Source organism: Natator depressus, chromosome 9 (assembly GCF_965152275.1).
Source record: "Natator depressus isolate rNatDep1 chromosome 9, rNatDep2.hap1, whole genome shotgun sequence".
Taxonomy (NCBI): domain Eukaryota; kingdom Metazoa; phylum Chordata; order Testudines; family Cheloniidae; genus Natator; species Natator depressus.
Genome location: NC_134242.1, coordinates 31,442,602 through 31,554,621, shown reverse-complemented (window position 1 = coordinate 31,554,621; position 112,020 = coordinate 31,442,602). Strand labels below are relative to the sequence as shown.

Here is a 112,020-nt window from a genome sequence, read left to right as displayed (position 1 = left end):
CTTTGCACTTGCCTTTATTAAATTTCATCTTGTTGATTTCAGACCAATTCTTTAATTTACCAAGGTCCTTTTTGAATTGTAGTCCTGTCTTCCAAGTGCTTGCAGTCTCTCGCAGTTTGGTGTCATCTGAAAATTTTATAAGCATACTCTCCACTCCATTATCCAAATCATTAATAAAAATATTGAGTAGTATTGGACCCAGGACAGACCCTTGTGGGATCCCACTATATATATCCTCCCAGTTTGTCATTGATAACTACTCAATGAGTATTGTCTTTCAACTTGCTATGCGAACATCTTATAAGTAATTTAAACTAAACCACATTTCCCTAGTTTGTTTATGAGAGTATCTCTGGGACCGTGTCAAAAGCCCTATTAGACTCAAGATATATCACACATACAGCTTCCCCACTAGCTACAAAGCCAGAAACCCTGTCAAAGAAGGAAATTAGGTTGATTTGGCATGATTTGTTCTTGACAAATCCATGCTGGCTATTACCCTATAACCCCTAGGTGCTTATAAATTAATTGATTTGATAATTTGTTCCAGTATCTTTCCAGGAATTGAGGTTAGGCTGACTGGTCTATAATTTCCTGGGTCCTCTTTGTTTCCCTTTTAAAAGATAGGTACTGTTTGCCCTTCTCCAGTCCTCTGGTACCTCACTTGTCCTCTATGAGTTCTCAAAAGATAACAGCTTACAGGTCTGAGATTGCTTTGGCTAGTTCCTTAGGTATGCTAGAGTGAATTTTTTTCATCAGGCCCTGCCAACTTCAATGCATCTAACTTATCTAAATGGCTGTATCTCGTGTATATCTGTTCCCAGTGGCCTCACACTAGCTTAGAGAAAGAAATGAACAAACCACACATATGCCTTTCTACAAGGAGTTCAGAAACAACTTTATTTATAGCTCACACTTTTTTTTTGCTAAAAGTGCATAGTAATTATGTATACAGTAGTCAGCATCCAAGACTTTACAGAGAGCAAATTCCTCAAAAAACAAACACAATCCAATTGAAACGAAGATTTACACTGTTTTATTCAGTTGCATGCAGAGACCCTTAAACAAGATATCTCCTTTATACTAAAATGTGCTTGAATCACTAGCTGATAAAAAGATGCAACTGTCGCTGTATTTTCTTTATGCCTCTCCATACTATTGACTCCCATTTGCAACTGCAAGCCTTAAGGCATTCACCTACAGCAGGAAGGTGCAATTGGAGGCTCCTTAAGATTTGAATATAGCCAGCCATGAAGAAGCTCCCAGGGAACTGGAAGTCTACTGGTGGTCTTTCCTCTTAAATAATTATGGGAACTTGCTCCCATTTGAGTCAACTGCTAAATTGCCATTGATTTCAGTGGAGCAGAGTAGGCCCTCCTTTAGCAAACTGTGAGGGGAAGAAATCATTTAGCTTCTTTCTACTTCAGCCCCAGCAGAAATAAACATATTGAAAGGAGGTCTGTATCTTTTGATCCATGTAAAACCTTCTTATCTTCTTACATCTCACCTGAGTATATAAAGGATGGTGCCCCACACTTCATACCCTTAGCTTTAAATTGTGCCTTAAAAGTTATGCAGCTGTGCTGCTTGTAGCTCTGATTCTAGAGGATTTCTAGAGAGAAGGGCAAAATGGATGAAGAGACGGACCAGATGCGTTACGTTCCGTTTTGATGCATGTAAAGGGCAAGGCCTGAGTTGGCTGAAGTCATTGGGGTGTATGTATGTTAGATCGATCCAACAAATGAACAAAGTTTACTCTTCCCTAAATATTACTTATTTAATCAGGACTGGTGCAGCAGGTCTTTATCACTGAGATAAGAGTTAACAGAGCACAAAGGCCAAGAGGCCAGATCCTACTCCCATTTACATCAATGGAAATCTTTCCCCATTGTCATCACAATAACTGGGAATAGGATCAAGCCCTAAATGAACAACCAGGACTCATGAATGCTAAAGGGCTGCTCTGTACAAATGAATCACTAGTCGGCATTTATAAAAGAAAAGCAAGCCTCTTTTGCTTTCCTCCCTGCTTCTCCGCTGACTCCTTTGCATTTAGTTGGCTTGTAAAAAGGTGTACTGTTCATTTGAGGCCTTCTGAGGTCCCCACTGAAGTCAGTGGGAGTTTTGCCATTGATCTCAAAGGGAGCAGAATCAGGCTCTTCTAGAGGTAGGACTATGAGGAGGATAGATAGGGTACACAGCCCACTTGTTTGTCCAGGAGTTCCTGATTTTAGAAAGAGCCATGGTCCTCTCTCAGGGAGATTAAAAGCCCCTTCGAATATGACATTCCTTGTGTCAATGAATATTACTTAGCACCTACAAAGTACTTTGCATTTTATTAAGCGCTTTACAAACATTAGCTAATCCTCAGAACACTCCTGTGAGGTAGGTAAGGTTTATTATTCCCATTTTACAGATGGGAGGAGCTCCTGGTTCTCAGGCCTCTCTTCAGACCACTTGATCATGTTGACTGTTACAGGCAATAAGACATGTTGTGGCTATCTGGGTTATTACTGTATGCATTATTTGGTGCTATAAGGCATGTGGATGTCAACCCAATGACTTTAACCAGTCATGAAACGCAATAATTCCTTACAATTGCACAGCCTGGAATATTGTACTGCAATGGAATTTATACATAAAAATAAAACAAACTATCAGACTCACACTTTCGTTAGGTTCTGTTGACATAAACATGATAAATGAGGCTGAATTCAGCACAGACACAATGAGCGGGGAACTTTAAACAAATAATCAACTCTCACATGAGAAAACATAATAATGATTCTAGTTCTAACTGCCAAATCTCTCCCCTGGCATGCAGACTAGAACTCTGTGTATCCATACCCTTTCACCTTGTTTCCAGAGCTCAGATGCTAGCCTTGCTGTGTAACAGCTGTGAGCTGGCTCAGCATTCTAGATTCTAACATTCAAATGGATACACAAGCTTCCCACGTGAAGAATTCCAGTATTGCCATAGCACTATAGGAGAGTTTCTACAGACCAGCTGTGTAACTCACAGGAGTAATTTCTACTCTAGTTCACATGCTACATGTAGTTGGGAAGCTTGTCATTCCTCATGGACATGTCACTATCTAAGCTACGGTGCTGGGCACACATTCATTACAAAATAATGTTGTGTACCAACATTCTGTGTAGCAGCAGCCCCACACGTGGTCTGTGCACACCTGCACAAGTGTGTCAGGATGGGGACCATTGCTGGGCCAAGAAAGGAAAAGCATATAGAAAGCATAGGTCATGCTTCTGAGCCCTAGACGCCAGCCCTCCATGAGTCCTTTCACAAAAGGTCTGAGAAGTACCCACTCTTCAGGATTGGAGCAGAAATCTTTCACTCTCTGCTCTCTATGCTAGGTGTGCATTTTCTGGCAGGTGCCTATACAGTGCCCTGCAAGATTTTGTCCCCTACAATGCCCCCCAAGCTCATAGCTATTAGAAAGCAGACCTGCTGTCTAAGCTCTGGACATGACTGTGGATGCACTGAATTCTCTTAGGTATGATTGCAAGGCTAGGAATGGTTCCTACTCCAATTTAAGCCAATAGGAGTTTTGCCATTCACTTCAATGAGAGCAGAAATAGGTCCCATAATTGAGGGTGGTTTATCCCACTTCTGGCCTCCCTAACTCAATTATATTTTGTCTATATTCATTAAAAACTGGCCATCAAATATATCAGATTGTGCTGTTATCCACATATGTGCCCTTCAACAAATAAATATAAACATTCAAGTAACAGCTCCCTAGAAATTCTGCAGAGAAATGTGGCAATTATCATTGTAACCATTTAATATTAATCTGCATTTAAAACAAAAAAATATTAGTTATAATTCTGGAAACCTAGGCAGACCTACCTGTACTCACTCACCCTTTGATACATCCAGTGCATTGACAATACAGTAAATCAGAAAGCTGCATTTGCGATCAGCATTCATAAATCATTCTATAGATGGGCTTAGATGTTAAATACACCTCAAAACTTTGCTGAAATACAAATGTTCAGAATGAAGCAATGTCCTGAATATTACCTAGTGGTGCCTTATTGAGCACAGATCTATAAATCAAGTGGGATTTACAGCCACAATTTATGAATGGAAGTAAGATTCCAGTTATACTTGCAACCATAGATAATCCAAGCCCATGTACTGTTGTCTGTAATGGGGATATATATAGATGATCTCACATTGCCTAACTGCAAATATCAAATGTATTTTTACAAGTTAGCCATGGCCTTTTTGACATTGCTTCTCAAGATGCCCTCTACATTGTTACTGACAAGCACAAATAAAACTCATTATGTAATATGCTTTAGTGTCTTTCTCTACATTTGGATTATACTCTCAGCTGTTTCTGAGCTGTCTCTTAGCATTGAGAGTTGTTCTTCCTGGCCTTTCTGATTTTTCGTACTTTTCTTCATTGCTGGTTGGATGCTGTAATGCCATCTCTTAAAAAAAATCTTTAAAAGAAATAGTTTATTTTGAAGCTTGGATGAGCCATCTAACTAATAAAAATGTCTTCTTTTAATGCGGGTGAATCATACCTGAAACATCAACATTAATTTCAAACTCACTGTATATGTGCATAATACATGTAGATGTTCTAACAGTGTCATGGGTCAGATCCTGCAGTGGCTCCACACTCAGGACTCCCTTGGAAGTCGGGGAGTTTGGAACATGGTGCAGCTGCCTGAGCTGACTCTGTATTTATCTAAAAGATTTTCAAAACTTTTCAGTGTGAACCACATCTTAATAGAGAGACTGGTCCTTGAGATAATCTCCCCTCCTACTGACTACTGTGCAGACCACCTCCTATCTTACTGGCAATTGAGTAACACCACTGGGGAAACTATAATCATTTACATGGATAAGTAATATCAGGAAAGTGTTTAATGTAGTTTTAGCATCTTTTACTGCAGTTTAGCAGCTGGAAACAAGGAGACAGGCATATGGGACCAGCCTGCTCTCTACAGACCATCAATAAATACTCATGGACCACAGTTTCAGAACCATGGATTTACACAATTTAGTCACATGCTTCATGACTCCTCAAGTGGCTCTTCCACAAGTTGTGTGTTAGCAGACCCATGGCTGACAAAGAATGAATGTGATATATTTGTTTTGGGCCATATCCTATTAAATACTGTAGCTCAATAAAACCAAAACTACAATAATGTAAAAAATATGTAGGGAAATAAGGTGAAGTGTACCCCCTTTTCCTTCTATTATCCACCTCTTGGGTCATGAGAAAAACTGCATCTCATTTGGCCATAACATGCCTCAATAATCACCAGACGAATGTCATGGAATGGGGAAGGATGAATTCTCTGTCTTAAACAACCCCAAAAGTAGGCAGTGAAGAGGAGAATTTATCTATGGATTCAAGCAGCCCTAACTCATGATAGGCGTAATCCTCCTTGCCAGATTGAAACTCTCTCTGACTTCAGTGAAAGTTTTGGGTGCACAAAGACTGCCAACTGAGTCCTATCTGAAAAGAGTGGAAGAAGTCATTGGACCAAGGGGTCTTAATGGAAGTCACACTGGAAAACGTCTGCTTCTGCTCAGGCATAAAGGACTCTAGTGATAAGCATTCTGGGAAATATGTGCAAAGGCATAAATGGGGGTTTAAATGCACCACTTCCATTGACTTTCAGTGGAAGTGGAGCATCTAAAGGGTTTTTGTGTCTTTGAAAATCTCCTTGTGTTATGAGAGCGGTGGTTTTTGGAGTGACCCAAGCCCTCCTCAATGCCAACTGGCAAGGGGGGTTACGATATTACCCTGATTCTGGTATGTACATTCTGGTTCACCAAAGAATGTTACGTGAGGTCTTAAACGAAAAGCTGGCTCACACTGCTCATTGTCATTGTTGTGAAATGTAGGTACAAATACTGTACTATGTAAGGAGTTCTGTATGTATACTGAAAATATGTTCTTAGAGTCTGTATTACAGCAGGGGTGGATAGAGGTTTCCTGTCAGACAAGGGATGTTTATTTATGTATTCTCTGTTGAAATGTAAATGAAGTATTTTGTCATTCACAGTGGATCTTCCATCACCTATCTAAGATGAATGCAGATGGTTATAAGAATTTCAGCAAGAAACTAACAGAGAAACACAGCAGGGGGAAGAGAAACTTATCTTCAGATATACTTCAAAGGTTTGCTGAACTATATTTGGGGAACAGAGTAGATGCCCCACCATCCTGGGGTTTAGGAAGTAAATGGGCAGTGTGTTTACATTAATGAAAATGGGATCACAACCAGCCTTCACTGAAGAGGCTGAAAAAGGCTTTGGGTGAGAAACTTCATTCGACAAGGAGGCTAAGACAATAGTTGAGTTTAGTCTCTAGAAAGTGTGTTATGATTTTGTTTTATATGTAACCTTTGTGTTTCCATTACCCTTACTCACCAGCTCTTGAATCTCTGATAATAAATTTATGGTTGTTTTTCACTATAAATATATCTCAGTGCTGTGGTATTAAGCAAGGTGTTGATCCTGTGTTGAATCATAAAAGTTGGTGTGTACACTGTTCTCTTGGGGGCAGAAGACCTGGTATTTCTGTGACATGGTATTTAGTGGATAAGGGGTTGGACATTACAAGGGAACACCTCAAAGGGTTTGGGGATTGGGCTGCACCTATTGTTAACCTGCAAGGTAAAGTAAGGGCTGGTATAGCCCAGAAGAAAGTACTTGTGTGGCTAACAGGCTCGTGGTGTCAAGGAGCTAACACCCAGTTAAGCACAAGCAAGTTTCCCTCTCTCTGGAGGCAGGAGGATAATAAGGTGACTCTGTCCTGGGTACCTTGAGAACCATCACAGGAGCTCCCTCTATATATGACAGTCACTGATGCATTCAGCCTTCAAAATCATGTTTGTGTGAAGACTCCAACCTCAAATTAAGGGTCTGATCCTGCAATCCCTACTCAAACCACAACACCCTTTGATGACAATGGGAGTTTTTTCCTAAATCAGGACTACAAGATTGGGCCCCAAATACTTAATTAGGGCTTGATGCATCATATCTTAAAACAAATGTATAGGCAGAAATGTATTTCCACAGATAGAGATGAATCTGCCCTGTATAAAGAGTAGTTAAGTTATTGTGCAATATAAGACTAGAGTTCCAGTAAGTAGCGACATCATACATTTTTAAAATGGAGCATAACAAGTAGTTTGCCACCTGCACTTCGACCGTAATTTCCTTGTATTATATTATTGCATGCTTGTTGTTTGTCCAGTCATATAACCTTAAAATATTTCTGTTTAAAACCCCATCCATTTATAATCTACAAAATCTTTATTAGTATCAATAGTATGTTGTTAATAATTAAGTCATCTCTTTGCTGATAATACCTGGGTTACTGTGCAAAGACACTGCAAATTTGTATTTTTTTAAAAATCTATTCATGGGTGTTGTTAACCTGTAAACTGGAAGAGTCACCCAATTAAAACTTTTGCCCTCTGAAACATCCACAGCACAGCCACTTAGGTAGGGCTTTAAAATGTCCAGCTGCTGCAGAGGTAAACTGAATTATGAAGCAGCGGGGGAAGGATGTCAAAATATAAAACTGAGTTCTTATCTAGAGCCAGATTCTGCCTCCTATAACACGTTCAGTAGTTCCTATGCATCTTCCGTAGTATCTTATTCTACAGTAGTCTAAGGTGACAGAATCTGGCCCCAACTAACTAAAGAGCAGAAAAAGAGGGGAAGCAGAAATCAGGTTAATATACTTAATAACTTTAAAAAATAAATCAGATGTTGTTGGATTAGAGTCTTGAGGGTGAAATCACGTTCTCAGCTCCACGAACCTCCTATTGAAGTCAATGGAAGCTTTGTGTGAGTAGGAAATTAGGTTTTGGTTCTCCGGGCTTGATCCTCTTCTGGTCCAATGACTTCAATGGAACTGTGCCAATTTACACCAGCTAAGAATCTGGCTCTGTATTTCTATTTTGCCTTGGAATGACTATACCAACCATTCAAGCTTCAGTCGCACAAAATGACCAAAATCCCTTGATCAAATTATAGCTCCCTAATAGTTCACAGTTGTTTTTTACCTTTCTCTCTAAAATCTTAACTGTAGCTTGGTTGCCACAAAGGCTATAACACTAGGGGGAAAAAAACTATGGACAGCTGTCAGCTTGTTTGCATTTAAAATCCAGTTCCAGTGCATGTGACCTCAAAGGGCTATTACAGTAGTACAGAAGAAGAACTTCAGTGCATAATCTGCTAGGGAATTCCACATAGGATTTGATTAAAAATCTGTGTGTATAATCCTGATGCCGGTGCATATATTGCTGATTTAAATAATCTCCTAAACAGTCTAGAGTTAGTAAAGGGGCCTTCACAGTTCATGCATTCTTTTTTTCTAGCAGATTTAACAGTAGTGCTAAATGGTTTTACCTTGTGTCCTAAACAATCTCCTAAACAGTCTAGAATTAGTAAAGGGGCCTTCACAGTTCATGCATTTTTTTTCCTAGCAAATTAAACAGTAGTGCTAAATGGTTTCACCTTGTGTCCTAAACAACAATGTAGGAGTAGTTATAAACAATAGTGCTTGATTTCTTCCCTTGGGAACCTAGTCGTTTTAAGAGTAATAGTAGTATTCTAGCAGTTCAGTGACTGACAGGAGGAAACAACCACTTTCAATAGAAAGGTACCAGGCTCCTTTGTAGATTTCATTTAAATTTTGCAGCATCCTCTAAAAAGAATAAGAACAGGAATCACAATAGGAATAAATATACCTGGCCACCTAGTCCTGTTTGCAGAGATCTGCAACGTTCAAAAATTTCCTTATGACCATTCCCAGGCAAAGCATTAAGAGCAGCATATATCCAATGGTGCCTAGGAAGGTAGGGGAGGCAGGTGGGGATTTGAGGAACTGCAACAGCCCTTCTTCTAGATAGTACATCTGGTCATAGATGCTGAGGAAGGTGAAGATGTGGAAGAGCTGGTGGCTGTGCCCGATGATGTCAAACAGCCCCGGCTGGATCCTCTCGGGGATCTTGCTGACGTTGAAGAAGGCGGCCACCAGGAGCCAGAAGTAGCGCCTGTAGAAGTAGACGAAGAGGGTGGGGTTCTGCCCCCGCAGATCGAAGAGGAAGCTCTCCAGCATGATGGGGCAGGCCATGCTGAGGGGCATGGCGAAGACGAAGGTCCGGATGGCGAAGGGGTAGGCGCACCACTCGGAGCGGCTCTTGCAGCACGCCACGGTGCAGGTGACGGCCAGCACAAAGGCCACCGGCAGCACCAGGGCGCTGTAGAGGGCGATGGGGAGGCTGCAGTCCAGCTGCCAGCCCAGGCGCTGCTGCAGGTAGCGGCTCATGGCCCGCGCGTCCAGCAGGCGCAGGCCGGGCAGCAGGTAGTAGGAATAAGCCACGGTGCTGGCGAAGCCGTAGTAGCTGATGGAGGCGTAGTCCAGGTAGAAGAAGGCGGCGCGCAGGCGCAGCGAGAGGCAGCTGAACACATGGGCCGTGCAGCTCATGGCAAACGTGAGCAGGACGCCCGAGGCGTAGCACCAGAGGGGCAGCAGGAAGGGGTGGTGGAAGGGCAGCTCGCCGGCCCCGCTCAGGAAGAAGAGCCGGCAGAACTTGCTCAGGAAGAGGAGCAGGGGGATGAAGTGGGTCCAGAAGTTGAGCGTCTCGTTGGTGGGCTGCAGCACCGAGGCCAGGCACTCCTGGGCGCTGCAGTGCAGCCGCCGGTAGCCCGACAGGATGAAGCACTCCACGAAGTCATCGGGCACCTCGTCCCAGCGCAGTAGGGGGGCAGAGGGAGGAGGGGGAGGTGCCTGGTCCTTGGCTGCCCGGCCTCCAGGCATGGTGCCCCCCTCCCCAGCCCCCTCGGCCAGCCGCGGCGCTGCTCCGCTGCGGGGGTGGCGGCGGGGGCGCGGTGGGCGGAGGAGAGGGCGCCTTTGGGGCCCCGGAGCCGCAGCCGCCGAGCCGGAGCGGGGCTGGTGATGTAAGCCGGCGAAGGAAAAGCCGCTTTCCCCGCCGCCGCCGGAGGAGGAATTGCAGTGGATTTGTGCTTCTCCTCCTCCTCCTCCCCCCCAGCATCGCTCATTGCAGCAGCGGCAGCATCGCCCCAGCCGACGCGCGGAGGCAGCTCCTCCTGCAGACGAGCCCAGCCTCGCGGTAATTCAGCCCCTGCCGCTGGAGGAGACCGAGACCCTGCCCGGCTGGGGGCCCCGAGTCCCCCCGGGAGAACGCGGTGCCTGCTCCTGCTCGGTGCACGCCTCCCCCGCCGTGCCGGTTAATGATTGATGCGCTGCGAGCGCAGGCGGCGGGTTCCCCCGGCTTGGACGGGGGGAGCCATTGATTTGTAAGGCCTGGGACAGTTCGCCTACCCCGCCCCCGTCTCTGAACACCCGATACACTGTCAGCCGGGGGATGAATTTTCCACTCCTCTCCGCGGTGCTGTGGTTTGCATGTCACTGTCATCACGGTCTCTCTCCCTCGGCTCCCTGTCGCGTCCTTCTAGGCAATTCACAAAGCAGCCACTTTGGGGAAGGGAGGTTAAGGGGCGGGCGGTTTGAGGAGAAATACACAACAATAGGTGCTTTGAAACGGGCACGCTATTGTATTGTCTTTTTTTAAATTGGCCACATTGGAGAATAACCGACACAAGTGGAACATTAAAAAACCTTACACATTTTAGTGTGTTAAATGCACAGTCATACTAAATGCATCAGATCTGACGCATAAGAAGCCCTGACAACAGTAAGGAGGGGGCTCACTGGGAGAGAAGAGGCAGCAATGCCAAAATCGGGAACCGCTGACCAAACAAAACAAAGACCTGGCAACCCCCTTCCCGTCCCCTAGGCGAGCTACCCGGTTAAACTTTAATTCATTTGATCTTTACACTCTATATTTCAATGAATACGTCAAAGAACCATGCTGGCCATGTTTTCTTTTGGTGACATTGTACTATGGAAAGGACACCAATCTATGTAAAAGACTTGCGGTGAAATCTTTATTCCGCATGCCTGGGAAGAGCATATATATATATACTGTACTTATGGTATGTAATGTGAACAGCAGCTTTCTGCATGCTGTGGGATAGTGAGAATCTGCAATTGGCTTGACAGCCGAGGCTCTGGGTTGATCCTTAGATAAATCCTACATTTATCAACCATACAGTTATGTAATTGGTACAGTTACATAATCAGAATATTAAAAGTGATAGAGAAAAATGCACTGTAAACATGTAACTACACTGAAAGATAGTAAATATAAGACAGTACAGAAAGTTTGGTAAGGGGCTGCAGGCTCAGGGACATGTCAAATGGATAGGATGTTCTTTGCTGTTCTGGTGTGTTTCCCCTTTTTGTTTGTAATTTGAACAAATCTTTCAAAAACACTTGGCAACTGTAGACCATTCTAAAATAATGTCTTTATCACATTGTAATACATAAAGAACAAATTTTCTACATTATAATCATGTATAGTCATGGTCCTTTTTATATAATCTCTTAACATATTTCAGGTCCCTCCCATAGTCTTCAGGTCTTCCCCTGGTCTTCTTTTCTCAAAACTCAACATGCCCAATTGTTTTAACCATTCCTCAGAGGTCAGGACAGGTTTTCTAAACCCTTTATCATTTTTGTTGCTGTCCTCTGGAGTCTCTCCAGTTTGTCCACATCTTTCCTAAAGTGTAGCACTCAGTATTGAATACAGTGCTCCAGCTGAGGCCTCACTAGTGCAGAGTAGAGCTGGGACAGTTACCTCCTGTGTCTTACACTCCTGTTAATACACCCTAGAATGATATTAGCCTTTTTCACTGATGCTCACATTGTTGACTCATATTCAATTTGTGATTCACAATAAACCCCAGATCCTTTTCAGGAGTATTATCACCTAGCCTTTTATTCTCCATTTTGTAGTTTTGCATTTGATTTTTCCTTCCTAAGTGAAGTACTTTACACTTGTTTTTATTGAATTTCATCTTGTTGGTTTCAGATCAGTCCTCTTCCCTTTTTGTTCACTCCTCATTTCTGTTTTTCTTCAGCAGAACCTCTAGGGTATATATTCTATCCTGATATATTCTGTGCATCCCTATTGACTTAATAGTGTAAGTCTGGGCAGAATTTGACTTTACTACAGTAAGGTTAGATCTAAATTCCTACCCAGACTTTCCTTCCTATCTGTTTCGACACTGACATCAATGTTAGATCTAACTACCTGGAAGACCAATTAACTATTCACAACTAGCCAAAATGGCCACACAGGGCTACTGCAGCTGGTTAACCTCAGACTCAGATTGAGTTAAGAGCATATTTGGTGGTAGGACCCTGACACTGAACTCCTTACTAAAGCAGAAGCAGAGTCCAGACATAAGCACACTTGGCTCAGAATTCCATACCCACTTGTTTTGTAATGCCTTCCACTAGGAATGTCTTCTCTCTTCTGGACCGTATTTTTAAAATTAAAATGGCAAGTAATTCTTTCCTAGCCAGCATTCAGTGGAAATAAGGGATAGAAGGAGAGTAAGAAAGAGAGAAGAAGAAAAAGCGAGGGAAAAAAAAGTAATTTAGATTCACGGAGACAAAGTTCTTAGAGTTTCCTTTGTGATGTTATAGGTGAAAGTCTTTCCTGTGGAGAAGGCCAGTGCACCTCTTGTGCCCTCAAAATAGGGTTTAAATGGGACTTAAAGTGGTGCACAGGCTTTGTTCTGTTCTTCTCCCTGGGGGTATGTTTTATCCTATTAGTACTACCTAAACATTTGTGCCTGGTCCTTATATACAACAGTGAGGGGCAACACGGAAACAGCTAACAGAGGTACCTATCTTCTAAGACAGTTTTTGAGAGTGACACATGCTGATCCATTATCCCATTATTGTTAGACCTACAACTCAGCTATTTATTCAAGTTCATCTATTTTTTTCTCCCAAAAGAAATAATGAATTTACCATCCTCTTGGGGACTTATTTAGCTAATACATCACAAAAATATCACTTATAACAGTCTGATTGGATCTGTGTATACTGAAAATTGAAAGGAGATTAAGGACCCAATCTTGCACTGCACAGAGATGTTACTTCTGTAGGAGTTGTGAGTGCTAAGGAATGCAGGGTCAGACTCTACCTGTACCCTTTCCAAGAGTCTGATAGCAGCAGCCTGTATGTGCACACCTCCTTGGTGTGGCATAGGGGGATCCTACACACTTTTCTCAGTGGGCAATATTCTTAGGTAGTTAGAAGATAGTTTTTTTTCTTGAGTAAACATCTGTGCTGATGTTTAATCATACAAACATGCATCATTCTGATAATTTGGTTACTGTTTCATATGAGCTCTTATCCCTTGTCATGTCCATATCAACTCCTTAAACGGCTATCCTGACAGATAATTTTGCAGTGAAGTGATTATTATCTTTCATAATAAATCAGTACCCAAAATGATTTAATTTAGGAACCAGGATAACTTGCCTCCCCAGAGTTCTTTTTAGACTGGATAGACAGGAATCCTTGCATAATTTTCAGTTTTATCTCTCTGGTGTGACTAATTACACAGACTTTATAAACAGATTGTTATTATGACACAAATAAAATGTGAACATGAGTCTCTTGGACCATGGATGTTCCAAGATGCCACTTGCATCTAAAGGCCATTTTTTAGTTCAAGCTTAGAAAAGACAGACATTATAAAGGGAGTGAAATGACTGAGATAATTAAGGTTGCATGATAGTTTTCATTCTAATCCCTTACATTCAGGAGCTTTTAAGTTTCTGACCATTTCATCTTCTGAGTTGTGTTTTTCCAGGCTTGGTCTGTGCCTGAAGTTAATTTTTCTATTAAAAGTTTGAAATGTTTGGATTAATTATGCCTGCAAGCAGACTGGAAAATATACTTTTTACCTTCTAAAAAGATTAAAAATCATGTAGTGGTTTTTTTGAACAGCTCACCAGGATGGCTGGGATAGAAATTTGATGGGGAAATAGCCTACTCTCAGGACAAATATTATTGTGAAATTAGGTTTGTTTTGACTGAGCTATGAGTCTTTTAAAATGGCAGTAGATTTGTATGTGCTTTCTTGCTCTAGGACCCAGTTCTGTCACCCTAACTAATAATGAGCCCAATCCATTCCTCCCAGAGGAGAATACTGCTTGTCCACATTTAGGGTGGCAGAACTGGACCTTCTGCTTGTAAAGTGTGTGGCTAAGGAAGGCTGTGCTATGCATGCATACATGGCTAACTCAACTTCATAGTGAGAGTAGTTCAGGAGCACAAGCAACAGCCACAGTAAACCTTATTGTGTATGGGGGGATAGAAGGGGAGCCCTGGCCAACACGTGGGAAGGGTTCTGTGTAACCCGTTCTCACTGATTTTGAATATTCACACTTCCAAATAGATGCTGAAAGTGCATACATAGGTTCCAGCCCAGAGGTGGGCAAACTACAGCCCGTGGGCCACATCCAGCCCGCGGGCCCATCCTGCCCGGCCCTTGAGCTCCTGGCCAGGGAGGCTAGTCCCCGGCCCCTCCCCCGCTGTCCCCTCTCCCCCGCAGCCTCAGCTCGCCATGCCGCCAGCGCTTTGGGTGGCGGGACTGCAAGCTCCTGCCGGGCAGTGCAGTGGTGTGGCTGGCTCCGGTGCATCTGCCAGACATGCTGCTCTGAGTGGCATGGTAAGGGAGCGGGGGGAGGGGAGGGTTTGAATAAGGGGCAGGGGGTCCCAGGGGGCAGTCAGGGGACAGGGAGCAGGGGGCGGTTGGATGAGGCAGAGGTTCTGGGGGGGGAGCGGTCAGGGGATGGGGAACGGGGTGGGAGGTTGCATAGGCGTGGGAGTCCTGGAGGGCCTGTCGGGGGGCAGGGGTGTGGATGGGGTCGGGGCAGTCAGGGACAGGGAGCGGGGGGGGGTTGGATAGGGCGAGGGGTCCTGGGGGGGGCAGTTGGGGTGGGGGGTCCCAAGAGGGGGCGGTCAGGGGACAAGGAGCAGTGGGGGTTGGATGGGTGGGGGGTTCTGAGGGTGGCAGTCAGGGGGCTGGAAGTGGGAGGGGGCAGATAGGGGGCAGAGGCCAGGTTGTTTGGGGAGGCACAGCCTTCCCTACCCGGCCCTCCATACAGTTTTGGAACTCCAATGTGGCCCTCAGGCCAAAAAGTTTGCCCACCCCTGTTCCAGCCTCATAGTCCATAGCGAAGAAAACTCTCCCTGAAGACAAGTCATAGTAAGGACTGCAGGACTTGACCCTTGTGAGTTGATACTCACACTAATGGTTGGTAGATGCACTTTAAATTACTAAATTTTGCCAGTCAGAGAATAGGGGCCAAATCCTGTTCCCAGTGAATAGCCTGAGTAGTGAGATAGTCTTCCTTCTGTCCTGCAGAACTCCTCAGCAACCTATCTCCTAGGCCATAGAGAAACAGCAGAGCCACTCCCTGGCCACTACTGCAGCTTTAATGCCATTATACCCTATGGTGTTTGTAGGGAATGAGTGTTGGAGATGCAAATTTGCAGCTCCACCAGCTATATCTTTGCCTCCCTTCTGGCCTGCCTTTGCTTTGCTCCTAAATGTCGTACATGTATTTGGGTGTAAGGAGCCTCTGTGGCTCTCCAAATTCTTCCTCTTCCCCTCCTGTGCACTGGAATAGTAGCAGTTCTGCTGCATTCAGGCCTAACCATGCCCAGTGAGGAGAGTGGAGTGGAAGAATGTGCCCCTTAGTGAACAAAGACAGTAAGAAAAACAAGGATAATGCATCACAGCATGTGGTTTTCTCAGTGCAGTTTAATGTTAATTATTTATGATACTTCACAATTTTCTAGTAACTATTCTGTAGTATATTGGATAATGTTACATATCCGCTCTGTGTTCTTGGGGAACCAGGGCACAGTACCCAACTTGTTTGACTCACAAAAGACCTCCCCTCCCCAACGCAGCCTCTGCTTGAACCAAAACCGATCAGAAGAAAGACTTATAAAAAGCAATGAAAAGGCAGTAGGAGATACACCTAACCCCCTGGAACAAGGGTGACAGGATTAAGGAAACTCCTCTAGCCTCATTTGCATTGAAGATGGGACCGAGAGGCATCTCCATTAGCATACAGAATGGAGAACAGAGATTCCAAGGCAAGAACTGCATGGAACTCTGGGAGGAGAAAAGCAGGGAAGCACTGCATGATGGGGGATCTCTGCTCCAGATGTTAATGAACCCATGCCTGCAAACACCCAGCTTAGTAGTTATCAGACCATTTCTAGTAATAAATCCTTTATTGGTATCCAAAATAGTGAAACTCCCTAATTGCATTGTGAGCTCCCTCCAAGGAACACCGCTCATAGCGTGGAATGATCAATTCCTATTGTCTAGCCTGCACAAAACAACTTTGGTATATTCCCTTGAGCCACCAGTTTACCCATAAAGAAATCTAGTGTTCTCCCTTGAACCATTGTTGTTTCCCTACAAAAACCCCTACCCATGCTCAAGTAAGTGTTCTGATGGCTGGATCCAAAATCTGCATCAGTTCCATGGGGACTTCATCTTCTCCTGACTGATCATGCTGGGGGCTCTGCTTGTCTCCAGCACTCCGGACTCTCAGCTACCACCACCACCTGGGACCCCTGATCGATTCAAGCTTCTGGAGTGGTGAGAACCCATCTCTCTTTCTCTCCCCTTCTCCCCTCCCCGTGGGTGTTTTTTGGCTTCCTCATTCGCTCTGCAGCAACGCTTCTTGTACCTAAACTAAAAGATCCCTCCAGCGCCCAAAAATCCCATGGGCCTTGCTCATCAAGTGGGTTACTACCAGAACAAGTGTTAGAGAGATGGGTAATGAAGAACGGGAAATGCCCCTGGGAACGGTGGTGCTTTAAGGGTGAGAATCTCCTGATTGAAGCAAGTCTGAGCTTTGAACAATATTGCACAACCTTTAAGCCACAGGGTAGTGCAAAGGATGTGGCTGCTACATAGGCATTGTTTTATGCATATCTGGACATGGTTGAAATGGTAAAGGGAAGGCAGGAACTGGAGAAAAAGCAGTTACAACAGCGTTTGAACACATGTGAGACAAACGGGTGTGAATTTATAGCAGAAAAGCTTAAAATAGTGACTGTATTTAGGAATATGCAAGAGGAGAGAGACAAGGCCAGCAGGATTGCAGAACAGTATAGGAAAGAGTTAACACACAACAATTTTGTTAGAAGACGCGAGAGCAGCAACTAGCTTCCTTTTAGATGAGAATAAGGCAGCCAAGGCCATCAGACGTGTGAGGCAGAGATTAGTAAATTGCATGCCCAATTTAGTGCCCATAAAAGAGCGGTAGTGGCTGTAAGGTTGAGAGAGGATTGTGATTTGGAGCCCCCTGGGGAAAAAGAGATACCCCCTAATGCTGATCCCAAAAACCCATTCAACCCTGATTGGCCACACATGCATAATGTTGCTCCTGTTTCCACAAGGGAGGTTAAACACATAGTTGCAGGAGCCAATCTTCCCAGAACGGAGCTGGTCATGGACGTACTAAGATGGTTTCCTAATTAGGCCAAGGCAATTGCCGAGAGATTGGGGGCACTGAACTGTGACACTGCCGTGGCATGGCTGGCTCGCATTTGGCAAATGTACCCCTCTGCTGACGGCATGGGCTTAACCCAATTGGCTCAGTTATGTGCCTCTCCTTGTGATGCAGATGCTCTGGACATAGGCATAGGTTCTTGGGAGCGGACTGCTGCTGGACCCCAGGAATGGATGATAAGTGCTCTCAAAATATTACTGCCTGCTTCTTCCCTCAAGAAACTACCTATAATGGAAGAGCAGAAATCAGGAGAGGCCCCAGAAGCTTACCTAATTTGAAAAAAAAATGCTGACAGCTCTCTCTGATTCATTACCCCAGACAGAAGAGAATGGGATTATCACTTCCCATTATCAGGGACCTGAATTAGTACAGAGCACTTATGCAGGACTAAATTCTCAGACAAAAATGACCATGGGGGCTGTGGCTATAGAACACTTAACCTGGAATGAACTAGTTGCAAAAATCAAACAGGCAGGGGATTTGCTGTGAGAGACTGGCATCTTAAAAAGACAAATCAGCAAAAAGACTACCTCAGAGCCAGTACACGCGATCACATTTGTGAATAATGTTCCTCACTCTGCCAGTCGCCCTCCCAATGATAATCCCCCTATTTCCCACAACCCTGGGCAGCGCTGACCCAAGGAGACTCTTAGGAACATGATTTGGATGGAGCTGGTGAAGATAGGGGAGGATATGGGAAAATATGATCACCAGCCCCTCAGCATCCTGATTAATGCTTTGTCTCAGGTCATGTGGAGAACAGAGTTAATGCAGGGAGCCTCCCCTCGGCTCACTGCCCTGGTACGGAGTGCGTCACCCACGCCCACTCCCTGTCAAAACCAGATCCCTGCCCCGTCTTCTGAGTGGAGGCACTCCAGGGAGTCGGCTGATCAGTAGGGGTGCCCGGTTCCCCTCGGGCCTCCCCAGCTGATCACAAGACTTCAGTGCAACGTATGGGGGAGACCCACTGTGAGGGCTACAGAGGGGAACCCAGGGATATTAGCCCAATTGCTAGTGGACACCAGAGCATCAATAAACATTCTAAGTCCTTGGTGGATCTCCGGAGGGAGACCCACTGATAAACAGGTTATCAAGGAAAGAACTGGGGACAGCTGAGTGACTCACACCAACGGGGATCAGAAAAATCACCCAGAAGAAGCACACTGGAACAACAGAGCTGATGCCTTAGCCAAAGCTGCTGCTACTAGTAACCACACTAGAGATACAGACCAGGTAGAACAAATAGAGGCCGTAACTATCTGAGGGAAAACTTTAGGCAAAGGAATAGATACCTTGGACTTAAGTACCTTTCAAGATGGGGATACAGAAATCTGGTCCTTAGCCAAGCCAGGGAAAGATCCCACAGGAAAATACAGGATTGAGCAGGTTGGAGATGTCTGGTGGGCAGTGGATGCAGATGGTCAAAGGCACTGGATAGTCCCCAGCCAGGTAAGGGGGGACCTGATTCAGTTCGTGCATGGGCAAGGGCATAGAGGAAAACAGGATACTTTAAATAGGGTTACAGATACAAGGTGGTAGCCAGGCATGAAAGCGGATATAGATCAGTGGTGCGATAATTGTCTGCAGTGCACCATGGTTAATGCTGATTGCCAGGTTTGAACAAATGCATTGGGGCACCAGAGAATAGAGGGTCCCTGGTCCCAGATTCAGATAGATTACATAGGCCCTTTGCCCACCACCAGTAGAGGGAATAAATACTATCTGGTAATAGTAGATTCCTTTTCCAAATGGGTGGATGCCATCCCTACTAAAACCAACACTACCTCAGTCACTGCTAAGCAGCTCTTTAACATAGTTTTCTCAAGAATGGGCATTCCCAGAGAAATTGATACAGATTTGGGATCCCATTTTGTGGGCGATGTTATGCAAGAGCTATATAAGGCTTTAGGCATTAAGCATGTTTCCACACAGCTGAGTCCTCTGGACAAGTTGAACGAACCAATTGCACACTAAAGGAGGCTTTGAAAAAACAAGTAAAGAGCTCAGGGAGGGATTGGGATGAAAAGCTACCAATCATCTTAATGGCTCTAAGAGGCTCTAAGGCGATATATGGGTACACTCCCTTTGAAGTTATGACTGGAAGGCAAATGCACGTGCCTGAAAGTTGGTGGTTGGAAGTGGAACTGCCTAGTGCCTGGGCAGGGAAGTTGATAACAGATGCATGAGTACAAACCTTAGTAGCGGCAATAGCTGCTTTATACAAGTGAGTGGCAGCACAGCTAGGCATGGTACAGCAAAACAAGGACAAAATCTAGGCTGGGGAAAACCTCCTTAAATATGGGAATTCGGACAACTAGTAATGTACAGGAAGTTTTCAGCAAAGGAGCACTCTTTGACACATACCTGGGATGGCTCCTGTTTTATTGTGAATCAGGCCAGCCCCAGTGTTTATCAGGTAGAAATCCTAAATGGAAAAAATGGGAAACCCTGGTGGAAATGGTTTCATTCCTCACAGCTCAGAGAGTGGAAGGGTAAACCACCTGATGCACAAGGAATAGTATAACTGTCTTTTCCATCCTGCCAGCCACCCGTCTTGACTAGCAAGAAGGAACGGCTTGAGGCTATTGGAAAATACGCGTTGGGCGGGCTTGTCAGTGTCTACCCCAATGTTGAGGTAGGAAAAGGCCAGAGAAGTCCTCAACTTATTCTGGCCACCCTCACGTAAGTCACTGCTTCATGTTCACCCTGCAATATTGCTCCTAGATTCTCCCAGTATATACAGCGGGGAGTGTGGCATTTTGTTCTCTCTTCTCTGCCCCCTCACAGGTCCTGAACATGAGCCATGACATCCCACCATTGCACCAGCACCCTGCTGTTCATAAGTGTCTGGAATCTGATGCTGTCCAGGCTCTATGCTGAACCTATGATCCCTCTGAACCTCTGGAGGTGCTTGCCAGCTGGAGCCCAAGAAGTAAAATTGCTGTGCCACATGAATGGATTCTATGGGAATGGGAGCAACCCTCCGGCCCTGCAGCGTCACTACGAGTTCTACGTTGTCGGCAACTCCTCAGAGTGCCCCTGGGAAAGCGTTGCCAATTGCACGCAGAGTGCCACCTGGGAGTCACTCAAGTTTTGATATGAAACTAAGACCACACCAGACTCCATCCCATTCTTCTGTAAGCCATTGTGGTCTCGAAAGGGACATACACCATCAAACACAATTAATGATAGCCTCCCAGGTGGCGGAAGGTGCAGAATAGTCCTGGTTTCCTCCACTGTTTGGGGGAGCAACCATGCCCCAACATATCATCATTGTCGTCGGAACCCAGACACCTCCATTACCCGGAGATGAACTGCAGCTGCCTCTGATCATGCCAACAGGCAAGAATATCATACTATTCCCCATAAACTGGGAACCGCTGAACTGGACTTTAGCTGGACATGACTTGATTCAGCAAGGTCCCCCAGACTGGGTAGTTCCATTAAAGGGCACACCTTGTGACAAGCTCATGCCAACAATTTGGTTTAAATTCTTTGGGCACATTGCCCTTTTGGAGGGATTCCATGAGTCCGGATTGTACAGAATAGAATTGGGCCAACAACAAACAGTTTTAAATTTTGACCATCTGATCACAAACCTCGCTCCCCTCTGACATTTAAGAGCCCCATTTACAGGAACCCATATGTTGAAATTGGATCAACAAGAACATTTGGTTCTTCAACCTCAGACTTCTCTGAAGGAGGGTCAAATCCACTTAAGAAGGCATGGATATATAGCACCTCACATAGCACCTGTATGCACTCCCTGATTGGAACTAGCCATAAGGGTTGGGATGAATCGGTAAGAATGTGGCAAGGGGTCGACCAAGTAAGTAGAGTAAAAAGGGAATTAAGTGATTGGATTGAACCTATAGGAACAGGAATCACTTTAGTTGATGCTGCAAACATAGAAGTTCTGGCTAATAAACTATCATATACCACCAAAAATATCGGAAAGATGGGAACCCCATTAACAGCATCTTTGAAACAGTTAAGTGAGGAACAGCAGTTAATAAGTAAGGTATTTCCTGGGTGGGAAACACTCATAGAAAAAGATTAAGAGTTAATTAAGAGTTAAGAGTTAACACTTCGTACAGTCACCACCAGCAAAGCTTGCAGTTATTCTTGATAACTGTGACAGGCAAAGAAATTAGAGTAATCCACCCAGTAGTCCCACTGGAATTACAGATTAATGATAACTCAGTAATGTATTCCAGAGATCCTAACAATTGGGCTTGGCAGAAGGATAATGTGTGGAACACAGTAAATGTAAAGGGATGTAGGAGAAAAGAAGGTTTGGGCTATATCTGTGAAGACCAAGCATTGGAGGAACATGATGAATGATTCTTCCCACAACCTGGGAATAAGTCTCACTGTTCCTTCGATGTTATCCAGGAAGAGGGGTCTGTTATTGTCTATGTTGGTAAAGCGTGTGTGTGTAAGAACGAGAGGTAATATTGTATTGATTAATGGACATTGGATTCAACCCATGGTGCCTCACGTTAATCGCTGTTTCTGTAATGTAACCACTATTGTTAGCTGTGATATTAAGTTTACTGTGCCTATATGGACTGTACAACATTTGAAAGCCTATCCTGAGCTCTACAAGGAGGTTTCCCCCATTTCTTTGGGAATGGGTCTCACTGCCATTAAGGGACTATTAACTCATCCCACCTTAGAAACTGAGCTGCAGAAGCTCCGAACTTTGGGGGAGAATGGCAAACTCGAGATTCAACACTACAACCAGGAGATCTCTAGGCTAGCAGTTACAGTTAAAAACAGAGGCCATCACTCCTAGTGGGAGCCTTTGTTTGGGTGGAGCCACAGTGCAACAGATCTTTTGAATATCATGCTTCACTCCATTGTGGTGATCATTGGTTTCCAAATTATACTAGCAATTGGTCTGGTTCTACTGGTTTGCTGGATCCAGCGACTGATGCGGCAGCTGCAATGGATTGAAGATGAGACCTGGAACAACGGAGTAAGGATATGATGGGGATACTCGCTCAGCGCAAGCACCCCATCAACGGGGGGACTCGTTACCTATCAGCTCTGTGTCATTGTGTTTGACTCACAAAAGACCTTTCCCTCCACCCCCCACGCAGCCTCTGCTTGAACCAAAACCGATCAGAAGAAAGACTTATAAAAAGCAATGAAAAGGCAGTGGGAGACACAACTAAACCCCTAGGACAAGGTGACAGGATTAAGGAAACTCCCCTAGCCTCATTTGCATTGAAGATGGGACAGGGACGCATCTCCATTAGCATACAGAATGGAGAACAGAGATTCCAAGGCAAGAACCGCATGGAACTCTGGGAGGAGAAAAGCAGGGAAGCACTGCATGATGCGGGATCTCTGCTCCACATGTTATTGAACCCATGCCTGTACACACCAAGCTCAGTAGTTATCAGACCAATTCTAGTAATAAATCCTTTATTGGTAACCAAAATAGTGAAACTCCCTAATTGCATTGTGAGCTCCCTCCAAGGAACACCGCTCATAGCGTGGAATGATCAGTTCCTATTATCTAGCCTGCACAAAACAACTTTGGTATATTCCCTTGAGCCACCAGTTTACCCATAAAGAAATCTAGTGTTCTCCCTTGAACCATTGTTGTTTCCCTACAAAAACCCCTACCCATGCTCAAGTAAGCGTTCTGATGGCTGGATCCAAAATCTGCATCAGTGCCATGGGGACTTCATCTTCTCCTGACTGATCGTATTGGGGGCTCTGCTTGTCTCCAGCACTCCGGACTCTCAGCTACCACCACCACCTGGGACCCCTGATCGATTCAAGCTTCATGGAGTGGTGAGAACCCATCTCTCTCTCTCTCTCTCTCTCTCTCTCTCTCCTCTTCTCCCCCACCCCAACCTGTGGGTGTTTTTTGGCTTCCTTATTCGGTCTGCAGCAACGCTTCTTGTACCTAAACTAAAAGATCCCTGCAGTGCCCAAAAATCAATTCAAGCTTCACGGAGTGGTGAGAACTCAGCTCTTTCTCTAGGTATAGACTTCTGACCCTGTCTTGTGTGATCAATTATAGTTTTCTAAAGCTGACTTTTATAATCAAATTTAAGTTAGATTTAATATTATAACTGTTTTGTTTGTTTGGCTCCCCTATGGTTGTTACCTGGCAATACATAACTTTCATGGTTAAGCTGGTTGCTTCTCTCTCTCTCTCTCTCTCTCTCTCCCCCTCGTGGGTGTTTTTTGGTGTCCTCATTCACTCTGCAGCAACACTCCTCATACCGAAGCTAAAGATTCCTTCAGCGCCAACAATCCTGTGGGGTTTGCTCATCAAGTGGATTACTACTAGAACAAGTGTAACGTGAAAGTGAGGATAGGGACATGCTGAACCTGGGGCATATGACGGTGGCAGCTTGGAAGTGCTGCTCGCCCCAGTGTGCTCAGGCGTACTCTATGCCGGTGCGCTGCCCCTGGCATAGGAGGGTGACAGCTTGGAGGTGCTGTTCCACCCAGCCTGCTGAATCCAAGGGCCTATGAGGGTGACAGCTTGGAAGTGCTGTTCCACCCAGCCTGCTGAGTCCAGGGACATCTAAGGGGTCAGCTTGAGAGTGCTGATTGACCCAGTCTTCTCAGACACTCTCTGTTAATGTGTGTGTGTGTGTTTGTCTGATTCTGGAGTGGAAGAACCCAGCCCTGTGGAACCTCGGTCCTGCAGGATAGCGTTATCCGAAATTGGGCCAGCTAGTAAGCTTAGGGAGGACTAATGACCACCAGAGTTTGGCAGAAAGCAGCATGTTTATTATTCTAATAGCTAAGCTCAAAAGAAAAGGACGGGGGGAGTCATACTCACATACTCACGCTCCCAGGACAGGCACGGCACTGGAAATGCCAGGATCCTTCAAAGTAAGTGTCCCACAGCGCAGCAATGGATGGTGTGATGAAGATAAGTCTTCCCAAGGCACGATGGAATGCAACGCAGCCGTACACGCTTATGAGTGCACACTTGAGCACATGGCCCCTTCCCCTTTTGAGGACCTGCTCCTCATGGCCTGCGACTAGAGATGACTTGGCCGCATCTGGTTGGTCACACTCCACTTCAGGCAGTGTCCAGGCAGTGTCCATGCATTGAGTGTGTGATCGCTGCCTAATTAGAGTCCCAGACACTTTGGGTATGTCTACACTACGGAATAAGGTCGAATTTATAGAAGTCGGTTTTTTAGAAATCGGTTTTATATATTCGAGTGTGTGTGTCCCCACAGAAGTGCATTAAGTGCATTAACTCGGCGGAGTGCTTCCACAGTACCGAGGCTAGAGTCGACTTCTGGAGCGTTGCACTGTGGGTAGCTATCCCACAGTTCCCGCAGTCTCCGCTGCCCATTGGAATTCTGGGTTGAGATCCCAATGCCTGATGGGGCTGAAACATTGTCACGGGTGGTTCTGGGTACATATCGTCAGTCCCCCCCTTCCCTCCCTCCCTCCGTGAAAGCAAGGGCAGACAATTGTTTCGCGCCTTTTTTCCTGAGTTACCTGTGCGGACGCCATACCACCGCAAGCATGGAGCCCGCTCAGGTAACCGTCACCGTATGTCTCCTGGGTGCTGGCAGACGCGGCACGGCATTGCTACACAGTAGCAGCAACCCATTGCCTTGTGGCAGCAGACGGTACAATACGACTGGTAGCCGTCCTCGTCATGTCCGAGGTACTCCTGGTCGCCTGTGTGATCAGGAGCGCCTGGGCAGACATGGGCGCAGGGACTAAATTTTTAGTGACTTGACCAGGTCATTTTTTTTAGTCCGGCAGTCAGTCCTATTGAACCGTCTTATGGTGAGCAGGCAGGCAATATGTCCTTCTGCACCGTCTGCTGCCAGCCAAAGATGTAAAAGATAGATGGAGTGGATCAAAACAAGAAATAGACCAGATTTGTTTGTACTCATTTGCCTCCTCCCCTGTCTAGGGGAATCATTCCTCTAGGTCACACTGCAGTCACTCACAGAGAAGGTGCAGCGAGGTAGATCTAGCCATGTATCAATCAGAGGCCAGGCTAACCTCCTTGTTCCAATAAGAACAATAACTTAGGTGCACCATTTCTTATTGGAACCCTCCGTGAAGTCAACCCTGTAAGCCGTGTCCTCAGTCGCCCCTCCCTGCGTCAGAGCAACGGCAAACAATCGTGCATCTGAGTTGAGAGTGCTGTCCAGAGCAGTCACAATGGAGCACTCTGATTGGGCTAAAACATTGTCGCGGGTGGTTCTGGGTACATATTGTCCGGCCCCCGTTCTCTCCCTCCCTCCGTGAAGGCAAGGGCAGACAATTGTTTCGCGCCTTTTTTCCTGAGTTACCTGTGCGGACGCCATACCACCGCAAGCATGGAGCCCGCTCAGGTAACCGTCACCATATGTCTCCTGGGTGCTGGCAGACGCGGTACGGCATTGCTACACAGTAGCAACAACCCATTGCCTTCTGGCAGCAGACGGTACAGTACGACTGGTAGCCGTCCTCATCATGTCCGAGGTGTTCCTGGTCGCCTGTGTGAGGTCGATCAGGAGCGCCTGGGCAGACATGGGCGCAGGGACTAAATTTTTAGTGACTTGACCAGGTCATTTTTTTTAGTCCGGCAGTCAGTCCTATTGAACCGTCTTATGGTGAGCAGGCAGGCAATATGGATTGCTAGCAGTCCTATTGCACCGTCTTCTGCCGAGCAGCCATGAGATGTGGATGGCATGCAGTCCTTCTGCACCGTCTGCTGCTAGCCAAAGATGTAAAAGATAGATGGAGTGGATCAAAACAAGAAATAGACCAGATTTGTTTTGTACTCATTTGCCTTCTCCCCTGTCTAGGGGACTCATTCCTCTAGGTCACACTGCAGTCACGCACAGAGAAGGTGCAGCGAGGTAGATCTAGCCATGTATCAATCAGAGGCCAGGCTAACCTCCTTGTTCCAATAAGAACAATAACTTCGGTGCACCATTTCTTATTGGAACCCTCCGTGAACTCTACCCTTGTAAGCCGTGTCCTCAGTCGCCCCTCCCTGCGTCAGAGCAACGGCAAACAATCGTGCATCTGAGTTGAGAGTGCTGTCCAGAGCAGCCCAATGGAGCACTCTGATTGGGCTAAAACATTGTCGCGGGTGGTTCTGGGTACATATTGTCCGGCCCCCGTTCCTTCCCTCCCTCCGTGAAGGCAAGGGCAGACAATTGTTTCGCGCCTTTTTTCCTGAGTTACCTGTGCGGACGCCATACCACCGCAAGCATGGAGCCCGCTCAGGTAACCGTCACCGTATGTCTCCTGGGTGCTGGCAGACGCGGTACGGCATTGCTACACAGTAGCAGCAACCCATTGCCTTCTGGCAGCAGACGGTGCAGTATGACTGGTACCCGTCCTCGTCATGTCTGAGGTGCTCCTGGCCACGTCGGCTGGGAGCGCCTGGGCAGACATGGGCGCAGGGACTAAATTTTTGGTGACTTGACCAGGTCATTCTCTTTAGTCCTGCAGTCAGTCGTATTGAACCATCTAATGGTGAGCAGGCAGGCAATACGGATTGCTAGCAGTCGTATTGTACCATCTTCTGCCGGGCAGGCAAGAGATGACGATGGCTAGCAATCGTATTGTACCATCTTCTGCCGGGCAGGCAAGAGATGACGATGGCTAGCAATCGTACTGTGCCATCTTCTGCCAGGCAGGCAAGAGATGAGGATGGCTAGCAGTCGTACTGTGCCATCTTCTGCCGAGCAGCCATGAGATGTGGATGGCTTGCAGTCCTTCTGCACCGTCTGCTGCCAGCCAAAGATGTAAAAGATAGATGGAGTGGATCAAAACAAGAAATAGACCAGATTTGTTTTGTACTCATTTGCCTCCTGCCCTGTCTAGGGGACTCATTCCTCTAGGTCACACTGCAGTCACTCACAGAGAAGGTGCTGCGAGGTAGATCTAGCCATGTATCAATCAGAGGCCAGGCTAACCTCCTTGTTCCAATAAGAACAATAACTTAGGTGCACCATTTCTTATTGGAACCCTCCGTGAAGTCCTGCCTGAACTACTCCTTGATGTAAAGCCACCCCCTTTGTGGATTTTAGCCTCCTGAAGCCAACCCTGTAAGCCGTGTCGTCAGTCGCCCCTCCCTCCGTCAGAGCAACGGCAGACAATCATTCCGCGCCTTTTTTCTGTGCGGACGCCATACCAAGGCAAGCATGGAGTCCGCTCAGCTCACTTTGGCAATTAGGAGCACATTAAACACCACACGCATTATCCAGCAGTATATGCAGCACCAGAACCTGGCAAAGCGCTACCGGGCGAGGAGGCGACGTCAGCGCGGTCACGTGAGTGATCAGGACATGGACACAGATTTCTCTGAAAGCATGGGCCCTGCCAATGCATGCATCATGGTGCTAATGGGGCAGGTTCATGCTGTGGAACGCCGATTCTGGGCTCGGGAAACAAGCACAGACTGGTGGGACCGCATAGTGTTGCAGGTCTGGGACGATTCCCAGTGGCTGCGAAACTTTCGCATGCGTAAGGGCACTTTCATGGAACTTTGTGACTTGCTTTCCCCTGCCCTGAAGCGCATGAATACCAAGATGAGAGCAGCCCTCACAGTTGAGAAACGAGTGGCGATAGCCCTGTGGAAGCTTGCAACGCCAGACAGCTACCGGTCAGTTGGGAATCAATTTGGAGTGAGCAAATCTACTGTGGGGGCTGCTGTGATGCAAGTAGCCCACGCAGTCAAAGATCGCTGATATCAAGGGTAGTGACCTTGGGAAATGTGCAGGTCATAGTGGATGGCTTTGCTGCAATGGGATTCCCTAACTGTGGTGGGGCCATAGACGGAACCCATATCCCTATCTTGGCACCGGAGCACCAAGCCGGCGAGTACATAAACCGCAAGGGGTACTTTTCAATAGTGCTGCAAGCTCTGGTGGATCACAAGGGACGTTTCACCAACATCAACGTGGGATGGCCGGGAAAGGTACATGACGCTCGCATCTTCAGGAACTCTGGTCTGTTTCAAAAGCTTCAAGAAGGGACTTTATTCCCAGACCAGAAAATAACTGTTGGTGATGTTGAAATGCCTATATGTATCCTTGGGGACCCAGCCTACCCCTTAATGCCATGGCTCATGAAGCCGTACACAGGCAGCCTGGACAGCAGTCAGGAGCTGTTCAACTACAGGCTGAGCAAGTGCAGAATGGTGGTAGAATGTGCATTTGGACGTTTAAAGGCGCGCTGGCGCAGTTTACTGACTCGGTTAGACCTCAGCGAAACCAATATTCCCACTGTTATTACTGCTTGCTGTGTGCTCCACAATATCTGTGAGAGTAAGGGGGAGACGTTTATGGCGGGGTGGGAGGTTGAGGCAAATCGCCTGGCTGCTGGTTACGCGCAGCCAGACACCAGGGCGGTTAGAAGAGCACAGGAGGGTGCGGTACGCATCAGAGAGGCTTTGAAAACCAGTTTCATGAGTGGCCAGGCTACGGTGTGAAAGTTCTGTTTGTTTCTCCTTGATGAAACCCCCCGCCCCTTGGTTCACTCTACTTCCTTGTAAGCTAACCACCCTCCCCTCCTCCCTTTGATCACCGCTTGCAGAGGCAATAAAGTCATTGTTGCTTCACATTCATGCATTCTTTATTCATTCATCACACAAATAGGGGGATGACTACCAAGGTAGCCCAGGAGGGGTGGTGGAGGAGGGAAGGAAAATGCCACACAGCACTTTAAAAGTTTACAACTTTAAAATTTATTGAATGACAGCCTTCTTTTTTTGGGGCAATCCTCTGTGGTGGAGTGGCTGGTTGGCCGGTGGCCCCCCCACCGCGTTCTTGGGCGTCTGGGTGTGGAGGCTATGGAACTTGGGGAGGAGGGCGGTTGGTTACACAGGGGCTGTAGTGGCAGTCTGTGCTCCAGCTGCCTTTGCTGCAGCTCAACCATACACTGGAGCATACTGGTTTGGTCCTCCAGCAGCCTCAGCATTGAATCCTGCCTCCTCTCATCACGCTGTCGCCACATTCGAGCTTCAGCCCTCTCTTCAGCCCGCCACTTACTCTCTTCAGCCTGCCACTTACTCTCTTCAGCCCGCCACCTCTCCTCCTGGTCATTTTGTGCTTTCCTGCAGTCTGACATTATTTGCCTCCACGCATTCGTCTGTGCTCTGTCAGTGTGGGAGGACAGCATGAGCTCGGAGAACATTTCATCTCGAGTGCGTTTTTTTTTCTTTCTAATCTTCACTAGCCTCTGGGAAGGAGAAGATCCTGTGATCATTGAAACACATGCAGCTGGTGGAGAAAAGAAAAGGGACAGCGGTATTTAAAAAGACACATTTTATAAAACACTGGCTACACTCTTTCAGGGTAAACCTTGCTGTTAACATTACATACATAGCACATGTGCTTTCGTTACAAGGTCGCATTTTGCCTCCCCCCACCGCGTGGCTACCCCCTCAACCCTCCCCCCTCCCTGTGGCTAACAGCGGGGAACATTTCTGTTCAGCCGCAGGCAAACAGCCCAGCAGGAACGGGCTCCTCTGAGTGTCCCCTGAAGAAAAGCACCCTATTTCAACCAGGTGACCATGGATTATATCTCACTCTCCTGAGGATAACACATGAACGGATGTTGCTTGAACGCCAGCAAACATACACTGCAATGCTTTGTTGTACAATGATTCCCGAGTACGTGTTACTGGCCTGGAGTGGTAAAGTGTCCTACCATGAAGGACGCAATAAGTCTGCCCTCCCCAGAAACCTTTTGCAAAGGCTTTGGGAGTATATCCAGGAGAGCCGCGAATGCCAGGGCAGAGTAATCCTTTCACATGCTTGCTTTTAAACCATGTATAGTATTTTAAAAGGTACACTCACCGGAGGTCCCTTCTCCGCCTGCTGGGTCCAGGAGGCAGCCTTGGGTGGGTTCAGGGGGTACTGGCTCCAGGTCCAGGGTGAGAAACAGTTCCTGGCTGTCGGGAAAACCGGTTTCTCCGCTTGCTTGCTGTGAGCTATCTACAACCTCCTCCTCATCATCATCTTCTTCGTCCCCAAAACCTGCTTCCGTATTGCCTCCATCTCCATTGAAGGAGTCAAACAACACGGCTGGGGTAGTGGTGGCTGAACCCCCTAAAATGGCATGCAGCTCATCATAGAAGCGGCATGTTTGGGGCTCTGACCCGGAGCGGCCGTTCGCCTCTCTGGTTTTCTGGTAGGCTTGCCTCAGCTCCTTCAGTTTCACGCGGCACTGCTTCGGGTCCCTGTTATGGCCTCTGTCCTTCATGCCCTGGGAGATCTTGACAAAGGTTTTGGCATTTCGAAAACTGGAACGGAGTTCTGATAGCACGGATTCCTCTCCCCATACAGCGATCAGATCCCGTACCTCCCGTTCGGTCCATGCTGGAGCTCTTTTGCGATTCTGAGACTCCATCATGGTCACCTCTGCTGATGAGCTCTGCATGGTCACCTGCAGCTTGCCACGCTGGCCAAACAGGAAATGAGATTCAAAAGTTCGCGGTTCTTTTCCTGTCTACCTGGCCAGTGCATCTGAGTTGAGAGTGCTGTCCAGAGCGGTCAAAATGGAGCACTCTGGGATAGCTCCCGGAGGCCAATACCGTCGAATTGTGTCCACAGTACCCCAAATTCGACCCGGCAAGGCCGATTTAAGCGCTAATCCGCTTGTCAGGGGTGGAGTAAGGAAATCGATTTTAAGAGCCCTTTAAGTCGAAATAAAGGGCTTCATCATGTGGACGGGTGCAGGTTTACATCGATTTAATGCTGCTAAATTTGACCTAAAGTCCTAGTGTAGACCAGGGCTTTGTCTACCTTGGAGCTCTTCTGAAGCAGCCCGTTCATCCCACAAGCATTCCAGGAGGGAGTGGGAGTGGGAAAGCCACTTCACAGGTATTCAAAGAGGAGAGGAGACAAAACGGGGGGGGGGGGGGAGGGGAGGGGAGTGTAACAGACCTTTTGAGCATAGAGGTTATACATAGTGTAGTCATACAGATCACTGCTGCTCCTACAACACTCCACCCCTTGATCTATGATCATTACAGTAGTTGTTGTCCTTGTAGGGTACAGGTGATCTGTTGCAAACAGACCAAACAATCATAACTAGGTGACTATAACTAAAACCATTACAATTGACTAAACACCAGATATAATATAAACACAAATGCAAACAATCACAATTATAATAATTGGGAATACAATAAAACCAACATCATTACAGTAATTGGGTACATTGACAAACAAAATGAGGCCCAAGTTTAATGCTGCAATAGCCATCAAACAATAAAAGTCAACCCTAACTCTTTAGTACACACAACAAATAAGATTTGTAGGAGTACCACAGTTGGAAAGTGGAATTAACAATACAAGAAAATGTAACTAACAATACAAATGTATCAATAACAAAACTTAACAGCAAAATGATTATTAGAGAACCTAACAAAAAATAAACCTGATGTATTGGGGACCAAAGTCTTTTGGACAGAGGTGGATGTGAGTGATAATTTGGTTGGAGATGGGGGAAGCAGAGAGAGGAAAATGCATTTATCCTGTCTAGTGTAGTATCCCCTCTCTCTCTGGACCCAGTGCTAGCACAAGACACCCACCAGAGACAGACACAGAACATGCAACACAGACTTTGCCGCGACACTATAACCATGGTATTTCTATAACTCGTCAGCTGGTACCAGCTCTCCTGATGTTCCAGTTTGGAGGCTGAAAGATAGAAGCTCAGAAACAAATTAGAACAGTGCTCCCACCGCGGCAGACCCTGCTCTTTGAGTTGTCCGTGGTGTACCCATTTTCCCTCCGGGGTTTTTGCTAACTCTATTGCTTGCTTGAGAGTTAACTCGGTCTCTGCCACAGTGTGTCCAGTACTTGGAGCTGCCTTTCTCCCTGCGGGTGCAGGCCCATAGTTTCGGACCACCCTCTGGACTGCTGCAACATGGTGTCTGGGGTTTGGCCATCCGGGGTCCGGATCCAGGGGATCCAGATCAAACCAGATAACCCTGTCCCAATCATCATATGGTCTGCATCCCTCTGGGCTTTCACCCCAACGGCGGCGACCCAGGCTGAATAAGCCCCACGGACCCTGTTCTCCCAGGTGGACCCCTCCAGGACCAGATCCTTCAGGCAAGTAACTGCCTGGCTCAGAGTGGCATTCTCTATTTCCACCCGCTGCCTCTCCTCCTCTGCTGTGGCTGCCTGTACTGCTGCCACAGAGAGGGAAGAAGCCTGGGCGCTAGCAGTTAAAGTCTGCGCCTTCCACATATCCCGTTCCTTCTCCAACTCATTACATTGGTCCTTGAGTGAATCTATTTCAATGACGAGCTGACTCTTTGCTGCCTGCCATTGCCAGCCTGCTTGCCACAGGAGCCAGGCAGCTGCAAGATCCAGTCCCACCTTATTGGGACCGTTTATAAGTGCATATTGATCCAACATGAGCTCTAGTTCAGGAATTGTACTCCCAGGTGGAACCGCCCCTGGCATCCAGGGGTCTGCCCCTTTCTTTTGGAGCCATTCTAATAACACCCCAGGTGGCCAGAGTTTGGCAGAAAGCAGCATGTTTATTATTCTGATAGCTAAACTCAAAAGAAAAGGGCGGGGGGGTGGAGGGGGGAGAGTCACACTCACATACGCACGCTCCCAGGACAGGCACAGCACTGGAGATGTCACTCACTGTATGCTGGCTGCTATTGTACTACAGGGCTGCTGCATTGCTTTATAAATAGCATGGATTCAGGAATTCACTTTAATTTGAAATGTATTGTTAGAGATGACCTTTAAAAGGTCAGCTATGGCTTTGTCACCCCTCCTTTTCTCAGCATACTCTGGATCATATTGCTCTTACTTTGGTACAATTTATTAATTACATGTGCCCGGAAGCTGAACAGTAAGCAGCTAGATGGAGACAATGAGATGAGTAATTAAAAGAATTAATGAAGTGGATTAAATGAATGGATTAAACCCAAAATGGGGCCTGCAATCACCAAAATGGTAGGTCTCCCCCAAAATGCTGGTATTCCCACAACACACACCCTTCCAGCTGGACATTTGTCTTTACCCAGAGTCCTTGATCTTCCTTCTAATCCAGGTATCTCAGCCAGTGCAACACCAGGTTAGTCCAATAGCATCTTGCATCCCCTCCTATTGCATCATCTCCTGCATCTCTGTGGGTACTTTCTATATATTTCATATTCTCCTGCTGCTCTGCCTCTAACTCAGGGCTCTATCTGGGCCCAGAGCTACATAATAAAAGATGGCAAGGAGTGGGTGACAATGCATATTAATCCTGTATCAAATGGGTAGGCCATCAAGAGAATTCTAGGAAGCTGGGGGGATTCCCTCATTGTTGTTGTCCAGACCACAAGAATACAAGGATCCTTCTTTATTTACCCCTAAAGATTCACTGGCCCGGATCACCCCTTCCTGTGGCAATTCCTGTATGACCAGGTTTGGAGGGATGTAAAGACTCCCTGACTGAGTTTTTCCTAAATCTTCTTGTCAGAGGAAGGAATTATCTTCCTCCCACTTCTCCCCTCAGAACTGACAGTGGTTTCACTCCAAAACTCGGGATGGAGCCCAGTGGATTTGTAGGAGGCTCATGCCCTCCCTATGTGGAGCAGGTGATGTATAAGGAGGTAAGTGTGGCTGGGGAGATCAAAACTGATTCTTCAGCATGAAAGGTGGGGTTCTGAACGATAGGGAGCAGAATGGACTGCAGCAGGCTGTAGTTTACAGCAGGCTTTGGTTGCTGTGTTATGTAATATTTAAGTAAAATCAATGGGGTTGTTAGATATAAGCTCTCTGTGCCCTTAATAAGAACCATACACTCTGTAGGGAGGATCTGTGGCTCCATACCAGTTGTAGGGGCCCCTCCTGGTGTCACCAGCTTCTTAGTTACACTGCTGGGGAGTTGTTCTGCATGGAGGTGTGTGTGTGTGCATGTGGTGTGTCTCTGTGTTAGTGTGGCTGTTGAAGGTAGGGAGGGGCAGAGAGAAATGGGCATTCCCCCACATGCCTCCTCTGTGTCCAGCCACCCTCTCCTCAGCCACACCAGTGCGACCCTTCCACTCCCCTACCATATTGGAAAGTAATCCAATTTGTTTTCCTAAATTTCCATTGTTCAAGTTTCTTTTCCGTGAATCAGAAATCATACTCGTCAAATGTAAAATCAACATCCATTCCAAATTTAAAATAAGCTATTTTATGATCGGAATTTATTCCATAAATGTAACAGATTTCCTTACAAGCGGTCTCAGGCTATTTTCTATTGTGAATAACTTGAATTTCCTCTTTTCCTTCTTTTAAACATCCTCATGGAGATAACTGACATGCAATTTGAAATTTGGGCCCATACTCAATCCACTGCTTGTGCCTGCAGTAGCAAAGCATACATAAACTCCCAATGTAGACCAGAAATAACACACAATGAGGACAAATGCATCCCCTGGAGTAACTCAACTGAAGTCAACAGAGCTACATGAGGGACGAATTTAGCCCACTATGATCACTAACAAAACAGATGCACTTAGATATAGAGATGTAGCCGTATGGAAATAAATGCTTGACAAAGAAACCTGCCAGTATTCCAGAGTAATGCTGCCTCTAGAAATTAAAATCTGCATCCTGTGGTGTACATCACATATGCTTGCTTACATCCATGGCTGTGTGTAATTTTGTTTTCCTTTTGAAAATCAACTGTGCCATATGTGCCCTCTAGTGGGACTGGATAATAACACAAAGTGTGGTTCTGCTCTGAAAAGTATCTTTTTACTCAACAGATCAACTCCCTGTGTGTATTCAGAGTCATACTCACATTAGGCTCCAAAAAAGTTTTGTACAGTTTTTTAATCTTACTGCAAAGGTAATGCAATAATCAGCAAGTGAGCTGGATTTTATTCTTGCTGTGCATCAACAAATTCCAATTGCGGGACCAGATTCTGTGCTCAGTTACACTTGTGTTACCCCACTGAAGACTTACAATGTATACAGTCGTAATTGAGGCCAGAATGGGAAGATAATGGGATTGAATAGGTGTAACTCTGGAGAATTTGGCCTGCAGAATCTTCATTACTTGTGATGATGAGTCAGAAAAAATCCATCCTGACTTTCAAAAAACAGACTGAGTCTGCTGGGTTGGCAGTTAGAAAATATTCATCTCTTTAGCTATAAACTAAGCAAATTTGGTATGGAGTCACTGAGACACAATACACACAGAACCCCAGTATGCCATTTGAATGAATTATCTCTGAGAGGCTTTTTACTAACCAACTGTAAATTTTCTGTACTCATAAAATAAGAAAACAGCAAACAAATCAATTACCACATTAACACAAATGATAATTTTAATAAGAATTCGCTATGGAAATTCAATTTCCACTGTTAACAAGTTATTTTTACCAGAAGTTCTGATGTGTAGATTATGAAAAAGATTAAGTTAATCCATGCAAGGTGATTGTTTGAAAAATGAAAGAGGAACAATTAATCTCTGTATTATTTAGTGTGTATATGCAAGAGAGAAAGAGATGGGGGGTGGGAGTGCAAGGTCTCCCAAATAAAGTCAGCCTGAAACATTGTTTAAGGCCAGAAACAAAACAGCTTTGCAGTTAGATTACATGGAAAAGATTCCAGCACCATCCTCCACAAACTAGGAATGGGAAACCTACATCGGTAGCTTCACCAGGCTGCCCACCTTGACACTGTGGATCATACTCTTCTTCTCAAAATCCTGTCATCCTTGGATTTTGTGAACATGCTTGACTGCTCTCATGCACTGCCCCCCAATCTCCTCCCTTTAATTAATGATACAACCTGATCTTCCTCACCATAATCATCCTGGCAATAAGTTACAGGTCTCTCACCCCAACTTTAGGAACAGGCTATCTTTGGCTGACATTTCATCTTATCAAAGTTCTGTAATATAACATGGTATATCAACAAAGCACCCCCATGATGGCAATTGTGTATGTAGCTATAAGCATGCCCATTGACTTAAACGGGACCTAAGTACAAGGGTGCTTCAGTGTTTTGCTGATCATAACCAGTACCTAAAACTTCACCCAGACAGTGCAGTATGGAGCAGTAATGTAAAATGCTCCCACCAGCTCACCTTGCTCAGAAGCTGGCCAACCATGTTCAACACTAGCTGATGCTTCCTAGAGTATGTCTACACTATGATAAGAAACTCATGGCACTGAGTCACAGAACACAGGTCAACTAACTTGGGCTAGCAAGGCTTGGGCCATGGGCCTAAAAATAGCACTGTTGACATTCAGGCAGTCAGGCTGGAGGACGTAGGCTCTGAGACCCTCCCCACTCATGGTGCCTCAGAGGCCAGGCTCTATCAACCTGAGCCTGAACATGTGCAGAGCTATTTTATTGCCCCACAGCCTGAGCCCTGCAAACCCAAATCAGCTGACCCAGGCCAACTGCAGCTGTGCCACAGGCTTTTTATTGCAATGTAGACATATCTCTAGTGGCCTTTGTAGACAGCCAGGTAGACCCTGTTGCAGGAATCGACTCTAGAGATAATAAAGGCATAGATACAATTTCCCCCACCCCCGCCAGCATTGAAGTCCAGATTCAGCAAGACACTGCTTAGCTTTAAGTGCATATATAGTTCCACTGAAGTCAATAGGCTATTCATATGCTTAAGTACCTTGCTGATTCAGAACCTGTCTTTCTCCTCATTCATTTCCCTCCCCTTCTCTGTCTATTCTTGGTCTCTCCCTCCCTTCCCCTTTGCTCTGCCCCTTTCTTTCTGCTCATGTTCTTTCCTTCTTACCTCTCTGCCCACTTTGAGTTCCCTACCAACCTTCCAGTTGGTTTCTCATCCTGTTCCTGCTTCGTTTTTACCCCCTTATGCCACCATCCATTTTTCCTCTTTTTTCTATCCTTTCTCCAGCTTTCTTACTTAAATATTAAGGGGCATTTTGCTTCCAAAGTTCTGAGCTCCAAGCTTGCCTCATTATCCTCCCCATTGTAAAGGCCTGGGAGAAGCAGCCACTCCAACAGCACTCTCTCACTGACGGGGGATCTTCTCCTGCCTTTGCCTCACAGTGACATGCATGCTACAGGCAGAATGAGAAGCAAAGTCCCAGCTGCATGAAACAGCGCACATCTGGTGGCATGGGAACTGTATACAGAGAGCAGCTCCCAAAACCGAGAGCAGGATCAGGAAGGGAATTATCATTTGAGCAAAGTACCAGAGCAAACATAAAAAAACGTAAGAATGATTGTACTGGTCAGCCCAATGGTCCACCTAGGCACGTATCCTGTCTTCAGGCAGTGACCAGTGCCACTACTCTGCCTAATCCTCCACTCTGTTACACCCCTACCAGTACGCTCACTCCTGGGGCCTTATTCACCACTCTCTTGCGCCAGTGTTAAGCTGGTGTGACTCTAGTGCAATCAATGGAGTTACACTGGGGTAAAACGTGTGTACGTGACGGGAGAGTCAGGCCCCCTGACACAAACGCAACACACTGCAGTATGTTTAGGTCGACAACCGCTACCGCGCGCTCATCAGGCCGAGCCAGAACGGCCGCCGCAACCTTGCCGTCCGCATCGCTAGCTCGGCCATCGATTCGCCGCACTTCCCCCCCCTTCTCTGCGCGGTCTGTCCCCTTCCCTCTTCAATCGGTGCTCGATTCCTTGCCGCCAGGGCTGAGCCAGGGAGAGAATCAAGATGGCGGACAAAACGCCAGGCGGGTCGCAGAAAACCAGTGCGAAGGTGAGGCCGCCTCGCGGGCCCTGCAAGCGGCGCCGCTGCTCGGGGCCCGCTCGGGGCAGGGAGGGTAGCGGCATCCATCCCCGGGGGCGGGGGAGCCAGGGCGTGCGGGACGCACGGACCCAGGTGCGCAGGCCGTGCGGCCTGCTCCGTCCCTCCCCTCCGCGGCGTTACTGCGGGCTGCTGGCGGCGGGACGGATGGGGCAGTGGGGAAGGGCTAGGGCAGCAGGGAGGTCGGGGTTCAGGGTTTCTCCTACTGCTTAGCTAGCATCAAAAGGGGGGGGGTCTGAGGCCTGTGGGAAGCGCCCCCCACCCTGCACCATTAGCCCGCGGGGCCCCCTCCCGGCACCCAGTGCTGGCACCACGTTCTCCCGGGGCGGGGGTTGTATTGGGGTAGAGCGGGGTGCATCTGCAGCCTTGCTCCTCTGGGTTTGCCCTCTCCCAGCGCTGCACTTCTGGGGGGTGGGATCGATGCCCCCCGCCCTTACTTGGATTCATGTTAAACTAGTTCTCTTGCTCATTTGGGATGGATTTTGCCACAGTTTTGTTTCACTGAAACACTCACAATCTTAGTAGCTTTACAGGGCCTTGTTTGAAGGCCTTATTTTTAAAGCTTCTTGCTCTGGTGATGAACAGTTTTGTTGTAAATTTCAGTTCCAGATTGAAACCATTTCCCCTTTACTCTCTGTTTTATGCCCAAATTATTTGTTATGTCTCTGTTAGGGTGGGGGGCAACTCAGGTGTTCTTAGGCCATGTTTACATTACCATTTATGTCAGTAAAACTTATGTCACTCAAGGACGTGAAAGAAACACCCCACGAGGGATATAAGTTTTGCCAGCATAAATGGTAGTGTGCACAGCACTATATTGGTGGGAGTGTGTCTCCTGTTGACATAGCTAGCTGCTCATTGAAGTAGTTTTATATCAACCAGAGCACTCTCTCCCGCTTTGGCATAGAGTGGCTAAATGAGCAATCTTACAGCTGCACGGCTGTGCATCTGTAAACTCGCTAGTGTAGATGTGGCCAGTGAATTTGAAGAAATAGACAGAGACATGTCCAAAATCACATGGCAAATCAGCATTTTCTAGTGTCTGATTCCTAGTCCTGTGCTCAGACTGCTAGGCAGTTTTTCAGATGTTTTTGGTTTGACAACTTTGCAGCCTCATGGAATGCATTTTCTCAGTGTTCCCAATTCCCATGGCTGACATGATTTCCTATAATACTGGAATAATCCAATATTTCCTACAGTCCTGCAGCAACATTTGCACAGATCCTGTGTCCCCGTGGAGCCCCCATGCAGTTGTAAGATTGGGGCATATGAACCGTATCCTCTTGACTCAAAAGTCTAGAAATGTTTGGAGTTCATATTTTTGTGGTAGTGGGTGGAAATGAGGAAGAGGTTGTTATAATAATCAAAGGCCTCAATCCTGCAGACACGTGCATGTGCTTAACTTGATTCACATAGGTATTCCCATTTCCTACTTTGGAAATATTTAAACCTGTTTAGGGAATGTTTCCCGATTGTGGATTAGAAATTTGTAGTTAATTTGAGATTGACTTTTCTGTTTCCATCTCCCGCTTCTCAGTTCTGGTTGAAATCATTGGTGTTTTCCCTCAGTGAGCCAACTTTATTGTGCATAATTAACACTGCTGAGGATTGAGAGACTTGAATCAAAACTATATGGTAGCCACTGGCTGGCTTGTTTAAATCCACATAGGAAATCTGCATTTGATCAGGGTGGATGCTTAGGAGTAATACCCAGAAGTGGGAGAAACATTTGTTGCCTGAATCTCCCACAAAAGTGAGGAATCAGTAGGGACTATAGTCTATTCCAATGGTTGGGTGCTCTCCAGCACCTGGTAATGATCCTAGGGATAGTGAAGCCATAAATTCTCTTCCACTCAATCCCATTGCAGGTATTAAGCTATGTCTACACTATGGACCTTATAGCAGCACAGCTACACTGCTGCAGTTGCACCACTGTCAGGTCTCCTGTGTAGCTGCTCTATGCTCACGGGAGATTAAAGCACTCCCAATGAGCAGCAGTAGCTATGTGAGCATGAGAGCATCTCCCACCGACATAGAGCTGTCCACACCAGTGCTTTTGTCGGTGAAACTTATGTTGGTTTGGGGTGTGTTATTTCACACCTGTGGCCGACAAAAGTGCTATTGTAGACAAAGCCTTAGAGTGGCCAGCCATAGTTCTTCCTAGCAGCTGGCTATTCAGTCTTCCCAAGTGGAAGGGTCGTGGGCCAGGAATAGGATATGGGATTTGGAGAACCAAGATTCTGTTTCTATTGCTACTCAATATGTAAATTATTTAACCTCTTACTCAATTTTTCCTTTCACCAAAGTGGGGATAACTTATCCAGCTCAGATGAAATGAACTATATATAGATATTAAATATATAAATGTCCCCCATCACTGGGATGTTGTTTTTTTCCCCCGTTGATCTATTCCAAGTATGATCAGAAAGCCTTATTTCCCCAGTCACTGCCTTCAACCAGGAAGTGGACCCAGAGTTTGGGAAGGGAAAATATACACTCAAGCTAAACTTTATATATGGGGACTTAGCGGTGGAAGTGTTTTATGTTAAAAACTGTTCTTGTATTCAAGGGTAATTAGGAAGAGGTACATTAAAGTGTTGACCCGAATCAATATTTTGCCTTCCTCTGTAGCATTGGGCATGAGTCATTAAGTAAACAGTAGATTCCCTGTAACTTGAAGTCAAAAATTGTCATCTTCATCACTTAACAGTGCAAGGAAATGCACACTCTGCATTGCTTTAAGTGAGGCAGTGTATTAATAAAAACTGGGAAATAGCACTCACCTTTTTCTGAGTTAACAGCTTTCTCTGGTGAGTCACTATGTGCCAGGAACAGTGAAGTAAAATCTACAAAAATGTGCTGAGTTTCAGTGTGGTTGCTGTCCATAAGATTTGAAGAAGCAGTGGTGTTAACTTTCAGGTGGTGTTTTAATTTTCATTGTGTTGCTACTTAAACTTGTAAGCAGGAATGAAAGAGGTGGGTACTCACTCCTTCGCCCGTGGAAAAATATAAAAGAAGTATGTGTCCTTCTCTTTCTTCCTCTGCTTTTCAGCAGCGATGGGTTGAATACCGGCTGCACCTGCTTTTACAAGTTTAGCAGTAGCAGTATAGTAATAAATTAAAATGTCATGTGCTTCAGAAGAAATGACTTCTAATTCTTTATTCAGGTCTACAAGTGATATGGATTTAACTAGTGAAATAGGAAATACACATAGGTATAAAATTTAATTTCCAGAAATTTTTGCTTATTTTGATATAAACGTTTTGTAGACAGGTATGTTAAGAGGAGGGGTGAAGAAAGTAGTGGGCCTTGGAAAATGCAGTTTCTCTTAGTGAATGGGAAGATTTCCCTTTTGAGCATTAGAACTTAAATTATTAGTTTCTACTGAGTTAAAGCTTATATACGAGTATAAATGTGAAGCCCTTAAAATTTCAAGATAACCCGTATAATGTGGGCAGATACAACATTGTCTTTCTGATGTTTTAGACAGCAATTGCTTTTGCTACTTTTCATAGTCTTGCCCAGCAGCAACAGTATGTATTTAACAAAACTCAGTTTCAGTGCAGCTGTTCAGAATCCTGTGAGCAGTAGTAAAACTACTGTATCAAGAATCCTGTCAATTTCACCCTGTGAGTTACATTTTTAAAAACCTATCAGGGCCACTGCTGCTCCCGCAGCCACATTTTATTATTAAAGCTCACGTTTGGAATTATTTACAGGGAAGAGGGCTCAAAATAAGAGGTTGGAGGGAAGCCTCTTTTCTTCCCCACCCTTTATTTGTAGCAGCCATGGGGTGACACGGGGGGGGGGGGGGGGGGGTTGAGTTTGAAGAGCTGAGGCCAGATTTTCAGCTCTTCTGTAGGACTGTTTGCACTTCTCTGGTGATAAAAAGCAGCTGTAAATGTGGCTTCTCTGGCACCATGAGGATTGCTCTTGTGGAAGCAAAGTGGCTAAGTGGCGTAGAGCCAATGTATTGGCATTATCTCACCACTTTTCTAAGCCTTTACCCTTAAAAGTTAGATCAACCTAGCTGCTTTGCTCATGAAAAATTTTGTGTCCTGAGTGCCGAAGTTAGGTTGACTGAACTGCTGGCATAGGTGTGTCTGTGTCAGTGATTCCCAAACTTTTGTATTGGGGACCCCTTTCACACAGCAAGATTCTGAGTGCGACCCCCCCCCCAAATTAAAAACACATTTTTTAAATATTTAACAGTATTATAAATGCTGGAGACAAAGCAGGGTTTGGAGGTAGAGACTGACAGCTTGTGACCATCCACATAATAACCTCATGACCCCCTGAGGGGTCCCAACCCTCAGTTTGAGAACCCCTGGTTTATGTCAGTGGAAGATGTCTCTGGTGCTGTAGTGTAGACATGCTCCTACTATGAAGGTGTGATGGGGTGTCCTTATACCTCAGTGATTCCCAGCTGCCAGAATAGACCCTTGGGGGCTATTGGCCATTGGTGCAACTTAGAGATGTTTCAAGTTGTGCCTTGAAATCCTCTCAGTAACTTCATGATCAAATGGCTTAAAGCTGTAAGAATCTGCATCTTTGAAGCATTCAGGGGGTTCTCCAGGAGAAGAAAGAGATACTCTTCTTCCTTTGAGGAGTTAGAGGGGAGATAGAGCTCAAATGTCTTAGAAACTACTAGGTAGAAGCTGATAGGAATGCTGGAGTCTCAAGAAGTGGCTTTGGATGGCATCTTGATAATAAATTCTAGTATGTGGAGGAGTTGAGGCTCAGTTTCTTTCCAGTACAGTGACCCTCACCTGTGGGCCCCTTGTCTTTTGTATCTGCTTGTGTCTAGTAGGCTGAGTTTTCTGGCTAGGAATTTTGTATGGTTCAATTTTTGGCAGCCCAGTTTGACACTTTAAAGGGGCCTGACTTTTCAAAAGTGCCGAGCATCTGCCTTCTGAAAATTGGGACCATACAAGGTTTTTCAAGTTGGGCACCAAAAAGTAGTCACTTCTGAAAATCTTGACCTTTACCTAATTTTGTTAGTAGGTAATGTTACCGTAGTTTATAAAAATGTGGGTTTATTAAAGGAATTATGGGCTACGTAGGTCAAAACAATATGTTGGCTATCAGTGTTCCCTCTAATTTTTCCCACCAATGTGCGGAATGAATTTTATGTTCACCAATGTGGAGATGGTGTGACACATCAGCTTCATATCAGTGCACATAACAAAATTCATGTGAGGGGGTGGGGCCGAGGGGTTTGGAGTGTGGGAGGGGGCTCAGGGCTGGGGCAGAGGGTTGGGGTGCAGGCGTGTGAGTACTGTGGCTGGGGGTGTAGGCTCCGGGATGGGGCTGGGAATGAGGGGTTAGGGTGCAGGAGGGTGCTCAGGGGCTACGGCGGGGAGAGAGGACTTCCCCCAGCTCTCTATCCCCACAGCAGCAGCACCTGGGCTGGGGGGGAGAGGCGCTTCTCCCTGCTGCAACAGCTCTGGGGTTGGGGCTGCAGGATAGGTGCCCCTTCCCCTGGCCCCAGCAGATCTGGGCCAGGGGAGGGCTGCGCCTGGGTCTGGATCAGGCTTGTCTGGCCACGGCTGGGGCCAGGCTGCCCCACCCCAGCCACGGCTGGGGCCGATCTGGCCACGTCACCCCAGCAGATCCGGGTGACCCATACGCAGCTGGGTCCGGCCACGCTGCAGCAGAGTTCGGGCTTGGGGGGGGGGGTGCCCCTCCCCCGGCTGCGCAGGTCCATGGGAGGGTTCCTTAAGTGCCTGCATGGCACTAAATAGGCTGCTGCACGGCTGCGCAGCTTGCTGGTAATTTAGTTGGCTATGGTCCCAAATTAAGGTTTGTGAAGTATTTTGAAAATAATGCATCTCAGTGCGTATTTTAAAATGGTTTTTCATGTAGTACTGTGGAAGTGATATGACTTTTGTAATCTGACAATATTAGGGAATTTAAATTAAAAAAATTAAATCAAAACATAAGAATGGCCATACTGGTCAGACCAAAGGTCCATCTAGCCCAGTATCCTGTCTCCCGACAGTGGCCAATGCCAGATGCCCTCAAGGGAATAAACAGAACTGGTAATCATCAAGTGATCCATTCCTTGTTGCCCATTCTCAGCTTCTGGCAAACAGAGGCTAGGGACACCATCCCTGTCTATCCTGGCTAACAGCCATTGATGGACCTCTCCTCCATGAATTTATCTAGTTCTTTTTTAAACCCTGTTATAGTCTTGGCCTTCACAACATCCTCTGGCAAGGAGTTCCACAGGTTGACTGTGCGTTGTGTGAAAAAATACTTCCTTTTGTTTGTTTTAAACCTGCTGCCTATTAATTTCATTTGGTGACCCCTAGTTCTTGTGTTATGAGAAGCAGTAAATAACACTTCCTTATTTACTTTCTCCATACCAGTCATGATTTTATAGACCTCTATCATATCCCCCCTTAATCATCTCTTTTCCAAGCTGAAAAGTCCAAGTTTTATTAATCTTTCCTCATATGGTAGCCATTCCATACCCCTAATCATTTTTGTTGCCCTTTTCTGAACCTTTTCCAATTCCAATATATCTTTTTTTGAGATGGGGTGACCACATTTGCACACAGTATTCAAGATGTGGGCGTGCCATGGATTTATATAGAGGCAATATATTTTCTGTCGTCTTATCTATCCCTTTCTTAATGATTCCCAACATTCTGCTTGCTTTTTTGACTGCTGCTGCACATTGAGTGGATGTTTTCAGAGAACTATCCACAGTGACTCCAAGATCTTTCTTGAGTGGTAACAGCTATTCTAGATCCCATCACTTTTTTTATAGTTGGGATGATGCCTCTTATGCTTATCAACATTAAATTTCATATGCCATTTTCTTGCCCAGTCACCCAGTTTTGTGAGATCCCTTTATAACTCTTAGCAGTCAATTTTGGACTTGAGTAATTTAGTATCATTTGCAAACTTTGCCATCTCATTGTTTACTCCTTTTTTCAGATAATTTAGGAATATGCTTAGTGGCACTGGTCCCAGTACAGATTCTTGAGGGACCCCCAATATTTATTACTTTTCATTTTGAAAACTGACCATTTCTACCCTTTGTTTCGTATCTTTAACCAGTTACTGATCCATGAGAAGACCTTCCCTCTTATCCCATGACTCTTTACTTTGCTTAAGAGGCTTTTGTGAGGGACCTTGTCAAAGGCTTTCTGAAAGTTGAAGTACGCAATATCCACTGGATCCCCCTTGACAACATGTTTGTTAACCCCCCCCCCCAAGAATTCTAATAGATTAGCGAGGGATGATTTCCCTTTACAAAAGCCATGTTGACTCTTTCCCAACATACTGTGTTCATATATGTGCCTGATAATTCTGTTCTTTTACTATAGTTTCAACCAATTGGCCTTATACTGAAGTTAGGCTTAACAGCCTGTAATTGTCAGGATTGTCTGTGGAGCCTCTCTCAAAAATTGGCATTGCATTAGCTATCCTCCAGTTCTCTGCAACAAAAGATGATTTAAGAGATACGTTACATACCACTGTTAATATTTCCACAATTTCATATTTGAGTTCCTTCAGAATTCTTGGATGAATACCATCCGGTCCTGGTGATTTATTAGTGTTTAATTTATCAGTTTGTTCCAAAACTTAATCTGTTGACACCTTAATCTGAGACAGTTTCTCAGATTTGTGCCCTAAAAAAATGGCTCAAGTGTTGGAATTTCCTCACATCTGGTGCAGTGAAGATTGTTGCAGAGAATTAATTTAGGTTTTTCACAACTAAGTGCTCCTTTAGCACGTCAGTTGTACAGTGACCCCACTGCTGGATTGTCAGGCTTCCTGCTTTTGATGTACTTTTAAAAAAAAAAAAAATTGCTGTTAGATTTTGTGCCTTTGCTAGTTTTCCTTCAAATTCTTTTTGACCTACCTAATTATATTTTACACTTGACTTGCCAGAGTTTTTCCTTTCTATTTTCCTCAGTAGGATTTGACCTCTTTATGCCTGCAACCGCCTCTTTTACTCTGTTGGTTAGTGAAGGTGGCATTATTTTGATTCTCTTACTGTGGATTTTTTTCATTTGGGGTGTGTATATATAGTTTAAGCCTCTGTAATCGTGTTTTTAAATAGTTTTCATACAGCTAGCAGGCATTTCACTCTTGTGACTGTTCCTTTTAATGTCCATTTAACTAGCTTTCTCATTTTTGTGTAGTTTCCCTTTTTGGAGTTAAATGCTACTGTGGTGGGTTTCTTTGTTATTTTCCTCCCTACAAGGATGTTACATTTAATTACGCTATGGTTGCTATTACTGAGGGTTCAACTATATACACCTGTTGGACCAGATACTTGCCCCATTTAGGACTAAATCAGGAATGGCCTCCCCCTTGTGGGTTCCTGGACTAGCTGCTCCAAGAAGCAGTCATTAATGGTGACTAGAAATTTTATCTCTGCATCCTGTCCTGAGGTGACGTGTACTTAGTCAATATAGGGATAGTTATAATCCCCCATTATTATTGGGTTTTCTGTTTTTGTAGCTAGAGCCCTGCACGGATACAAAAATGTGAATCCGCACCTGATCCGCATCCACCAGGATCAACCCACGATTCGACCCACGATCTGTTAGCCGTCTTTTACCGGTCTCCGCATCTGCACCAGCAAGCCGTCTCACAACGGCTAGAGACTGGGGAGGAGGATGGGGGGAAGGAAGTGGGGCGCAGGGACTTGCAGGGAAGAGGCAGCGCCAGGGTGGGGACTGGGGGTAAGGAGCAGCATGGGGGTGGGGCCTCGAGAAGAAGGGATGGCGCAGAGTGGGGAATGGGCATCACATTGTGTGCTGCTCCCGGGAGCTTGTGAGCAATGGCACACGGCAGCAGCAGTGCAGGTTGCATCACAGTAGGGTGGAGGGGTGGGGTGCCGGGTCCCTGTTGGCTCCAATCCCTTTGGCTAGGGGCAGGCGCTGCTGCCCAGGAGCTGCCGGGCCCAGGACTGGGAGTGCAGCCAGTGCTGCCGGGCCAGGCCATGGTGGGGACACTGACGCTGCCCGACAGGCCCGAGCTGCTGGACAGGAAGCGGCTGGACTGGCTGCTGGCCACCAGCCCCAAGAGCACTGCGTCCCCCAGGTTGTGCAAGCCAGGTACCACGGGCCAGGTACCACCAGTGAGTAGAGCCATGCATGGTTGTGTCTGTATCTGATTCACTATCTGCAAAAATGGTCCGCAGATATCTGCAGATTTGCAGGTCTCTATGTGTAGCCTCTCTCCTCTTTCTGAGCATTTCACAGTCACTGTCACCATCTCAGTCAGGTGGTTGGTAGTATATTGTTATTGCTGCACTCTTGTTATTCAAGCACTGAATTTCTATCCATAGAGATTCTGTGGTTTCAGAGTAGCAGCCGTGTTAGTGTGTATTCGCAAAAAGAAAAGGAGTACTTGTGGCACCTTAGAGACTAACCAATTTATTTGAGCATAAGCTTTCGTGAGCTACAGCTCACTTCATCATGCACTTTATGCATCCGATGAAGTGAGCTGTAGCTCACGAAAGCTTATGCTCAAATAAATTGGTTAGTCTCTAAGGTGCCACAAGTACTCCTTCTCTTTTTAGAGATTCTATGGTAGTTTGATTAATTCCAGATTTTTGCTATATTTGACTCTATACTTTCTTTCACATATAATGTCCTCCCCCAACAGTGCGACCTACTTTGTCATTCCTGTTTATTTTATATGCTGGTATTACCACGTCCCATTGGTTATTATCATTCCACCAGGTTTCTACGATACCTATTATATCAATATCTTCATTTAATATCAGGCATTCAAGTTCATCCATCTTTGTATTTACACTTCTAGTATTTGGGTACAAGCACTTATAAAATGTATCAATATTTAGATATCTGTCTTTAAGTGATGTAATTGAATAGAACTTTTATTTTTTTAATTGTGACCTTTTTATAGTGGAATTAATAGTCACCTCTGTAATTTAGGTGGTAAAAATATTTCAGTTCTAAACTCCTGTTTCAGGTGTTTATATCTTTTTAACACTTAGGGCAAACATTTTCAGTGTTTAGACGCTGCTTTACATTGAATTATTTTTTGAAAGTTTGAACAAAATTGTTTGGATGCAAGCGGAGAGGGGGGAAAACAGCAGGCCCTCCATTAGCAGGGAAAAAAGGGTATTTTTCAATCAAGTTAGCTTAATATGATTGAAAAGGCCTATTCTAGGCTACAACACAACTGGATAGCACCTTCAGACTTGTTACTCTATATCTTAATGAGTGTTAATGTAACACATTGGAAAAGTTCTCTTAACTCAATCTAATACAATTGATAAACACAGCCTTTTGCAGTCTAAGGGCTTGGCTACACTTGCGAGTTACAGCGCAATAAAGGAGCCCCGGGCGCACTAGCTCATTACCCATCCACACTGGGAAGGCATGCAGAGCGCTCTGACTCTGCAGCCACCGCGTTGCTGGTACTCCACCTCAGCAAGTGGAATAACGTTTGCTGCACCCCTGCAACGAGGTGTTGCATTACTGCGCTCTGATCAGCCTCCGGAAATGTCCCATAATTCCCTTAAGTCAAGTTGCCACTCTTGTCATTGTTTTTGAATCGCTGCAGGAATGCGGATATGCCCTTTGAAAGCTCTGTTTCTGACAGCAGGCTGCCTATCTGCTCCGAGACAAAGCAAGCCATTAGTGTGGAATGCTGTGTGTGTGAGAGGGGGGAGGAGGGGTGGGAGGGGGTCTGCTGCTGTCTGAACTTACAAGGTGGCATGCTGACGTGCTCCCAGCCCCCCACATACACACAACACACTCCTTGTCACACCCCCCCACCCCCCCCATTTGAAAAGCACTTGCAGTCACTTGCATGCTGGGATAGCTGCCCACAATGCACCGCTCCCAATGCCGCTGCAAGCCGCAAATGTGACCACCACGCCAGTGCGCTTGAAGCTGCAGCGCTTTCCCTACTGCGCTCTCCGAAGGCTGGTTTAACTCAAAGCGCTCTACATCTGCAAGTATAGCCATGCCCTCAGGCTGTGTCTACACTTAAATTGCTACAGTGGCAAAGGTGCAGTATCACTTCAGTGGAGACACACACAACAGTGACAGGAGGGGTTCTCCTATCATAGTTAATTCATCTCCTTGAGAGATGGTAGGTAGCCCTATCTTGCAGGAGGTTAGATTTTTTTTATGCCTCTGAGTGATGTAACTGGGTCAACCTAACTTTTTCATGTAGACATGGCCTCAGACAGTGTGGAAGAGGGAAAGACACTAAACCGTGAGAAAAAAAGTTAACAGTACTGGTCAGTTTAATTGTTGCTATTCAGAAAGGTGGTTAGCAGTGTGTAAATGTCAAGCAATGATAGTTTCCTTTGGGGTACTTGGTAAGCTGTGAGCAGCAGCAGAAGCAGGGACTAGAGTTATTCATGGGAGAGTAGTACAGTAACTCCTCACTTTAAGTTGTCCCGGTTAACATTGTTTCATTGTTACATTGCTGATCGGTTAGGAACATGCTCATTTAAAGTTGTGCAATGCTCCCTTATAACGTTGTTTGGCAGCCACCTGCTTTGTCCACTGCTTGCAGGAAGAGCAGCCCTTTGCAGCTAGCTGGTAGGGGCTTGGCACCAGGGTGAGCCAGAAGCCCCCCATCAGCTCCCCGCTCCCCTAAGTTCCCTGTGCAGCAGCTGCCTAGCAGGCTATCAGTTGCCTGTAGTTCAACTGTCCCTCCCCCTACTGCCACGTGCTGCTCCTGCCCTCTGCCTTGGAGCTGCTCCCTGAGCCTCCTGCTTGCTTGGGGGGGGGGGGAGAAGAGGGGGGCTAACGTCAGGGTGTCCCCCTCCCCCTTGCTCCTGCACTTTGCTTCTCCCATCTCCATAGAGTAGGGGGACACACAACAGGGCTCAGGACGGAGGGAGCTTCCTGGCAGCCGCTGTGGTCTCAGCTTGCTGATTAACTTAACAAGGCAGTATACTTAAGAGTGGGTCAGCATACTTAAAGGGGAAATGCGCATCTCTGTCTCTCTCTCCCACACACAGGATGTGTGTCTCTGGCCTTGGCTACACTTACAGATGTACAGCACTGTGAGTTAAATCCGCCTTCGTACAGCTGAGTAGGGGAAGCGCTGCAGTCTGTCCACACTGACAGCTGCCAGTGCACTGTCGTGGCCGCATTTGCAGCTGCATTGGGAGCGGTGCATTATGGGCAGCTATCCCAGCATTCAAGTGGTTGCAACATGCTTTTCAAATGGGGGAGTGGGGTGGAGTGTGACAGGGAGCGTGGGGGGAGATAGAGTGGGTTTTTGGGGTGCTGAGAGTGTGTCAGCATGCTGTCTTGTAAGTACAGACCCCTCTCCCTCCCCCTCCTCTGTCTCATTCACTGAAAGCAAACGTCAGCTGTTTCTTTTTTTCTCATACACAAGATAAGCAGCCACTCCCCGAAATGGACCCCAAACTCCCTTTCCCCCCTGCTCTTCAAGCAAACATTAGCAGTCGGCAATCCAAGGAGCCCCCCTGCCTGCCTCTCACTCATTCAAAGCAAACAGTAGCTGTGTTTGTTTTTTTGACAAGCAGCCCCCAAATTGGAACTTTGAAATGTCACTTCCGTGTCCAGAGTTCACAACAAAACAAGAGAGGACACTTCAGTTAAAAGGATTATGGGGAGTTTCCGGAGGTCAATCAGTACGTAATAACATTACTCCCCTTTTACACTGGAGCTGGAGCGTCTCAGCCAATGCGCAACAGCTGTTAATCCTCTCGGGGAGGTGGAGTACCATGAGCGCTCCAGCCAGGGAGTCAGAGCGCTCTACGTGCCTTGCCAGTGTGGACGGGGAGTAAGGTAGAGCGCTCTGGGAGGCTTTATTGCGGTAAAATGTGCAAGTGTAGCCAAAGCCTCTGTCTCCATCTGCCATGCTGTCTCCCCTCCCTCCATTCCTGCTGCCTTGTAGAGTGTGAGGCTACATTAACAATGAGTTTACCCCTTGAGGGCTCAGCCAGTTGCTAGTTCATCATTTAGCAATATGGCATTCCCTGGGAAATATCCCACCCCTCTGACTTCACTTCTTCAACCAAGCTTCACAATCATCATTGCTGTGTACAGTATTAAATTGTTTGTTTAAAACTTATACTCTGCGTGTATGTATATTTTTAAAGTCTTTTGTCTGGCAAAAAAAAATATTTCCCTGGAACCTAACCTCTCCTATTTACATTAATTCTTATGGGGAAATTGGATTAGCTTAACATTGTTTCTCTTAAAGTCGCATTTTTTAAGAACATAACTACAATGTTAAGTGAGGAGTTACTGTACTTGAAAAATAGATCCTGCTGTAATGGTAGAGTAGTGCAAACTCTTCCCCTTTGCAGCAGCCGGGAACAACTGTAGGAGGTTAGAGTGTCACATTTATTAGACTTCTATAAGTGGAATGTGATACAAAAGCTGGAGTCCAAAACAGCCTCTCAAGCAGCACCTTAGCAGAAATTCCATCACCCTTTCTGGTATTTAGGGTTGGTTTCTTTCCCAGCACATTGCTGTTGGATATGTTGGTGGAATATGGCACCCCCCCTGTTTGGTGGGTTTTTTTTTGTTTTTTTTTTTTTTTACATCTTCTGTCTTGTATGTTTAATCCTCTAGCAAATTTACAAATGTTATGTGATCACATATCAGGGTGGATAAAAATCAATGATTTAAAAAAAAATAAATAAAAACATCGGATTTTTTTTATTTAAATCAGATTTTTTTGATAAAATGCTTTTTGAGGAAAGAACCTATCTAAAGATAGTTTTAATTAAGATACATTATAGCTCAAAGATATCTCATCATGGAATAGGGATTATAAATTCTAATTCTATAGTATGAGACATTATATTGGGAGGGGATAACTCAGTGGTTTGAGCAATGGCCTGCTAAACCCAGGGTTGTGAGTTCAATCCTTGAGGGGGCCATTTAGGGATCTGGGACAAAAATTGTGGATTGGTCATGCTTTGAGCAGGGCGTTGGACTAGGTGACCTCCTGAGGTCCCTTCCAACCCTGATATTCTATGATTCTATATTCATATAATGTTTAAGAAAAGTTTTGTAAATGAGTTCCAATAGTTCATGGATTAGGGACCCAATTTTATGGGGTTCCAGGGGCTTCTGAGTAGATTATTTAGGTTAATCTTTCTATCTATACCATTAGGGATGCTTAGTTTTGCAGTTCTCAAACTGTGGATTTGTGTTTCCAGACACAACACATTTTGTTAACAGCAAAAATGTTTTAAAATACATAATATATAGAGGTGAGAAATAACACACTGCAACCCTATTGTCCCTCTGCAAATTTGTGTACACAGAGTCAATCCTTTACCTCTTTCTAAAAGTGCAAAGTTTCAGAAAGCTCAATGATCAGAAGATTGTTGGGGGCGGAATAGATCTGGACAAGGAGAAGAAATTTGGAGATAAACGTGAGAAGGGAGGGACAGGCAGTAGAAACAAAAGTGAAACTGTTTGAGCAGTATATTCCAGAAGTCTTGAGGTCTTTCTGAGTGTAGCTAGGGTGACCAGGTGTCCCGATTGTATAGGGATAGTCCTGATACTTGGTGCTTTTTCTTATATAGGCTCCTATTTCCCCGCCCCCTGCCCCCGTCCTGTTTTTTCACACTTGGTGTCTGGTCACCCTAAGTACAGCTTTCATTGATTTGAGGTCTACCATACCATTCTCTCACTAGAAGGGAAAACTTACAATGGCAGCAGGCCGTAAAAGAGACCTAGTTTGGGAATAGGAACCATTCAAGAAATATCTGTTTGCTGATAATGTTTTAAAGAAAGTCACACCAGTGAACTGGTGGAAGTCACTTAAGCACTTGGATTCAGAGACTGTTGACATGATGATCTCACTTTTAACAGCAGCAATTTCTGCCTGTGTAGAAAGAATATTTTCTTCCTTTGGACTAATTCATTCCAAGTTGAGAAATCGTTTGGGATCTGAAAAAGGAGAAAAGCTTGTTTTTCTTTTCCAGATTATGAACAAACAGGAAAATGAAGGTGAAGACTACTGAGTTAGTTGCAGAAGTAAATATTTTAAGTTTCTCATGTTGACCTGGCTGACAGTTGATTTTTTTTTAAATATTTCATTTAACTATTTTAGTTAAAAACAGCTTTATCAAAAACGAACCTGATTTTAAAAAACTTGACTGTTTTACTAAATTCAAAAATTCATATGCTTGTTTTGTTAAAATATTATATGTTTGCTGTTGAAGAAAAGAATCCAGAATACATAACATTGTTGTTTTAGTTGAATAAAACAATTTAAATATCTGTCTGGTGATGTTCTCCTAATATAGCATGGCAAGAAAATCCTCCAAATATTAATGATTAACCTGTTGAATTGGAGATAGTTCACCTCCCAAAGACTTCATAAATATCTGCTTCAGTTACCTTTGGTAAATGAAATAACCAAACAATCATTTGTTTTCTGATACAGCTGTAAAACTAATCTGAAAAGTTTTCAAAATAAATCACTTAAAAATGTATAGTGTGTACCTTCTAAAAATGAAATCTACATCTATCTCTGAGTTGTGAAGAATATGTATTAAGGTTATAACAAACAACAAGAATGCACTTTTCTGTAGAAATCCATGATTAAATCGAGTCTTCCTGACTAGTGATTTAAATCAAATCTGCCCTGTCACACACTCTCTCTCAGACTAACATGGCTGCTACTCTGAACCTCTCAAAAAATAGTGTACAGTATTGTTCACTATAACTTTACAACAGTGGCTATGTCTATACTACAAGCTTCTGTCAGCACAGCTGTGTCAGTCGGGTGTGATCGCTGACTGACATAGCTGTGCTGACAGAAGCTCCTAGTGTAGATGCAGTTATACTAGCAAAACTTCACTTTTACTGGTACAGCTTGCTTCTCTCATGGAAGCATGAGAGTGTTACTATACTGATATAAAATGCAGCTTTGCCAGTATAGCTGTGTCCATGCTAGGAGTGGTTTTCTTGTATAGTATATTGGTGTTCCTGTACTGGTAATGTACTTCTTGTGTAGACATAGCCTAAGTGTTACGCTTCATATGCTGGATCATATGCCTCTGTACCTGCCTCTGCTGATGCTCAGAGTTTTCCAGTGCCTCTAGTAAGGAACTTACAAGGGTTTTGTTAATTTAATTCCGCTGCTTAAGACAGCTGTGGCCAGCAGCACAGGCACTGGAATTTTCAGTAGCCCCAGGAAGACGACACTGCCTCAGTTCATGTTTGGAAGGTTATTTTCAAAACATCAAGGTTAGAAAATTATTTTCTTTAGAAGATGGAGAATTTCAAATTATGTCGTAAGCCTTCTATGTTTTCCCATAACAAGTGAGAAGGGCGGGTGTTTCAAGCTTTGCTGTGCTCCTGTTATTTTTCAAAATATGCTCATTTTAATGTGTGGTAACCAAATCATCCCTGCCATTTGTCTTTCATCCACTCCTGTCTTGTCATACACCTAGCTTGTCACTCCGAGGCAGGGACTGTCTTTTTTTATTACATTTGTGTAGGGCCTAGAACAGTGTGTCTCTGGTTGTAGATTGGGGCCGTTAGGCACTAGTGTAACACATAATAATGGGATATGGAAAAAAGGTTTGAAGTTGGTAATTGGAAAGGAGGAAAAAGTGTTTTCAGAAAAGAAGTGTGGCTTTTTAATTTACAGCTATATTCCTAGTTGCGCCAGTGAACTGGTGTTACTACCACCGCTATGCTTGAGCTGTGCCTTGTGTTACCTCAATAGTGAAAGTAAGACCTGTTGGTGCAGGTGAAGTGAGGAATGTGAAGATAGAATTGTATGGAGGATGGGAGGTGACACAGTTATTGTTTTCAATTTTTGAAGCCTGGCGGCACTTTGTATCTCCTTGTGGGCATTGTATCCTTGGCTTTTGTGGCTTTGGACTTGTCTCCACATGAAACTTGGAGTTCTCCCATTGGTGATGGTAATCCACCTCCCCAAAAGGTCATAGCTACGTCATCAGAAGAATTCTTCCATCAACCTAGCGCTTATTTTCTAGTGCAGACCAGACCTTTATTTAGTTCAGTTCTTGAAGCTCTGTCCAACATTTATCTTAAATGGATTTGGTGGTGTTAAAAATGGAGGTGGTTTCCTTAAAGCTACACAGTGCTTGCAGATGTAAGTGCTAATACCTTGGTCAATTGGAAACTGGCCATACTCTTAGCAAAGTATTTCTTAGACTACTGGTGCCTGCATTGTTCCAATCTGGATTGATGAGGAATAACATTTTCTTAATATGACATGTTTAAAAGACAAATTTCTTACAACAAAGAAGTCTGTTAATGCTCAGTAGCTAAGACACCTCTACCCCGATATAACGTGACCTGATAGAACACGAATTTGGATATAACATGGTAAAGCAGCGCTCCGGGGGGGGCTGCACGCTCCGGTGGATCAAAGTATGTTTTGATAAAACGCAGTTTCACCTATAACGTGGTAAGATTTTTTTGGCTCCCGAGGACAGCATTGTATCGGGGTAGAGGTGTATTGAGGAAATTTAAGATTACCAAATTTTTAGTTATCTCTACATTTTACTTTTAATTTCAATTTAAACATAAATGTTGTATGAAACAGCCATAAGTTACAGAGGATCCTCCTGTAGTAGTGAAGTTTTCTGGAACATATGTATTTAATGTAATTTGCACTTTTTTCTATTCTGTGGCATCTCTCTAAAAATGTTTTCAATTAACAATAATCATCTAAAATTAAGGATCTTACTCGTTGAGAAGGGAAAATTGAACTTTCAGCCACTGTTAAGAAAGGTTTAATAAGGAACCTCTTCTAAAATAAATACCCTATTTATGATGAGACCATATGTATATGTACTGGTCTTCATGTTTTGTCATGTGTGCATTAGTTTATTTAATTTATTTAATAATAAATTGGATACCTTTCAGTATAATTGCTTTTACATAAGGATACTTAAAAAGAGACATGTTTTGTTCAGCCATGAACTAAAAGCTAGCAAAGCTTAAGAACTTGTTGCCAAAAACCATCTGTCTTTGGCAAGGCCTATCTGTTGCACATACTAGCAAACCTTTCTTCACAGTCTTTTTTAGATAACTAGAATTTCAGTGAAAGGTGAGTAGGGGATTCTAATTCTGTTACTTGTCTAAAAAGATAACTCTGCAAATTGCCTTTTGCCTTTCTGTAAAGCACTGAATTATCATTCTTATTTTCAGTATATGTTGAGTGACAATAAAAGCCAAGTAAATATAGATATTACATAAGCACCAGTGTATAACTGCATGGACTGAGTCATCTTCATTTTGTTAATGGGGTAAAATTAGTTTGTATCAGTTTGAATTGAGTTTGCCAGTTTTGAAAAACAAAAGTAATTACTAGGCAGGTTATAGTTCACTATAAACATTAATATTTGATTTTTTATAGATAGTATTTATTGAATGAGAGAGGTAGGTTGAGGTTTATAAAGAGTGTTTATGGAAAAGGTGCCACTTTGTCTGTAGCTTGAAGGTAAACTTTATCTTGGATTTTCAGGCTCATCTTCTGAATGTTACTACAGGTTGAATCAGATAACTTCCTGGCCCTATGTTCTGGGAAGAACATAGCTAATAATCTATACTCCTGGGGGAATTTTGTGCCAAAAAATTAAAAATTTTGTGCACAATATTTAAGATTCTGCAAAATTCTGCATAATTTATTTGTCAAAATAACACACTATAATCATGCCAATTTCAATTATTTTGGTAATTTTTTTCAAAATACCTGTCAGCAAGTATGCCTGTAACAGTACAGGTTTCCTGCACCCCTCAGAAGCTGTGCAAAGACTTGGGGGAATCAGGGGTAATGGAGGAGCTGAGGGAGAGGGAAGTAATTGCTGGGATGGAACCTGGGTATGGACTTAAGAGGTGGTTGGGTGTGGGTGGGAGAAGTATGGAACAGGGTTTTTTTGGGCAGAGAGGGATTGTTAGGGAGCCTCCACCATGTAGACCCTGGATGACCCCAACCCTCTCATTCAATCAGACACATCTGCCCCGTCCTCATGTGTCCCTGCATCCCCTTCCCCCATCCCTATGTGGCCATGCACCCCACTCAGCCACCCCTTCCCCCATATGTCCCTGAAGACCCTCCCCCATCCCCACATGTCCGTGTGCCCCCACTCAGCTACCCCCAACTCCTGTGTGGCCCTCCACCCCCACTCAGCCACCTCTTCCCTTCATTTGTGCCTGCACACTCCTCTCCCTGTCCCCATGTGGCCCTGCACCCCCACTCAGCCTCTGCCCCAATCTCCCCCCCCATAGCCTTTCTGAATCTGTCTGTGACCCCCCCCCATGTGCCCCATGCTGTCCATCACCCCATATTCCATGCCTCCTGACCTGGCCCCACTGGCAGGCGCTGTGCAGAAAGCAGCTTCTTTCTCTTCCCTATCCCTAGCTGGGGCTTCTCCCACCGGAGAGCAGCTGCTCTCTGTTCTGGTGCCACAGTGGCCCATGGCGGGCGAAAGGAGTAACTACAGCACCTTTCCGGCAGAATGTATTTTCTGCAGGGGAAAAAAAATTCTGCATGGCATATGAATTCTGTGCGTGTGCAGTGGTGCAGAATTCTCCCAGGAATATATTATAATAGTATGTCTGGATATGGCTTCTGTTTAAACAGGGCCCAAGGAGTCTGTATTTAAACAATATAGCTTGGTTAAAAACATTTTGTCACCTAATGATCATATCACACAGACTTTATACTTTAATTGAATATGCATTCTGTTATACTTCAATAAACTTATTCATAAAAAGGAGTGGAGTGGTGGGAGAGGAGAAGTAAATCAAGCTAATGTCTAAAAGTAGAGCTGTAAATTGCAACTGTACATTACAATCCTTAAATAATCTTTCAGAGGTTTAACTCTCAGACAGCAAGATATTTTTCACTAAGTTTGCAAATTCTTCAAGTGAGCCATTTTGCTATGTGATTCCATACTTCTGAATTGAATATAGCTATAAAATGATTGGATAGGTGAATTAAGTGATTAATTTCATGTGAAAGTATTAGAATGTTTTTCTAAAGATAAACTTTTTTGAAAAATTAAAAAAATACTCCCCATAACTTAAAATGCCCCAAACCAAATCTCCTTCCAAAACATCAATGATAAAATTGTAAAATAATCACAAGAATGCCAATAGATTATAATATGTGTTGCAAAACCTTGAGCAAGTAGAATGGATGCATGTTTTTATCCTTTCCTATCAATTTCTGGTTTCCCAATACTAGGCTATATGGAGCCATATTTTCTTCTACATTGAGGTCTACTTGTCAGAGCAGGTTGTGGGAGGGTGGCATTTGGGAGCCAGTTTTACAGCTCCTGGACTCTTTGGGCTTATCTATGCTTGCCTTGCACATTAGAGCAGCCTATAGATCTGAAGGAGTTTCTATGCACTGCCTGAACAGCTTTAAATAGTACTTTGCGGGGTATGAATCCAGGCCATGACTTTTCTAACTCTTGGATTACTTGCTTGAATTTGTCCCTAGTTGGCAATGATTAAAAATTATTGCTACCTGATGGCTTTTTGGAGATCAGTGTAATCTATCTTGTTGGTCTCATTCTAGTTCTACAGCATAAAAAGCCACTGGAAAAATTAATACTCTTGTTTGTTCTCTGATAGCACAGATTGAATTGATGTTGAGATTGACCCTTTTCTTCTCTCCTTCCCTCCCCCAAAATTTCTGGAATGGCGCACTGGTGGGATAAAGTAGAGAACATTGTGCTTTTATGCATTCTGTACTTGAGTTTCAAATGCTGTGTCCAATCTGGGATGTTTCACATTCACCAAAGATTTTTATCCAATATACTGTCCTATATCCCTTAGGTAACATAGATGAAATTTCACATTATACATATCCCCACTGTTGTTGAATAAGTTATGTACTAATGAACAGATACAGCCCTCCGAAGGGTAATTTCTCAATCTCCTATATTATGCTTAATAAAACAGCTTCATTTACTCATTGGAATATAGTAGGAAACAAACTTAAGATTTGGTCTAGATGTCCTTAGGCTCCTGTATAAATTCCCTACAAGTATTGTACTTCTGGGTGCAAAATGGTTGCTTTAATCCTCATTTCTTTTTTGGAAAATTGTAGTTCTAGCAGCTGCAGGCTTGTGGATTACTATAATAAGGGGATTACCTCTTGTATACTTAGTTTTACCATGTTCATGGTGTTAGAGATGTTTTCAAATGCATTACAGTTTTCTTTCTGTCTTATTTGGTAATTGATATCCTTCTCTTTTGCGGATATAGCTGTCCTATGTACATACAGACCCCTCAGTGTTCAAGTGAAAACATTCTCTGCAAAATAAAGGTTACTAACGTCTACCAGCTACGAGGTTAAAGGCTAATATTAGAAAAGATAGCAAGAAAGAAGTAGAAACAAGCATATCTTTTAAAAATACTAAATTTACTATTCAGAGAAAAGCAACAATGATCTTCACTTTTTAACAAAATTTATTCATCAAGCTAATATCAATTACATGAAATACATTTAAAGTTTAATTTGAAATAAAATTTGATGTCAACTAGTATGTGTGTCACTAGTAGGGGTTAACTTCATTGGGTTGGGGAGGTTAAGATTAATTCCATCCAGATCTGGTTAATCACAACGTAGTAATAACTTGTACTAATATTACTCCTGGGGGAATTCTGCATGCACAGAATTCGTATCCCCTGCAGATTTCTGGGGGGCGGGGGGTGACTTTTGCCAGGGAAGCAAAGGGAAGCCCGCAAGAGTGGTCACGTGGCCCTCCCTGGCATTGCAGGCCTGTTGGTTCGGGTGCCTGGAGCAGCTGTTAGAGATGTAAATCACTGCTGGGACTTGGTGGAGGGTGGGAGCTCTGCAGACTTGCAAGAAAGAGAGACGCTCTGTCTCTCTTGCTCGCTATTGTGGCACACTCGGCATGGAGAGGTGTGGCTTTGGGGGTGTTTCTGAGGAGATAGGTGTGGGGCAGAGCAGAACGTAGCAGCCTGCCTGCTTAGTGAATTGTTCCCATTGTCTCTGTGAATTCCCCCAGGAGTATAAAACAGGTGTAAAAGTTTTAAGGCTCCTTTACATTGCCAGAGTTGTGTAAAGGACAGAATAGCCTTATAAATGCATATGGTGATTTAGTGATTAGAACTGGTCTAAATTTTTGGACTGAAAAAAATTCCTATCAAAATGTGCTACATTACCTGTTTGGTGCTGTCCTTTTTGGAGATGGTCAATAGCCAGCATAAATAGTGAGTTTGATTTCCCAGCCGTCACTTGCTCTTCAATTGCCTATGATGTAACACTTAGCATATGGCTGCATATATTTGTTGACTAATAACTAGAAATAAAGGGTCAAACCTAGCAATATTACTATTAGACAAAGGGAGTTTGGGGATTTCCTCCAGTGCACCCCACTCCCATTCTCTAGCCATTGTATTGTATTTGAAATAAATTACCAAAATAATTGAAACTGGCATGATTATGTTGCATTTTATTTTGACAGATAAAATATGTAGAATTTTGTAGAATTTTAAAATATTGTGTGCAGAATTTTTAATATTTTCACGCAGAATTCCCCCAGAAGTATAATATCAACAAATCAAATTTAGTAACTAATTTTATAACTTAAGACAAAAATAATGAAGCAAATAACATTATCTTTGAAGGCACTTCATGTTGACAGTTTCTAAGCAGGATCAATGCAACAGGCCTGGAATTAGTGTTTAAGATGGCCTCCTTCCCTTCCTGAATCCTGGTGGAAGTGATGAGTTTGTGAAATCCAGAGAGTTGAATTGAGATGTTTATGGATAAGGGCAAGAGCCTTTTTTCTGTATCAATCCACATTGAGTATACCAGTTGTATTGCTCAAATACTTAAAAAAATCTTAAATATATGAGGGTAAAGATGCATGCCAGGATAGTGGTGGAAATGAAAATGGAAGCCCAAGAGCTGCATCTGAAAGGGCCAATGTCTTTTGCTTATCCGTAAATGCTGCTAGTATATTCCTAAGTGACTTTTTTCCCCATCATTTGCAGGTCAGACTGCCAGATGCGGTACAAACGACTGGATCTGCCGATAGTCACGTAAGTCCTAAAGAATATAGCTATTAGATTGCAAAGAATACTTCACCTATTTTGCCACAGTCAGCCCCCACTGCTGGGTAATAATATAAACTATCAATATTCATTAGTAAATGATTCACAGAATTATTTTAACCTTGCTTTCGAGTCTCATGCATATGTGTCTGCCTCTTGGGTTTTTAGCGTAATCCGTTTGCACGTTTCTGAGATATGACACTCCTCATTTTAGCACTTCAGAATATTCTTAAATAATTTTGAAAACAATAATTGCTTAATGATGGTACTAGAGAATTTGTCTTCCCCTCACCTCTTTCTTGCCAGAAAGGGGTTGAATACTAGAACAAGATCCTTTCCTTCATAATAAATACCAATATTAGAAGAGCTGTATATAATATTCTTTGTAACGGCAATAGATGTTTGAATAAACTAGTTGTAAAGAGAGTATATATAGTTGAACAATTTCTTCAGTGTTATAGACAAAGTGTAGCTCCTTGCCTTCTAAATTAAGTGATCTTTTAAGTGATCTAGTGTGTGAACTATTGTTTTCTAATTTAAACCTCTGCTTTTTAGAATGCCTAGTAGAGCAGATTTCTACAAAATCGACTGGTTAGGTTACTTGTTCTTGCTTTAAAAACATTTTTTTTTGCCTTCTTCTGATGATTTCTTATTTATCCCCATTATATAGCTGGTAAATTGATAGGTACACCAGCTTCTGAGCCAACACACAAATGATCAGCCAATATCTTCAATGGCCAGGGTTGGGTACACTGGGTGGGGAGGGCTCTGAGTCAAAGAATTCTTTCTCAGATGCCTGGGAAATAGAGCTCTGAAACACAGCACCAAGCTTAGTTTGCGCACAGGATTTTTTCAAAATTTCAGTCTGTGTATGTTAGGTGTTCTGTTATCAGCTGCAAAATTGCATATAAATCACCAGCATTATTGTTTAATGACAGGATGTAAGCAGCTTCATTACAACAAGCATGGCGTTAGTCTTTGAGGTGGCCTCCCTCCCTCAATCCTGGTGCAGAGCCTTTGTATGAGTTAGAAAGAGCTAGTTTGAGTTCAATTTCAGGTTGAATTTACAGGCCCGGTAGTTACAAAAATATCCTTTTCCTTTATTTAAAAAAATTTTTTTTGTGGTTTACTCTGAAAGTTGAGACAGTAAGCCTGTGGAGCCCCCGATCCTACTTATGGTTACTTTTTAGACTACCACTGCACTTCAAAGCTGAATCAGTGCATAGCTTAACAAAAGTAAAAAAAAACCAACCTACAATGTTGATGATTTACAAGCAATTTTGAAGCTGATAATGGAACACTTTACATTCACAGTTTCAGTCTAGTTTTGTATGCAGGATGGTGTACCAGGTATGGTCAGCAGTTACAGACATCACTTTTGTTCTGATCAGCATGCTGATATTAGGCACATCCACATAATCCATTCAGTTTGGGCCTGCCTACAATAAGTGAGGAAACCGTTGAAGGGACTCTGCATAAAAGGGTTGATTGTGTTGCTTCACTTTGCAGCAGTTTAGTATGTAGAATACGGATTTTTTTTTTTGCAGACCCTCTTTTTATGCTTCTGAAACACAGTTCACCATACAACTGAACTCCTGAAGCACCTCTCCCATAGTGACTTGCACCTTTCAAAAGATGCAGGAGATTTTTGTATGACCTCCAAATGTGAAAGGGTGTATTGTGTGATGAGTTGAAAGAACTGATTGAGCCAGTCAGTGCAGGTACAATACTTGTGGCTTCCTTCCCTCACAGGGGAGAAACCACTGTAGACTTCACCAGCTCAGTTTGGCCTGGGCTGAACACTTGCTCCCCAGCAGAAATGGGAAAACTTGTTAATAAGCTTGCTAGCCATATGTCCACAAAAAAGATGAGGGGTGCATCAGCAAGCTCCGAAGACAGTGCCGTGGTGAGAAATCCTTTATCCACCCCAAGCCTCTAGGAAGGAAGCAGGTGCTAACAGATCCTGGATCTTGCTTGGGCTTTCCATCCTTTGTGTCAGCCTCTAGTTAACAAGGCATTTGTAAATGGGGACATTTCTCTTCCCTCCATGCTCCAACCTGACTACTTAAATGGAAGCTTTCTCCTCCCTCCTTCTGTTTCAATTACTCTCCTCTTCCTGGCAACCTCTATTTTTTTGGATGGGGGGGTATTCCCCCAAAATTTTCAAGTACCTGGCTCTTTTTATAGTTTTTCTAAGCAGTATATAATTCTTGTCAATTTTGTAGCTGCTTACAGGATTTTGTATTCCAGCAATGAAACAGTCTAGAACCTTGTTAATTTCATGCTGCTTGCGGAATTATTTTTTCCAAGTCTGCTGACAACATTGTATTCCTTCACATTTTAAAAGTTTTCCTGGGAATCATAAGGGCACAAAACTGCTTTAAGACGAGTGAGCCACTTCACTCCCCAGGCCAAACTTCTCAGTGTTCAAGAGCAGTGACCCTTTGGCCTTCTTATTCTCTCGTTCCAATTGTTGGACTCTGTTCTTGTCATGCATCTAGGGCGGTGCATGTATGGACACCAAGCAAGTATTGTAGTTCAAGTTATTTCAAGCAATAGCTTCTTACAGTGCTTTTTCATGTTGTGTAAAAATGGCTTTGAGTTGGAAACTTCTATTAGAAGTGGTGTTAAATGACTAAGGCATTGACATTTCTGATAGAAATTCCATTCCAGACAGAAGTTTTTCCAAAGCTAACATTTATTTTTTTTGCAGCTGATTTTGAAATCTCTTTGGTATCATGACTAAGTTGTTCAGCTTACTCACTTTAACATCTCACAAAGTGTGGGACCTGTTATTTAAAGAGGTTATGTGTTGCTGAGATAGCAGTCGTTAGCATCATTGTGTATAAATGAGTTGATAGCTGTGGTAGGGCTTCAAAAATATTTTGGAGGGGGTGAAGTGTCATACCATATGTAGAGATGTTCTGGTGACTACTGGGGATGTTTTCCTTATTCCCATATTGATTCATAGTTTCAATAACAAACAAGTTAAATTATTTAAAAATTGGGATTAATTTCTACTGTCTTTTGACTGTTGGAATTTCAAAATAAGTTTGCTGCCTTGTCTCTTCTCCCCTTCCCAAACCTCCCCACTGCCCATTTCTTGGAGAAGTTGTCCTCCTTCTCAATGCCTTACTATCTTTCTTCAGTCAGCGAAGCAGGAGAATCCTGCAGATGATCAGTTATTACTATTTCAGTATGCAGGTGTAATTTTGCTATGTGATCTTCCTTCTTTGGTAGTCTTATGGGGGAGAGATGAAATTGGGAGAGGCAAGGAGAATGCGATATTGGGGAATGAAGGTTTTAATTGCACTGGGGCTGAAAAGGCTCAAGAATATAACTTTCCTCTGTATCTTCCCACAGCAAAAACATATATTTAAATTCTTCAACACTCTAATTTTATTTCTATTAAAATCCTCCATCACAACTGGCTAGGATCACAAAATATTCTTCTGGCCAAGAGAATTTAATTAGCTGCAGCTCTTTTCAGTGCCTGTCCTTATTTCTTAAATGACTGCAGGGGTTGCCTCTGAGTTATGGAGCATATTGTTCTCCAGGTTTAAGCAACTAGGCATCTTCAGCAGTGTCAGCTTCTGCTGACACATGTATTGGTCTCACAGACTTTGTTAGGTTTCCCACAGGTTAGCGCAGAACATATCACAAGACCACCAATCTAGCTCGTCTAAGTTTGGACGTTAAACGCTTCCTCCATAAGCTATTGCGGAATAGTTTTAAATTATCAAAATATTTCAAAATTGTATTGCTGTTGGAAAACTACCTGTCCTGAGAGACAAGTCCAGGAAGACTTCAGTTTTTTTCCAAGTAACTAAATCAGCAGATTGGGTGAGTCCTTTCAGGTAAAATGTTACTTTGGATGTTAGATTCAAATGATGAGATGCATTTAAAAATTACTTCTCTAAACATTCCGTTTTCTGTTCCTTTTGTAGCCTCTTTTGGAAAACAAACTTAAAGCATTCAGTATTGGCAAAATGAGTGCTGCCAAGAGGACTTTAAGTAAGAAGGAACAAGAGGAGTTAAAAAAGAAGGTAATGGTAAATAGACAAGGTTTTTTTTTCTTCTTTTATATATGAAATTATCTTGCCATTTACTTATCCAAACAAAGAACTGGCAGTATAAATAGAAATTCTGTTTCAGAGAATTAGTTGTAACTTAACTTTTTAAAAATTTAAATAAATAATACCGTAACTGTACTAATTTATTTCATGTGGTAATTTTAAAAACATTTGGTGCCAACTGTATTGGGGCACACAGAGGTCTGCCTTTGAAATGGGAAAAAAGCCAGGTTAAGTCTAAATGAGAGCTCAGATTCTGTGGCTTTCCTGAAAGCTTTGGGTTATGACAGACTGAATGTCACAACAGTCACTGGACTGTGAAATCAGTCCCTCCCTTTGACCTGCTATCACCTCAGGTGACTTTTCTGTTGTGTGGTTTTATGTTGTGTATTATTTGATTTTAATTTCGACCAAGAGAATCAGTGGCACTGTTCTGTTTAGATATTTCAGTGCTGAAAATGTTTTATTCTACAAAACAGATTTTATTTTCAAACTAGAGATTTTTATCTTGGGAACACAGTAAATTTATGTTAAATATGGTTTGGTGCAGAAATGCACATATCTGATGTAAAATGGCTTAAGAACATCTTGAAATTTGGAATTTTAGTAAAGGCCTTTAACATGTTTCAATATATTTTAACTTCTTGCTTTAGCTTGTGTGATGTCAACTCAGCTAATTAAAGTTGGGGGTTTTCAAAGAGCCTAAACAAGTTAAGTTCTCAACTTTCTCTGAATTTTCAGTGGGATCTAGCTTCCTAACCTCCCCAGACTCCTTTGAAAATCCTAATGTAAGGCAATGCAGTGGTGTTTAATTTAATTTGCTATCTCACTTATTTTTATTAATTTGTCATTTGTGAAACACACCATTTAAAACTGAGCCCATTATTAACTTCATCCAGACACACAATTTGACTCTCATAGTATACACTAAACATTTTTTTGCAACACACAGACTAGCGCAGAGTCTAAGGTCTTTGTCGTGTTTTTGTGTTTGCCATCTTCTTTTTACCTCTGAAATTATAAATCATTTTAAAAAAAAATCAACTCTACATTTATTAAATGAGTAATCATATTTGACTATACAAAACTGTTTGTCTCTAGTTCTTGTGTTGTTAATTCTTCCCACATTCCTGCTCTGAAATATTGTCTTGTCTGAAACTGAAACTTACGCTGAATTAGGACAAGTATCATGACCTCTAGAAAATAAAAAGGAAAGCCGTATGGCTACTTAAGGTTAGATGTCTCATGGATGCTGTTTGTAAAAATAGTAAACAAATTTAACATTTGGTGTGTAGGAGGATGAGAAGGCAGCTGCAGAAATTTATGAAGAATTCCTTGCTGCCTTTGAAGGAAGTGATGGTAATAAAGTGAAAACATTTGTAAGAGGAGGAATTGTTAACGCGTCTAAAGGTAAGACTTGAATATTTTATCCCCTACAACGTCTGGTTAATTACAAAGAAAAAGGTTAGGTTTGGATTTTATTTTGTGTTTAATGCAGTATGTTGCTTGCCAGAATTTTTCATTATGCTTTTCGGAGATGTTTGTATAAATTATCACTTTTTTTAATATTTAAAGGAAAGTGGTTTTTTTTTTTCTTTTTTAAACCAACTACACTTTACACATGCTTTTCCTGAGTATTACATTTAAATTGCAGTGTGAGATACTATTACAGCATTTCATTTTGATTTATAAATAACTAACTAATTTTTTAGATTCTGTGTTGGAGACAGAATTTCAGAAATAAATACAAAAAACCTGATTCTTTGGCTCATTATTATGCAGTAACTGTTAACTGAGTTCCTTTTTTAAATCCAGATGAACATGAAACAGATGAAAAACGAGGTAAAATCTACAAACCTTCAGCACGATTTGCAGATCAAAAAAATCCGCCAAATCAGCCATCCTCTAATGAGAAGCCTCCATCCCTTCTAATGATAGAAACCAAAAAGCCTGTAAGTTATTCTTTTCAAAATATTTACTACCTGTTGAATCCCTCTTCAAAGCACTTATACACATTAACTACTTAGAGTGGTTTTATCCCCATTTTTCATATCGGAGGAACAAGACATGGATATTAAGTGATTTGCCAAACCATATAGTAAATCATTGTAGAGATTAGAATGTGAAGGGCTACTAGTCCTGTATGCAGACTGGTATCCATGGCTCTCTAAAAATGGAGCTCTGTCTTGATTTCGTTCAGAAGAAATATTGTACGTGCTCAAGTATTCTTTTTAATCAAGATAACTTCATCATGAATTAGTATTTGGTGAATGTTAAAAGAATGTTCCCAATCACTATTGAAGTATATATGGTTGGTACCACCAGCTATTCTGAAGGTTTCAAAACAGTTTTCATTTTAACCATCTGTTTTCAGATGCGTGAACTTTAAGAAACTTTTATCTATTGGACTGATCTATAGTTTCCATGCTTGGTCTCTGTCTCAAGGTGATTTTTTTTTGAAGCTTAAGCAAAATCCTTTCAGCTCTTTGAGTTATGACCAATAGCCTGCATGACTTGCAAGTCTTCTAAGATGAAGCATTTACTTTCTCTTTCATTTTTCTCTCTTCTGTCAGTTTGCACGTATATTGTTAGTTTGATTTTGTTTTGCTTTTAAAAAAAAACTGGAAAAAAATACAAATACTGTTAGGGGCACATTAAGACTCTGCAAGACTGAACACTCAAGTCAGAATATGTGAAAGTTAAGGTTTAACCTGCAGACTTAATGCTGTTTCTGTGTCAATTTGTTATGATGGTCTTTAACTACTTAATCATGTTTCTTAAATAGAATTCTTTCTACAATCTTTAGATATGTGTGAAGCATCTATAGCATTGTGTGCTAGTGATATTAGTAGTAACAAGTGATATTAATGCAAACTCACTCCAAACATAAAACAATATGCTGTGGATTTAGATAGTAGAGTCGGATATTAATGGACAACATAGAAGATATTTCACAGTGTGCAAAGATTTTCAGTTACAAAAAAGAGCTGCTTAATTGCGCTTCTTGAGTGCATCTTACTCCTCCCACTGAGTCCTTCACTGTCACGTTGCTGTAAAAATGTTACTGCCGATGTAGCACTGTAGCGAAGATTTGCCCTTTGTCACTAAGGATGTAGTCAACTTTTGTGATTAAAATAAGTGTTAAGACTTACAAAGACATTTAACATCTTGTAATTCTATCTTAAGTAGTAAAGAGAATGTTTGAGCATGAGAACACGATTAAAGGTTGCATCGTAATGTATAAGCATGAAAACAGAGTTAAGGTTTACATTCAACTTTAACTTTTGTATTTCCTGACTCTGTGTTCAGAGGGCTCAGCCTTAATGTTTTTAAAGGTGGATTTTTTGTCTGTGATTCAGTCATTAGGAAACCTGTAGACCAAAGACATTATGGATTGGAAATGATCTAAAATACAGGTGTCACAAACATTTCTTTGACAAACCATTCATTGTGTTGGCTGATGTATCCTTTATTTTAGCCTTTGAAGAAGGGGGAGAAAGAAAAGAAAAAGAGCAATTTAGAACTCTTCAAAGAAGAACTAAAACAGTAAGTTTGACTGTGCATGGAATGCCATCATAAATTAGCAAAAATGGCACAAATGTTTGAATTTTTCCCTCTTACAGAGATCAAACCAGGGCTGAGATCATCACATCAGGTCTCAAACACTTGAGTGTTATGCCAACAAAGTATATGGCATCCACTAGCCCTTTGTGGGGAGTCAGATTTCAATGTTAGTAGGCAAAGAGTTTGGTTCTTTTTAAGCATGCTGTCCAGCACTCTTAAGGCCCATGTACCAAATGGATTACACTGAGTATGTGCAGACAGAGAAGCCAACAGGGTTTGTTGCCTTAAAACTTTCACAGCAGATAGATAACTCAAGGGGATAAGCAGTAAGCCTTGAACTTTACTGACTTGCCAGCATCAGTTTGAGTCCCAAAATGGGCAGACCTCTGGGAAATGTTGTAATGGACAGAACGTGTCAAATGTTAAAATGTCTGTTGGATTTTTTTTTTTTTTTAATTTTGGGGGGATGTAATTTTTTTTTTTCATTTAAAAAGACGTGAATGCTTGCTAATGGGGAGGGGAGCATTTTTGGGGGTGGAGGAGTGGGAGGAATGGGGTGAGAGAGGCTTGGGGCTGCATCATGAGGGGAGAGATAAATGGGGTTGGGTGGGAGTTCAGGTGGGGGACACTGGGAAAAGAATATGGGGTAAGTTGCTGGTAGACCGGGATGTATGCAAATATCCACAGATACAAAGCAGGAATCTGCAGATTTGCTGGGCTCTAGTTCTGTGTTTCAGGGAATAGTAGGGGTTGGGGGGATCTTTTCTCACATGCTTAAGGTTATTGTAGCTGTCATTTAATAACATTATAAAGTTCTTGGGAATCGTATCTGAGATTTCTCTCACTGGCTTTGTTAGCAACCACACACTCCAAACATTTCAAAGCATGACCATTATTCCCATTCCATTGCAAGAAAGTGTGCCGCAGTAAGAGAGACACAACACTTCAGAATCACATAGCAATTGGGAGAACAGTGGACTGTGACTCAGAAAACCTAGGCGCACTATTTGTTTTGTCGCTGGCTTGCTTGGGTGACTTTGGCCAAGTCACTTTGCCTTTCTATGCCTCAGTTTCCCCATCACTATAAAGAGAAAAATGTTTTCCTTCTTGAGATCTAGTGATAGCGTATCTAAGAATTAGGTATAATTATCATTATGGGTCCACAGGTAATTAATCTCTCATTAACTGCACACCTGTTTGGTAATTACAGCTGCCTAAATGACTGCTAACTTCTACTAACAATATTTCTCATGCTGTTAAAAACACTGGGCAATTAAATGGGAAAAAACCTTAGTTAACTCAGAGGTCAGGATATCTGTCTATAGCTCATGTCTTTCCAGAGCGTCGAGTTCAGCAAAAGTCAAACTAGTGAAAACTAGGAAACACAGTGTTAAGGTACAAGCCCATGCAATCTTAACTCTGTCGTCTTTGAGCCATTTCCCAGTAAGTCCATAACACACACATTCATAGTCTGCCTTTGCCCTGTAAGGAACAGGAGTTTCCTATGCTCTTGTACTTAGCGTACTCCACAGAAAGAACACCGCATCTACTAGATTTTACAACTCCTTCAACCCCTTTTACTCCCCCTTCACCCTTGTGCACACAAATCCATCAAACACCTTGCTTTCACTTATCCTTCATTCATCCCACAAACTACACCCATTTGTCGCCTAATTGCTGACAGTCCCCAAGGGGACTATTGTTCCTCATTAGTGACACAACTCAGTGCTGAAATGAGGCATACTGGATTTCTGAAGGTACATATTACACCTCTTTTCTTTGATCTCACACACAGGATTTGGGGAGAGGGGTCACATATACCCGCAAAATGCCACGGCCCCCCAGATAACCTCATATCACAATCACAACTCTTCTAAGCTGTGCCAACTAATTCCTTCACCATTCAGTATGGCTACACCTACACAGTGAATGCAGCTGGGGTTCATGCTAATGGCTATTGCCAACTCCAGGGGGCAGAGTTAAGGTTGCGTGGATGTGTACCTTAACTCTGCACATCCTGTTTTCACAAGTTTGAGTTTTACTGAACTTGATGTTCTGGAAGGGCACAAGCTTTTGCTGGATAGCCTTAAATCTGGGATAACAGAGTCGTGTTTTTGTTTGTTTGGGTTTTTTTGCCATTTAATTTATGCTGGTGGTCTTGCTGCTACTACCACCTCTGGGACTGAACTGGTCATAGCAGCAATGGTAAGTGTTTGCAAAAAAAAAAAAAAAAAAATCCTGTTGTAAGACTCAACATTAGTTGAAAGTCTCTCTGCTAAAATGATCAGCAAAACTATTAACAGTGTTGACACTTAAACCTTTTTCTTTAGGGTTGAATCTGTCAGAGCTGTTTCAGTTTGTCTGATTGTGGCTTTTGAAACAGTGGACTATGGTCTTCCTACTTGGAAAGATATCCTTGTAACTAGAAAGGTTAGGAATGTAATTCAGTTTAAAATGAGACCTAAATTTTGCAAAAGATAGTAAAAACACACAACTCTGTGTGGAGAACCTACATTCCACAATATGTCTGAAGTATTTCTAGGGACTAGCAATGAGTAATATTCATTAAGAGTGCTTTTGCGGATGACCCAGGATGACTACTTTTGGATCAGTTAGCTGCTCTTGCAGTTTAAAGGGTGAGTGGAGATCAGAGTTTGGATTGGATCAACCAACCACCACCATTATACTTCAATATCCAGCTAGAAAAACTGGGATCAGGGCATCCTCTGTTTTGCTAGATTGCTCTCAGTGCAGCTTCCATTCAAAAGAAGGGACTTCAGCTTTTTTGCTCTTCCTGTTCCTTGAAAGTGAGCCACTGAATACCTTCAGGAGTGAGTACTACTTTTTATCTTACCGTCACTGGTTATATTATATATGGAAGTTGAAGCAAAATGATCAGATACTATAAAAAAGAGGAAGTTGAGGCTTCTCTTTTCACTCCCTCAGGATCCAAAGAAACAACATGCATTTCAGTAGTAGACTTGTTCCACTTCCTGATCGTAATAATGAATAACAAAGTATTTGATTGTGTCTGTGTCTCTTACACTATGGCCAAAGGAACTGTAGAGTGATACTGGTGATGAAAGATTTCATTTTTTTCAATGAAGATTGAATACAAAAGCAGTTTAGTCTAAACAAACCAAAACATGAAAATTCTTTGACTGAGCTTTGCACATATCTCATTGGCTATGCCAAGGACTTCATGTCCCATGGACCAGAGGCAATTTATATGCTTCTGGTTTTATTAGATGACTTGTGGAGAATAGTATTGTGGAGAGTGGGGTTGGGAGGTGGTAGCTTCTATGTGTGTGCTGAGCAGATTGTAGCTGAAGGGAAAACAGCCAAAATATCTTATCCTTGGATAAGAAGGTGTGCAAAGGAGGGCAGGATGGTCTGGGGGGTGGGAGGTGGGCAGGGGATCGAAGAGGTTTTTTGTAAACTTAATTGAAGAGCAACGGTCAATCTGCAGTTCAGATAATTTTTTTTAATGAATGAAATTGTTCTTTAAAAACCAGTTTGTTTACATTGGCTGGCACGGGTTCCCAGTGGCCGCTGTTCGCCGTTCTTGGCCAATGTAGACAAACTGTCTCGCAGCCCGCCAGTGGATTACCCTCACTGGCCACAGGTTGCCCACCACTGCTCTATATCACAGATGATAAAATATGTGTATGGCATGATATTACATGTTTTGTTTTGGTAAGGTTGGATAGGTGAAAAGGACACATTGGAGTCTTGTGGTAATTGATATAGAGTCATTGGGTTATAAATCCACAGATAGCCCTTGTTGATAGTGACCAAACTTTATTACCGTCTCATGGCTAGTTTGTGTATATGAAATGAATTGGTGGTCTTATTCTAGTTCCTAAAACACAGGTATCTACATTAAGAAAAATGACTACATTCAGCAAAACTTCCAATGATTGAATATTAATTTGTGTGACATTAGTGTCCAGAGGCCCCAACTGAGATTGGAGCCTCATTGTGCTGTGTACTGTACAAACATGAGAACAGGTCATACACCAAAGAGCTTACAATCTACATTTAGACAAGACAGAGAAAAGGTAGGAGGGGAAAACCGGTACTGAGAAGTGAAGTGACTTGCCCAGAGACACATGGTAGGTCAGTGGCAAAGCAGGGCACAGAACCCAGGTCTCCTGATTTTTTTCAAACTGTTGCCCTAGACCTTGATCTTGTAAATTGAACAACTTCTGGCACCTACAGGTGGCCCATCCAGGTTGGGGAAAAGGCAAGATAATGGGGTAAAATGGGAAAGATTACATTTATGACTATTTCAGTTGTCCCATTTCTGTGGGAAGTGGAAGTGGGCTAAGTGGAAAACTTTGACTGGCAACTTGATACTTTTTACTGCCACTAACTTCATTTTAAAATGATTGCTAACAAAATATTGAAGAATCATATTTTAGAAGATATTATTTTAAAAATTATTTATTAGAAATAACTTGATTTGTACATAATTGCTACCTGTATTTAACATTTTTGTAGAATTCAAGAGGAGCGTGATGAAAGACATAAAACAAAAGGTAGATTAAGTCGTTTTGAGCCACCTCAGTCAGATTCAGATGGCCAGCGCCGTTCCAGTAAGTAATCATTATTTTATTATGTTTGTTTGTTTTTTATAAAATGTATAGACTAAATGTACATAATCTCTTTTTATATAGTGGATGCTCCTTCAAGAAGAAACAGATCTTCTGGTGGTAATATAGATTCTTTTTTCATTTGTACCATATTATGTCCCTTAAATTAATGCATTGGGTTATAATAATCTTCTCTTCATTTTAGTACTGGATGATTACGCACCAGGCTCACATGATGTTGGAGATCCAAGCACAACGAATTTGTACCTTGGAAACATTAATCCTCAGGTAATGTTGGATCTAGCCATGTAACGAAGAGCAGCAGTTACATTGGATCCAGTTGAACTCTTTCAGGAGTTTGCTGTAGATTTTTATCTCAGTGAAATTGTGGTTACAGACTGTACACTTAAAAAAGCATTATATATTAGTGAAAAATGTTATGGCACTGTAGAGATCCAGGTTTAGACAGTCAAGTACTGAGGGTAGGGCGTTCTCTGGGGAAGCATTTCTGCTATAGAACTCCTTGCTGGAAAAGATCAAGCTGAGCTGAAGCCTGATTGTGGTTGGGTCAGAATATGAGACGTTCCTTTTCAAGAGAGCCCTCCCCCTAGAATGGCACCCATAAGCAGCACTATCCTGAAAACTCCCAAGCATCTACGTAATCTCCTGTTTTTTCAGAGAATTGAGAGAAATAATATCACAACACTTAGATACCAAGGTGATATAGGTGCCTTAGAAAAACCGTAACTAGATGTTCATTCTGGTTTCTTTTCCTATAGATGAATGAAGAGATGTTATGTCAAGAATTTGGGCGCTTTGGACCATTAGCTAGTGTTAAAATTATGTGGCCAAGAACTGATGAGGAAAGAGCAAGAGAAAGGAACTGTGGTTTTGTTGCCTTTATGAACAGGAGAGATGCTGAACGAGCATTAAAGAATTTAAATGGTAAATGGGACTTTAAATTGTGTCTAGTCATAATTACCTTTTGGGGGAGGCTTGAAGTATAAGTTTGGGAGATATGTATCTTAGAATTAAGTTCTTTCAAAATCAAATAATGGAAAATATTGGGTGTCGTAGAAAAGGTGGAAACTTAACATATTTTTATTTCTTTTTTACTTGCTAGTGCAGTTTGAAATGCCATTTTTAAAAAATAAATTACTTAAGTCTTATAATGGCTTCCTTTCCTCTGAGAGTGAAAATAGTCTTTTCCAGAGGGTATGAAGGATACTACCATATTATAAATTATTATTTTTGCGGAGGGTGGGAGGGATACTTCTATATTATAAATAGTTAAAATGGTTAACAGTGAATTGGTTATTTTTGGTAAATTGTTAAAGCTGTGAATTGAAGCCAGGTCTATACTTAAAACTTGTGCTGATATAGTAATATTGATTAGGGGTGTGATATTTTTACATCATTTTTATATTTGCCAAAATCTTATTGTAGATGCAGACATACTTGCAAAAAAGTGTTTTGACGGTGTAGCTTATTTCATTTGGGGAAATGGTATAACTATGCCAGTGAAAGCACACTCTTGCTGATACTAGCTGTGTCTACACTAGGGACATGTCTACTCTAGTGAACGTAGAGCAGCACAACTGTACTGATCCAGGTGCGCTGCTGTAAGATTGCTCATGTCTCCACTCTATGCCGATGGGAGAGAGCCCTCCTGTGGACATAATAAAACCACCTAAACGAGAGGCAGTATCTGTGTTGGCAGGAGAGTGTCAGCTGTGCACATGAGCGCTTATGCTGGCAAAACTTATGTAGCTCAGGGGGGTGTTTGTTTGTTTTTTTTCACACCCTTGGCAACATAAGTTTTGCTGACATAAAGCGTAGTGCAGACATGGCCTAGGTTACTAGTATGGTACCACTGTATGGCAAATCTTTTTTAGTGTAGACTAGGCCTAAATAACTCTGTACAGATTATTTTATAGCTCATCAATTTGATTTGAGTATTACAATCAATTGAATTTAACACAGTGATCATAAAGTTTTAGACTTGATGCACAAACCTTGTGCTGTAATACTGGCAAGGGATAAAGAGAAGAATCTGCCAAGTGAAGATACAACATAAACATTGAAAGAAAAAGTACTTATTAAAGTACTGCTTTTACGTAGGGGGATGAGGGGAAAGGCTTTCTCTCCAGCCCACATTTCCATTTTTGTTGTTGTTGCCAGTGAGTATATTATGTTGAAAATATTTTTTCTTGGATTAAGGAAGATATGACCAGCTGTAGAATGGCTAGTGGTGGTTAGTTCAATTTTGCCACTATGACTGCTAGTGATTGCTTTGAACTTGAAAGTTCCCAGAGGGCATTCTGGCAGAATTTTTTGGATAATGAAGAGAGATCATGCTCCAAAAGTGCATTTAAAATTTGAGTGTACAATTTTGATTTGCACTCATTAAAATGTATGTTTGTGAGTAAAACTTTCGGTTTTTTTTTAATATGGTAGTTATTTATTCTCCAGTTTGGATAAATATTTAACAATTTTTATTGTCCTTGCTTTTTATATACTTCCTGTTTTGTAATGAGAGCGTCTTACGTTCCCTGTATCCTACATTCATACTATCTTTGGCCTCCCTTAAGGAGTAGCTTGTTGTTTAATGTTTAATACTCATTTCAGAACTTCCATATGGAGAAACCTAGTATTTGGAAAGCTAATATTTGCTGAAGCTTTACCATTCTGACAACATTTAGGGTTTAAATATAGTATGCTGACCATGTTTCATTCTGTTTTATATGGATTGTGGAACAACATTCAACTGTGGATCAGCCAAAATGATTGGCAGCTGTGGTCAGACATGGTGAAATGTCATAGTATAGACCAGGGCTTGGAGTGTTAAGCTTCAGTAGCTATGCAAAGAACCCATGATTACCCTGGATCTTGTTGGTTCTTTAAAAATTTGAGTTATGTGCACTCTACTCTCCTGAAGGCGTACTTTGAAACCCTCCAAAAAGAAGTATGTAGTGGGCTTTCATTTTGGTATGATGTAACCTAATAATCTTACCATACACTGTAAATGAAAACAGATTAACCTTAGTATAGGCAGGCACAGGCCCAAAAGCCGTAATGAAACATTGCAAACAGTGGCACAGCTTTGATATAGCTTTCAGTTTTATCAACTATAACCTTTCACTTTTGCAGGCAAGATGATTATGTCCTTTGAAATGAAGCTAGGTTGGGGCAAAGCTGTACCGATTCCACCACACCCAATATACATTCCACCTTCCATGATGGAACACACCCTCCCACCACCTCCATCAGGACTGCCTTTTAATGCTCAGCCTAGAGAGAGATTGAAGAACCCTAATGCTCCCATGTTACCACCACCAAAAAACAAGGAGGATTTTGAGAAGGTAACTTAAAAATGTACACTGGGCCATATCTAATTTTAAATATTAAATCTATGGTAGTCTTTTTCAATGGCTTTATAGAATTGCATTGTTCAGTCTGTTTCTGGCAGCCCTTAGCTACACAAACTGAGCTGTTCCCTGCCTTAGCCCAAGGGACCTTTATCCCTGAGGCATTGTCTGAGTACATTAGGCCATGGTATTGGGCCTTGTCTTATTTTCATTACTCTTTTAAATCTGGCCATCATTTTCCCCCTCCAAGCTCCCTGGGTTTTTTTCTCCTACGTCCCCCCCTTTTGTAAGCTGCCAAATTTGCAGTATCTAAATTATTTCCTTTAAAGCAAATGCTACATTTGAATTCAGATAGCTTATTTTTTTACACAAGAATGAGCTCATAAAATAGTTCTTCTGTCTAGATGACTGCTAGTAAGTTCAGATATTGAGTCAGTATTTGAGGATAGTTCTGGAGTCAGAATAGTTTCAGAGGTTTTTAGAACATTAGTTATGACAGTAAAAATGAAGGGTAAGTATTTTTTTTAAACACAAACCAATTTGATTTACATTTGTAAGAATTTGTTGATTCCTTAATGAATGACACTTAAATGATAGGGTTATTTTTTAAAAGGCTTGGGAACAGAGTAGCAAAAATCAGTATGAGCCAGGTCAAATAGTTGAGAATTGTTTCATAAATCAAAACTCCTTAATTATTCTCAGTGTAGTACTTATTCAGTGCATTGATGTGCATTCCAACAGGAATGTTCTAATACTTTGCAATTAGTGAACTTTTGTGATTCACTGAACACAACCATCTGCTTTTTATGTAATTGCTTTAGTTATAACTTTCCAGCAGTGATTGCCTGCAAATCTTGTGATAGATGTGTAGTATTTTCAATGCATATGTATATTTTTGCTTGTTACTTGTTAACAATACTCACATATTCTATGTTTATTATCTGATGTGACTTCATATACAGACTCTGTCGCAAGCCATAGTCAAAGTGGTTATCCCAACAGAAAGGTACATGTTTTTCTTTATTATTACTGATCTAAATATAGAAAATATCCCCTTCGGAATTTTAAAGAAAAATTGTGATGTTGAGGAAAAGGTAATGGCTTGACTGAGCAATGGTTCTTTCATACTACTTATAATGGAAATTCATTTGTTTTACAGTCTATATTTCACATTTAATATTTACCTCAGCAGTTTTTGTTTGGTGGAGAAGAACAGAATTATGATTCTCAGCAGCCAGAGTTGAATACAAAGGTGTAGTTTGTGTAATTTCATCAGAGAACATTAGTCTGAGAAGTACTTAAGATTAGTGATAATTTTGTAGGTCTTGCCATTAACACTTGAATACATTAGGTCTATAACATTTCTGTTTCTAATGTAGTACTGCTTTCTTTTCTGAATTATGAACATATAACTCAGAATGCTGGTTCAGATGACCCTATTAACTGAGCTTTAAGTTACCCTTTTTTAAAATTTTACACACAGCAGTCAACTAGATATGTAATCATGTGGAAAAGGGTGTTCTGTAATGCAAGGAGTATGTATTTAATTTTGGCCTCACGTTAGTGTAGCGGTAGAGGCACTGATGTAGGTATACCCTTGCTCAGTTAAGCTAAAACCTTTTCCCAAACATAGGAACACAACACTGGTTTAAAAAGTAAATAGCACAAAAGAATACCAAATTCTCTTTGACATTGGCCTTGGTGAGCAACACCAGCTGAACTGTCTGCGGCAGCGGGGGACCAGGAAAACATCATGGGATGGATTGGGAAAGTATACAGTTTTTGACCAGACATTGGTACGATCGGCTCCAATAAATGTGGTTTTATTGTAACTGAAAGACATTTTTTGTTGGCCAACTTACAATAATTGACATTTTTAAATAATGCACTTTAAACTATCATCCTTTTGTACTACACTGTTTTTATTGTCATAAAATAGCCCCTATTTTTTGTATAAAGGCTTTCGTAAAAATAGTTTAAGGCAGTGGTATAAACATATTTTACAGTATACTCAAATACCGTGGTAATTTTTGCTAAATTTCAGGGTGGTGCAACTTTTGAACAGCGATGTGGGATAATTATAGTGGCCAGCAGGAATTTGCCTGTAAAATCAGACTTAGAAAGATTTATTGGTTAGTAAAACAAGTATTAAACTAGGAATGTGTGTAGTGCAACTAGCTTTCAGAGAAAACTATGCTCCCATTTTATGTATTGCAGCATTTTGAAAGCTCACATGGTGAGGAGTACTCATCAGATATTAACTGAACTGTATTAGAAAATAACTTTAAATTCAACATTTTTTAGTTTCCTGTTGGTAACTTGATTGAAGTGACATTTAGTGGTGCCAGTAGTGGAAAAATACTATACAATGTCCCTATTGTGCAAACATTTAATTTATGTGATTGACTTCAGTGGGACTACTCACACGATTACAGATAATGTGTAAATATCTGCAAGATTAGGGGCCTAAGATTGTAAAGCCAGTTTCCTTCCTGTTCGTTTGAACAATATTTAATATTGCATATATTCTAAACACTGAAGATTTTCTGTTCGTATTTTCATAGTTTTGCAAGAGAAACTGGTTTTAAAGTATTGGATTCTCACTGTAGATATTAGGAGTGATACGACCTTTTCAGAAGTGTGATGTGCTAAATCTTTTATCATATTCAGTCTTGCAGTTAGGACTGGATATCTTTCTAAAAATATTCTCTTGTTCAATCGCAAGTTAATGGAGTTGATGATGGAGTTGCTGAGTAAACTTCCATGGCTGTGTTATGCAGAAAGTTGGTTTAGATGATCATAGTGATCCTTTCTGGCCTTAAAAATCTGTGATTTTTATCAGCATCAGGAGGCTTGAAAGTCTAATTGTAATTTTACACTGATATTTTCAAATACAGTTAGTTTGTACATTGTGAAACATTCTTGCTACTTGAACTTTCAGAACACTGCACTGAATAAAATGGCTTGCAGAATTATGTTGAGTATGTTTTCTGCAGGATGTTTCCAAGCTTGTCAAATGTATTAGTATGCAAAAAACCCCTGAGTTCTAGGTAGGGCTTAATTGAAGTACTGCTTTTGGTCTTTTGTGTGATATATGAAGGGAAAGTAGTCCTAGTAATAATTAATACATAATTCAGACCATTTGCCAATTTCTAAAGCTGTAGGGGCAGATTTTGTTTCTTTAGTCTTCAGTTTTTTTTTTTCATTACATTCTTTAGTTTTGTGGAAAAAAATTGTCCGCTTAAAAACTTTACATCTGTGAGAGCTTTGAACTATTAAGACGGTAAAAATAAAATAGTCATCACCTAGTAATCATATTAAGCACTTTGGTACATGGAGACACAAATGAAGTAATTCTGTATCTTCTTTTATGAACAGGTTTCAGAGTAGCAGCCGTGTTAGTCTGTATTCGCAAGAAGAAAAGGAGCACTAGTGGCACCTTAGAGACTAACCAATTTATTTGAGCATAAGCTTTCGTGAGCTACAGCTCAATGCATCCGATGAAGTGAGCTGTAGCTCACGAAAGCTTATGCTCAAATAAATTGGTTAGTCTCTAAGGTGCCACTAGTACTCCTTTTCTTTTATGAACAGTTACCAAATTTTAAACTTAACACTTTATGGGTTATAACCTATTTGGGGGTCACTGAAAGGGAAATATACGTACAATGTTCAAAGAGCCAATATCCTTTTGTTTTGCTTTAAATAACTGATATGGGGTAAAAACACAAACCAGCTAAAAGTAAAGCTGCATTTGTTTTGCTTGCACCATATCTGAAATACTTCCATTGTGAAGCCTCTCATTGATATGTGTAGGCTATGACCTATATTTGAAAACTTAGGGCCCTGTTTCAAAATATAAACCAATTTGCATCCTACTTTAATAGTGGTTTAGCCAACAGAAAGTCACTGTTAAATAGTAAATATTTTCTGATTGAAAATCAGTTTCTACCATATTGCAGGAGTTGTTTTACCAGTCTTTAAGCGGGCCTAAATTTTCAAATTAAAAAATATTTTCAGATTTTCATCTGACAGATTCATCTAACTGTGAATGTCTAAGGTTGTTGTTTGGAGCAACATGGGATCTAGCAATCTGTATAGATTCTGGAATTGTAATTTGGCTCATTGAGTTTGGGTTGCTACAAAATGGATGAAACATCAAATGGTATGTCTTGATAAATGATGTACAGGGTTGTTTTAATGGCATACATCTTAAACGTTGACCAAAAGGATGTTGGTTCCTTAATGGCCTAATTTTAATAAAATCTCCACCTGGTTTGTGTCAGGAATGCTGATGCACAATTTTGCACACCCAGATATTTCTTTCTTTTGTATGTCTTTAGCTTGAAAGCTGGATGGAGTTTCTATTAAATAGGTTAAAATGATAACTTGTATTAATTTTGAGTACTGCAAGCAAACAGTAGACACAGTCTACAGAATACTGACTAAGTTTTTAAATGTATCTGCACTAAATGATACATTTTAGATTTAATGTATCAGCACTAGTTCAGGGATCACTTTTTGTTGATGTAGTTCACTTTTTGGTGTTCAGTTGCCCTTTTTTATAGCTAAGATCGTTATGTTAGCTTTGATTAAGGCAAAGGTTAGTTTTGACTAAGGCAGAAGATGACTGCGCGCTAAGTTGTTGACGTTTAGGAATAAGAGCTTCACTTAGAAAATGCACACTCCACCTTTATCAGGCATCATTTCATTTAGCACGGTTGCTCCACGTTACCTTATTTTTATACTATTTTTTTAACAGTACAGCAAAATAATCTCCTGCACACAGTTATAGTATCTTAGGTGGAGTGTAGTTTTGTATAGCGTTAGGTCTGAATCCATTTTTCTTTAACTGTGTTGTTGTTGTAGGAATTTGCTCGCATTGATACATCGAATGATAGAGTTTGTGGTACGTGAAGGGCCTATGTTTGAAGCCATGATCATGAACCGAGAAATCAACAATCCAATGTTCAGGTGCTTATTTTTGTTTAATTTGTAGTAACATTGAATCTGTTTCAGTTATTGCTAGTAATTATCTTTTTTAAAATATTGCAGTGGGAGATGCTTTCTGGGTGGATATCTTGAATGTAAATAAGTAAAATTTTGGAAATGAGTGAGTTTTACTAATTGTTCACGTATCCTGAATCAGGATGAAAAGCCAAAACTTCAAAATTTTTTGTGAAATGAAATTTCCTCCCCCCCCCCCAAAAAATTTCTAAACAAAATAGTTTCAAAATGAAAAATTGAAGATTTTTGTTAAATAACAAAACATTCAGTTTTGGCATTTTCAACATGATTTTTTTCTAACTTTTTAAAAATGAAATGTTGTCAGTGCAATTTAGTGAAATTCTGGTTTGTCAAAAGGCTGTTTTTCCAATGGTAAACTGTTTCGGTGAGCTCTAATGCTCATGCCATTAAAGCCATTGGTGAAGTCAACACCTTACTGATGATCTACAGTAAAATTATCTTTCAAATGACATGTGACTCCTAGTAGTCTGAAGAGTTCAATGTCATTGATAATAGTAGAGTACAAAATGCATATTTTACACAATGTGTTACATGAACGCCAGGCTTCAGTAAAAGTTAGGAGTCTTTCTATTAACTTTGAGCAGGTCTTGGATAGATCTGTGGTTGAAATTCAGAATTTCTGTCTCACAAGAAACTCTGACATTTTGAAATTTCCTTTTGTCCTGAATCTGAATGGAACGTCAAAATTTCCCGCAAAACAAAATTTTATGAAAAACTGCAATTCAGAAAAATCAAAACAAGCTTACCTTAATTTCAATAAGTTTGAAGTGTTTCATGTCAACTTTGTTTTAACTTTCATCTTAATTTATGCTATTATATTATAAAATTCTAAACAAAGCACTTTGGCCTGCCACAATATTCCCACAGAATGTTTAGATTTTGTCAAATCAGCATTTACAAGTGGAACACTGTTCAGTTGAAAAACTTTTGACCAGTTCTAGTCCCTCATGTACAACTTGAGTAACTGAACTATATTCTAGAGAGTACCTTTACAACTTCTAGTGTAGTCTTGGGGGCTATAGTAGCCCTTCAAGCTGATGTCTCCCCCTTGCAATGGGGCAAGCCACTTAATTTTTGTAGGTCCAGTAGCTGTGCTACCAAAATCCTACTCAGTCCTGCGGCTTAGGGAGCTCTAATGGAGTTTTGCTTTTCATCATGCCACTTGTGTGTGTCTCCATGTGTTGGTTCCCCAAAGCTGCTCTCACTGTGCAGGGGCAGCACTCTACTTCTGCTGCTGTTGGGTCGCTCTGTGGCCAGAGTGAGATGAGGGGAAGGAGTTGCATATTGATGCCTTTCATTTCTTTAAATAGTATTTCCTTTGAATTGTGTTTCAAATGTATACTTGCAATAACATGCTTTACTTTTTATTTCTCCCTGCCCCGGCTTAGGTTTTTGTTTGAAAACCAAACTCCAGCCCATGTATATTACAGATGGAAGCTTTATTCAATTTTACAGGCAAGTAATATGTTAGTGATAATTCACAATGTTGCACATGATAAAGTACAGGAACACTGTGAAATATTATTGCTCTTTTTAGGGAGACGCTCCAACCAAGTGGAGGACAGAAGATTTTCGTATGTTCAAAAATGGATCATTTTGGAGGCCACCACCATTAAATCCATACCTGCATGGGATGTCAGAAGAGCAAGAAACTGAAGCGTTTGTAGAGGAACCTAACAAGAAGGGTGCACTTAAGGAGGAGTAAGAATTTAAAAGATCTAGTATTTTCAATGATGTCATTGTAATGTCTTACCTGCTAATTTGTTTTTTTTTAAAGTAGTATGATATGCCATCCCAGGCATCCTACTGTGTTTTACTATAATGTTAGGAGTTTGGAACTCTCTTAGAACTATTGTTATGTTTTCAGTACAGTTCATGGATTTTTAGTGTGATTAATTCCTAGTCACCTTTCGCTTTTGACTTAGATTATGTTGAGTTGGCTTGCCCTGGCTTGTTTAATTGCTTGAGAAGTGCTCAGACTGTTTACGTCAGCGTAGCCCCCTATTTATGGGGGTTGGAAGGATGATGTCAAAGTATTTGTTGGTTTCTTATCTCCATCTGTTGGTGGGTGAATATAATTCCAGAGTCTGGGCTCGAGAAAATAAATGAGTAGGTAAACATTGCCTGCTTTGAATGTCTGAAAAGAGTTAAATGTAAATGTTGACCCTGTTCAATCATCCTATCACCAGAATTTGATCTACCTTGACCTTATTCTAATCTGATAGACTTTTAATTATTTTATATCCACTGATTTCGTTGACTGAAAATTAAAATATGAAATAGCTACTAATTGCAGAGAGAAACTTAGTTCACAGGGCAATATAAAGTTCTGTTCTTCCATTTGCTGTAACTGCGATGACGTGTTAACAACAGTAGTGCACAAACTGTTATGTTACAAAAGGAACTTTGTGGCTGAACTTATTGAGAACAGCCATGTTAACTGCAACTCAATTCAAAACAGAAGCTAGAAAATTAAATTGTTCTCCCTACAGTCTTCCATTTGACAAACAAATTCTAAGACTATTGTACACAAAAGAGAGTTCACAATAAGTGTATTCTTGCATATACCTTTTTGTATCCAAAATCCTCATAAAAGATTGAAAATCACAGGCCTGATACTCCTCTCATATAGACATAAATTAGGAATAACTTTGCTGAAGTCAATGTAATTGAATCACTTGTTACACTATTATGAGAGGAAAATAGGGTCTAACGTTTCTCTCCTTATAAACATCTTCCATTTTGCCAACCTTTTTTCCCCATATGTTGCTAAAAGCCAATGTGTGGACTTCTATTCCATTATTTGTTCTTTCTTTTCATCAGCATAATTATTGTAATATGTGTTTCAGAGTATCAGCCGTGTTAGTCTGTATCTGCAAAAAGAAAAGGAGTGCTTGTGGCCACTAGTCGTCACCTTCAGCCCCCAACTAAAACCCCTCCAGCGCATCATCAAGGATCTACAACCTATCCTTAAGGACGATCCCTCACTCTCACAGATCTTGGGAGACAGGCCAGTCCTTGCTTACAGACAGCCCCCCAACCTGAAGCAAATACTCACCAGCAACCACACAACAAAAACACTAACCCAGGAAACTATCCTTGTAACAAAGCCCGTTGCCAACTGTGTCCACATATCTATTCAGGGAACACCATCATAGGGCCTAATCACATCAGCTACACTATCAGCGGGACGTTCAGACTGAGTCAATCTACCAATGTGATATATGCCATCATGTGCCAGCAATGCCCCTCTGCCATGTACCTTGGCCACACCAGGCAGTCTCTACGCAGAAGAATAAATGGACACAAATCTGACATCACGAATCATAACATTCAAAAACCAGTTGGAGAACATTTCAGTCTCTCTGGTCACTCAATTACAGATGTAAAAGTCGCAATATTACAATAAAAAAACTTCAAAAACAGACTCCAATGAGAGACTGCTGAATTGGAATTAATTTGCAAACTGGACACCATTAAATTAGGCTTGACTAAAGACTGGGAGTGGATGTGTCATTACACAAAGTAAAACTATTTCCCCACGTTTATTTTTTCCCCCTACTGTTCCTCACACGTTCTTGTCAACTGCTGGAAATGGCCCACCTTGATTATCACTACAAAAGGTCCCACCACCCCCCGCTCTCCTGCTGGTAATAGCTCACCTTACCTGATCACTCTCGTTACAGTGTGTATGATAACACCCATTGTTTCATGTTCTCTGTGTATATAAAATCTCCCCACTGTATGTTCCACAGTATGCATCCGATGAAGTGAGCTGTAGCTCACGAAAGCTTATGCTCAAATATATTTGTTAGTCTGTAAGGTGCCACAAGTACTCCTTTTTCTTTTTGTAATATGTACAGCTTTGAAAATAGGGTATAACTTGGTGTAGACTAGAGGAGAGTTTACAGTAGCCTTTGGTCTGTTTTAGTGGCTAGTTTGTCTTTAAATTTAATGTTTAAGAGGTTTTCATCTTAATGAATATGTATATCTTAATCACTGAAAACATATAACAGATTATAATATTAAGGTTACTTCGGCCCTAAACAAGTTGGTCTCTCTACAAGCTTAATTAGAAATTTATAGGCAAAGTGCTGTTAAATTTATATGAAAATGTGAAAAACTGTGAAATTTTAGGCAGAGAGACAAATTAGAGGAAATCCTGCGTGGATTAACGCCTCGTAAGAATGATATTGGCGATGCAATGGTTTTCTGTCTTAATAATGCTGAAGCTGCTGAAGAAATTGTAGACTGCATTACTGAGTCATTGTCCATTCTGAAGACTCCTCTTCCTAAAAAGGTATGAAGAATTTCTTTAATTGTACTGTGTATAATTAGGGGACCTTTCTCTATAATGGGTGCATGCAGTTAAAAGCATTGTTCCCCATGTTTAAGATGATACTGAGTTTCTGTATTAAAACCAGTGTTTGAAGTTGGTTTTCCATTCTTCTGAAAAGGGCCATTTTGTTCAAGCAAATTCTTATTCTTTCTTTGCCTAGTATTTTTCCATTCAAAACTTTTCACATTTTCCATTCCTTCTAAATTAGCCTGGTGTACGGGGGGGGGGCACAGACGGACGGGAGGTTGCCTTTTCACTGTCTGAATAGAATATTGTGAGTTTTCATAAATATGAAAAACAAATCAGAATTCTAATCTTTACCTGATACGATTATACAGCAAATGTATGTACTGAAGTTCTGATGACTGTTCTTGCTGAAAATGGTTATAAACATAGGAAAGTAAAGCTGGCATCAGGCTAGTTTAATTTAATTTAAAATAGACCAACGTCTCTTGAATTTGCATGTCTTGTATTTATCCCAAGATATCACAGTATTATCACAGCATAATTTAAATTTTAAAAAGTTGGTCTTAATTTGGATGCTCTTTGTTGTAGATTGCAAGATTATATTTGGTGTCGGATGTGTTATACAACTCTTCAGCTAAAGTTGCCAATGCTTCATATTATAGAAAATTGTAAGTATCAAGTTTCTTACATTCTTTATAGAAATAAAGGAATGTAATCATAGCTTTAGAAGTACATTCATCTAGTTTTTCCCTCTGGATAAAAGGGGCAGTGCAATATTGTATTGTAAATAGGACAGGATAAACCCTACTTCATTGGTGTGGGTATCATTATCGCGTGCTCTCATAGTATATAGCATGCTTTTAAAATAAGTGGTAAGTTTGCCCTTTTTGCTTGGTTTTTTTTTTTTCTCTCATGACCATCTTTTCATCTATGCACATGGTTTTCATTGGCTTGAATTTTAGAAGTGACCTTAAGATCCCAGTACCCATTTGCAACAGATAGGCTGCTGCCTTGAACAACAATTTTCTGTTGTTTTTTCCTTCCATTCCCTGCACAGTTTTCCTCACCTAGCTTCTTAGTTTTCATCTTACTCTTGTTACCCTTTTGTAGCCTAATTCGTATCAGTGGATCAAATAGTAGCAGGAATTAGAATGATAGGAACAGCTGCTCCTTTGTGACATAGTTTATCACCTCAGTTTCTTATTTTGTGGTCAGTTGTACTGAATTAACTTCCAAATGTGCTGAACTTTTGGAGTGAAAGAGACAATGTCAACTTGAAATCAAATTCATTTAAAAAATACAAGTTGTTAGGTGTTTCAGATATATCTGTCCCTAAGTTTCCTTGCTGAATTTTATTGTTTTACAATCACATTTCTTCTCTCTCATGTTACTGTGTAAAAGGCCCACATAAACAAGGAGAAGCATATTGTACAAGGAAATCATGAAACTGACTATGTATGAAATCCTGTCAAACGCACAAAGAATACAGCTGAAAGAATAAAGAAATATTTTTTCCTCCTTTCAGTGATGTTCCATTGTTAGCTCCCTTTCTCTCTCTCTCTCTCTCTCTCTCCTCCTCCTCCTCCCGCCTCCACCCCCCCCCCCCCACCATTTCTGCAATTAGAGTCATGCAGGTGGTCCCTCACACCAATGTAGAGCCCCATTATAGAATTGGGGCTGTTGATGTTATTTGTAATAATAGTATAGCAAGTAAATCTAGCAGACAGAAGAGTCTTTTAAATGTTGACTTTGTCCTTTGAAAATCTGGAAGATCGCTATAGCACAGAATCTAAACTCCGAATTTTCCAAGCACTGTAAGAGGCACAGTATAGAACTTGCAATCAGGGAGAGGGAGCAAGCCTTTGTACCCTTTTGCTCCTGGGTTTCTTTGGAGCCTTGTTAAAGTTATGGCAGCCTCCTAGGTTGCAGCACTGTTTGGACTCCCCAAAACATTGCAGCCCTCCACTCAGCATGCCCCCGTGTCAGGCCTTATAAGAGAGGCTTATGGCTGGAGCAAATTTCACATATGGTAACTGCATTTGGTTTATAGTTCAGTTCATGGCTACGAATCCTCATGATGAAACCCCAGTGTTTAAAAGGAATAGGTTCCAGGTGCATGCAGTATGAACTAGATTACAATCCTCATGTTACACTGTTTAATTTAAGAAATGTGTTTAATTCCAGTTTTGAAACAAAATTATGTCAGATATTTTCTGATCTCAATGCTACCTACCGTACAATACAAGGCCATTTACAGTCTGAAAATTTCAAGGTATGTGCATTATTGTTAATATGACATATTGAAAACATGAATTAGTAATATACTTCGGCACAAGAGAATGTGTTCATAAACAAAAGTTGATTAAACCCCCAAACTTCCAAATTAAGGATAGTACCATTTTGAACATGCAAAGTTCCATTTCTGTCTCTTCTATCATAGAAGAATTTAAATTTGTGTTCAAACTGTGTCCTTATACAAATGTTACTTTAAAAATGCTTAGAAGAAGAAAAACAGCTTTTCTATTAGAAGGTTTTTGCTTTAGAGTAAAGATCAATATAAATGAAGAAAATACAACTACTAATAGATTAAGTATATACTTATGGAATTGGGAAAGAAATGTAGCATTTGAGAATGGATTTGTTCTGGTAGGGTCACTTTTTAGTTTTATATTAGACAATGTACGTTTCAGTGTAAGAAATCTTAATGTGAGAAGAAATTGCCGGACGCAGAATACACAACCTTATTTTCACCCTTTTTGTTTGTTAGTGGTTGATAATTAGACTTTATAAAATCTTAACAGAGAATGGTCATTTGCTACTTTTAAACTAAATTTATTTCTAATTTCTATGTGCAGAAAACATACAGTATTATTTTTCTGTTGAAAATTGATTATATGCCAAATGCATGTTTTTAAAACTTTATAGTTTTATAGTGCTGTGCTATAAACTTCTGATAATTTTAAAATACCTCTTATTACAAAATGCTAGCATTTTTCTATTTTTAGCAACGGGTAATGACATGCTTCAGAGCATGGGAAGACTGGGCGATTTATCCAGAACCCTTTTTGATCAAACTGCAGAATATTTTCTTGGGGCTTGTAAATATTATAGAAGAAAAAGAAATAGAGGTAAGTGCTTGTCTTAACTAATGCTAAACCTTGATAATGGTGCAACTGGGGTGAAGCAACCAGAAAAAATTGCAAGGAATATTTTGGCACCCCTGATTGAGTGAGTACTGCTGCTGTTTATGACAGGTTTGAAATTTATGAATTTTGATAAACTTGAGGTGTCTGTTGGCTGCTCAGGTGGCAGCTAAGAGAACTTCTTTCCATCTGTGCCCTGGAAGATAAATGTGACAGTTTCTTTCAGATATGGATGTTGCTACCATAATTCATGCCTTTGTCGCTTTCAGACTAGATTACTGTAATGCAGTATATCATGGGGTTACATCCTGAGCTATTTGGAAACTGACGCTAGTGCAGAATGTGACAGGCCATTTACTTTGTACTCTAAGTACCTGGGAGAGCTGACTTGTGAATTTCCAGGTGGAATTTAAGGTGTTGGTATTAACCTTTTAAAGTCTCTCTTCCTCTGCCATAGTATCACAGTTGGAATTAGTGGAGCTACTTGAGCTGGAAGTATCTCAGTTTAAATGCGGGAACTGTTGGTATGTCATTATGCAGGATGGCCTCTGCAGTTTGCTTACCACCACCTGGGTCTATCAGAGCCAGGAATTGCTTTTGTTTTTTTCCAGGAGAGGAAGTCTGAAGGATGTCTGTGTGAGGTGCCTGGATGTATAATTACAGTGGGATGCACTGTAGACTCCTAGTTGTTAGAACACCCAGAGCATGGGATGGGTCCTTACTGATGTTTTTATAATTCAATATATATATGTCCTAAATGAGGAAGATCAAATCACTTGGGGCTAGTAAACAAATACAGGGTAGGAACAAGTCTTTGCATTGCAGCACTGCCAAAATATAGTATACAAGAGTTGGTAACTGAAATATAAATGGAAAGTAGGATTGTTCTTATTGTATTGTGAATGCTAACAATAGAATCAAGAAAACATACAAGCCTGAAGGAAAGTGCTTGCTTGTGCTTACTGTATTAGAAAGATTATTTAGGAATGGTTAATTATGTGAATATTGCTTTGTGTTGCTACCAAGGAGGGAGACTATTTGCCAGTTGCTCAGTTTAAAGTCTTTCAGGGAATCTTTCACATATCTGAAGTCAGGTGCACAGCTGTGTGTCCTTCAGTAAATTAAGGCATTTGCCTCATGAGCCAAACCTGTACTTTATGTATGTGTTTCATCGTCCTTTCCTTTGGATATGGATATTGCAGAACTCTTAAGTAATGTGTGGACAAATTCAAGCTTCCTAGTTTTGTATGAGATAATTTAGTCACTTCTGTTGAAATTACACAGCAGTGTAAGGAGCAAATATCAGTTTAGAGTAATGCACTAATATATGTGCTACCAGGAACACTTTGTTGTTTTCTATTTAAGATGTGTTTGAAGCTATAACTTAAAAAAAAAAAAAAAATCCAGAAAGTAAGTAAATGTTACCTGAAATGAATTAGAGAAATTAAAGTAAACAATTTAGATCACTCATTGGGCAGCCCATAGCTGAAGGAATTTAAGTATTTACCATAAATATATTTGCCTACAGGAAGTACCAGATGATCTTGATGGAGCTCCCATTGAGGAAGAGCTTGATGGTGCACCACTGGAAGATGTAGATGGAATTCCTATTGATGCTGCTCCGATAGATGATCTTGATGGAATCCCCATTAAATCACTTGATGATGATCTTGATGGTGTACCTTGTAAGTTCAACTTGTAATTTGGAACTCTAGGTTTCCTGATATAATGTACTTAATGCTGATATAGGAGCTTGACTTGAAGAAGTTAATAGCCTTGTTCCTCATTGTAAACTTGAATTTCAAAATGAAGTACACCTAAACATTGAGCAGCAACAAGGAATAAGACAGAGTATTTAACAAATAGAATGTTGAGTTGATGAGTGACTATTTTTAATCTTATGATGTCAACAAAATTAATTTATAATTTGTTGTTTTTAGATTGTAATCTCTTGGGGCAGGGACCATGACTCCCTAAATGTTTGTGCAATGCCTACTGTGGTGGGGCCCCAATCCTGATCCTTTTGGGTGTTAATAGTGATACAAATAATAAGTAAGATGGCACAAGGCACTTAAATATTTTATTAGACTGCAAATGCCCTAATAAAATTCAGAGTTTAAGATCTACTGAGAGAACTTTGGACAATGATTTTCTTAATATTTTTTTCCTCAACAGTGGATACTTCTGAAGAGTCTAAAAAGAATGAGCCCATATTCAAAGTTGCCCCTTCAAAATGGGAAGCAGTGGATGAAGCAGAATTGGAAGCTCAGGGTTAGTTTAATAAAATGTTTAAAATTGAGGCACTTTTGTAAGTAAATTGGAAATTTAATGTTTTACTTGTCACTTGGCTGCTTTTCATGAACACTTGTAAGCAAGCTATCTGAAACTATTAATGCAGTTTAAATACCTTCAATGATAATCTCTTCCTTCAGTTATAACTTTCTGTGAAGTAAATTGAGCTTTGTTCTGCATGTTTTTCATACTTTAGTAACATGTCAACTTTAAAAATCTTCCAGTGCCTAACAAATAAATATTGGAAATCATTTAGTGATATACTACAGATTACCCATTCCCAAATCTTTATTCTAAGGATAAAATTTTTAAAGAACACCCAGAGTTGCATTTTCAAAAGTAATGTAAATAGTTGGGCTCCTAAGTCCCATTGATTGGTTTTGAGACTTAGACTTATAATTACCTATATCATTTTTGTAAATGGGACTTAAGCTTCTGAAAGTTACTCAGGTGCTTTTGAAAATTTTACCCTAAGTTTGCTGTGTGTTGTCATTAAATAATAAATCAGAAATATATTTAACTATTCTGATGAAGTGCAGTTTTGAGTAAAGATGTAATTCGTTTCAATGAAGAGGGGATATTTGTAGTAAACACTGGATGCTACAGAGTTGTACATTTTGCATTTTTTAATTTTTACATATGACTGTCAAATTTCAGATGAAGTAACTTTTGTTTATCTTTAAAACTTTCTTATTTTTTCTTCCAGCTGTTACAACTTCTAAATGGGAGTTGTTTGACCAGCATGAAGAATCAGAAGAGGAAGAAAATCAAAAGTAAGGCTCTAAATGTTTCTAGTTTACCCATGTAGGCTTCTTAAAGTTAAGGGCTGCCTTATTGAAGTCTATGGCAAAACTCTTGTTGACTTCAGTTGGGCCAGGATTTTCATCCAAGCTGATGTAATAACTACCTTGGTGTAAGATTACAAATTCTAAACCCTTTTCGGGAATTTTTTGAAATTCAGATAATTTTGGTAAATTATTATCCCTCTGATTTAAGAATTCCCCAGTGCATTTGTATATACAGTAGTTCATTAGGTTACAACATTCCATATAACAGTAACGTGTGACTGGCAAACTAACAGCGTATTGATTTTAGTGTAAAGGTCCATTCCAAGCTTGGATTTTGGTAGCAAGGAAATGTCATCTTTATTGAATAAAGGCTATATTTAAAATATTTTTGTTTATGTAAACAGTACAGTTTTGTTTCTAGATTGCTTTGAAAGCAATATTTAACATCCTATAACTTGTTACAATTATAGTGTACATATGCATTTTTAACTGTGAGAGACCCCAGAACACAGTTTAAAATGACATCATTTTAACTATTCTGCTTACCCTATGCCAGAGGTCCCCACGCTGTGGGGCATATCACCGCTTGGGGGGTATATGGAATAACTTTAAGGGGGACGTGGCTGGGCCCAGGTCAGCCTCCATGGGGGTGCGGGAGTGGGGTGGGAGTGCCACCCAGCTCTGCTCCTGGCCCCACGCCCGGGATCCTGGCTGCCAGCCCCCTTATCCCTGTCCGCATTCACACCCCCATCCCCAAGTCGTGGCCCTGCTCCTGGCCCCGGTTTGGGCGCGGAGCTTGGACAGGGGTAAGTGGCGGGCGTGAGGTAAAAAGTTTGAGGACCACTGCCTTATGGCGTGTCTTCTTTAGACCCTTCTTGTTTACAGTGTCACCTGAAAGTGAGAACAGGTGTTCTCATTGCACAGTTGTAGCCAGTGTTGCAAAATATTTATGTACCAGATGTGATAAAGATTCATATGTCCTTTCAGAAGCAGTGCAGACCGACGCGTGTTCATTTTCATTATCTGAGTCAGATGCCACCAGCAGAAGGTTGATTTTCTTTTTTGGTGGTTCGGGTTCTGTAGTTTCTGCATTGGACTGTTGCTCTTTTAAGACTTCTGAAAGCATGCTCCACACTTCATCCCTCTCAGATTTTTGAAGGCACTTCAGATTCTTAAACCTGTAGCTATCTTTAGAAATGTCACATTGGTACCTTTGCATTTTGTGAAATTTGCAGTGAAAGTGTTCTTAAAATGAGGAACATGTGCTGGATCATCATCCGAGACTGCTATAACATGAAATATATGGCAGAATGCAGGTAAAACAGGGGACATACAATTCTCCCCCAAGGAGTTCAGTCACAAATTTAATTAACACATTATTTTTTGACAAGTGTCATCAGCATGGAAGCATGTCCTCTGGAATGATGGTCGAAGCATGAAGGGGCATATGAATATTTAGCATATCTGGCACATAAATACCTTGTAGTGCTGGCTACAAATGTGCCGTGCAAATACCTGTTCTCACTTTCTGGTGACATTGTAAATAAGAAGAGGGCAGCATTATCTCCTGTAAATGTAAACAAACTTGTTTGTCTTAGCGATTGGCTGAACAAGAAGTAGGACCGAGTGGACTTGTAGGCGCTGAACTTTTAGATAGTTTTGTTTTTGAGTGCAGTTATGTAACAAAAAAAAATCTACATTTGTAAATTGCACTTTCACGACAGAGAGTGCACTACAGTATTTGTATGAGGTGAATTGAAAAATACTATTTATTTTATCATTTTTACAGTGCAAATATTTGTAATAAAAAATAATATACACTTTGATTTCAATTACAACACACAATACAATATATATGAAAATGTAGAAAAACATCCAAAATATTTAATAAATTTCAATTGGTATTCTATTATTTAACAGTGCAATTAAAACTGCAATTAATTGCGATTAATTTTTTTGAGTTAATCGTGTGAACTAACTGCAATTAATTGACAGCCCTAGTTAAAATCCAAATTAAAATTTGAAAAGAGGGAAAATATGAAAATGTAGATATGAGCAAGATTTTTAGCACTGCATACCTTTGTTAGTCATTGCTGCATTCTGATTTGATCAGTTATTCTCTGTAATAATGTCAGTTGAACTCTTTCAAAAGAAGTTGTATTCAGTAACCCATTAGTGTCAAATAGTATGTGTCCAATACTACCTGAAGTTTGACATGTGAGACTTGCATAGTTACGTGAACCCATCTAAAGGTTCACTTTCTACTTTGAATCAGAAGAGCAGGTGGTAGCTTTCCCAGATATATGATTTTCTTGATACTACAAGACCTCGTGCAGTGTTATAGTTTTTGAGAAGTCTCTGGTCTTTTGTTCTTTAAGTAGTTTGAGAGCATCAATAATAATAATTACAGCATCTTAGACTGCATTATGTGTTGAGCTGCAGCACTCTAGTGGCGAGTTTGGGAATACCATTATACAGTTAGATACTTCTGATGTCTGTTCCCAGGGCTGAGAGAAGAAATGTAAAAACAGAATACTTTTATTTTGTTTTGGAACTAACTACATTTGAAGAAGCAAAAATTGCATCACTTAGATCGATCCTGTAAATAGTGTTGGGTCACCATTTTTAGCTTCATAATTATCAGAATAATTATGAACTAAGTGACTGAGTTCGTATAGTTTTTGAAGCGCTTTGTTGGGATGCATTTAGTGTACAGTGTAAAATAACTGAAGCTTAAATGTATGTTTCATATATTAAAAAAGAGAGAGAGAGAGAAAGTATTAGGGTAGCTACCTCCATGCACCTGGTCAATGTCTGACACAGTACACCATTAAATTGCAAGTTTAGGTGTATCGGTTAGTAAGATTAACTTACCTAGAAATCTGCAGAAGTACAGACCTAAGACTGTAAGAAGTACAGACGTTTCAATAAGTAAGATTTGTAATGTTCAAGCAAATTATTGCATCAAGCAGATATCTGTATACTAATGGATTCTGTACTCTTGCCCTTTAAAGTCAAGAAGAAGAAAGCGAAGATGAGGAGGATACTCAGAGTTCTAAATCAGAAGAGCAGCATATGTACTCCAATCCCATCAAAGAAGAAATGCCTGAATCCAAGTCATCAGTCAAGTACTCTGAAATGAGTGAAGAAAAGCGTGCCAAACTCAGAGAGATTGAGGTCAGTGTGTTTAAAAAAAATAAAAATAAAATAAATTGATTTATACCAGAAATATAGTTGTTTTATATTTTGAATTAAATAACTCTAGTCCTGCAGTATGGATTCTCCTAAGTTCATTCTATTTTATGGAAGAGTTGTATGTACTTAGGAATATCCACCCACAAAAATGCATTAAAGAATGAAAAATGTGGGCATGAAGGGTCACATGTGAAGTACAGCCCTATTCTTCAGTTCTGTTGTTTTGCTTTCCTTCCACTCCACCATCTGCTTCAGTTTGCTCCTTGATCCTCCTTTCCCCTCTTCTGGCAAGTAGGCGTGACTCTTGGGCTATTCAGGGACTGTCAGGTCCCTTTGTGGCTCTGTCTCTAATTTTCCTGCTTCAAAGTTTCTTCTCTTTCCAGTTTTTCTTTCTGTCTATTACCGCAGATAGAACAAGTGCTAGAAGTTACTGCTCCAAGTACCAGGGCCACAAAGCAAGGGAGGCAGAGACCACCTAGGCAGGTGGGGAATTGAACTGATGATCTTAGTTCGGCATGTAGTACTTGCTCCTTCTCTGTTCCTCCTCCAAGCGGAGTTGCAAGAATATCTGCTGAACTTGGGGAACACAGATTCTCTCCAGCCCCTCTCCTCGCACACACCTGTAAATGGCTGATTGGCTGAAGAGCTAAGTGGGAGTGGAACTAAAGATCCTTACTCAGCATGGGCTCAATCAGCAACGGGGGGCTTTTTGTTGCAGGTGCAATACAAAAATGCAAGACTTAAAACTGCACCATTCTCTCCAACTTTTATTCAGTTTAAAGCCCTGTGAATTGGGCTGTGATACTTGAAAAACTGAGATCTCTAGTGCACTCAGACAATAAATAAAAATGACACTACAAGGCTGTTAAGCCATGTATTGTAGATTCAGCATCTTGTGGAGACAGAACATTATTTATGTTTTGGTTAATGTATTGTATGTAACCGCCTACCCAACAATCACTACCAAAGCACTATTGTTATATAAAACCAGTATATAAATATACTCCCACAGTACCTTTAAAAGACATGAAGAAATAATATTTTGAGCATGCCAATTCTTAGTTTTTCCGAATGTGCTTTGATATACACTGTTTAACAGCTCAGATTATTAAAATTAACAGGCCATAATTGAGCATTGTGCCCTCCAAGAGTTTGAAAATTTACCTGGTAAGAAGCAGTTCTGATTGATTGAAATCTGAATAATTTGAAAATTTAAATTTGCAAAAAAACCCAACAACAACCCCTCACCCACACACACATTATGCTAGTATAATGAAAGTTCATTTGTAAGCTAGCTTCCAATTTGCAGTAATATTTGTTGTATTACTGGTTTGTTGTTAAACTCTGTTCAGTATGGGTATTTGTAATGTACCAAACACCCTTGTGAATGTTGAAGCAAACTGCACGTTGGTTTACTATTTCACGTACTACTAATGTTAACATCATATCTTTAGCAATGGTGCAATTTCAGCTAGCAAATGCATTTGAAATTTTTTTTAAATGATCTCTCACTGTTTGTTCTTGGTGTTCGGTATATTGCCATTTGAATTTCAGACTTCTGAGGTCCTCAAAAAAATCTTCATTTTTAGTTTTCAAAGCATCTCAAGAATTGTGTAGTAAAACTTAGATTTTGAACTTTCTGCTTCAGGTCACCGCTGACAGAAAACAGTTGAAATTTGCTCCTGAGCAGAAGTATATTAAGGCATATTACCATACTTTTTCCCCCTCTCACTCTCAGAAATGAACTTTATAGCCTGACATGAAAATAGTCTTCACTAAAAATCCCCTCAAAACGATGATGTTTCTAAGCAGTTGTGCGGTCACTTTTCTGGACTCTGCCTTTTGGCCACTACTATGGACCATTGTTTCTTTCAAGACGTCCCTTGTTTAGTTGGCCATATTTAAGTTTTTCTCTCTGAATGAATCCACAGGCTGTTGAATTGTTAAGTCTGGTGCTTTAAGAGGCACCTTATATCTTCCCTATTTTAAACAAAATACTTTATGTTGCTGGTGCTGGCCTAGTTCTTGATGCTGGTTACAGTTTTGGGATGTTCCTCAAGCTACAGTAGAATCTCAGAGTTTTGAACACTAGAGTTGTTTGCAGAGACAAAAAACAAATATAGTACCGTGTAAAACATAAACTACTAAAATAAAAAAAGGCAAAGCAGCATTTTTCTTCTGCATAGTAAAGTTTCAAAGCTGTATTCAATCAATGTTCAGTTGTAAACTTTTGAAAGGATAACCATAAGGATCTGTTGAGCATTACAAACACTTCAGAGTTGTGAACAACTTCCACTCCTGAGGTGTTCGTAACTCTGAGGTTCTGCTGTACTTGCAATCATGATTGGATTTTTGTTCTGGGGGAGAAAAGGGGAAAAATCCTTAGAGAAGCGGGAAATGTATACCTTATAAGCCTGCTTTTGTGAGGATGTCTGTCTGATAGGACTCTTTCCTCCACCTACCTTTTCTCAGAGTGTATTGGGGTACCTTTAAAAAAAAAAAAAAGGATTTATTGCTCTACCTTTCTTTAAGGTACTGTTTTTTCAATCTTTTTTTATTTTTGTGATTGGCTTACTTTCTTTGGGGAGCCTTTGATTTCCACTCAGTAGCATTCCATGAGTAGCCCTTAGAATACATAGTGGCTTTTGTCCCAAGACCAGTACAACCGGTAACCCAAAACCTTAAATTTGGCATTCTGCCTGTCTGATACTAGGGAACATAAAACAGGAGTAAGAATCCTGCCAGAATATCTGCAGAGAAGTGTTTACAAGGTATTTCCTCCATATGCAATATGGCTGAGTTATTTTGCTCTAGGAACACTTAACTTTCCATTTTCTCAAAAAGAAAAGGAGTACTTGTGGCACCTTAGAGACTAACCAATTTATTTGAGCATAAGCTTTCGTGAGCTACAGCTCACTTCATTGGATGCACAACACGGCTGCTACAGACTAACACGGCTGTTACTCTGAAACCTTTCCATTTTCTGACTCTTAACTCATGCTGGCACCTTAAAGACTGACAGATTAATCTGGGCATAAGCTTTCATGGGTAAAACACCACTTCTTCAGAGGCATCTTTAACCCACGAAAGCTTATGCCCAAATAAATCTGCTAGTCTTTAAGGTGCCACCAGACTCCTTGTTGTTTTTGTGGATACAGACTAACATGGCTACCCCCGATACTTAACTCATGTTAACATTTCTTTGCTTTAATAAATATATTTTTTGAAAAAGGTGGCTTTTTGAGGAAAAATAAGTGGGTGACTTTTAATATCTAAGTGGACTGTAGAGACAGCAACAAATGTTTATAGGTACTGGAAGACATAATGTAAATAGTGCACAAATCAGTAATGAAGCAGGTGAATAAAAGCAGGAAGCATAGAGCATAGTCAGTTGGAAGAGGGCTTAATGATTCAGTGCTGCTTATATGCAGAAACTGAATAGTGTTAAATTAAGGCTTTAGAAAAAGGTGAGACGTTGGAGTAAAGTTTTATGGTTTGAATCAGTTTGATGGAAAGTTTAATGTGCAGAGACAAAAATGAAGTTCCTCACAGGAAAAATCCCAAAGACTCCCTGGCTACTACTATGACTCGTGGTAGAAATACCATCACAGTAAGGACAACATTACTTATAGCAGTGCTACTGAGCTGAATGTCACTACTGTAATGGGCAGTGTATGAAAGAATATTTACATCATTAAAATAATCCCTCTTGAAAGTGAATTAGTTTACCAAAAAATCCCAGAAGAAAAGGATAATTTTGGCTTGTGTATCACAAACACTTCATTTCGGTCAGGTAGAATTTGGGGTTAGATGAAAAAAGACAATTTCTAAGAAAACCTGCAAATGAGAGATTGAAATGGTATGGTAAGACACCCAGAGTAAACTTTCATTTGCAAGAAATATATAGGCAGTGTTCCGAGAGAGATTTTAGGCTGTAGCAGAATCAAATGATGGACACTAATTGAGTAGAATAACTGTAAACAAATCTCAGTCTTCATTTAGTTCTTAAGTGTGTAAACGGTTGCATGAGACTAAGGTCAAATACACAATTTCACCACTTTGATGTTGATGTCCTTTCATATGTGACGCTTGTACATTTAATATTGAGAGAACAAAATACCCAAATAATTCATTTCAACCGAGTTTCATTTTCAGCCAAATTGTCTGTCTAATTGTCTGTTGGATAACTAAGTCCAATAAAAATGTATTTGAAATGGTGGTTATTAATTTTGCAGCTTAAGGTGATGAAATTTCAAGATGAGTTGGAGTCTGGAAAAAGACCCAAGAAACCAGGCCAGAGTTTTCAGGAACAGGTTGAACACTATAGAGACAAACTTCTTCAGAGGGTAAGAAATGTTCTTTATATATTCAATACTGATTCTAGATTTCAGATGTAGTGTTGCACTAAGGCAATGTATTAACAAATGCATTTAGTTGACATTCCACTGTATTGTTAAATTAAGTGTTTCAATCCAAGTGCTTTCTCCAGAATGGATACCTTTTTACTTGCCAAAATATATATCTCATATTTCTCAGTTCATCATGATTTGGTTCCTTGCCATCAGAATGTGTTGAGAAGAAAACACGCAACAGTTAAAGCTCTAACAGTAAATTTATTTTGGGTAAAAAACAATGCGTAGAAAAAGTGCTGCCGAAAATAGCTTGTAGCGAATGAGTCCAGAAGTTTGAGAGTCACTTATGGACCTTATTGAGTATATAAAACAAGGTAGACTGGCTTGAGTGGAAACAAATCTTCAGTTTACACTTAAAGATTTTTGACTGTTCTGTTGGTAAATTGATAAAAACTTCATTTTGTGAAATACTTTCAAATAGCGAGAGAGAGAATGGCTTTCAGGACACACATTACTCAAAACTCTTCTAGTTTCCCTACACCTCGGTTTGTTCTAGCTAGCTCCAGCTTGGTGCTTAAACCCCAGAATGAATCATTCTGCAACATTACCACTACCATTAGTCCTCTGTGGCCTCCAGAGCCAGCTCAGAAGAAAGTGGTATCTTACAGAATTTTTAAAATATATCCAAAACAATATAAAAATTGAACTTCTCAAAACCATGGCATGTAAATGAAAAACACTTTTAACCTGAGTTTCTCTGGTCTGACTTCACAGTTTGAGTTCTAGTAATGGTGGTTTTCAGGCTGTCTGGGGTGGCTCACGAGCGTAAATACCAACTTCAGGGCAGACTGTGAGGAAGCAGCGCACAGACCCCAAATTGGGTGCAAGTCCTATACTTGAGTTCATCAGGAGTTCATACTTGATTGAAGTGCTATAACAGCCTTAACATGGAGTCGCAGATGGTCCCCTTGGGTACTCAGTCTATCTTGCCACTCGGGCAAGCTTACACCAAAAATCACAATAATATTCGGTTTACTCCCAGTTCCAAAGGACCAGTCACTTACCCCAGGTCAGCTGCACCCTAGATCTTTCACCAGAGACATCACTTGTAGCCAATCCTATTCATAAATCTTTAGTCAGTTTATAAACTAAGAAAAGTAATGAGAGTTATTTACAAATTTAATGCAGGTAAACACACACACAAGTCTTAGGTTCCAAAAAGTAATAGAAGCTGCTGTAGTGTGCAAGCTCTGTTGGCATGTCTACACAGCAAGTAGACACCTGCGGCTGGCGTGTGCCAGTAGGCTCGGGCTGCGGGGCTGTTTGATTGCATACTTCTGGGCTCAGGCTGGAGCCTGGGCTCTAAGACCCTGTGAGGTGGGAGGGTCCCAGAGCTTGGGCTTTAGCCCTAGCCCAGAAATCTGCACAGCAATGAAATAGCCCTGCAGCCCAAGCCCTGCAAGCCAGAGCCAGCTGGCATGGGCTAGCTTGGGTGTCTAGTTGCTGTGCAGACATACTCTGTATGTCCTTTAGGGCTAACCCAGGCCAAGCCCCGGGGAACTCTTGCTTATGCTTGCAAATCTTCTCACCTCAGATTTCAAGCAGCATAGAGTTACTGTTCCTTTTTCCAGGGGTTTTTATTCTCTTCCCTCAGAGTTCAAGCTGATGGGATGAGTTCACCTGCATGTCTCCTCTTCTTTGGGGGTGTGTGTGTGTGTGTGTGTGTGTGTGTGTGTGTGTGGTGGGGGAAGCACCATGGCTCATTTGGTTTCAGTGGGCCTTCTTGGTGGGCAGGACCTAACACCTTCTGTAAGAAACTAACATTTCTACATTAATTAATACCCCTTTCCTGTTTTTTGACTTACACAATTACAGAGGTTTACAATGCACAGATATTATAAGGAGGATTAACACATGTGGCATCCTACAAGCATTCCATAAAGACTAAACACATTATAAATCTAATACCTTTTTTAAAAGTACTAACACACAGGTGAACCAGACTGGTTTTCAGCTATGCATTTGTCAGTGTTCAGTGGGGCCTTGGCGTGAACTGGCACCTTGTCTGCCAGCATCACTCATGGTATGACAGAATTATTGCTTCTGGCATGTCACAGCAAAGCTTGGAACTACCCATACAATTTATTGGAAGCTAAACATAAATGTAGTAATTTGTGTTGAGTACTTCTCTGACTCTTTTTTCCTTTGGGGCATTCAGCACACAAATGTAAGGGTAACTCACTAAAAAAGAAAAGGAATACTTGTGGCACCTTAGAGACAAATTTATTTGAGCATAAGGTTTTTTGAGCTACAGCTCACTTCATCGGATGCATTCAGTCAAAGAGTGGCTGCACTTACCGTCCGACACCTGTAACAATTTTATATATGCCCGATCCAGGGATGGAGGACTGGGAGTAACAAAGCTCGCCAGCCTTATCCCTTCTGTACAGGCGAGGCGGTTACACAGAGTTGCACACTCTAAAGACTGGACAATTCAGGACATCGCATTGGCTAATGGCATAGAGGACGAATACCAAAAATTGTGGTTGGTCGCGGGTGAACACCAGGAGGCAATGCCTGCAATAACAGATCCAGTGATCATCGATCACAGACTGCCACGTCCTCGAGTTACCGAACGAATGGGAGAAGCCGGCTCCCTAGGTTGTCTATCCAATCCCTTGCAACTGGAGAGATACTGAATTCTCCCACTGGGAAAATCTACCATGCCAAGGCAGTGGAGTCACTTGTTTTGGAAATGACCTGATCAGCAATGACTGGCTGAAACATCATCGTGGGTTCTCCGAGCGTCAATTCCTTACTGCCTTAAAACTGAGAGAGAACGTGTATCCCACCAGGGAATACCTAGGGCGTGGCAAAAACAATCGCAGCGTACAGTGCAGGCATTGTAATGCCTCATATGAATTGCTTTCTCATGTTCTGGGACAATGTCCGGCAGTTCAAGGTGCATGTATCCACAGGCACAACAAGTTATGTGGAATACTCACACGAGAAGCCCGTAAACTTAAGTGGACAATTTATCAAGAACCACATCTGCACACTGCCAATAAAGAACTATGAAAACCAGACCTTGTTTTTGTCAAAGATGGAACAGCCCTGGTTGTTGATGTCACTGTTCGCTTTGAATACAAAGACCAAACTTTCTCTGATGCGGCGGCTGAGAAAGTCCGACACTATGCATCTCTGACAGATGAAGTCCGAAAACTAACGGGAGCCACTAAGGTCAAGTACTTTGGCTTCCCCCTCGGCGCTAGAGGAAAGTGGCCCAAAATAAACGAGCAAGTCCTCTCGGCCCTTGGTATGTCAGAGTATGTGCAAGGAAGAGCTGCTAAACTCTTCAGCCGTAGAGCTCATCCGATGAAGTGAGCTGTAGCTCACGAAAGCTTATGCTCAAATAAATTTGTTAGTCTCTAAGGTGCCACAAGTACTCCTTTTCTTTTTGCGAATACAGACTAACACGGCTGCTACTCTGAAACCTGTCACTTAAAAATAGATTTGCAGGTCACCTTTAGGAAAGAGACCTGTCAAAGTCCAGAATGGTGATCTATGGAGGAAATGTACACACCTGGAGAATGACAGCACCTGTTAGTGCTTACTGGTTTCAAACACAAACTTCTGTTTTAAATGTAGTTGACATTTAAAGAGTCTTTTTTACTCTGTCTTAGCTATAATTGGAGAGAGAAGTGGTGGTTATCTTGAGTAGCAAGGGTGATGTATGTAGTAAAATGGAGTCATTTAAAAAAATAAAATCACAATCAAGATAACCATGTCAGATGCTGTGTGTTCTGCAGTGGCTTGATCTTGATTGGTGTTCATTCTAGCAGTTTGTAAGCATAGATTTCTATGTCATTAGCTGGCTTTATTCTTTTTTTAATTTTCATTAAATTATAAATATGTAAATGTAAAAAAATATAAATTATAAATGTTAAATATGGCAATTATAACGGACGTTATTTACAATACTGGCATCAAGAGAGTGCAGTTTTTCTCTATTTTGGTGAATAATTCTTTTCTTTGGGTTTGCTACAAAATAAACCTAGCAGTTCTGCCAAAGCGTGGTGCATAAATGGCTGATTTGCAGTTAGTGCATTAAGCTTTGAGATGGTTGCCCTTTTCTGCCTATTTAATTTACAGTAAATGAGCATTTCAAGGGTAAAGTTGCCTCATAGTATGGCAGTCAGTTTGAGAAAATAGCAATGTTTAGCTATTTAATAGCTTCATTGTTGCTAAATGTTCCAGGTCTGTCTAGTTGAAACTAGTCTGCTGTACTACCAAATGGGCCAAGTAGCCCATTAGCAATCCATTGACTTCAGTAGCATGGTAGTGTGTCATTGTACTACAGCAGGTGTAGTGGACTAGCAATCCAAAGTTAATGCTTTAACTGTCACTATTTCATATTTAAAAGATGTGACATTAGAAATAATATAGTTGTCCTGGGATTTACTGTAATGTAGAACATAATCTTTCTGAGCGATCTAAGCATTTGTATTATAATCCAAATAATCTCAAAAGTCAGTCCATTTGAATTCCTGGGCTGCTTTATTAGCATCTATAATTATGGTGCTGCCATGCAGCACTTAGTGTTATCTCAGCATCTGGAGTGCTTTATCCTCCTTTCATGCTATAGTGTATAGTAGAATTTTCCTAACTGCAGAGGGACCTTTGAAATAACAAAAATGTAGACATTATGTTGAAGCCCATATTTTATCTTGTTTCAGTACCTATGCTCAAACTCACTAACTGTATAGTCCTGTCTCCTGTAATCCGGGGGGGGGGGGAGGGGGGAGACAAGATCCAGCTGGCAAAATTAAACTAAACATGTTCAGCCATCAATCTGTATTGTCTCCTTTCTAATTTTATTGTTGATGCATGTGACAACATACACTGTTACAGGGAGGAGTGGGGACTGGTACAGTACTTTGATTTCATTTTTCTATAACATTGGATAAACAGTCATAAGGTAGTCTATAGTTTCATTCTCAAGACAGGGACCAGAATGTATATATTTAAGTAGATAGAGGTACCTCTTATTCCTGAAAATGGAAATTTAGAAAATGTAGGTGTTAAGATGATGTTTAAAATTTCTGAAACCTATCAGGAAAAGTAAATGTAAGATTTGTGGGTTGGTTTCTTCAGATTCAGATGTTGATCATGTCCCTCCAAACTTGTAACCCAGTAGTGGATACACTGGATACCCTTTCTCCGTATCATAGAACAAATCTTACCTAATCTGAAATTCTCAGTTGTTTTTAATAACTCAGGAAAAAGAAAAGGAGCTGGAAAGAGAACGAGAGAGAGACAAGAAAGACAAGGAAAAATCTGAATCCAGATCCAAAGACAAGAAGGAAAAAGAAGAATGTACACCAACAAGAAAAGAGAGGTGCAGCTTTTATTCCATCCCAGAGCACATGGAAACCATTTGTTTAATAGCTTTGTAGACAATATTAGACTTTAAATTAAATTGTATTTGTGGTTCTTGCTGTAATAAAGGAATTCAGCTATTTAAAATTTAATGTAATTGTAGGACAGTAAAACACAGGATTCTGAGTTTAACAGATCTTGTATTCTAATCTGCCCAAACCACTCCTCAAGTAACTTTCTGAACCTTTTGTTTCAGTCAATGCACCTGGAAAAGTGGGTAAAAATAGGACTTCTATGAAAACAATTAACTGTGTTTAGCTGTTACTTTAGGAATAAATTAACTGTGAAATAACTTTTTGGTCTGAAAGCTGGACCTAAAACTAAATTACTTAGGAAAAAGTAAATTGCTCACGTCTAAATATTCTTCACCTCACTACGAAAGTATAAACTGTTTATATTGTACAGTCGCTTTTAGTCTGTGTGCTGGCCCTCTACTAATGTGTGTGTTTAGCTGGAGTCTTGGCACTGCCTCAGTAAGCATAGCTACATTATTTGTAACTTGTGTTGCTTTTTCAAGAACTTGTAGCAATATTGTATTTAATTGCAGCTTTGTCACTAATCCATAAACGGATCAGTCATAGGTTGTAGTTTGTGAACCAGATAAAAAGTCTGACCAAGTACTGAACTATTTGGAAGCTGTGATTTTAAAAAAAGTTAGCACTATACTATTTTTAAGGAATGACTGAATGAAACTGCATATTAAATTGACAAAGAATCTATACAAAAGGAGGTGATTCCTTTGTAGGGGTGGGGTGTGTGTGTGTAAAAATTACTATTTTTTCGGTTCTTTTATAAAGGAAAAGACGACACAGTACATCACCCAGTCCATCTCGCAGCAGTGGCAGTAGACGAGCAAAATCCCCATCACCAAAATCGGAGCGCTCAGAGCGATCTGAAAGATCCCACAAAGAGAGCTCACGTTCCAGGTCATCTCACAAAGATTCTCCTAGAGATGTCAGTAAAAAAGCCAAACGGTAAGCTAGGCATCTCTTCTGGAAATCTACCCTAAATTATACAAGGCAGCAGTACCAATAAACCACATGATTCAAGGTCCTTCCTTTGCCTAATGCCAAACTACAATAATAATGCCCCAGTTCTGGGATTGACAACAGAGTTGCACACCCCACCACAGTATTAACGATTATTCATTATCTTTCATGTCATGTTTGGGAAATGCAACTTAAGCGAAGATTCTCACTGGTGAGAGCCCTGGTGTAGACTCAAGTTTTTGGTGGTTTATGGAAGACATTTTAGCAGTGTAGAGAAGAAAACCACTGTCTTGTCTTGTCTTGTCTTGTCTACACTGGGGCTTCCAATGATGGAGAATTACTTCCTAAATTTCTGACTCTAGATATGGCATAACAGTATCCTACTGCTCCTATCACCAAAATACTGGTCTCTGGCTTTATGCTATGCATGAGATCAAATATATTTCTCATTAATATTTTGTGTGGTTTGTATTATTCTGTTTGCATTCCAAAACTCAGGATTGCTCTGGAAGTCTAGATTGCTATACTCATGCATTTTGTTGCAGTCATGTTACTGAAGTTTCAGCTTCTACTATTAGTGACTCAGCAGAGAAGAGAAAAATTGTTGTTGTGCATTATATTTGTGCTGTTTCTTCTTCAAGCAAAAGTATGTAAGCACCTCCTCGTAGACAAAGTTAGCAATTATATTAAACCAGAAAGTTGTTTTGGGATAATTATATCTTTCTACAGAGTTCATGCAGTGGTCATATAGCCTGATGAGGCATGAAATCAATTTAGATTAGATGAGATTAATCATGTGCATTAAGAGTGGACCAGATGGTGCCGTAGGTTTATTCATTATCCATTTGTCTGTAGATTCCTGGGTTCAGTCACAACCCATGAACATGTTTGGTTAGAGTGCTAGATATTTTCCATATATTAACAACACGAGTTAACATAATCGCATGGAATAGAAATGAGCAATGTTGGAATAAGTTGGTGTTAACGCAAAGGCTAAGGTGCATTTGCAGAAAGAACCATGTAGGAAAGCTTGTACATTATTTGCCTTCTTTAAGTGACACTGATTGGTGCTGTTTTTCTCATACTTTCTGAGCACTGAAACTGAGTCAGTGCACATACCACGGGGAGAGAAATTGTACATGCTAACTGATGTTCCTAGGTAACAAATCAGTAATTTCTGTTTACAAATGACAAATACAGTAGAACCCCCTTTATCCGAGCCTCCATTATCCATCTCTCCGTATTAACCACCAGCACACACACAGGAATATGGGAAATTGATGCTTCAGCCTCGGGCAGTGGGGCTGGGGCTGTCAGCCTGCGCTCTGCGTGGTGGGACTGAAGCATTTAACTTAGCTGGGCCCAATGTAGTGTGGGGCCCTGGGCAATTGCAACTAAAAGGCTGAGAAACACTGTTGTAGACAGTTTCTATAATGTTCAGGGTTAAAGAGTAAAGAGTGTAAAAATGATCAATACCTGTACAACTTGTTAAAAACTCATGTTGGTTTTCTTGTTAATAAATGAACAAAACATTGTTTGCAACAACTAGGGGTTTGTATATTCTGTTAAGTAGATAAGAAGGGGGAGGGCATGTTTTAATGCTTCTCTGGGAGGGGTCAGGTAATTTAAAAGCAACTCCACATCTTGAAATGATGATTGCCCATTTTCCTCATTATCCAAATTTTTGATTATCCGATCTGGTCCCGGTCCCAATTAGATCGGCTAAATGGAGTTCCCCTGTATTTTATTCTAAAGTAGATCAGAGGAAAGGGCCATATAGCTGTAGAAAAAAAGCAAAGGAATTATCTATCAGTATGTAATCAAACTTTATTTTTCAGATCACCATCTGGCTCAAGGACACCCAAAAGATCAAGAAGGTCACGATCCAGGTCCCCTAAAAAGTCAGGGAAAAAATCCAGGTCGCAGTCCCGTTCTCCACACAGATCTCACAAGAAGTCAAAGAAAAGCAAACACTGACAAAATGTTCATATTTTTTATGATGGTGTCACTTACTGGAAATGCGGTTTTGTTTTTGTGCCTGAACAGTCTGTTTAAAAAACAAAAATATCAAACAAAAAAGCATTCCTGAATTTTTTGTGAATGCATGTGTATACTCATGAGTAACTGCATCTGTAGACCTGTCATTGTTTTATATTGTACAAAATATCTTCATTGTGACTATTTCCCCAAATGAAACATTTTTTGTGTTTAGAGATTTCATCAGAAATGTGTGTATCTGATCTGCTGGCGGTAGTGATATTTTTGTTTTAGAATGTTGTGACATAGCAAAAATAACACAAATGTTTTCCCCTTTTTGTAGCTTTGACAATTTGAATTAGATTTCAAATAAAATCTGAACAGAAATTTAAAACGTGGTTTTCTTGCCCCACTTATGACACAGATCTTTAAAGGCATTCATAGTTTGTTTGGAAGTACTGTGTATTTCAGACATACTATGCTGTTTAAAAGCTTTCTTCAGTGGAGTATACAACATCAACGGCTGTGGTCCTTTTTCGTTAGTTTGAATATCAAAATAAAAGCACCTTTGAATCCAGCTGATGGGTATAATTTCCCATTGTGATGCTTAATGTAGGAGCATTTTACCAGTTTGGTGCCTACAGTTGGGCACACTTAAAATTTCTGCTGTACTAGAGATGTTACCAGTTCTGGTGGTATTTCTCTGTTTTAAGTATGGGGAATATCTCTGAAATCAAAGTGAATTTTAAGTGTAGGGGCACTATGTGCAATGATGCATCTATAAGCCACATTAGTGGCATGCCTTGGGAACAATGAAAGGAAAAAAAGGCCAAAGGCTGGATGATTTTCCTCAAGAAATATAGTTACAATGATTGCAACATCTAGTACATTCTGATTTGTTTTTCTAAAGTGGATTTTTATTCCAAAAGCAGAGCTTTTACATTACATGTTTTTTATTGACTAGATTTCCCAATTGTGAAAACTGTTCAAAATAGATTAGAAGAAATTAAATTTTTATTAACTTGTTTTTTTATTTAATCATATGTTTGAACCAAACAACTGTAACTTTTTCTTCATTTTAGATTTTCACCTCCTTTACTCTGATCTTTAGGCCTCAATGTAACTTTAAATCTCTTCAGCTTGGTCTGCAACACTTAACTTTCTTTTTTTATGGAAGAAAAAAAAATCAGGAGGGTTCAGTGTTAATACTTGGAGGTGTGGGTGGATTGTAATAAAAATTTAAAATAAAAAAGGGACCTGGCCTCCTGTGAACTGTTTCTGAAAGGCAAAGCTGTGCTCATCACATCCGTGGAGTGCTAGATGACCTATTATTATGCTGGCGTACTTGTGGCTTTTAAAGTCTGAACTTTAGAAAAGGGGGGAAAATTGTAGGCTACTTGTATGTCAGCTTAAGATGCTGAAGATGGTTGCAAATACAGGTTCTAAAATACCTTTATTAAAACTTTTATATTTGGCCCCTTAATCTTTCCTCCTCTCTTCCAGTTAGAGTCTTTGAGTTAGTGATAATTAAACTAATGTAAAGGTGATTGTTAGAGGTAAAGCATTATTGAAGCTTGTCCTGACAGCCTAGGAACTGAAGGAGACATTCTAGACCCTTAAATATAAGGAGAATACACGTGAGCTATGAAGGCTTTCTTGGCATGAGTTTTCAGTGGAGGCATTACTCACAAGAAGTGAATACACAGTCATGTATTAGTTTTTGTAAAATGGAGTAAACAATTGTAGAAATGTTTGAGTTCATTTTTAAAATATTTTTCTTATCCTTTTGCCTATAAAACTGGACAGGCTTAATACTAAGAATTCAACTATACAGGCCTTGGAGTGAAATAATTATATTATTTTTTAAAATGATCTCAAATAGCTTCTATTTCAATACTTTGATTTCAAAATATATAGGGCCAGAAGCAGATATGATGCGTGAGTTGAAGGGGATAGTCCCAGTTCTTCAGTGAGAGAGCGCTCCTATTTTAGGTCAAATAAAAACAAAAGTAGCAGAGTGCAGTTAATTCAGATAAATGCAGTTTATCACATGAACATCGTACCGACATCTACAGTATGAAGTGTGGACGTTATGTTTGGGGGAGGGAGGAATGTCATTGTTATAAAAAATGAAAAAACATATGTAAAGCCTACCATACAAGAGTTGGGAATTCAAAATTATTGTAACATTACGATCAGTTATTAGGCAAGTTCCAAGTCAAGTAGCTATAGACCTATAACAGCATGGCTAACTTCACTGCTGTATTTTATAACAGCTTTTATCACCACCTTTAATCCATAAATACTTCTATTGCCATTCCCTTCTATTTTGTTCTGTTTGCTCATTTTTCTGGCTTTGGAAAAGCTATTTAATAATACACTTTCAAGAGCTATTAAGAATCTGTAAACTTGATACCAATTCCCATTTTATTGTTGAAAAGAACGCCTTTTGTCTTCCTTGTACATAATTTTGTTTATAGCTTGCCTTGTCTGGCTACGTGGTGGTAAAAAAAAAAATACAGAATCTTTACACAGGAAATGCTTAACTAATATTGGAGATTCAAATTAAACTAAACAGAATAAAAATTTCTCCATATTGTCTAACTCTTGGCAGCATGAATAGATATAGCTTTCATCTGAAATTGGAAGAAGTACATTTTTCTGATTATGTAAAGGAGAAATCTGTGTTTCAAATGTGGTATTGACTGAACCAGGGCCAGGTGATGCCCACAATAACTGAGGAAAAAGGGGAAGCACGGCCAGTGAAATATGCTTCACCTCTCCCTAGCCTTGGACTTACAGAAGCCCTTATGTACAGTTACTGCATGACTGAGGGCTCTGAGTTATTGGGTCTTGGTGTAGTCTGGGAGAAGGAATTATACGACACTGCTCATCTTACTGCAGGGATGGTGTGAACGTGTGGATGGAGGAACTGCTGGTGGTGGAGATTTGGAAAATGGCATAGAGAGGTTGGTCCTCGTTCAAGCTGCTCTGTGTTTTGTAGAGTTGGGTTTTCTAATGATCATCTGACTATATGGCAATTTAGCACAGCAACCCCCTATTTTTCCATGTGGCCTCAAACCCTCCCCATTTGACAAAACAGAAGTATAGGACAATCAGTGACTCCATGTTCTCTAGATTATTCTCTGGCAGGTGCATATGTAAGCCTTAATGATGTGGTTTATACAAGGAAATGGAGTTTAACCTGCTGTAGCATCCACAATGGAGTCCCATTCTGGCTGCATAGTGTCCCTGAAGCCTAAAATGCTAGGCGATGATGCTTACCTTAATGCTTCCTTAAACATTAGAATTTAATGTAAGCAGTGTGTGATTTAATCATCCTTTAATCTGGCATGCACATATTTAAATTGGTGAAGTGTTTTCCCAGTTGTATGCTAAACTCAGCATTATATGCCCTCCTGATAGGCATTGCAAAAGAAAGGTCTCTGGAGCTGATGGAATTCTGAGTAGCTGCAAATTTATCCCTTGTTGTTTATGAACCAGTCCTGACTTCTCTGAATATATTTGTGTTAACCAAATTTACAGGATTTCTGAAACTTTCCATGTGTGGGCCACATTAATGGGGAGAGTCTCTTGTGACAACTATGCTTTTGTGGGAAAATCCATATTAGGCAAGTTTAGGCATAGTATTTTAACAGGTG

The 112,020-nt window shown here is 41.4% G+C and overlaps 3 protein-coding genes across 10 annotated transcripts; 1 reads left to right on the top strand and 2 right to left on the bottom strand.

The window, feature by feature from the left end:
* Nucleotides 1-875: 875 nt before the first annotated feature.
* On the bottom strand, nucleotides 876-9,862 carry PAQR9 (progestin and adipoQ receptor family member 9). Its single transcript, XM_074963828.1, has one exon. The coding sequence runs from the start codon at nucleotides 9,822-9,824 to the stop codon at nucleotides 8,760-8,762; it is 1,065 nt and encodes a 354-aa protein (XP_074819929.1). The 5' UTR covers nucleotides 9,825-9,862; the 3' UTR covers nucleotides 876-8,759.
* A 12,486-nt stretch (nucleotides 9,863-22,348) lies between these two features.
* LOC141993699 (uncharacterized) lies at nucleotides 22,349-31,044 on the bottom strand. The gene is made up of 3 exons (XM_074963245.1): nucleotides 30,304-31,044; nucleotides 29,265-29,724; nucleotides 22,349-22,439 (listed from the first exon to the last, which is right to left on the bottom strand). The coding sequence occupies exons 1-3, from the start codon at nucleotides 30,884-30,886 to the stop codon at nucleotides 22,349-22,351; spliced, it is 1,134 nt and encodes a 377-aa protein (XP_074819346.1). The 5' UTR covers nucleotides 30,887-31,044.
* Nucleotides 31,045-38,062: 7,018 nt separating this feature from the next.
* U2SURP (U2 snRNP associated SURP domain containing) lies at nucleotides 38,063-108,870 on the top strand. 8 transcript variants are annotated; one of them, XM_074963820.1, is made up of 27 exons: nucleotides 38,063-38,170; nucleotides 61,193-61,240; nucleotides 65,200-65,304; nucleotides 66,621-66,735; nucleotides 67,141-67,277; nucleotides 68,804-68,871; nucleotides 73,393-73,487; nucleotides 73,569-73,604; nucleotides 73,690-73,772; nucleotides 74,264-74,429; nucleotides 76,635-76,846; nucleotides 77,815-77,858; nucleotides 81,719-81,823; nucleotides 83,266-83,332; nucleotides 83,415-83,578; nucleotides 86,015-86,177; nucleotides 86,772-86,851; nucleotides 88,368-88,455; nucleotides 89,189-89,311; nucleotides 90,855-91,011; nucleotides 91,502-91,597; nucleotides 92,325-92,391; nucleotides 95,421-95,583; nucleotides 99,837-99,947; nucleotides 105,215-105,351; nucleotides 106,190-106,366; nucleotides 108,220-108,870. In XM_074963820.1, exons 1-27 carry the CDS (start codon nucleotides 38,126-38,128, stop codon nucleotides 108,356-108,358), a joined length of 2,991 nt encoding a protein of 996 aa, XP_074819921.1. In that variant the 5' UTR covers nucleotides 38,063-38,125; the 3' UTR covers nucleotides 108,359-108,870. The 8 variants fall into 8 exon arrangements, with proteins under 8 accessions (XP_074819921.1, XP_074819924.1, XP_074819922.1 ...); XM_074963823.1 differs by having other exon boundaries at nucleotides 65,200-65,298; nucleotides 108,220-108,868; XM_074963821.1 differs by having other exon boundaries at nucleotides 38,064-38,170; nucleotides 83,266-83,336; nucleotides 83,419-83,578; nucleotides 108,220-108,861.
* The last annotated feature ends 3,150 nt before the right edge of the window (nucleotides 108,871-112,020 follow it).

What these genes read in the sequence shown, in the direction of transcription:
- LOC141993699 (XM_074963245.1), bottom strand. Translation starts at nt 30,886, where the DNA reads ATGCAGAGCTCATCAGCAGAGGTGACCATGATGGAGTCTCAGAATCGC. An exon ending in AGGCGGAGAAGGGACCTCCG is followed by an intron (nt 29,725 to 30,303) that starts GTGAGTGTACCT and finishes TTTCTCCACCAG; the next exon opens with CTGCATGTGTTTCAATGATC. An exon ending in CCCAGACGCCCAAGAACGCG is followed by an intron (nt 22,440 to 29,264) that starts GTGGGGGGGCCA and finishes AATCCATTGCAG; the next exon opens with CTGCCGCATCAGTCGCTGGA.
- PAQR9 (XM_074963828.1), bottom strand. Translation starts at nt 9,824, where the DNA reads ATGCCTGGAGGCCGGGCAGCCAAGGACCAGGCACCTCCCCCTCCTCCC.
- U2SURP (XM_074963820.1), top strand. Translation starts at nt 38,126, where the DNA reads ATGGCGGACAAAACGCCAGGCGGGTCGCAGAAAACCAGTGCGAAG. An exon ending in ATCAACAATCCAATGTTCAG is followed by an intron (nt 81,824 to 83,265) that starts GTGCTTATTTTT and finishes GCCCCGGCTTAG; the next exon opens with GTTTTTGTTTGAAAACCAAA. An exon ending in GAAGAGGAAGAAAATCAAAA is followed by an intron (nt 92,392 to 95,420) that starts GTAAGGCTCTAA and finishes TGCCCTTTAAAG; the next exon opens with TCAAGAAGAAGAAAGCGAAG.